Source organism: Staurois parvus, unplaced genomic scaffold (genome assembly GCF_062004578.1).
Source record: "Staurois parvus isolate SC_StPar_1 unplaced genomic scaffold, SC_StPar_1.0 ptg000426l, whole genome shotgun sequence".
Classification (NCBI taxonomy): domain Eukaryota; kingdom Metazoa; phylum Chordata; class Amphibia; order Anura; family Ranidae; genus Staurois; species Staurois parvus.
Genome location: NW_028318222.1, coordinates 10,550 through 154,728, shown reverse-complemented (window position 1 = coordinate 154,728; position 144,179 = coordinate 10,550). Strand labels below are relative to the sequence as shown.

The following is a 144,179-nucleotide window of genomic DNA, read 5'->3' as shown; positions in this document are numbered from 1 at the left end:
CTTTGGTGAGCTGAGTAATGGGTGCTACCAGGCCTGAAAAGTTCTTTATAAATTTTCTATAAAAATTGGCAAACCCAATAAACCTCTGGACGCCCTTCTTATCCGTGGGGGCAGGCCATTCCAGGATGGCCGAGATCTTTTGAGGGTCCATAGCGATCCCCGTGGTGGAGATAATTAGACCAAGAAATTAGATGCTTTTCTGTTCAAAACAGCATTTCTCAGCTTTAGCGTAGAGTCCATGCTGACGGAGACGTTCTAGCACACTCCTAACATGTCCCCGATGTGCTTCCAAAGACGAGGAGAATATCAAGATATCGTCCAAGTAGACGATTACAAAAATGTCAAGGAAGTCCCTGAAAATGTCGTTGACAAAGTGCTGGAAGGTGGCTGGTGCATTACATAACCCGAAAGGCATGACTAGACACTTAAAATGCCCGAACCGAGTGCGAAACGCCGTTTTCCACTCATCCCCCTCACGTATCCTTACCAAGTTATAGGCACCCCTGAGATCCAGTTTAGAAAAAATGGATGCTGATTTTAACCTCTGAAACAACTCTGGAACCAAAGGAAGGGGGTAGCGGTTTTTGACCGTAATCTTGTTGAGGTCCCTGTAGTCAACACAAGGTCTCAGGGATCCGTCCTTTTTCTCGACAAAGAAAATCCCTGCCCCGGCCGGTGATGTGGAAGGGCGGATAAATCCCTTACGGAGGCTCTCATCAATGTATTCTTTTAGTGCCCCTAGTTCTCGCTCAGATAGTGGAAAAATGCGGCCAAAAGGGATTTCTGAACCTGGGAGCAGATCAATGGGGCAATCATATGCTCGATGTGGGGGAAGAACTTCTGCCCCCCGTGGACTAAATACATCCAAGAATTGGTGGTAGGCCGCAGGCACAATTTGGGCTAACTCGGCATCAGGGCTTACAGCCAGTAGGGCCTGTGTATTTAATGATAACTTAGATAAACAATGTTCCTGACAGTATTGTGAGGGAAACTGGACTGACCCGGTCTTCCAGTCAATCTGGGGGTCGTGAGCTCGTAGCCAGGGGAGCCCCAGAATAACTGGAAATAGGGGGGACGCGATGGCGTCCAAACGGAGGAACTCCTGGTGATGTCCCGCCACTGTGGTGTGTATGGGAGGAGTCTCCCGATCTACCGTCCCCGATTTTATTTGAGACCCATCTGCCAAGAAAATATTCAACCCATGTTCTTTGGTGAGTAACGGTATCTGATGCTGGGTAGCAAAACTGAGATCAACAAAGCAGCTACATGCCCCGGAGTCAATAATAGCCATCACCTGTATGCTTCCTCCTGGGAGCTGAAAAGACACAGGTACAGCCAAGTGAGTGGGGTTGCCTGTGCACACAGTAGATATATTAGAGAAAATAGAGGACTTACAGTATTTCTCCGGACAGGAGCGCACCATATGACCCGCTGCTCCGCAGTACAGACACAGGTTGTTTGCCCGACGCCTCTGTCGTTCCTCAGTAGAAAGGGAAGGCCGCATCAAGCCGAGTTGCATAGGTTCGGCTCCCTCTGACGGCTCTGGGCCCCGATTGCCGACACTGACCCTTGGCATGACTGGTACTCTTGGCAGCATCCATGAGGTTCTTTGCCCCTGGCTGGACCTCTCCTGTCTCCTTTCCCGCAGTCTGCGATCGATTTGGATCGCACGATCTATTAGACCTTCCAAGGAGTCTGGAACCCCTATTCTTGCCAACTCGTCCTTCAGTGGTTCCGACAGTCCCAACCGGAACTGGTGGCGCAAGGCTGCGTCGTTCCATTGTGTATCTCCACTCCAGCGCCTAAACTCCGCAGCATAATCCTCTGCAGCCCGGCGTCCCTGTTGTAGAGAATAGAGGGCTGCCTCAGCCGAGGCAGCTCGATGCGGGTCATCGTACAGCTGTGCCATTGCCTTAAAGAAGGTGGCCACAGTGTTCAAATGTGGGTGGTGGGCCTCCATCAGGCGATGGGCCCATCCCTGAGGTTCGCCCTGCAACAGGGATATAACAAATCCCACCTTCACCGATTCTGAAGAGAAGGTCCGGGGTTGCAGGTCAAAGTATAGCTGGCAGGAGTTTTGGAAGGCCCTGAACTTCCCTCGATCCCCACTGAACCGTAGGAATTGTAAATGCTGCTCCAGTGGAAGGCCCTGCTGAACCCGTGGCGGGAGGTGTTCCCACTGAGCCCAATGTTGTGGGTGTTGGTGTGGCCAGGCTCTGAACCTGTCCCTCCAGGTGCTTGTATCCCTCTTCCAGGGTCTTCACCGCTCGTGTGAGTGCTGCCAGATGTTGGCACATCTCTTCCCAGGGTGAAGGTCCTCCTCCAGACTCTGTCATGGCCGTATGGTTCTGTCAGGGATCCTACAGCGGTAGCCTCTAGCACTCCACAGACCGGATTCCCCCAAGGCGCGGAATCTAAGTCCCTACTTGCTTGTTCACCAGGGCCCCTGATGGTGGGGATGGACTTGGAGCAGGCCGAGACCAGGTCGCGGCCCTTGAGTTCACCCAGCTGTGGTAGAAGCACCGTTGGAGGTGTATAGCAGGTGAGAGTCTGATGTGAGGAGGTCACAAGAGCAGCGTCAGGCAGGCTGGGTCGGTAACAGTGGTGGCAGCGTGGTACAAAGTCAGCAGGCAGAGGAATAAACTGGTCACAAGCCGGGTTCGTTAACAGGAGATCAGAACGTGCAGGGTTAAGCAGGAGAATGGTCAGACAAGCCAGGGATCAGAGCAGGAGAAGACAGCAGTATCAGGAACAGGCTGGGTCGGCAACAAGGTATTCAGGAACACTGGATCAAACAGGAACACAGGTAACAGGTAAGACCATACGGCACTTGAGCATTGCAAGAGCTGGGTTTAAATAGGCCGCCCAACTCCTGACAGGCGCTCCTGGGTCCTAGTGCCTGCCCGGCGCCGTCATCGGTGACAGGCGCACCTGGGTCCTAGTGCCTGCCTGCCTGTATGTCTTGTCAGGATTCTACGCATGTGCAGATTCGATCGCCGAGGCGATCTTCCCATTCCCTGACACCTGGTGTTGGAATATAATGTAGATGTATTTTTGTACAACTACATCAGTGTCTGTTCAGTAGAGATATATATTCTTCAACCAGTAGATGGCAGTGTTTATGGGGGTTTTTTTGTAGTTGCAGTTTCCTGTACAGAGAAGAAGCAGATAAACACATGTGAACTGTGCATTGTCTGTTCAGTAGTGCTAGATACAGAATCTCTAGCAGGTTATGGGCCCAGATGCCCAATCATAGCTAGCTACAACAAAGAAGTGCAAGATACAGAAAGAAAAGCGTAAAAGGAAAAAAAAAAAGAAAACGGTCAGTGACACAGCCACAACAAAGCTTTAATTTGCATATCTGACAAACCAGAACTACGGATCCTAGAAAGTTGAGATGAGAATGTTGCTAATAAGAGAAGGTACGTGAAAATTTATAAATGAAGTCAGGCCAGAACACCTTTCAGATGAATGGATAGAAAAAGACCAGAAAGCTCAGAGCACAATCTCTCTTACAGTAAAATAGAAGATGACCAAATCATACATATATGTAAGTGTGAAACTGCTAAAGAAATGTGGGAAGGATTATAAAAGGGGCATGAAAGACCACATCTCAGTAATAACTTGTATTTGATTAGAAAGCTATGCCAAACCAAGCTGATGAAAGGCCAGGATATGCAGGATTACATAAGGCACACCTTGGAAATGGCTGAACACCTGAGAGGTATAGGAGAAGAAATAAAAGATTTTCATGCCACAACGCTATTACTTAGTGGTTTACCAGAAAGTTACAAAATGCTTGTCACAACACTTGATGCACATCCAGATGATGAACCGATACTGGAATATGTTAAAGGACAAGTTCACCTTTTTACCAAAAATAATAAGTGCACATTTTTTTGCAGGTAAAAAAATGTGCATTTATTATTTTTGGTTCCAGGAGCCTGGAAACCATTGCCCCAGTGATCAGCAGATCGCTGGTGCCATGCAGGTCACCTGCAAATCCGTCAGTATATCTGCTTGCCCGTACGGGATGTAGGGGCAAGCAGATATACTGACCGGATGAATCAATAAACTACCACGGCACTATAGGCGGAGCCTCGCACAGCCACATTTGTTTTAAAAATATGACAGCTAGTGGGTGGAGAGAAGATCCCCTCCCACTAGCTGTCAAAGCAGGGGAGTGGGGGCCTGTGTATTCATAACATGTTACTTGTTAGACCATGAATATAGGTGCAACATGTTATGAAAGGCAAACTTATCCTTTAAGGGTAAGCCTATGGATGAAAATAAGCATTTAACAGAAAGCATTAAGCGATGGTGTTTCTATCATAGAGTCTGCTTTTAAAGTGTTACGAAACCCAGTACTCCGCATTCACTCTGGTCTCCCACAGCACACAGAACATGGAAATGTAGTTATTTTAGTAAATTATTTGGCATTTATTTTGCTAAATACCTTTTCTCATCAGCAGTTGGAGCAGTCTTGTTACTATCGGTGTCCAGCAAAGCACTGGTTAAAGCTTGTAGGAGGAGTTTTCTTTCTGCTCTAGGAGGATGCAGAACCCCTGACCTCTGTCTGAACGGTGCTGATTGGCCCTGTGCTGATCACATGCACTCTTCCAAGAGAAATAAAAACTCTTGAGCAACACACACCAAACTGAGCATGTCCAGAGTGTCCCCACACAATCTGTCTTATCAGAATATAAGAGGGGGACACCGGAAGAAGGGGATGCTCAGAGAAGTCAGGAGCAAACATCCTTTTTACACAATACAGAGGATTAACCCCTTAGGTTCCACAGGGAGTATAACAAACATACTTTACTGCATATACAGACTGATTGTATTGTTTTGGGTTTTGTAACACTTTAAAGATGAAAAATAGGAATAAAACCAGTAACCTGCAACAAGATACACATGAATGCTTCCTGTGCAAGAAACAAGGCCATTTAAAAACAGATTGCAGAATCTGGGAAACTAGAATGCAAAAAAAAAAAAACAAGGAAACTACAAAAGGCCAAAAGTGTAATGGAAGTAACTGATTTTTCTTTAGACAATGAATGTGTTTTTCAATCCATAAGTTGAACATCAGCTTTTCAGGCATGGTGTGTTGATTCAGAGCTATCATTCACTTGACAAATTACAGTAATTTCTTTATTCACCTTGACCAGAGTAAAACAATAAAAAATCACCACAGCTAATGGGCAAATAATGGAATCAGAAGGAATAAGAGACCGTTTTCTTTACTGTCCTATTTTCCAGAGTGTCCCCAGAAACATACCTGTGAAAAATGTCTTATATGTCCCTGCTCTTGAAACTAATCATTTTCTTTTTCAGTGACAAAGCTCATAAAACAAGACAATGTATTGACCTTCCAAGGTGACAGTTGTTTCATCACAAAAGGGAATATCTTACTTGCAAAGGCTAAAATTACAGATGAATTGTATCAGCTGAACTGCATTGAAGTGGTTAATACTGCCAAGGAGGAAAAACATTCAAACTGCATTCACACGATGCACAGACTTGGGCACAGAAGTCCTGACATAGTAAATAACTGAGAATGACTATGCAAGTGGAATAAAAATTAGTACATGTGATCAAACAATGAAATGCACCAGCTGTATAAAAGGAAACATGCCTTTTCAAAACAGAGTAACAGCAGAGCTAACAAGCCTCTGGAATTAATTCATTCAGATCTTTGCGGTCCAATGGAAAAATTGACTCCAGGAAAGAAGAGGTATTTTCTTACTTTTATAGATGATATTACTCCAGGTATACAACACCATATCTGTTACACAACAAAAGTGAAGTACCAGAGAAACTTGAACCGTATTTGGCTCAAGTAAGCAACAAGTTTGGCAAAATGCTGAGTGTATTGCGCACAGACAATGGAATTGAATATACAGGTGATAACACACAGGCGATTATATAATATTTCAGACTACTGTACCATACAACCCAGAACAAAACTGGGGTGCAGAAAGAATGAACCATATTCTATGTGAGAGTGGAAGAACCATGCTGTTTGATGCAGATATGCCAACCACATACTGGGGGGAGGCAATTATGACTGCATGCTATTTCCAAAATCGACCAACAGGAAAATCAACTGAAAAAACTCCATATAAACTGTGGAATGGAAAAGACCCAAATTTGAATCCTTCTAAAAAATTTTGGAAGCAAAGCCTATGTGCTCATCCCAAAAGAAAAATGTACAAAATAGAATGCTTATGCAAAGGAATGTATACTTTGTGTAATTGTGGGGTACAGTGAATCTCAAAAGTGATACAGAATGCTACTCCAAGACACCAACAAGGTAACCATCAGTAGAAGTGTAATTGTTCATGTAACCTCAGTGTGCTCACAATTTCATCAACTTACACAAATGCTTCAAACTGAGGGAAATTCCACATCAGTGTCACCTGCAGATAAGCAACAAAGTGACACAGGAATAAAAATTAAAGCAGACAATCTAAATATTATAAAATAAGAAACCAGCCCATAAGATGCTTCAATCAGGAAATCCTCCAGAAACAATAAAGGCTTTCTAGCCAAATGTCTGTTCTATGTTGCCCATGTAGCATTAAAACCAGAGCCAGATCAGATGCTTTGACAAAACCACTTACAAGAAACAGATTTATAGAACTGAGATCTGAGATGGGACTAATATAAGGAGTAGTTGGGCAGCACAGTGGCTAAGCGGTTAGCACTTCCACCTGGCAGTACTAGGGCCATCGATTCAAATCCCAACCAGAGCACCACTTACCTGGAGTTTGCATGTTCTCTCTGTGCCTGCGTGGGTTTTCTCCAGGTACTCTGGTTTCCTCCCACACTCCAAAGACATGCTGGTAGGTTAATTGGATCCTGCCCTAGTATGTGTATGTATGAATGGGATTAAGGGACCTTAGATTGTACGCCCCTTGAGGGTTAGGGACTGATGTGAATGTACAATATACATGTAAAAGCGCTGAGTAAATTGAAGGTGCTATATAAGTACCTGTAATAAATATATAGTTGTTGAGTGGGGGTGTTGGAATACAATGTTCATGTATTTTTGTACAACATCAGTGTTCAGTAGGGATATATTATTCAACCTTTTGCAGATGACTCCAAGCTGTGCAGTGGAATAACGTCCTTACAGAATGTCTCCAACTTACAAGCCGACCTCAATTCACTGTTTAATTGGGCAACTATGTGGCACATGAGGTTTAATGTTGATAAATGTAAGGTTCTGCACTTGGGGGCTAAGAATATGCATGCATCATACATACTGGGGGGGGGGGTACAACTAGGGGAATCAATGGTGGAGAAGGATCTGGGGGTTCTGATAGATCACAAGCTTAATAATAGCATGCAATGCCAAGCTGCGGCTTCTAAAGTGAGCAAAATCCTCTCTTGTATAAAAAGAGGTATAGACTCCAGAGAGAGAGATATCATATTACCTCGGTACAAATCATTAGTAAGACCTCATCTGGAATATGCAGTTCAGTTTTGGGCACCAATTCACAAAAAGAACATTGGGGAACTGGAGAAAGTACAGAGAAGGGCAACTAAACTGATAAGAGGCATGGAGGAGCTCAGCTATGAGGAAAGATTAGAGGAACTGAATGTATTCTCTCTTGAGAAGAGGAGATTAAGGGGGGATATGATCACCATGCATAATACATCAGTGGTTCATATAGTGAACTCGGTGTAGAGTTCTTCACCCTGAGGTCATCACAGAGGACAAGGGGGCACTCTTTACGTCTGGAGGAAAAGAAATTTAATCTCCAAACATGGAAAGGTTTCTTCACAGTGAGAGCTGTGAAAATGTGGAATAGGCTCCCTCAAGAGTTGGTTCTGGCCTGCTCAGTGGATTGCTTCAAAAAAGGCCTGGATTATTTCCTAGATACACAGAATATAACTGGATACTAACATTTATAGGTAAAGTTGATCCTGGGAATATCCGATTGCCTCTCGGGGGATCAGGAAGGAATTTTTTTCCCAGCAGGAGCAAATTGGATCATACTTTGCTGGGTTTTTTTGCTTTCCTTTGGATCAACTGTGGGTGTATGATTATAACTTTTTTTTTTTTCTATGGTTGAACTGGATAGACTTGTCTTTTTTCAGCCAGACTAACTATGTAACCAGTAGATGGCAGTGTTTAGAATTAAGTAGCTGAATCGATGGTACTGTTAAATTCCATCTTTTCTCTATTAAAAAAAGTTCCTGTTTGCAGAGAAACCGCCGATAAACACATGTGGACTGTGCACTGTCTGATCTGTAGGGCTATATGCAGAATCTCGAATACCTGGCCGATCCCTGTGGAAGCTGGAAATCATTGTAGTAGGCATGGCTATTGCAGTGATCACCACTAGCTTCTGGGTCTTGTCTTATAGTATTTTATTGTGTTTGTGTTCATTACAATTTATTAAAGTGCATTTTTTCTTGAAAATCTGTATTTTATAAACCTCTATGCAAATGTCTTGGGACATAAAAAAAAATGCAACAATCACCATTTTACATGTTCATGTATTCTCCAGGGCCTTTTCTTTCAGAAAAAAAATTTGGGGTTCTAAGTAATTTTCTAGCAAAACAAAATGCAGAATTTTAGCTGTATGTGAGAAATGTCAGCATTGGTCCAGACGACAAGTGGTTTTTAACTACTTGTTGTCCCACTACAGTAAGTGCACAGTGGTGGGGTGGCACGTGCAGGCATATCCATTATTGTGCCTGCTCTGGGTTAGGTGCGTGCAGCTCAACCCTCCTATGACTGCAGTGTACAGTTACCAGTAATATGCTGGTGTGCCATACAAACATTTTGTATAGAATTTTCAGAGGTTGGTATATATTCCCTTCTCCTGGTTATGAACATGTTATTGATGGCTTTGCTGGACTCTGTGAAGTTGTGACTCCTGTACATTTCTGTAACAAAACTTAGACATTTTTGGAGTGTACTTAACGAAGGTTTGTGTCATTTCAGACATAGGTTAAAGCAGAAAAGTAGAAACCTTTTAGACTAGGTTCACACCTATGCAGTTTTTGTTTTGATCTGTTTCTGCAGTGCTTTTTGCCTTTTTCCCGCATTTTTGATGTTTCACTTTTATTTTTTTTTTTGCTGTTGCTAGGCAGATTTAAAACGGAAAACTCAGCAAAAATGCACTACATGCTCTTCTGCAGCGTTGAAGTCTATAGAACCAAAAATGCAACTTTTTGCAATTGTTTGCTGTAATTGCTGTATAGTGAGCTAGAGTTTGGTTTCAATTTGTTAGCATATCTAAATCTGCTAGTACATTTAAAACTACCCTTCCCAGACAGGCCATGCTGCTGTCCAAAGGTGCTCTCTGTGTTCACTCTTTGTAGGTATTCTAATACAGGAGGTGTGTTACTGGGCAGATCACCCGGTGAAAACAGAGGGGAAAAGCCTAAAAAAAAAATTTTAAAAAATAAAAATGCAGCCACCACATCTAATGATTTGTAAGCTGCAATATGGTACATTTTTGGTTGTGGCTCACAAGGCTCTCTTCACACCTATGCAGTTTGCTCTTTGTTCGCTTTGCAGTGTTTTCGCAGTTCATTTAAAATTTTTTCTATACACATTTTTTACGTGTTTTTACCATGTTCTTGTTCAGCTTTTTTTTTTTTGTTTAAAGTGGAATTTTTTTTTTTTTTGGGCAGAATAAAAATGCAAAACGCAGCACAAATGCACTACCAGCAGATTCTCCATTGAACTCTATTGTAGCAAAAATGCTGCTTTTTGCTTTTAAAAAAGTCCTTGACCCTTTCCAAAAACGCAGCAGCTTAAAAAAGCATAGATGTGGACATGTTCCATAGGAAACCATGTTAAATTGACTGTAGTGCATTTCTGCAGAATGCCGCAGAAATCGCTTGGGTATGAACCTAGGGTTATTACTTAACAGAATAGTGTGGAGGAAGTATTTACCACAAGAGGGAGCTCTGATATCACAGAATCGCAGCAATCGGGGCACACATTAACATACTGTATGTATCTGGCCGTCTAAGAGCCCTTTCACGTGGGCCGAATCCAGTTTTGATCAGCAAGGGATCTGTCTGCTGATCCCCACTGAGCAAGCGGATGGCTGGTCTGTGTCCTCTCCACTTATGCAGAGCAGACATAGACACAGCCTGCTCTGCTCTATGGGTGGTCAGATGTACACAGACCGGCTGGCAGTTTACACAGAAGTGCCCTCCGATCCGATCCGACCGAGGGGTACAGATCCCCCATTCTTCTGTTCATTTTAACTGGATCAGATCGGAGATAGCCAGGAGTTTACATTTGACTGTCCATAAAAGAGAATGGAGGGTCCAATCAGGTCCACCTGAAAAATGGACAGACAGACCTAGACGTACCGCTCATGTGAAAGAGGAGTAACCTTTCTGATTCAATGTCTGCTAGTAAGAATGAATAAACATTAGACATGCCATAAAGTACATATGACGCAACAGAAGTGAGACTCCAAAGTGCAGAGCTGATACTGAAGGTAGAAGATCTCATACCCAACCTCCTTGAGATCATTAATCAGCCTTATGGTGGACATATGCACTTTGATAAATGATCGATTTCCTTTCTGATCTCCAATAGGAACGATAGATCTGTAGCCAACAACCCATTCAATTCCACACACGGGAAAGTGGATTAACCCATTCAATTCCACACATGGGAAAATGGATTAACCCATTCAATTCCACACACGGGAAAGTGGATTGACCCATTCAATTCCACACACAGGAAAAGTGGATTCACCCATTCAATTCCACACATGGGAAAGTGGATTAACCCATTCAATTCCACACATGGGAAAGTGGATTAACCCATTCAATTCCACACATGGGAAAGTGGATTCACCCATTCAATTCCACACATGGGAAAATGGATTAACCCATTCAATTCCACACATGGGAAAATGGATTAACCCATTCAATTCCACACACGGGAAAGTGGATTGACCCATTCAATTCCACACGCGGGAAAGTGGATTAACCCATTCAATTCCACACACGGGAAAGTGGATTGACCCATTCAATTCCACACGCGGGAAAGTGGATTAACCCATTCAATTCCACACACACGGGAAAGTGGATTGACCCATTCAATTCCACATGCGGGAAAGTGGATTAACCCATTCCATTCCACACACGGGAAAGTGGATTGACCCATTCAATTCCACACGCGGGAAAGTGGATTAACCCATTCAATTCCACACACACGGGAAAGTGGATTGACCCATTCAATTCCACACACGGGAAAGTGGATTGACCCATTCAATTCCACACGCGGGAAAGTGGATTAACCCATTCAATTCCACACACACGGGAAAGTGGATTGACCCATTCAATTCCACATGCGGGAAAGTGGATTAACCCATTCCATTCCACACACACGGGAAAGTGGATTGACCCATTCAATTCCACACACGGGAAAGAGGATTGACCGATAGATAAAATATGATTATAACCTACAATGGTAAATTATCAATAGCATCCGTTTTTCTACCAAGTAATCTCACAATCTGAACACTCGAAATATGATTGAATTTATGACTAAAGTATTTCAGTGCTACAGATCAATGCAAAATGATCGATAATTTTCTGCTCTGGCCGATCGACTTGGCTTGATAAAATTCTAAATGGAGTCTAAATCAATCAGAAGGGAATATATGGCTATTCAATCTTTTAAACATTCAATTTTTTGGATTTAAAAATTGAAACGTGTGGCCAATATTACATGGAGTTCCTTTTGTAAGCAAAATATTAGTTTTGGGTGGTGCACCGCTTTTAGAATATCAAAAGCTATCAGTCCTAAAATTCAGACAGAAAATGGGCACTTCAGCAGTGTCAGATCTTGAGACTTCTGGGTCACTTATACAGCGCACCCTCATTCGTCTTCTGTCTGCAGCAGACAGTGTTGCACATTATTGTATATTATATCAGATCACCATCCTGTGTTTAGTTATGATGGTAGAAGGTGGTGACAGGTTCTCTTACCTATTTTCCGCCTGCTGTATAGTTGATATACGGCCTCAGGGAGGCTCTCTAGTTCTGGGAGGGCATCCTCTCACGGGCACGCATTAGGAGCGATCTGTAGTCGCTGTGTGCCTTGGACACAGCTGATCACAGATCGGGTAAAGGGTCAATCACAGTGGCCCTTTACCATGTGATCAGCTGTGTCCAATCAAAGCTGTCCCAGCGTAGACATTTCCTATGCCAGTTATCTGCTCTCCTATCCTCACGCAGAGACAGCCTGATCAGCCACGCCAATGCAGCCTCATCCGTGTCCTGATCAAGCACACCAGTGCCTCCCTTATCAGTGCCCTGATTCAGGCACATCTGCCCCAGTCTCAGTCACAGCAGTATAGTGCCACCAGCACAACTGCCCCAGTCTCAGTCACAGCAGTATAGTGCCACCAGCACAACTGCCCCAGTCTCAGTCACAGCAGTATAGTGCCACCAGCACATCTACCCCAGTCTCAGTCACAGCAGTATAGTGCCACCAGCACATCTGCCCCAGTCTCAGTCACAGCAGTATAGTGCCACCAGCACATCTACCCCAGTCTCAGTCACAGCAGTATAGTGCCACCAGCACATCTACCCCAGTCTCACAGTCACAGCAGTATAGTGCCACCAGCACATCTGCCCCAGTCTCAGTCACAGCAGTATAGTGCCACCAGCACATCAGCCCCAGTCTCTCAGTCACAGCAGTATAGTGCCACCAGCACATCTGCCCCAGTCTCAGTCACAGCAGTATAGTGCCACCAGCACATCTACCCCAGTCTCAGTCACAGCAGTATAGTGCCACCAGCACATCTACCCCAGTCTCACAGTCACAGCAGTATAGTGCCACCAGCACATCTACCCCAGTCTCACAGTCACAGCAGTATAGTGCCACCAGAGCCAGCTGTGTTCAAACCATTTTTTTCACAAACGAGACGCCATTTCAAATCCTCAGCATGACTGAGCACCAGGAAGCTCTCACTGTCTGATTCAGATTCTGAGTATGAACCCATGGAATGCCATACTCAGAATTACACCCCAAAATACATTCTGCTACTCCTGCTAAGTACAGTGGGGAAAATAATTATTTGATCCCCTGCAGATTTTGTAAGTTTGCCCACTTACAAAGAAATTAGGGGTCTATAATTTTTATCATAGGTGTAATTTTAGGTGGGCAGCACAGTGGCTAAATGGTTAGCACTTCCGACTGGCAGTACTAGGGTCGTTGGTTCAAATCCCAGCCACGGCACCACCTGCCTGGAGTTTGCATGTTCTCCCTGTGCCTGCGTGGGTTTCCTCCGGGTAATCTGGTTTCCTCCGGGTACTCCGGTTTCCTCTCACACTCCAAAGACATGCTGGTAGGTTAATTGGCTCCTGTGTAAATTGGCCCTAGTATGTGTATGTATTAATGTAAGTTAGGGACCTTAGATTGTACACCCCTTGAGGGTTTGGGACTGATGGGAATGTACAATATATATGTGTAAAGCGCTGTGCAAATTGACAGTGCTATATAAGTACCTGAAATAAATAAAATTTTAAATTATGGAGACAGAATATCAACCAAAAATCCAGAAAAAACACAATACATATGTTATAACTTGAGTTGCAGTTCAGTGAGTAAAATAAGTATTTGATCCCCAAGCAAAACAGGACCCTTGTTGGCAAGCACAGAGGTAAGATGTTTCTTATAGCTAATTACCAGGTTTGTACACATCTCAGGAGGGATTTTGGTCCACTCTTCTTTACAGATCTTCTCTAAATCCATTAAGGTTTCATGGGTGTAGCTTGGCAACTCGAAGTTTCAGCTCCCTCCATAAATTTTCATTAATTTTCATAGCATTGAGGTCTGGAGACTGGCTAGGCCACTCCAGGACCTTAATGTGCTTCTTCTTGAGCCACTCTTTTGATGCCTTGGCGGTATGTTTTTGGTCATTATCATGCTTGAAGACCCATCCATGACCCATCTTCAGTGTTCCGGCTGAGGGAAGAAGGTTCTCACCCAAGATTTTACAATACATGGCCCCATTCATCCATTGCGGCAAAGTCGGCCTGTATGTTTTTAGCAGAGAAACAGCCCCAAAGCACAATGTTTCCTTCTCCGTGCTTGACTGTAAGGATGGTGTTCTTAGGGTCATAGTCAGCATTTTCTTCCTCCACACGGCAAGTCACGTTAATGCCAAAGTGCTCAATTTTGGTCTTATCTGACCACAGCACTTTCTCAGTCCTTTTCTGAACCATTTAGATGTTCAATGGCAAACTTCAGACAGGCCTGTACATGTGCCTTCTTGAGGGGGACCTTGCGGGTGCTGCAGGATTTCAATTAATGGTGGCTTATTGTGTTACCAGTGGTTTGTTTGATGTGGTTTGGTCCCAACTGCCTTGAGATCATTCACAAGCTCCTCCCATTTAGTTCTGGGTTGATTCCTTACTTTTCTCATGATCATCCTTACCCTATGTGGAGAAATTTTGCATGGAGCTCCAGACCGAGGGCGATTGGTGATTTTGTAATTCTTCCATTTGTGAATAATCGCTCCAACAGTTCCTTCTCACCAAGCTTCTTGCTGATGGTCTTGTAGCCCATCCCAGATGTGTGCCTTCACAGGACTAATCTGTATACCATATGAGCACATGGCCAGTCTGTGGGAGCCAGAATTATTTTTGATTGGTAAGGGATCAAATACTTATTTTACTCACTGAACTGCAACTCAATTTATAACATTTGTATCATGGTTTTTTTGGATTTTTGGTTGATATTCTCTCTATCATTTAAAATACACCCATGATAAAGATTGCAGACCCTTCATTTCTTTGTAAGTGGGCAAACGTACAAAATCTCCAGGGGATCAAATAATTATTTTCCCCACTGTGTGTTAGAAATATCTTTTAAATTGACAACTTTTGTGTTAAAAAAAAAAAAAATATTTTCACAAACGTGAAAAAAAATGACATTTTCAAAAGACTTATTATGACTCATAGAAAATAAGTTGGAGTGTTTTGCTTTCCAAAATGTGGACAATTTGTAGATGTTTCCACTCTCCTGTTGCTCCAGGGCCTTCAAAAATGTGATAGCTAGTCAGGGAATTACGTGCGTAATTTATGCTCCTTGAAAGCCCAAAGGTGCTTCTTGAATTTTGGACCCCTCTGTGTGGCTAGCCTGAGAAAAAGTCTTGCACATGTGGTATTGCTATTCTCAGGATGAGTAGCAGAATGTATTTTGGCATGTAATTCTTAGTATGTCCATGCTGTGTGATAGAAATATCCTATAATTAAAAACTGTGTTAAACAAAACAAAAAAATTGCACCATCCAAAATTGGCCAAAATGCTTATACCTAAAGAGTTCCCTTCAGTGGAACTAAGGGACCAAGCCCAGTCCCTGAAGAACAACCCCACATCTTAATTCCCCCTCCACCAAACTGTACACTTGGTGCAATGCAGTCAGACAAGTATTGTTCTCCTGGCAAATGCCAAACCCAGACACATCCATCAGATTGCCAGACAGAGAAGCATGATTCATCACTCCAGAGAAGATGTCTCCACTGCTCTACAGTCCAGTGAGGCCACATGGAAAAGGTGTTCTGGTCAGATGAGACTAAAATGTAATTATTTGGCCTCAACACTAAAGGTCTGGCGGAAATCAAATACTGTTCACCATCCAAATAACACCATCCCTGCAGTAAAGCGTGGAGGTGGTAATATCCTGGTGTGGGGATCTAATTCTGCAGCAGGGACTGGAGCACTTCTCAGGAGAGAAGGAAAAATGGATGGGGCAAAATAACGTCAAATTCTTGAGAAAAATCTGCTGCCCTCTGTCAGAAAGTTGTCAATGGGAAGAAGGTCTACCTTCCTGCATGACAATGACCCAAACCACACAGCAAAAATGACCAAACATTGGTTGAGGGAGAAAAAGGTGCATGACCTAGTCAGAGCCTTAGATTTAAACCCCATTGAAAATCTGTGGAATGACTTGAAGACTACAGTCCACAAACGGTCACCATCAAATTTAAATGAACTGGAGCAGTTCTGCAAAGAAGAGCGGGCAAATATTGCAAAGTCTAGATGTGCAAAGTTAGTAGAGACAGATCCCAACAGACTAAAGGCTGGAATTTAAAGGTGGTTCAACAAAATACTGACACAAGGGGGTGATCCTTTTTCCAACTCAGTGATTCTGTTTTTTATTTTTTTTTCTGACATGTTGGTGTCATATGTATCAATTTTGATATTATAAGTTGCACTGAGTACATACAGCTGGATAAAACAAAAATGGTATGTCTTCAATTCAATTCAGGCTGCAAAGCAACAAAAATGGGATTATTTTAAAGGGGGGTGATTCTTTGAGAGAGAGAGAGAGAGATTTTGGGATCCTTTTTGTTGAAATATTTATAGCACTTTATCTTGGAATTTTTATGCGCTTACTATATAGAGCACGGCACACGTTACAAAATTATACTTTTTTTGTGGTTTGGGCTTCACACTAGTACAATTTTGGTTTTGTGTTTTTTTTTTTTAATAATGGCTGCATGGGAACACTGGGCTTTGCATTTATTTGCCTGGGGCTCAAGTAATAACTTTGGGTTTTCACAGGTTTTGATAATGTGTGAAAATCCATGCACAGTACCACTCTGCCACGACTCTCTTAACTGCTCAGTCCCCACGGACACACTTGGTAGCAGACTAAAAGCTTTTTATTCCTGTGGATTTAAGAGTTAGTAAACTACCACTCTTTAAGAATACATAAGAATCATGCCACAAACAACTTGGTGGAAAATTAAATGGGTATATTATAGCAAATGCAATCAAAAAAGGCCTAAATCAGTAAACAGACAATTATACAGATTTAGGAGCACTATGAAATATAAACTGTCAATGACTATAATGAAGTTAAACTGAGCTATAACAGGTGCAAATAGATTTTTTTCTAATGGCATACAATGACTCAAAAGAGTAACATGGTCCATGTGCAAGCACTTTACATATAACCTCCACAGCAGGTGTGATTATGCATTCCTAACATATGGGGTACTCATTTAAGGTGACTAAAAGTACCTGGCTTAAAAATGAACGTTGACCAGCTTTTGGTGGGGCCCTTCCTTCGGTGGTACATGTGATCTGCCCCCTTAAGAGTGTTGGCGGTGAGTGTATATTAACAGCTGGGTAAAAGCTGTCTCTACTGAGATAATGTGTATGGTAAGAGCTGAAAATATGTAGTTCAGCTCATCACTCCTGCTAGGAACTAGTTTGGTCCCAATGGCTTGGCAATCAGCAGGTTCCAGAAGTCAGGTCCAAGATCTTCATGCAGGACACTATCTCTCAGTGACAATCTTGGAGGCACAGCATCTGTCTCCCTCAAGCTCTGTCTCTGAGTGCAGCTCTGGAAGACTCACATGCAGGTCCGTCCTTTCTTCCTGGTAGAGGTGAGCGGCAACTTAACAGGTCCTCTTAGCTATCCTGCTGATGGCTCTGGTCCTGGCAGGCACACCCGACTGGCCAGCACTCTCCTCTCTCCTGGCTAGACTGACTTGCTCTTAGCAGATTTGCCCAGGATAACGGTAAAACTCTCCCCCTCTAGCCACAGAGTTTTGTGGGAACTGAAGTCCAGTAGTCATTAGTCTCCATTTAACAAGCAAGGGGTTGGGTGTGTGGAGCCGATGAAACAGCCTTTCCAGCCAGTATGGATATTTCATACATAGTTACATTGGTCCACCTTGGACAATGTACGTACCATTCCTGTCTGATGCCATTGGACGGTGAAAATCACTGAAGAAGATACTGCTACTCCAGTGATCTCCACTTGCTTCTGCACTTAGGTGTGTGCTGTGTCCTACCCCTAAAGGGGCTTGGACCGCTTACCCTGATCCCCCGGGGCACGAAGCTCCTGACGGGGACAAGGTTCCCAATTGGTCCTCCTGGCCAAAAGGCCTGGTGGACCACCGTTCCCTATGCCCAGCCGAAGCCGGACATCCAGTACTAGGCAAGGGGACTCTCCCGAAGAAGAGTCCCCTAGGGATCAGGGGAGGAAGGAACCGTATGGCCACACATCCTCCCCCTAGACTTCAGGGTAGGCCCGAGGACCCACACCCTCCATCCGTGAAAAACACAACCATAAGAGCAAAAAAGTGACAAACGTGGGAGTGCATAATAAATAAAGATAAAGAAAAAATAAAAAAAAGGTTCCGTGCCGAATTGTGCACAGACCAGGTCCTGAGGCCTGTAGCAAAAATTGCCCTGGTCCTAGCCAAAAGGCCTGGTCCTTAGGGCGCTGTGCAAAAAGAAGTGAAAAACAGTGGCCATGTGTCATCTTCACACCGTGGGGTCCCACACCCAAGTGTTACTAGTGACACCCCTGAGAGCGTCTTCCCCAGGGGGCACTGAGTTTGCGGACTTTTTGCATCCCCAGCCCCAGGCCAGACCAAGGTAGATCCGTCCGAATCAGGAGGTACTGGGTCTTTCCAGCTTCACCAGAGGAATTACTCCCAAGGCCCCAGAACGAATCATGGCGCTCCCTGGTTTCTGTCCCTCCGGTTCAGCCTTCCGGACCCCCATCATACCAGTGAGGGTACTATACAACAACCATCCCCGCAAAGCTAGAATGGTCGGGAGCACCCCCACTGGACACTGATAAGAACAGATACTACACTTAATCTTAGCCAAAAGGCCGAGAAGCGAGTGTGCTTTCTCTTTTTGGATTGAAAAGATACTTTTATTACAGAAGCATCAAAAACAACATGATACGTGTAATCGGGGTACATCTCACCCTGTACTGTGACGCAGCGCACCACATAGCAATACAGTTCCAAGCATACAATAAATACATTCAGAAATAAATACATTCGCTCAGCGGTATGATGCCTGACGTGATGTGCAGAGGATGAATCCCCAGACCGCCACGTCATGCATGACGCCGCTTACCCCAAAAACCATAGCATCCTGATACACAGTACTAAGTCATGCAATAAACGAAAGCGAAAAACCGAAAAACCGAAAGTCACAGTTTACAATAGGCATCGGGTGTGTGGGGGGGGGGGAGGGAAGAAAGGGGGAAAACACAGGCCCGAAGCTTTATTGAAAAGACAAAGACACGCAAGGGGGAGTGGGGGGAAGGGGGAAATCTTCAGACGTCCTCTTCCTCCTTAAAGTCCATCAAGGAATAGTCTCTGAGCAGACTGAGGATCAGTCTGCGGCAGTCCTCAATGGACATCCTCTCCCGCTGGTGGATGAGGCGCTTTCTGGCGCACCATAAAGCGTCCTTAAAGCAACACAGCACCCGCCAGGCGCCGTCAATGTCCTCCAGAGAGAAGGTTCCACAGAACAGTCCATTCAACACCCCAAAGTGAGTGATGGCTGTCTGTGGTACAAAGTCCTTGAGTTCAGGTTCCAGGGCCCCCAACAGTGTGCTTTCTCTTTCTCGAGCTGAGCTTAGCTGCTGCAATTAGAGGAGAGAGCCCACGGCACATAGTTTAAATGGCCCAAAGCAACTGCTAACTGCAAGACAAAGGGAGACTGAGGGTCTAGCAATTTTTGCAGAAAGGCCCCTCACAGCTGTATGGGTAACGGGAGGAGGTGCGGCATTTTGAAACAGGAGGACCACTGGTATGTACTATTGCCTAGGAGGGATATTTGAAAAATGTTTCTGAAAGTAAACTAAAGCCAGCCATAAATGGTTCGAATCTCAACAGGTTCAGCAAGGACTGGCCGAGATTTGAACCATCTGTGGGGAAGGCTGATTGTACCCAAATCGATTGTTGTATGACTTTGGAACAACCAGCCTGTTGGATTCTTCATGCGATTATTGCCAGTGGCTATAGTCTCTAGTAGTAATCACTGTGTTCTTTTGACAGGGACTGCTCCCTCCCGCCAGGAGAACACAATAGCTCCGCGGGAGATATTCCCCCATCAACACTGACTGTGCTGATGGGGGAATCAACTGATTTTCTTTCCTGCATCCATTGGTTGCAGGAAAGAAAATCATATCATCTATTACTGGCTGAACACTAAATAAGAGAGATGATTTTATTATTTGACAATTTTTGTTATATGCAGAGATTATAGCATTTCAGCAGAATATCTCAGGAAGATGTTAACAGGAACTCAAAGTTTCACTTCTCTATTTTGTGCTTTGTCTAGAAATCCTTTAAAAAAAAAAAAAAAAAATTGTATTCTCTAAACAAGGGGCCTCCAAACTTTCTTAGCAAATGGCCAGCTTACTGTCTTTCAGGCTTTAGGGGGGCTGGACTGTGTCCAGTGGGAGCTAACAGTGCCCCATCAATTGTGTCACTGGGAGGAGAAGTGTCCTATCAATGTCATCAGTGGGAGGAATAGTGCCCTATCAATGGTGTCAGTGGGAGAAATAGTGTCCTATCAATGTTATCAGTGGGAGGAATAGTGCCCTATCAATGGTGTCAGTGGGAGGAATAGTGTCCTATCAATGTTATCAGTGGGAGGAATAGTGCCCTATCAATGTTATCAGCGGGAGGAATAGTGCCCTATCAATGGTGTCAGTGGGAGGAATAGTGCCCTATCAATGTTATCAGTGGGAGGAATAGTGCCCTATCAATGTTATCAGCGGGAGGAATAGTGCCCTATCAATGTTATCAGTGGGAGGAATAGTGCCCTATCAATGTTATCAGCGGGAGGAATAGTGCCCTATCAATGGTGTCAGTGGGAGGAATAGTGTCCTATCAATGTTATCAGTGGCAGGAATAGTGCCCTATCAATGGTATCAGTGGGAGGAATAGTGCCCTATCAATGGTGTCAGTGGGAGGAATAGTGCCCTATCAATGGTGTCAGTGGGAAGAATAGTGTCCTATCAATGGTGTCAGTGGGAAGAATAGTGTCCTATCAATGGTGTCAGTGGGAGGAATAGTGTCCTATCAATGCTATCAGTGGGAGGAATAGTGCCCTATCAATGGTGTCAGTGGGAGGAATAGCGCTCTATCAATGATGTGAGTGGGAGGAATAGTGCCCTATCAATGGTGTCAGTAAGAGGAATAGTGCTCTATCAATGTTATCAGTGGGAGGAATAGTGCCCTATCAATGTTATCAGTGGGAGGAATAGTGCCCCATCAATGGTGTCAGTGGGAGGAATACTGTCCTATCAATGTTATCAGTGGGAGGAATAGTGCCCTATCAATGGTGTCAGTGGGAGGAATAGTGCTCTATCAATGATGTGAGTGGGAGGAATAGTCCCCCATCTATTGGTGTCAGTGAGAGTAATAGTGTCCTAAGGGCCGGATAAAGGCAAGCAAAGGGCCACAAAGGGCCTAGTGGCGTCCACCCTCTGATGAAGTGCCCTAGCACGAAAGGCCTCAGGAGGAGCCAGTAGCGAGTGTGACTTCCTGACCACTGGGACCACGAGGAGGTCCGGTGGTCTTCCACCTTTACCTTTTGCCGGGTTAGTACATGTATTAGTCATTTCTCACTTACCAGTCTGTCTGATCACTGACGGTATTTGTTATATGCATGTGACCCTGGCTAGCATTTTAATGACCCAATAAAAGTTTTAAACATACTACACTATTGGCATTCCCTTTTTTGACCCTCTTGTTGGAGGGTTCCAGATTTGCAGCAACCAATTCTTGGGGTACCTATAACCAGGAGAGGGATCTCTATCTACCTTATCACTTGGGGCAAGAGGGCTCTCTGGACCTGGAGGTATATCGCTGCACCCAAGGCTGATGTCGTTACTTGAAGGGGATGACCAATGTGCCTTACTGATCTGCTTATCTGACCGATCATCTGGATAATATTGTACACATGCGCATTTGAAATGCGCGGTCGGTGAGTGCGCATTTCTTCTATTTGATTCCAGCCACCTAGATGATGAGGAAACCTTCACATGTGTTTTGTTCATGATCACTTTTATTGTGTAAAGGACTATATGAACTTTTATTCACATATATTTTATATTAGTATCATAGCGCTGCACTATATATATACATTATTCTTGTTACAAGGTCCAGTGATTCCTTAGAGTGTTTCAGCGGCTGATTTTAGAGCGCTCGCTTCATCTTTATCCCATAGGATGCAATTTTTAGTCGCCATGGCGACCTGATGCCTGGGATTTGTCGAGCCCTGCTCATTAGTGATAGATAAGGACAGTAGAAGGTGCAGCTGAGTGTAGCAGTATAAAAACTCATGTATCCACATGACAATTGGCAGCTTATAAGGCAATGTAATGATATCAGACATATATATGGAAATGTCAGTCAGGGTCAGGGTCAGCTTCCAGGGATGGACCTTCTCAGAACAGGATGAGCTTCCTTCCAACGGATTGTAGCACCCATAGCTGTAATGCAAAGGCTACATCACCGGGGGCAGGCTAAGTGTAGCAAGAGGTGAATGAAAAGCAAGCTATAGAAATAGAAACTCAGAGGTAAAGGGTGAAGAGCCTGATAACGTGGGTCTTCTGCCTTATGTGGCTCCAACTGTCCATTAATCATCCAGATGTAGGAGAGCCAAGCAGGGTTCATCTGTCACTGGAGTCTGTGGATGGGAGCACTGGGAGACCACAAGCTGGCTGATGGTGGAAGGCATGTTGCTCAGGAAGTGATATCACCTGCATTGTGACGTGTTTCGAGGTGGGGAGGCCTCTTTCTCAAACCAAAAGCTATTGGGTATTAGGAATCCATGGTGTCCTGGTGACATATATTCTTTTTCTAGAGATAAAGTTCCTACCCAGTTAGGTTAGTACTGCCTACTCTTCCTGTACTCACTGGCATAAAGATGTCAGCAAAACTGCCAATCAAACCACACAGGGCAGATGAGGGGGGCCGGTCACCGCTTACCCTTGCAGATAAAGCAGCCGGTACTGAAGGTCCGGTCCCAAGCAGAGGAAAATATCCGCTTCACCTCTCACACCTGTTCACCCCTATGGTTCAAAGCAGGTTTTACAGTTCTGCTATGGACCTGTTTATTCTGCAATAACTTAAGCCGGCCATACACGGGTCAAATTCTGAAATAATTTTCTTTCGAAAATCTTTTCTAAGAAATTTCGTTCGAATTTCGCACCATTACTGGGTCACAGAAACGGCCAATTTTTGTGTGACCATTGAATTTGAGTGATCGGGCTTTTTGGAAATGCTTTGAAAAATTAACGAATATCGAATCAATAATGGGAGAATCGTGCAGGAAATATAGATGAAAAAGAAATGAGCATGAGCTGTGACCTGAAAAGAAAAGAAAATTCTTGGCCATGAAAATTCTTTTCTGCAGCAACATGAGGTGAAATTGAAGGCTTGGTTGGTTGAATTCAAAATCAATGATGGCACCATCAGATTACAAAATGCATGAAATTTCTGATTTTCTAAAGAAAATTACTTCGGAAATTGACTCATGTATGGCCTGCATTAGTCATTACTTAAAAAAAAAAACAATATACTGTATGTATTACATTTTTATCTTAAGGACAAACAAGGCTTTCTTTTTATGAATACTATCTTGCAACAATGATTTTTTTTTTTATTTGCAATCCTTAAACAATTTTTTGATAGTTTTTGCTAATTTAAATTTTTTTGATAGTGTTTTTTTTTATAGTGTGCGCTTAAAAATAGTGTTACTGCACATAAAGAGTGCACATTTTATTCTGTAATTTGTCATGTTTTAAAATTACACTAAAATTATGATTCTGGTACAAAACATTGTAAAGTTATTTACAAATGCAATAAATTAGGTTTTGTTTCAATTTTGCATTTTTTTTTTTTTTCAATGTGAAAGTTGTAAATATATGGTAAAGGTGTAAAAATAATAATGAACAAAACAAACAAAAAAGTTTAAATAGAAACAAACTAAAAAAAAATCTGCAGAAAATAAATAATTGAATGGAGGAGAATAAGGAGTTAAAGTGGAGCTCCACCCAAGAGGGGAAGTTCCGCTTTAACCACTTGTCTACTGAGCACAGAAGGGTACAGGTGGGCGGTGCTGATGGGCACTGATCATCGGTGCCCTGATGATCAGTGCTGATCACTTCTCTGACAATTACCGGTTATTGGCAATACTTTCCTCACGCTGTGACAGCGTGAGCAAAGTGCAGCTGATAACCGGGAACTGTATTTACCCGGTGATCTGTATCATTGGACACAGCTGATCATGTGGTAAAAGGCTGCCTTGACTGGCCATTTACCATATCCCATGATCAACTGTGTCTGTAGGAGTGTGTTCCCAATGTCATCCCAGAACCACACAACCGCGCTGTAGCTGTCCTTCAGCTATAGCGCGGTAGGGAACTGGTTATAGACTGGTCCCCCCACTCCCCATTAAGGATTAGCACCTTTGGGGAGCAGGTACTCAAAACTGACAGGTTCCCACTTCTGCTGCGATTGTCTAGGCGATTGGAAGTGGAAGTTGTCCTTAACCCCCACTAGTCTTCTGGGACATGCGACAGGTCCCAGAAGACTACGGGACCATTCAAAAAGTGCAGCACTACTCTTGCATGCAAGCTGTCACAGCCCGGTGCCCACAATGAAGATGCAGGTGCTGGGAACAGTGGACGGCCAGGGAAAAGGGCTGTGGGGAGGGCATCGCGGGATTGGCTGTTTAAGTCAGCTTTTACAGTTTTTTCTTACACTGTGACTAGAGCTGATTAGAGTAAAGAAATGGGTTAAACAGAGAAACATTTAATTTAGAAAAAAAAAAAAATTTTTCCCTTACTTGTCAGGTTGCTTTAACTGACTTCATCTGCAGATCTAAGTTTATCCCATTGATCTGTAGCTGAATAAACAGATACAAAATGAAACAATGTTTCTTTTGAGGCATGTTGTTGATAAACATTGCCAGATTGCTTTAGTTTGCCAGTTCCAGCTGTCAGAACTTTCTCTATATACTAAGCAAGCAACACCTTTGATCAGGTCAGCAACCAATCCATTGCGGTCTACCTGTCGACCGCGGGCAGATGACAGGCAGACCGAGCACAGGACCCTCTCCCTCCCCTTCCCCCGGCCTCCTCCGCTGCTGCTGTCATCCTCAGTGCACAGTGGAGAGCGGAGGAGAGCATGGCTCAGGACGGAGGGCGGGAGGAGGAACTGGCCAAAGAAATGTTTCATATTAACCCGCAGGTGATTGGTTGCTAGGTTGTTCCTAACAACCAAATACCAGCTTGTTAATATGAAAAGCTCCTTTGGCCAGTTCCTCCTCCCGCCCTCCGTCCTGAGCCATGCTGTCCTCCGCTCTCCGCTGTGCACTGAGGATGACAGCAGCAGAAGACATTGCTAAGGGGGATTGGGGTAAAAGGGGGGCAGAGGTCACTGCTATGGGAGAAAGGGGGGCAGAGGTCACTGCTATGGGTAAAAGGGGGGCAGAGGTCACTGCTATGGGTAAAAGGGGGGCAGAGGTCACTGCTATGGGAGAAAGGGGGGCAGAGGTCACTGCTATGGGTAAAAGGGGGGCAGAGGTCACTGCTATGGGGTAAAAGGGGGGCAGAGGTCACTGTTATGGGGTAAAAGGGGGGCAGAGGTCACTGTTATGGGGTAAAAGGGGGGCAGAGGTCACTGCTATGGGAGAAAGGGGGGCAGAGGTCACTGCTATGGGGGGAAGGGGGGGCAGTGGACACTACTGGGGGGGAGGTGATGTGCAGGGCCAACCCCATAGCAGTGTCCACTACTGCCCTTCATATAACTCCCACACACAGTAGTGTCCTCTGCCCCCCCCTTTCCCCCCCATAGCAGTGACCTCTAACCCCCCCCCCCCCTTCTCTCACATGGACAGGTATTTAAAAATCTGAGCTCCCAGCATACGGTTGCTTACGCAGCTGCCTTAGGGCACCAGGGTAGCTGGGGGGAGGGGGGGGGGGTAGACAAGACAAATCCCAATCCCCGGCCACTTGCTGGGAGTTCAGATTTTTAAGATACCTGCCTTCTGACGATCCCCTTTTTTGTTCTCCTGGAGCAGCTGAAAGCTAGCAACTTCTCCTCACCCTCCCACCAGCGTACATCTGCTGCAGGAGGAAGATCCAGGGGATCCGTTCTAGTAAATTCCTCCCCCACTGCCCCTCCTGTCCTTGTTCCTCCTTTTTCTGCTGCCTGGTCCTTCCCCTAAATGCTCCCCTTTCAACAGGGCTCCTAAAGAAATTGTGAATAAAAAAATATTAAAAAATAAAAACTACTGACACCAACCCCTGCCCTGCTGACTGACACCGTCCACTGCTCTACTACTGACTGACAACAACCTCTGCCCTGCTGACTGACACAGTCCACCACCCTGCAGACTGACACCATCCACTGCTTTACTGACTGACAGCAACCTCTGCCCTGCTGAGTGACACCACCCACTTCCCTGCTGACACCATCCACTTCCCTGCTGACACTGTTTTCCTTGCTATTTAGTTATGTCTTGCTAGTTACATTTTATTTTTAAATGGCGCTGAACCCCAGTGATCTTTGAGAGGCAGAGATATACCTGAACAACATGAAAGCCATCAAAGGTTGCCTACCCCTGCCTTGGATTAATTGTAGCTGAATTCCCCAGTACTGTGACAAGGGAGGTCCTGGAAGGAGGACAGAAAGACTGGACGCATTACGCATGCCCTGTGGACAATGATGACACTTTTTTGGGCATGTCTAACACATCCAGAGTCTGCAGCTGGATATGAAAATAAAACCTGTGAATAAAAACCTTTTCAGATCTTTTTGTGGAATAGGAGCACTGAATCTTATGGTGATGTGTTGTGACATAACATGTGGTATGCGGTCCTGGAGGCTGCTCACCAACCACGGTGCTGCCCGACTGGCCCCTCGGAGGAGTTTTCTAAAGAATTGAAAAGATAGAAGTGCCACACTAGTTCTTACCATCCACAAAAGATTTGAATCTGCAACCAAATCCAACACATTGCAGGGGCTCTACACTATGAATATGAATACCTATTAAGTAGAACTATAGGCAAAACTTTTTTTTTTTTTTTTTGGATAGCGTAAGGGAGGGTTGTAACCTCTGTCAGGTTTTATTTTTGCCAGCTGTGTCCCATTTGGGAGATTTACCTTCACTTTCCGCCCATAGCCAAAACAGGAAGTGAGAGGAAATCCCTACAAATGAAGGGAATTCCTTGGGGAACCCCAGATCACCAAAACGAGTGTCCCCATTACAAGATTTCCCCTCTATTATTTTTCTGGGGACAACCAAAAATTTGGAGTTTCTTTTACTTTATTTTTCCTGTTTACCATTATCATTGAAAGCAAGAGAGGGTTATTCCTGCTGTTTCAATTTGAATGACAATTGCGCGGTCATGCAACAGTGTGCCCGTATGAAATTTGTATCATTATTTGTCACACAAATAGAGCTTTCTTTTGCGCTATAAACAAAAAAAAGACCGAAAATTTTGAAGAAAAAAGAAACGCATTTTTCTTCGTTTCTGTTATAAAATTTTGCAAATAAATAATCTCTCTCTACAGTTTTAGGCCAAAATGTATTCTGCAACATTTCTTTAAAAATAACCCAAATCAGTGTTTATTATTTAGTTGGTAGGAAAGTCATAGAGTCCACAAATTATGGTATGTATCTGAAAATCAAACAATCCGGATGTACTGACAGCCAAGGCTGGTGCTACCACTAGGCAAACTAGGCAGCTGCCTATGGCAAACTGCTGCCTAGGGTGCACCCACAGCAGCTGGTCCCCCCCCCCATGACCCAAAGAGGAATGTTTTCTTCTGAACAAAAGTGGAATTGCTCTTTAAGATACAAATAATATCCACATACCAGAAACTCAAAAGCAGGCTTTGAAAGTCCCACAGCTAGTGTCACCTGAGCAATGAATTTTCATGGTCACAACAAATCTTCTGTTTCTGCAGCTTACAATGTGATAGTTCTACCAGGTACCTGCAGGTCTTGACAAAGGATCTTCATGAGCAGGAAAGAATGTTGCCTGGGGTGATATCCTGCAATGTGATGCCTGTATGTTACCTTCAAATGCAGCTTTTCAAGCACTGCTATGGGACTGCTTTTGAGTTTTATTACTGTTTTTATGAACTATTGAAAATGACTGTGCAGATCACACCAGCAGCAGCAACCTTCAGCATGTACTGGATAAAAAGTGCTGGCAATGAGGGGATGTTATGCCTTCTGATTGCTCAATGTCAGGAGGTTATACCCAGGGGCTCTCAACCTGTAATACACGGGCCACATGTAGCACTTGGAAACCTCAGATGTGGGCTGAGACCTGAAACCAGGGAAATTGTGATCTGGGCTCATTGACCCACCATCCCAGAGCATCATAGGGCATCGATCCAGGTAGCCATGAAGGGAGCAGGACCAACATAAGTGGATGCTTCCTAGGTAGGGCCAACTCCTGTCCCAGACTAAAGCCGGCCATACACAGGTCGAATTCCAAAAGAGTTTTGAAAATCTTTTCTAAGAATTTTCGTTCGAATTTCGCACCATTAGTGGGCCACAGAAACAGCCGAGTGATCGGGCATGTTGGAAATTTTTTGAAAAACAAATTAAATTCTAATCGATGATGGGAGAATCGTGCGAGAAATGTAATTGAAAAAGAAACAGGCATGAGTTGTGACTTGGAAATTCTTGGCCACGAAAATTCTTTTCTGTAGCAACATGAAGTGAAATGAAAAAACTTGGTTGGTTGAGTTTCAAAATCAATGGTGGCACAATTGTATTACAAAACACAAAATTTCTGATTTTCTAAAGAAAATTTGTTCGGAGTTCAACCCCCTGTATGGCCTGCATAAGTGATACCAAGTGTACTTCGCCTGGAACCTTTCTAGCAGCCTGGGGAGCATTTCCAGCAGAAGCTGGAGGAGGAAAAGATGGTCTATGTAATAAACAACACATACACTAGGCATAATAGCGTTCACAATGGGCAAAAAGAAAAATGTTCATAATGCCATTCAAAATATATCTGAAATTCTGAACCATTTGATTTCATTGTGGCCTACAACCAGTCACCATATCACTTAAGTGGCCCCCGCTCTTCAAAAGGTTGAGTATCCTGGTATAACCCCTCAAAGTTTGTGTTGTGTCCATTTCTCACTTCTCTTTGCTGGAACCTTGACATTAACGTGGAATCCCAGGAAAAATCTTTATTGCCAACTTTCATTGGTCCAGCTTGGTACAAAGTAATTATTCATCTTTTACATGCAGAGGGCTGCTGGAGATCCTGAAAACCACTGTAGTAGTCCCTGCTACATATAGCCAGAGTGGTGATCTTCCAGGTCCTGCTCAAGCAGCTTACCCTGTCACTAGCTGTGTATTTTTATTTTTTTTAAACAAAGCATTCATACTAATTTTTACTAACCCCACAACAGTAAAATCAGTCTGTATCTGCAGTAAGGCATGTTTGTTATACTCACTGTGGAACCAAAGGGGTTAATTCTCTGCATTGTATAAAATCTCTGTTTGATCCTGACTTCTCTGATCACCCCCTTCTTCCACTGTCCCCCTCTTATCTCCTGATAAGACATATATCGTGTGGAGTCACTCTGCGAATGTTCAGTTCGGTGTGTATTGCTAGGTTTTTCTTTTTCCTTGGGAGAGTGCATGTTATCAGCACAGAGCCAATCAGCACTGTCCAGAGGTCAGGGGTTCTGCATCCTCCTAGAGGACATGTGTCAAACTGGCGGCCCTGCAGCTGTTGTCAAACCACAAGTCCCATGAGGAATTGCAAGATTGACAGTTACAAGCATGACTCCCAAGGGCAGAAGCACAATGGGACTTGTAGTTTTGCAACGACTGGAGGGCTGCCAGTTTGACACCCCTGTACCTATAACAAAATGAAAACTCCTCCTACACGCTTTAACCAGTGCTCTGCTGAACACTGATAGAAGTCACAAGACTGCTCAAACTGCTGATGAGAAAAGGTATTTAGCAGTTTATATTTACTAAAATAATTGCATTTTCATGTTCTGTGTATTGTGGGAGACCAGATCTAGTGAATGTAGGGTCCTGGGCAGGGGCAGACTGACCATTCGAGCACTCGGGCACTGCCCGAGGGCCCTGGGTCAGTAGGGGGCCCCATGAAATCCCCCTGGTACCTTTTTACAGGCTTTTTGGCTGTGCTTTGAGTGTGGGCAAGGACACAGGGGCCCCATGATCCCCTATTGCCCGGGGGCCCCATGACTTGTCAGTCCTCCACTGGTCCTGGGTTTAGTAACACTTTAATGCCTTGTTCTCATAGTCCAGGGATATCTGACTCTGCTTTGTATTCATTGAAAACAAGCATTCTCTAAGGGCTCGTTCCCCATTTGTGCATGAAAACTGACGCGCAGATTTAACTTCCAGAGACATCAGTTTTCAGGCACGCTTCAATGAGTTTTGAACATTTTGCAGATTCCTGCGCACAAAAAATCTGCACTTGATACTAGTGTTGTGGTGTGCACAGGGCACATAGAGAACAATTGACTGAATTGTGCCCTTGGAGAACGTGTGCAGAAAAACTGACGTCTCTGCACCATGGTGTGATGGAGTCCTAAATGATGGCGATGCTGAATGGGCGACCTTCTGTGTACGGTGCAGAGGAACTGCTTGAGGAGGACCTGGATGAACATGGCTAGCATTGGATGTAGTGTGGGTTACTGCCAGGGGCGGACTGACAACTCATGGGGCCCCTGGGCAATAGGGGATCATGGGGCTCCTGTGTCCTTGCCCAAACTCAAAAAAGCCGATGAAAAAGGTACCGAAGGCATCTCATGGTGCCCCCTACTGACCCCGGTTCCCTCGTGCAGTGCCCGAGTTTGCAAATGGTCAGTCCGCCCCTGGTTACTGCATTGGTTTTCCACATCCCTACCATGTTGTTTTGAATCTATAGGGATTGCTTACTGTCTGAGTTTTCATTCATTTCAGTTCCTCTCCCTTCCTGTTTTGATGTCTGAGGTTTTCACACTTTCCCAGAGTATCCAAAATAAAAAAAAATGGCTCCAGTTCACATGTATACTTTACAGATGAGAAAAAAAATATGTTTTCTTTATAAAATATACTAATAACCTGTCTGTCTCTGACCTCAGTAGATTCTGAGCAACTGGGAATATCCTAGAAAGCCTTGGCCAGCAGATAGGAAGCACTCCCAATGGAAAAGGAGATTTTTCAAGTAAGCTTTTTCAGGATTGTCAAAAGCAATTATTGTTTGTTTTGTCATTAAAATGCTAATGTTCTAAATTAAAGCATATGTTGTGACCATATAACTCCCAGAACCCCTTTCCTCTGCCATCTCCCGTAAGGCTCCATGCACACTAGCATTTTTTTTAACTCAAAAAGCGCAGGAGAAAAATGCTGGATAAAAAACACTGGTAATCGCATTTTTTTTTGTAGCGTTAGCATTTTTACAGTACATGTAGGGGAAAAAAAAGCACTAGAAGAAAAGCAGTTAGGAGCGTTTTAGTAGTGTTTAGGAGCATTCAGCATTTTTTCTTTCTGCTGGAAAAACATTCCCCAAAACAATTTTTTTTTCTGGTCCTAAATGCTAAAGCTTTAAAAACGCTACTAGGCTAAAATAGTGTGCATGGACACATAGGGTAACACTGTGTAGCTGATAACGCTAGTGTGCATGCAGCCTTAAGAGGTTCTGAATGCCAGAAGCTGGGAATTTGTCATGTGACTGCTGTGATTAGCAGTTACAGCGGTCACATGATCAGAAAGCCCCCGATCGCAAGTTTGCATTTGGCGCTTTCCAATACCTGTCGGTTACTATGCTGGGAGCGCGCTCTCAGCACAGTAAAGTGTTTATATAGAGATGCATCTATGCAGCCCCTAGGCATTATAGCCTGCTCACTGAGAGGCTGCATATACTGTATGGGTACGGCCAACCTGAAGTGGTGAAGGGTCAGTTCACACTTCAGTAGAGAACTGCATTTTTCTTCATATGAAAAACACAGCTCTCTGCAAGGGCATACAGAAAACAATGGTTTTCTATGTGCCCTCATTTACACTTCCTCACAGCTGTCAGCTGAGCGCTTCGCAAGACTCTGTGCGACTCTGTGTTTTTATGCACATTTGCGCATATAAATGGATGAACCCAGTAAAGGGTTAGTTGACCTTTACAGAAAGCTAACACTGGACCCCCACCTCCCCTTACCCTGCTGTACTTACTTGCCTGCGATCCTCAGGTATCAGCTCCACTGGTCCAGGAATTTGAAATCCCCACTGCTCTCTCTCCTCTTCATTTCTCTGCTAGGACTGACAGATGGAATTGGTTAGCACTGTCACATGAACGGCACTGACCAGTTAGATTCTATCTGGTCAGTCCTGGCAACACAGGTCAGAGATCCCTGGTTTGGTGGCGCGGGTGCTGAGGATCGCTTGTGGCTAGTACATCAGGGACCAGTGTTAGGTCACCTTTTACAGCTTTTCTATAATGATGAACTAGCACTTTAAAGTTTGGGGGAAAAAAAAAAGGGGAAACAGTGGCTTGTGTTTTAAAAAACTCAAGGTATCACCCCCCCCCCCCCAACACATCTTTGCCAGCATCTGCAATCACTACCCACAGAAAGAAACATTTTTCTCTATGGGTAATACATGAACCTTCCATAAATCTTACTTGACTTGAACGTGTTGGGACTGCAGGGACAGGTGACAGGTCCTTCCCACAATCAGACGCACGCTTTATTGCACGCAGACATTTTATAACTTGTTGGAATTAAAAGTAACCTTGCTTATGCTTCCCTTCCCTCAGGCACATTAGAAAGTGTAGATAGATCATAGAATCCCCATGGCTGGTAATGGAAGGACTCGTTGAACGTTGCTTTAGAATTACATAAACTAAAGCAGTGGACTCAGTGAAAGTGAATGGATACCTACAATGGGGTGCTTGGAAACAGACCACCACCACTGTATGCTCATTTTATTGCTCATACTTTCTCTACAAATGCCCGCCTGTCTGAATGAAGCTGAACTCCAGGAAGTATACTTTTTGCATACTTACACTGGTCCAGCTTGGCTTGATGTAAGTTATATTTGGAGGGCCACCGAGAACGATGTAGTAGTCAGCACTAGAGTGAGAGCCTTGATCTTTCACATTCAGCCTCCCATCTGCACACGGACCACAGGGAGTCACTCACTCAGCACCTCCACCATTCACAGAATGGCTTGTCATTTTTTTCAGTGAATACAAGGCATAAAGTTACTGGACGAGGTGGAGATTGTGATGTCACTGTTCATCTCCACCTTGTCCAATTAGAAAATGCCTTGTAATGAAAAAATGTCAAGGCGTCCTATGAATGGCAGAGGTGCTGAGTGAGTGATCCTCCCATGGTCATTGTGAAGAGTGGGAAGTCACCCACATAGAATGTGGAAGATCATGCCTGAAACACAATGGACAGATGTGAACTGGCTCTAAAAATGCTTCATGCAGCAGGAAACTAAATCCTTGTGGACATCAGGGGTGTGCAAATCATGTTGTCCGATGCTCGAGACATGCAGTTCTGGGCCCCGGGCAGGTGTTTTTTTTTTTACATTTAGCCCTGCTGTGGGTAAGCAGTTTACCTTAATGACGTGCGATTTTCATGTCAGTTTTCAGTGCGATTGTCAAAAGGTAGTTGGCCAGTGGTTCAGGTACTATTCAAATCTGCCTTCCAGCCACTTCTATGCAATTCCGTCTATGAATCGCATCCTAAGTGAACAGTTCTTTCGGAATGCCACTATATTCTATGCCGTGCAGGTTTGGAACGCATCACTCCAGACTCGCAAAAGGACCTTTTTTTTTTAACCGGATCACAATTGTACCGCATAGATGTGAACGTCCTTCATTAGAAAACAATGCATTTTTAGATGCCATGTGAATCTATGCCTTTTGGATTGCATCTGACCCACATCAGTGTAAACCAGGATGAAGGCTTCATTCACCCCTGGGCGTTTTGAGATCATAGCACAATCACTGCAATTCTGTCCATGATCCTAAAATGCACTACAATTGCAAATCGCAGGTTCAGGCGCCATTTATTTTCAAAAAAGAGCAAACAGGAGGCGCACACCCCTAGTACATTATCCAAGGTTTATTAAAGGTAAAAAGGGATGAAAACATACTCATAAACATAGCTAAAAATGTAAAGCTTTGTAGAACGGTAGAGATGGCCATAACAATGGCGGGGTGTCCGACTGTCAGTGTGGTTGGCTAAGTGACGCGTTTCAGGTCGAGTCCCTTTCCTCAGAGCTCTGTCATGGCCATCTCTACCGTTCTACTAAGCTTTCCATTTATGCCATGTTTGTATGTTTTCATCCCTTTGTACCTTTAACCTCTTATCGCCTGCCACACGCAAATGTGCGGCCTCTCGGTGTCTGGGCCTTGACGCTGAGTGGCTGCACATTTGCGTGCAATTAAGAAAAACATATCAGCTGAGAGCGCTTGCCCTGCACACTCCCAGCACACGTCTGGTACTCACAGAAAGGTCCCGATCTCCTCTTTCGATCGGGACCTTTCCTGATCATGTGAGGGTGTGTCACGGCGGTCACATGACCCTATACCCCACCCCGCCTCCTGAAATCCTTAAAGGGCTGGGAGGTGCCAATGCCAAACCTTAAAGCACTAGGGGTGTGCGCCTCCTGTTTGCTCTTTTTTTTCAGTTGTTGATTTCCCCATCTGAGGAGGGCAGCATCTCTGTGGGCAGCACAGTGGCTAAATGGTTAGCAATTCCGCCTGGCAGTACTACAGTCGTTGGTTCGAATCCCAGCCACGGCACCACCTGCCTGGAGTTTGCATGCTCTCCCTGTGCCTGCGTGGGTTTCCTCCGGGTACTCCTGTTTACTCCCACACTCCAAAGACATGTTGGTAGGTCAGCATGACCTTCTGGCAATTAGCATGAGAATGACATTGGTTGACAAACTCTAAGCCTACCAGGGGTATTTTAAATTCAACATTGAAAAGTTTTTTTTTTTTTTGACAGAAACACTTTTCACAACTTCTGCATTTCATTACCAAAAATATCTGAATTTTAAAAGTTAAAATTTTAAACTATTAAAATTCAAAAATATCTGAATTTTAATTGGCTCCAGCCTAAATTGGCCCTAGTATGTGTATGCATGAATGTGAGTTAGGGACCTTAGATTGTACGCCCCTTGAGGGTTAGGGACTGATGTGAATGCACAATATATATATGTGTGTGTAAAGTGCTGTGTAAATGGATGGCGCTTTATAAGCACCTGAAATAAATAAAAATAAATCTCTGAAAAGCTATCCATAAGCAATTTTGGTCCTGGTTCCCTTGGCTTTCCTTTGGCATTTGATCCCTGGAGCACTGGAGCATTTATTCTGTTTATTTTCAATAGCAGCTAAAATGCAGTACCAGTGTATCGTGCGGCAATCACATTGTGTGCAGCTTGTCCTCCAAAAAGAAGTATTTTTTTTTTTTCACACCCCTGGTAGATTAATTCCTGAGGTTTTTTTTTTTACATCCTAATGTTGACACCGAATGAGTTAAATGTACCTCTAAGTGCAACTTGTAACATAACAAGCACAGACCTGTCTGAAATAATCAGCCAAGACTAAAGTACAATGCATAAAACAGCTGTTTATCTGAAAAAATATCACGATAGAAATGACAGACCGTTTCCACAAAATAGATTGAATTGTTTCTACAAAATCTTTGGTTACATTTACAGTGCAAAGGGTTGCCAAATACAAAGAGAATATTCAGCCTATGCTGGTGACAGAACCGTGTGAATTTTACAGATATGTAAACAACGTCGAACGTTTCTGCTTCTGTTTGCATAGATTTGGGCGGATGGCTGGAGGTCGGGGGGAGAAGGGTATACTGTACTAGACATTTTATATACTTGCCATATTTGTATACTTGGTATACAGTAACTAATGCAACAAAATAGAATAACCTTTTTAAAAAAGTAGACAATGATGGCTATCCTGATGGATCCAGCACACAGATACAAACACATAAATCTGCAGCATTCCATTTAAAGAAATCAAAAAGTCAAAACTGTTTTTTTTTTTGGAATTAAGTATGATATTTCTTTGTCACCTGTGTCCCATCTTATTCGGATCCTGTAGATCAGAGGTTCTCAGTGCAGACCCTGCCATTTCTCTATGGCTATGTAGGCCCAGCAAATGGCAGAGTGCAGTAGGGTGCCACAACGCTCTTTGCATTCTTTTGTACAAGTATAGTCTCAGGAGTGAGAGATGAAAGCGTGAGATCGGTGTGGTGGGGGGTTACATTCTACAGCCACTGCCTGACTCACAATGCTGTGGTGGGGGGTTGATTAAAACATGGCCACTGACCACCAATGGGGTGGGAAAAATGAGTTACATCATACTGCCACTGACCACCAATGGGGGGGTTAAATACTGCCACCAACTTCAATGTGCAGTTACATAATACTTCCACTAACGCAAGCGGTTGTAAACATCAGACATGAAATATGAACAAAGTATATCCCTCAAAGTGTGTACTTTTCTCAATCCAGAACACTAAGTGTCATTTCTGGTTGCTGCTTCCTTATTCTGCTATCAGCATGAATCACTTCTGACACCAAGAGAAAAATGGGGACAGAAAGGACCTCCAGCAGATTGACAGCCTCAGCTCTGTTCCTGTGAGTAGGGTGGAGGGGGGTGTGTCTCTTCCCTCCAATCAGCTCTCAGAACTCACTAAGCTCTGCAGAGTGTAAGGTCAGCTCTCTGCCCCCTTTTTTTCCTGAACTCTCAGACAAGCTTATAAATTCAGCACTTTGAATAGTTGTAGAGAAGAGAAGACTGACGATAAACAGGTACAACTTGTGTAGGAGGATTTGTTTCATCTCTGTGTATCACCCGAGGCCAGTCACTTCACTGTGTGTATATGGAAAGGTTTACAACCACTTTAAATATCTCTGTCATTGTATCTATTTAAAATACACTAATTCACATTTTGACTGATTTCTCCCCTTTGAATACATTTTAAAAGATATTTTGCAGTTCCATACTTTGAGTATAAACTTTTCTTTTACTGTTGGGGCATGGAAAGATTTGGAAAAATTTCTCGGGACCTAGACTTGCTACTGCAAGATGTGATGAGGAGACCTCCTGCTGGTCTACACGATACAATCTGATTACACAATCTTTTAGATCTACCATCATCGTGGAAGAACCTCACATTTGTCCTCACATTACATAGTTTTGGTAACTCTACAGCAGCCCATAGAGGAGTCATTTTTTTATTGCTCAACCGGCAGGTTGAACAAAAAAAACAAAAAAAAAAAAACTTGATTCCCCCTATCCATATCAATTGTGTGGATGGGGGAGAATCGAGTCTTTTTTTGTTAAAAAAAAAATTCTGACTGTGGGAAATCGTCCCTATCATCAGAACACAATGATCAGCGCTGCCGGCTATAGTAAGGAATTTAAACTGAAAGTTCAACTTCCCGGTGGAGGTCAGAAAAAAAAAAAAAAAAGGAGAACACACATGTGCCCAGTAATGATACAGACGGTGGTAATAACCAGACAGGGGTTCTAACTAGGGTTGAACCAATCCCATATATTATCAGCGAGGACCGATACCTGTGTTTAAGTTCTTGCTGATACCAATACCTTTGCGGTGCGATCTGAGCCCATACAAAATGATGGCTCAAATCGCACTGTACCAGCAGAGAAACTGCATGCGATTCGGACGGGAATTGCACCACATTCCTGCTCAAATCACATGCGATTCTTTGCAGTGTGATTTGACTCCATTCATTTTGTATGGGCTCAAATCACACCACAAAGGTATCTGTTTCAGGTAACGGAGCATTTGCATAGGTACGATAGGCTGGCCCATACACTATACAATTTTCTTTAGATTTAACTATGTAGTGCAAGGGCCTGCCTAATAGGATACAATTGAAAGTGTTGTTAAGGTTTGACCTCATATTATATGGTTTTTGGTAAATCTAAAGCAAAATTCTCAAGAAAAAAATTGTGTAATGTATGGCCAGCCATACTCGTGCAAATGCTTAGTATCGGCACCACCCTAGTTCTAGCCCTTCACTATCCAATACAAGCATATATGTATGGCCAGCTTAAAGGAAATGATCAGATTATATAGTGCATGGTCATCTTTAAACTGAAAACTTTGGATTTTTTTTCTCCCTTTCAGGGCCCATTCTACTAGTGTGATGTAGTAATGCCTCCATAACATCTCAATGGACCTTCTCAACACACCTGCATTGCAGTGAGCTGACCAAGTTCACGGCAGGTCTACTTGATCTGTTTGGGTGATTTAGCTGCCCATTCTCATGAACCCCCTTCCACCTCCTGGCCCTTCAAGAGCTTCTAAATGATGGGAGGTGGGCATTCCAGTCATGTGATTGGCAGTCACATGATCAGAAAGCTACAGATCGCAAGTATGTATTGGGAGCTTTTCCGTCCCTACTGGGCCTCAAGGCATTAAAGCTCACCTGCCAAGAGACTGCATATATGCGTACCTCCAGGAAGTGGTTAAAGGATAAGTTCACCTTTCGTAACATGTTACACCATATTCTGGGTAACAGGCTGTGCACCCCCCTGATCCACTGTTGTGACAGCTAGTGGGGGATCTTCTCCCCCTGATAGCTGTCACAATTAAAAAAAAAAAAAGAGAAAATTATTAAAAATGTGGCCGTGTGGGGGCTCCACCCATCCACATCATTCATTCAGAGTTCTGTGAATGAGAAAACTACAAGTCCCAGCAGCCTTTGCAGCATTGTAGTTCTCAATGAATTACCATGGAGCGATGGATTGCTGTGATAGCTCATTGAGTCTTCCTGTCAGAATCCTCTGGATCAACTGTGGGTATAGGAATATAACTTTTTTCTATGGTTCAACTGGATGGACTTTTGTCTTATTTCAGCCAGACTAACTAATGTATCAACTTGCCTGTACAAGGTATGAGGACACACATACACTGACAGGTCTGCAGGAGACCTGCATGGCACCAGCGATCTGCTTCTCTCTGGTGCAATGCTTTAGAGCAGGGGTCTCCAAACTATGGCCCTCCAGCTGTTGAAGTACTACAAATCCCATCATGCCTCTGGGAGTCTTGCCTGTAGCTGTCAGGAGTCTTGAAAGGCCTCATGGGACTTACAGTTCCTCAACACCTGGAGGGCTGTAGTTTGGAGACCCCTGCTTTAGAGGGTCCAGAAACGAAAAATAATAAATTCCCTTTTTTTGTAATCTGCAAAAAATGTGCATTTATTATTTTTGTTAAAGGGTGAACTTATCCTTTAATGCGCTGTCTTCGCACAACACAAGTCAACACGTGACATAACACGTTAACACGTTACATAACACACACTAACATGTGACATAACACGTTACATAACACACGTGTTAAACACACCACACGGGACTGTCCTTGGGTGAATGAACCCTCTTTCCTGGTGACAGAGGTCATGATGAAAAAAAGAGAAAATGCATGTGCGTAGTAATGATACAGACAGATGTAAAAACCAGACAGGGGTTCTACCCCTCACCAATCCATCCAAAACAAACTAAGTTTGGGCTTTAAATACACTTTAAATGAAAGCTTAATAGAACTTTGAGCTAAAATCCGCTAACTACATTCCAAGGGCATCAAAACAAAAGAGGTTTAAATTCTTATTGTTTATTTTCTCTTTCTAAAGTGGATATTGCTGGAGTAGAAAAGCCTGTCTCCTACCAGCAGCTGCAGAACGCGACTGTTGTGGGAAAGCGGTGGTCTCTCTGGAGACATTCGATATGCCTCCTGCCGAGTCAGACCTATAGATCTGTAATCAGCAAAACATTTTACTCCCAGCTGATTACAAAGCCTTAGAGGCTAACTCAGCAGGGAGATGTCAGATGTCTGCAGAGAGACCACCCAGGGCTGCTGTTAGAAACCATGGGGCCCCATACAGCCAACCTGACAGGCCCCCCCCAAAAAAGAAAGAAAAAACGGTTTACCATTCTTCAGTTATGAACGAACAGTGAGTGTTAGGTACCAATCACTCACTGTGTTCTTTCAAGAAAGGAGGCTGCTGAATGTGACATATATACAAGACCCTTCCCCCACTCTCCATCCTGAGGGATCCTAGTGTGTGCTTGCAGCTGCCGGTGGAAAGGAGAGGAAGGTGGCCGGTAGCACTGCGGGGGGGGGGGGAGGCCGTGGCAGCAGGGGGAAATGTATGCTACATGGGGAGGATCATGGGTGTGGCGGGGAGGCAATTACTGGAGCTGATCCCTGTATGGCTCTCTGCAGCAGCTAAAGCCAGAGACGTCAGCTTTCAGCTGCTGCACAGAGAACCATACAGGGGATCGGCTCCAGTAATTGCCCCCTGCCACGCCGATCACCCTCCTTGCCCACATCTAATTCACCAGATGCCAGAGGACTGGTGGTAGCCCCTTATCCACAGCCCTGAGACCACCAGTGACCTGCAAGGGTCCCACTTGGCAGCATTCTGGCAAGGGACAGGCTTTTTCACTCAAGCTGTAGCAGCTTTGAAACAAAGTGTAAGACATGGAAGGCATTTTTGGTATGACTTCCCTGGAATATACTTGGCGGATTGTGTCCTAGACACAAGTAAACTCTCATGTGTACCGTTAGATATGTGCATTAGAAAGCTCCTTATCAATTAAATAAAAAATTGCCTGTATCAGAAAATATACCTTCTAAAACCATGTGACATCACTCCCATTCATAAAACACAGCCAGGTCCAGGCACCCAGATACATGATCATGGAGGCTGACATGTCACAACCACTAGGTCATAGATGGAACCATTTTCATTTCTGTAATCACAGGTTACAGGAAAGAAGATCACTCGATTCTCCTATCGATACAGTCAGTGTTGATGGGGGGAATCCCTCCAGCTGCAATATTGTGTTCTCCCAGCAGGGGGAGCCGCCCCCACAGAGAGAACACTGACTATTGTTAGCGGCTATATTAGCCGCTAGAAATAATTACATGTAAAATCCGACCTGCTATTTGTATACAAATTGGTCAGTCAGCTTGGGTACATTCAGTCTGCCCATACATTGTTCAATTCTTGGCCAGTTCCTGCTGAAGCGGCTGAGATTTGAACCGACTATGGCCAGCTAGGTTCACAGTGTTGCGGATGCGGGAATTACAGCTGTCCTGCACCCACAATGGAAACATGCTGCTATGTAAAGACATGCAGGGCACCCCCGTGCATCTAAAGCCGCAGCATGCTTGTGGGTGTAGGAACTGCAGGGAACGATCATGCATTTTCCCTGCGACTGTGGTTTGACAATTCTGCATGCACATTTTTCTGCATGAAACGCAGGCACAGCAGCCCATTCACATGAATGTACTGCTGCGCCCGTGCAAACCCGCAGCAGCGTGAACCCAGCCTGTGTGGCACCCCTTGTAGAAACTACAATACCCATCATGCAAAGACAATTGTAATTGTTCATGGGACTGAATGCGGTCCGGTGGCTGCCTAGTCTAGGGTGGCGATACTTCCAAGTCCAATGCTACAATGATGGTGAGGTCAGAATTCTGCTCGGATCCCCCCACCATCACTGCATTTGTTGGTGTACAGAAGGCAATGCTCATCATTGCTGCAATGACACGGGACAGGTCAGAGCGGGAGTCTGAATCCCAGTCTGTAGTCCGCTCACCCAACTCCAGTGAGCAGTGACGTCATCACGTAGACCTAGATTTCAAAACATGGAAGAATTTCTGAAAAGACAGTTATAGCAATGATAAAGAAAAGTCTGCCTGGAGTTCAGCCTTAAGGCTAGGCTCCCCGTATGCCACATTCCCGTGGGCACAGCTGCCCATCATTTGAGGGGACTACTGTACCTAGGGGAAAGGTCCTTGCACCTTTTCCAAAATGGCAACTGCAGGGAGGTGGCACGGTGTAGCGTAGATGGAGGAATCTGGTTGAATTCCATTTAGACCTCCAGTTATTTATCCATGGCCAGCTTTAGTTTCTACAGTATTCGCTGGTGATATTAGGAAGGGCATAGGCGAACAAGGAGAAGTCTAGGATGTACTTGGGGAGGAGCTCTCGGATCACACCCCTGGGGGTATTGCAGAGGAAGTAATGTAATGTCTCTTTGGTGACCGGCTTGTACCAGGCCTGTCTCTCAGGAAACTGGATGTACGGTGGGGCATTGATGGCCTCCAGAACGGTGTTGGCATCCTCCTTCAGCCTCTCGTAGGACCCAATGAAGTCGTAGGTGACCGCACAAGGCTGGCACAGGTTATAGATGGGCATCCAGTGCTCGTTCATCTTTTCCACGTCCTCGTCCAGCAGGTAGCGGAGGAACTCGGAGAAGGTGACGTCCTCCCCCTGGGATGCGCCAGGCTTCTCCCGGTACCTCCGGACGATCTCCAGGCCGTACCTTTGCTGGTATTCTTTAATCTCCCCGAACTTGTTGCGGTAGGCGGACAGAAGCCTCTCCATTGGCTCCCGGACAAACAGGAACTTGTAGTAATGGCGCAGGCGGTAGGTGACCTCGTCCGGGGAGAAGTCGGACAGGAAGGTCAGGTCACTCTTGTGGTCCATCTTCAACTTGACGTCTACGTTCTCCAGGTGGCCATCCAGCACCTTGAGGACCCTCTTCCAGTTGGAGCAGGCCACCTTGGGCACGTAGCAGTAGAGGAACCTGTACTTGTCATTGACGATGATGTGTCGGAGCAGGGTCCGCCGTTGGCCCACGGGGAGGTCCCAGGGACTGCGCGCCACGTTCTTCTGGCCGCACACAACACTCAGGGTCCGGTTGCGGATATCCCGCAGGATCTCGTAGTCCGGGTCCTCTGCCCGCTGTACCTCGCCACGGTTGTGAGAGCGCCATGCCAGGTCCCCCCGGGGGGGAGGGGTCTTCACATCTGCCAGGATCCCCCTCTCTATCATCAGAAGTAACCCGCAGGAGGCCAGGATCACCCCAAACATCAGCATGGAGGGCAGCAGGGTGCTGGGGGCCCGGGGCCGGGACAGGGGGTGGGAGGGGATCCGTCTCAGGGTGGGGGGGCCACCGACGCTATAGGGGCCCCCGGAGCCCATCTGGAAGTGCTTAGGGAGCTGGTAGAGGGGGTGGGGGAACATGGCCCGGCTAGTGCTGAGCTCTCCGCCTGGAGCCCGGAATGCCGCCCCGCTCTGCACCATCCCCCGACACCCGCATCCTTCCCCGCTCAACACGGATCCCGGCCTCAGCCAGCGGCGCCTCCGATCAGCATCTCCCGGAGCAGCCCAGAGGCCCGAAGACGCGTCACAGTCACGTGACCGCGCCCAGGCCGGGGGATGCGAGCGAGACAGCCGATCATTGCTTCCTGCAGCCAATTGGGGCCGGTGTGGCCCCGCTACCTCCTTCCTGTTCTGGTCCCTGGAGCCTGAGACCCCGGGCTTGTCTACATATGGTCCTTAGGGCGTCAGTCTTCCCACTGACACCAACGATGGACCGCTATTCCTCCCACTGACACCAACGACGGGGCACTGATCCTTCCACTGACACCCAACGACGGGGCACTGATCCTTCCACTGACACCCAACGACGGGGCACTGATCCTTCCACTGACACCCAACGACGGGGCACTATTCCTCCCACTGACACCAACGACGGGGCACTGATCCTTCCACTGACAACGACGGGGCACTGATCCTTCCACTGACACCAACGACGGGGCACTGATCCTTCCACTGACACCAACGACGGGGCACTGATCCTTCCACTGACACCAACGACGGGGCACTGATCCTTCCACTGACACCAACGACGGGGCACTGATCCTTCCACTGACACCAACGACGGGGCACTGATCCTTCCACTGACACCAACGACGGGGCACTGATCCTTCCACTGACACTATATCTCCCACTGACACAAACGATGGGGTACTAATCCTTCCACTGACAACGATGGGGCACTGATCCTTCCACTGACACCAACCATTGGACACTAGTGCCCCATCGTTGGTGTCAATGGGAGATATATTCTTCCCACTATAGTATTCTATCCTACTAACACCAACCATTGGAGACTATTCCTCCCACTGACACCAGCGGTGGGCAGCTATTCTTCCCACTGACACCAACCATCGGACACTATATCTCCCACTGACACCAATGATGGGCACTGATCCTTCCACTGACACCAACGATGAACCGCTATTCCTCCCACTGACACCAACCATTGGACACTATATCTCCCATGGACACAAACGATCAGGCACTATTCCTCCCACTATAGTATTCTTCTTAATAACACCAAACATTGGAGGCAATTCCTCCCACTGACACCAACGATAGGGCACTATTCCTCCCTCTATAGTATTCCTCTGACACCAACGATGGGGCACTATTTCTCCAACTGACACCAATGATCAGACACTATTCCTCCCTTTGACACCAATGATGGGGTACTATTCCTTCCACTATAGTATTCCTCCCTCTGACACCAATGATGGGGCACTATTTCTCCCACTATAGTATTCTTCCCTCTGACACCAACGATCAGACTCTATTCCTCCCACTGGCACCAGCAATGGGGCACTATTCCTCCCTATGACACCAACGATGGGGCACTATTCCTCCCTATGACACCAACGATGGGGCACTATTCCTCTCTCTGACACCAACGATGGGGCACTATTTCTCCCACTAGAGTATTCCTCCCTCTGACACAAACGATGGGGCACCATTTCTTCCACTGACACCAATGATCAAACACTATTCCTCCCTCTGACACTAATGATGGGGCACTATTCCTCCCACTGACACCAGAAATTGGGCATTATTCCTCTAACGAACACCAATGATGGGACATTGTTACTGACACCAGGACATTTCCTACTCCCACTGGCCCTTTGTTTATAAAGTGTGGAGAGTCCAGGCCTTGTGGGATCCTGTGTAGGAAGTGAGGGGAAATCTCTCCATGGGAATACTACAATGCCAGGAGTAGGAGGATTTTCTGACCACCACATCCCAACTAGAACAATAACTAGAACCTCCTTGAAGTGGAGGAGAACAGAAGACTATGGCTTATTCAGGTGGATAGTCTCTGAAAGACGTGTCAGTACATATCTGCTACAATCCCATTTTTTATTGACATTTAACCACCAGACCAGGGCTTTCCAGACAAAGGGCCAGTTTACTGGCATCCAGACTTTAGGGGGGCCGGATTGTGGTCATTGATAGTAGAAATGATCCTGGTGTCAGTGGGGGGAAAACAATGTATCTTTAGTATTAGGAGGAGGAATAGCGCCCCATTATTGGTATCAGGAGCAGGATTTATGCCCCATCATTGGTGTCAGTGGGAGGAATAGTGCCCCATCATTAGTGTCAGTGGGGGGAGGAATAGTGCCCCATTGTTGGTGTCAGTGTGTGTGGGGGGGGGGGGGGAATAGTGCTCCGTCATTTGTGTCAGTGGGGGAAGGGGATAGTGTCCCAACATTGGTGTCAGTGGGAGGAATAGTGCCCCATCATTGGTGTCAGTGGAAGGAATAGTGTCCCATCATTGGTGTCAGTGGGAAGTATAGTGCCCCATCTTTGGTGTCAGTGGGGGAATAGTACTCAGTCATTGGTGTCAGTGGAGGGGATAGTGTCCCAACATTGGTGTCAGTGGGAGGAATAGTACGCCATCATTGGTGTCAGTGGGGGAAGGAATAATGCCCCATCATTAGTATCAGTGACACCAATGATGGGGCACTATTCCTCCCACTGACACCAATGACACTTAACTTTCTGACCCCTGTTCCAGCATGGTGCTGCTGCAGCCAGCATACCTGGTTGCAGCAGCACCATCAGCACGGCACACTTACCTGTCAGCTGTCCTTCACTCCAGCCTCTCCCTCACTTGATGTTCACGGGGCTGCTCAGCTCCACCTCCTCGCAGGTGATTGGCCACCTGTGTGCCTTTCCTGAGCTACAGTTCTGGCACCAAATCACCGGTGAGGAGGTGGAGCCGAGCTGCAGGAGTGAGGGAGTGGCTGGAGTGAATGAAGGAGCAGCGCTTCCTGGACTGGATCGTCGTGGGACTGGGACCGGAGCCAGGTAAGGTACAGAATCCCCCTGCCCGCCCCTGTACTTAGTGTCCCTTCCTCGCTGAAAATACGCCTCTGCTGGTGGGCCGGATAAATGGCTTCGGCGGGCCGCATGTGGCCCGTGGGTCGTAGTTTGAGGACCCCTGTTCTAGAGGGAGGTGCTGCCCCCCTGAAAAATGTCGCCCTAGGCAAGTGCCTTGTGGTGAATAGCACCCCTTGTTGATGTCAGAAGCAGGATTTATAAGTAAATATAAATCCTCCTGCGCTTTTATGGTGGATACAATATTCAGCTAAAAGAAGCCGCCAGCATCTATCCTATACCAAAAAAAGGACAATGAGAACTAATATATAAAAATGATGCAGCGCTAACAGAAAACACATATAATAAACTAAATATGATAGCAAATAACCCACATCCACCGGGGGATATGGGAACAGGCAAAAAACCCTTAACAGGTAGATAATAGTGGCTTAGTGCAAAATGCAGTGTCCATAGTTCATATCTTTAAAACGTGCAGGTGAATCACAGCACACTCCAAACGTGATCCAAGGCAGTCTGGCTGCAATGGCCTCTCACCTCCACTCTATGACCCCACAGGGCCACAAAGCATATTGCAGATCACCTCTGGGTCCTTTCCAACCAGTAGCTCCTCAAAGAGAAATGGCATGGGCGGACATCACATGAATAAGAATAGCCTCCAGCCGGACCAGCGGACATACAGAGTGTGCCCTCCTCAGATGTCAGAAAGCTCGTATGCTCAGAAATGAGGAGAGAAACACAATCCTCATAGTGTATTACTGATTTTAATGGCCAGACAATCACAGTAAGCCAAGAAAAACAGGAGAAACATACACTTACATAACGGCAGTATCTTTCCCCATGGATTGGGTGTACAGCATGATCAGAAGGTGTTCCAAAATGGCGCCACGCCGGAAATACGTCACCACGCTATAAACGTCGACGCGTTGCGTCACGTAACTCGTGACTTCGTCAGGACAGCGTGATTGGCCGACAGTACTTCCTTATAAAGACCGAGGACCGCACCAATCAAGGACAAGGGGCGGTTCCATCGCGGCCATATTACTGTAGTCCAATGTACACAGATACTTTCCCATTGTGTCTAATAATCACAATAGGACCAAAGATATAGTAATTTGGGAAAAAAAGCCAATTACTCTGTAAGGTATGTTAATACTGGGACACAAACATTAAAACCAGATGTGGAAACCACATACTTTATTAAAAAAGGGATAAAAATAAGATACGATCTGAACGCATGTCCATCAATACATGACATGCCAAAATACACTACACATTAAACAATGTGTGTAAAAATATATATATAAAGAAAATATTTATATATATAAAAAACTAATAAAATACATAAAAAATATATTACTAAAAATACCTTAAAAAAGGTGAATCCAAAGAATAGAAAATAAGAACAAAAATATATATAACATATATAGCTCCCCTATGATCATGCATGGACTCTCACTCCTAATGCATAATAACAGACATAAACCAGCATAAAAAATATAAAATATATAAAAGTAAATTACCGATCACTAATAAAGCAATTCAAATCGAACTCAATATTAAGTCCCATAGGGGCAAACGTGTCCATCAAAAAAATATATCTAGATTCTACCTGACTCAAAGACCTCACTTTATGGGTCCCTCTCCAATGTTTTTTGAATTTTGCAACTCCCCAAAATCTAAGACTAGAGGGATCTTGGTTATGGCAAAGCCGGAAATGATTGGATAAACTATGTTTTGGAAAACCCTTTTTTATATTTTGAACATGTTCTCTCAGCCGAACCCACAGGGGCCTTTTTGTCCGTCCTACATATTGCAGACCACAACCGCATTGAAGGACGTACACAACCCCCTCTGTTTTACAAGATATAAAGTCTTCGATCTGAAAGGCCCTTCCATTGCTAGTAGCTGTGAATGAACTCAATCTACGATTAAGACCCCTAGTGGCCTTACAGGCATAGCAAGATTTACACGGGAAAAACCCTTTATGATCAAGAAACGTAACTTTAGGACTCTTAGTGGGGGGGTCTAGTACGTTACGGACTAGTTTAGACCTAAGAGAAGGAGCCTTCCTATATGTGAATTTCGGTATCGGAGGTAATAATTTTGAAAGAACAGGATCTGTCATTAAAATCGGCCAATGTCGCTTAAATACTTTTTCTATTTGTTTATAATTGCTGTTAAAGTCCAAAATAATTGCCATATAATCCTCAGAACCTTTTATTTTGGGTTTATCCAAAAGAAAATTGCTTCTCTCCATCTTTCCCACTTCAGCAATCTTATTTTTAACAATAACTCTAGGATAACCTTTACTGCAGAATCTTTCTTCCATAATAGTTGCTTGCTCATAGTAATCCTTAATATCTGTGCAGTTCCTTCTAAGTCTTACCAATTGTCCCTTCGGAATATTCATCAGCCACGGAGGGAAATGGCAACTATCTAGTGGAATATATCCATTCCGATCGACTTTTTTGAAAAAAGTTTTAGTATGCAGGATATTATCTTTAGTAGAAATGCACAAATCCAGAAAGTTGATAGATGTACCGCTTACTTCCCATGAAAGCTTAATGTTTTTGTCATTACTATTCAACTGATACAAGAACTTCAATAGATCAGATTCCACTCCATCCCAAATAATGACAATATCGTCAATATATCTTTTATACAGGAGTAGTTGTCTAGGGGGATCACGGTATACAGCCTCTTCCTCCCAGTGGGCCATAAACAGATTGGCCACACTGGGGGCAAACCTTGCCCCCATAGCCACTCCTTTCATTTGTTTATAGAATTGCTTACTATACCAAAAATAATTGTGGGAGAGGCAGTACTCTAAACTTTCCAAGACAAATTTCCTCTGCGACCACTGAAGGTCCCCATATGTACCGATACCCCATCCCACTGAGTCCATTGCATCCTCATGGTCAATGATGGTATATAGAGCAGACACATCTGCACTCGCAAGCAACATACCATCGTTGCTACTAATACCATCTAGAAGTTGTATGAGGTGCTTGGTGTCCCTCAGATAGGCCTTAGTTTTAATCACAAGGGGTTGAAGAAATGTGTCAACATATTGACCCATCCTAGACATAACAGATTGTATCCCATTAACAATGGGTCGCCCAGGTGGATGCAAAGGATCTTTATGCACTTTTGGTAAAGTATAGATAACTGGTAATCTGCATACATCTGGAACCAGATAAAGGGCTTCTTTTTTATTTAGTATCTTATTATCCTTTCCTTTCTTGACCAATGCGACAAGATCCTTTTTAAATTGATGAGTGGGGTCTTTTGATAAGGGGAGGTATGTAGTGGCATCCCTTAATTGGGATTCCAATTCGTTCTCATAGTATTCTTTAGAGAGTATCACTATGCTCCCCCCTTTATCGGCGGGTCTAATGACTATATTATCCCTCTTGGACAACCTCTGCTGTCCGATATACAGTGCTTTATTTTGCCCTACTTTCCCAAGATTCAGATTTTTCATATCATTATTAACCATTTTTTTAAAAACCTCTATTTGGTTATTGTTGGTTATTTTGGGATTAAATAGAGATTTGTTCCTTAATCCAGTATGGATAAAGGCATCACTACTTGCCCTGGATATAACATTACTGGCTCCCGGCAAGCCAACAAAGTGTTTCTTAATATTGAGTTTTCTAACATATTTAAGGGTATCTACATAAACATTAAAGATATTGGCGGCTCTCGGGGGAGCATACTTCAGACCTTTATCTAACAATAGCAATTCTTCCGTAGTGAGTGTAACTGGGCTAAGGTTGAAAACCCCTTCGCCTACAACTCTCTTTTTCTTTTTGGCCTTCCAGCCCCCTCTACATCCCCTCCTCTGTCGAAACTTCTCCGAACCGGGCTGAGTTATCCTAGGTTATCCTAGAGTTATTGTTAAAAATAAGATTGCTGAAGTGGGAAAGATGGAGAGAAGCAATTTTCTTTTGGATAAACCCAAAATAAAAGGTTCTGAGGATTATATGGCAATTATTTTGGACTTTAACAGCAATTATAAACAAATAGAAAAAGTATTTAAGCGACATTGGCCGATTTTAATGACAGATCCTGTTCTTTCAAAATTATTACCTCCGATACCGAAATTCACATATAGGAAGGCTCCTTCTCTTAGGTCTAAACTAGTCCGTAACGTACTAGACCCCCCCACTAAGAGTCCTAAAGTTACGTTTCTTGATCATAAAGGGTTTTTCCCGTGTAAATCTTGCTATGCCTGTAAGGCCACTAGGGGTCTTAATCGTAGATTGAGTTCATTCACAGCTATTAGCAATGGAAGGGCCTTTCAGATCGAAGACTTTATATCTTGTAAAACAGAGGGGGTTGTGTACGTCCTTCAATGCGGTTGTGGTCTGCAATATGTAGGACGGACAAAAAGGCCCCTGTGGGTTCGGCTGAGAGAACATGTTCAAAATATAAAAAAGGGTTTTCCAAAACATAGTTTATCCAATCATTTCCGGCTTTGCCATAACCAAGATCCCTCTAGTCTTAGATTTTGGGGAGTTGCAAAATTCAAAAAACATTGGAGAGGGACCCATAAAGTGAGGTCTTTGAGTCAGGTAGAATCTAGATATATTTTTTTGATGGACACGTTTGCCCCTATGGGACTTAATATTGAGTTCGATTTGAATTGCTTTATTAGTGATCGGTAATTTACTTTTATATATTTTATATTTTTTATGCTGGTTTATGTCTGTTATTATGCATTAGGAGTGAGAGTCCATGCATGATCATAGGGGAGCTATATATGTTATATATATTTTTGTTCTTATTTTCTATTCTTTGGATTCACCTTTTTTAAGGTATTTTTAGTAATATATTTTTTATGTATTTTATTAGTTTTTTATATATATAAATATTTTCTTTATATATATATTTTTACACACATTGTTTAATGTGTAGTGTATTTTGGCATGTCATGTATTGATGGACATGCGTTCAGATCGTATCTTATTTTTATCCCTTTTTTAATAAAGTATGTGGTTTCCACATCTGGTTTTAATGTTTGTGTCCCAGTATTAACATACCTTACAGAGTAATTGGCTTTTTTTCCCAAATTACTATATCTTTGGTCCTATTGTGATTATTAGACACAATGGGAAAGTATCTGTGTACATTGGACTACAGTAATATGGCCGCGATGGAACCGCCCCTTGTCCTTGATTGGTGCGGTCCTCGGTCTTTATAAGGAAGTACTGTCGGCCAATCACGCTGTCCTGACGAAGTCACGAGTTACGTGACGCAACGCGTCGACGTTTATAGCGTGGTGACGTATTTCCGGCGTGGCGCCATTTTGGAACACCTTCTGATCATGCTGTACACCCAATCCATGGGGAAAGATACTGCCGTTATGTAAGTGTATGTTTCTCCTGTTTTTCTTGGCTTACTGTGATTGTCTGGCCATTAAAATCAGTAATACACTATGAGGATTGTGTTTCTCTCCTCATTTCTGAGCATACGAGCTTTCTGACATCTGAGGAGGGCACACTCTGTATGTCCGCTGGTCCGGCTGGAGGCTATTCTTATTCATGTGATGTCCGCCCATGCCATTTCTCTTTGAGGAGCTACTGGTTGGAAAGGACCCAGAGGTGATCTGCAATATGCTTTGTGGCCCTGTGGGGTCATAGAGTGGAGGTGAGAGGCCATTGCAGCCAGACTGCCTTGGATCACGTTTGGAGTGTGCTGTGATTCACCTGCACGTTTTAAAGATATGAACTATGGACACTGCATTTTGCACTAAGCCACTATTATCTACCTGTTAAGGGTTTTTTGCCTGTTCCCATATCCCCCGGTGGATGTGGGTTATTTGCTATCATATTTAGTTTATTATATGTGTTTTCTGTTAGCGCTGCATCATTTTTATATATTAGTTCTCATTGTCCTTTTTTTGGTATAGGATAGATGCTGGCGGCTTCTTTTAGCTGAATATTGTATCCACCATAAAAGCGCAGGAGGATTTATATTTACTTGCTTGTGTCTCTTACCATCCTACTTTCTGCTGCAGATTATGGATATCTTTGGATTTATTGATAGTAGACCCATTAATATTGAAGAGGTTTTCTCCAAATCCCCTGATGATCTTAATAATAACCTAGACACTCAGTTTAGGAGATTAGGTCATCTTATGGAGAAAAAAGTCACCACCTGGTGGGATATGATTACACATGAGAGATACCTCAAGGACAAACTAGTCCCTAGACGTCTTAGGTGGGATGTCCCCATTAGTGATGGGTTGCTAGATGCTGAAGATAAGGATGAGTGGTTTAATTTCTTCCAAGAAAGAGGGTTAGAATTGGTCAAGTTCCTCATTAAGAGGAAACAGAAGAAAATGAAACATTTAGATACATTAATTTCTGATATTAAATGTGAATTAGACCCCCTCAAAGATAATCCGGAGGTTATTAACCTTACGAATAGATTATATAAGGACTTGGAAAGAGTAGACCAAGAGGTCAAATGCAGGAAAATTAAGAAATATCATAGAGACCTGAATGACTTTCAGAAAGATCAGGTCTTTAAGTGGCAAAATACCTTGGCTGAGACCGAAGTAGCGTCGATTAGTACTACACCTGTTAAAGAAATTAGATTCACTACGAATCAGGGATCTCAAGATAATGGTCCAAAGAATCCCCATTACTATCCGCCTAATCGACCTAAGAATTACACCCCTCAAAAAGGGTGGCAACCACAGAATGGTGGGACATATAAGAAAAAACCTTTCAAAAAGGGGAAACAATGGAAAAATAATAATTTTACACAGGGAAATGATTACCAGCCACCCTATCGGGAATTCCCCAGACATGATTATAATATACCCCCTAGACATAATTACCATCCCTATGAAGCTCCATCCCGATCATATCATGGACCCCCATATGGTAGAAGCCCTGGACCTACACATGGAAGAAATTCCGGCTCACATTATGGTCGAGGGAACTACCAGCATCCCTATACCAGTAGCCCAATACCTACGTACAATCAATACGAACCATTAAGAACTCAATATATGGAATCTTCAAAACCTCAACAGAATGAAGGTTTTTTAGAGAGGGGCAGAGCCAATCTCAGCCCGGTTCGGAGAAGTTTCGACAGAGGAGGGGATGTAGAGGGGGCTGGAAGGCCAAAAAGAAAAAGAGAGTTGTAGGCGAAGGGGTTTTCAACCTTAGCCCAGTTACACTCACTACGGAAGAATTGCTATTGTTAGATAAAGGTCTGAAGTATGCTCCCCCGAGAGCCGCCAATATCTTTAATGTTTATGTAGATACCCTTAAATATGTTAGAAAACTCAATATTAAGAAACACTTTGTTGGCTTCCCGGGAGCCAGTAATGTTATATCCAGGGCAAGTAGTGATGCCTTTATCCATACTGGATTAAGGAACAAATCTCTATTTAATCCCAAAATAACCAACAATAACCAAATAGAGGTTTTTAAAAAAATGGTTAAAAATGATATGAAAAATCTGAATCTTGGGAAAGTAGGGCAAAATAAAGCACTGTATATCGGACAGCAGAGGTTGTCCAAGAGGGATAATATAGTCATTAGACCCGCCGATAAAGGGGGGAGCATAGTGATACTCTCTAAAGAATACTATGAGAACGAATTGGAATCCCAATTAAGGGATGCCACTACATACCTCCCCTTATCAAAAGACCCCACTCATCAATTTAAAAAGGATCTTGTCGCATTGGTCAAGAAAGGAAAGGATAATAAGATACTAAATAAAAAAGAAGCCCTTTATCTGGTTCCAGATGTATGCAGATTACCAGTTATCTATACTTTACCAAAAGTGCATAAAGATCCTTTGCATCCACCTGGGCGACCCATTGTTAATGGGATACAATCTGTTATGTCTAGGATGGGTCAATATGTTGACACATTTCTTCAACCCCTTGTGATTAAAACTAAGGCCTATCTGAGGGACACCAAGCACCTCATACAACTTCTAGATGGTATTAGTAGCAACGATGGTATGTTGCTTGCGAGTGCAGATGTGTCTGCTCTATATACCATCATTGACCATGAGGATGCAATGGACTCAGTGGGATGGGGTATCGGTACATATGGGGACCTTCAGTGGTCGCAGAGGAAATTTGTCTTGGAAAGTTTAGAGTACTGCCTCTCCCACAATTATTTTTGGTATAGTAAGCAATTCTATAAACAAATGAAAGGAGTGGCTATGGGGGCAAGGTTTGCCCCCAGTGTGGCCAATCTGTTTATGGCCCACTGGGAGGAAGAGGCTGTATACCGTGATCCCCCTAGACAACTACTCCTGTATAAAAGATATATTGACGATATTGTCATTATTTGGGATGGAGTGGAATCTGATCTATTGAAGTTCTTGAATCAGTTGAATAGTAATGACAAAAACATTAAGCTTTCATGGGAAGTAAGCGGTACATCTATCAACTTTCTGGATTTGTGCATTTCTACTAAAGATAATATCCTGCATACTAAAACTTTTTTCAAAAAAGTCGATCGGAATGGATATATTCCACTAGATAGTTGCCATTTCCCTCCGTGGCTGATGAATATTCCGAAGGGACAATTGGTAAGACTTAGAAGGAACTGCACAGATATTAAGGATTACTATGAGCAAGCAACTATTATGGAAGAAAGATTCTGCAGTAAAGGTTATCCTAGAGTTATTGTTAAAAATAAGATTGCTGAAGTGGGAAAGATGGAGAGAAGCAATTTTCTTTTGGATAAACCCAAAATAAAAGGTTCTGAGGATTATATGGCAATTATTTTGGACTTTAACAGCAATTATAAACAAATAGAAAAAGTATTTAAGCGACATTGGCCGATTTTAATGACAGATCCTGTTCTTTCAAAATTATTACCTCCGATACCGAAATTCACATATAGGAAGGCTCCTTCTCTTAGGTCTAAACTAGTCCGTAACGTACTAGACCCCCCCACTAAGAGTCCTAAAGTTACGTTTCTTGATCATAAAGGGTTTTTCCCGTGTAAATCTTGCTATGCCTGTAAGGCCACTAGGGGTCTTAATCGTAGATTGAGTTCATTCACAGCTACTAGCAATGGAAGGGCCTTTCAGATCGAAGACTTTATATCTTGTAAAACAGAGGGGGTTGTGTACGTCCTTCAATGCGGTTGTGGTCTGCAATATGTAGGACGGACAAAAAGGCCCCTGTGGGTTCGGCTGAGAGAACATGTTCAAAATATAAAAAAGGGTTTTCCAAAACATAGTTTATCCAATCATTTCCGGCTTTGCCATAACCAAGATCCCTCTAGTCTTAGATTTTGGGGAGTTGCAAAATTCAAAAAACATTGGAGAGGGACCCATATAGTGAGGTCTTTGAGTCAGGTAGAATCTAGATATATTTTTTTGATGGACACGTTTGCCCCTATGGGACTTAATATTGAGTTCGATTTGAATTGCTTTATTAGTGATCGGTAATTTACTTTTATATATTTTATATTTTTTATGCTGGTTTATGTCTGTTATTATGCATTAGGAGTGAGAGTCCATGCATGATCATAGGGGAGCTATATATGTTATATATATTTTTGTTCTTATTTTCTATTCTTTGGATTCACCTTTCTTAAGGTATTTTTAGTAATATATTTTTTATGTATTTTATTAGTTTTTTATATATATAAATATTTTCTTTATATATATATTTTTACACACATTGTTTAATGTGTAGTGTATTTTGGCATGTCATGTATTGATGGACATGCGTTCAGATCGTATCTTATTTTTATCCCTTTTTTAATAAAGTATGTGGTTTCCACATCTGGTTTTAATGTTTGTGTCCCAGTATTAACATACCTTACAGAGTAATTGGCTTTTTTTCCCAAATTACTATATCTTTGGTCCTATTGTGATTATTAGACACAATGGGAAAGTATCTGTGTACATTGGACTACAGTAATATGGCCGCGATGGAACCGCCCCTTGTCCTTGATTGGTGCGGTCCTCGGTCTTTATAAGGAAGTACTGTCGGCCAATCACGCTGTCCTGACGAAGTCACGAGTTACGTGACGCAACGCGTCGACGTTTATAGCGTGGTGACGTATTTCCGGCGTGGCGCCATTTTGGAACACCTTCTGATCATGCTGTACACCCAATCCATGGGGAAAGATACTGCCGTTATGTAAGTGTATGTTTCTCCTGTTTTTCTTGGCTTACTGTGATTGTCTGGCCATTAAAATCAGTAATACACTATGAGGATTGTGTTTCTCTCCTCATTTCTGAGCATACGAGCTTTCTGACATCTGAGGAGGGCACACTCTGTATGTCCGCTGGTCCGGCTGGAGGCTATTCTTATTCATGTGATGTCCGCCCATGCCATTTCTCTTTGAGGAGCTACTGGTTGGAAAGGACCCAGAGGTGATCTGCAATATGCTTTGTGGCCCTGTGGGGTCATAGAGTGGAGGTGAGAGGCCATTGCAGCCAGACTGCCTTGGATCACGTTTGGAGTGTGCTGTGATTCACCTGCACGTCTTAAAGATATGAACTATGGACACTGCATTTTGCACTAAGCCACTATTATCTACCTGTTAAGGGTTTTTTGCCTGTTCCCATATCCCCCGGTGGATGTGGGTTATTTGCTATCATATTTAGTTTATTATATGTGTTTTCTGTTAGCGCTGCATCATTTTTATATATTAGAAGCAGGATTTATGCCCCATTGTTGGTGTCAGTGGGAGCAATAGTGTCTTGTACCGCTGTGAGGAAAAGTGCCCCAAGGGCCGGATAAAGACGAGTGAAAGGCCGCAGTTTGGAAAGCACTCCACTAGACAAAAGGTGACTACTATTAAAAAGGTGATAATAGCCTCACCATCATTAAAAACAACATACAAAACTTCTAGAACATGTGGCCCCTCTGTATACAACCCTTAGAAGCCCATCCACAGGATAGAACAAATTCAACTCGGAGGTGGACAAAGGTCCTAGCAGCACCCGAACCTCAAAATATAACAATGATGTACAGAGATCTGAAAATCCTAACAGAAGAGTTCTATATCTCAACACATTGTGCTTAATGCTTCTTCAGAAGAGGAGTGTTATTGACTGGAATATAAAAAACCAAGAGTAAAACATCACATAAAGCACATAAACCATTGATGGAACAGAGGCACCAGTCATACGGGACACTCAAATATAGGAATGAGATAATGCCAACGAATCAACACCTAAATACTCAAGTATACAGTTGTGTTCAAAATAATAGTTCAACATCACTAACCAGATCAATGGTGTTGGTATAAATGATATTTCTACACGGCAAATCATTTACTAGTAGAGTAATAGAAAACCAGCAGACCCAACAGTCATGGCTTGCAGGCTGCTGATTCTGTGCAATTGAAAGGGCCGCGTTCAAAATAATAGTGAGGAGTTCAATCAGTGAGGTCATTCAGTCTTTAACCACTTCAAGTCCGGACGCTTTTACCTCCTTCCTGTCCAGGCCAATGTTCAGCTTTCAGAGCTATCACACTTTGAATGACAATTGCGCAGTCATGCAACACTGTACCCATGTGAATTTTTTAGCATTTTTTGAGACAGATAAATCTTTATTTTGTGGTATTTATTCACTACTGGGATTTTTTTTTTTTTTTTGCTATATAAATGAAAAAGTCCACAAATTGTGAAAAAAAAAGTGTCTTATAAACTTTCAAATAAATAATATTTAATCATAAATCTTGGCCAAAATTTATTCAGTTATCTTTTTAGTAAAAAAAAAAAACAAAAAAAAAAAAACAAATTAGTTTATAACCAAAAATTATAATTTTTAAACTTTTTTTTTACATTTTTTTTTTTTTTTTTTTTTACATACTGACACCCTAGCAGTACAGTGTCACCATGGTGACACTACTACTTGTGGGGGCGATGAAGATTTTTTATTTAATTTTTTTACACTGATTGCTTTTATACCCATAAAGGCTGTAAAAGCAATCATTTCTCCTTTTCTCTGGCTGCATTCTTGCAGCCACTGAGAACTACTGTGTGAGCTGTGATTGGTCACAGCTTGTCACATGGTACAAGGCTGTTGTGAATAGCCCTGTACCATGTGACCTCTGTGATCATTCACAGATTTCACTAGTAGTAAGCAATGATGTCAGCAAGTGACATCTTGCTTACTACTCTGCATGTGATCACTGATTGGCCAATCAGTGATCACATGAATAGTAAGCAAGATGTCACTTGCTGACATCATTGCTTACTACTAGTGAAATCTGTGAATGATCACAGAGGTCACATGGTACAGGGCTATTCACAACAGCCTTGTACCATGTGACAAGCTGTGACCAATCACAGCTCACACAGTAGTTCTCAATGGCTGCAAGAATGCAGCCAGAGAAAAGGAGAAATGATTGCTTTTACAGCCTTTATGGGTGTAAAAGCAATCAGTGTAAAAAAAAAAAATCTTCATCACCCCCCACAAGTAGTACAGTGTCACTATGGTGACACTGTACTGCTAGGGTGACAGTATGTTAAAAAAACAAATATATAAAAAAAAATGTAAAAGAATTTTGAAAAATTATAATTTTTGGTTATAAACTAAATTGGGTTATTTTTTTTTTTTTACTAAAAAGATAACTGAATAAATTGTGGCCAAGATTTATGAAGAAAGGTTATTTATTTGCAAAATGTTATAAGAAAAACACTTTTTCGCAACATTTTTGTACTTTTTCATTTATATAGTAAAAAAAAAAAAAATCCCAGTGGTGAATAATTACCACCAAAATAAAGTTTTGTCTGTCTAAAAAAAAAAATGCTAAAACATTCATATAGGTACAGTGTTGCATGACCGCGCAATTGTCAAAGTGTGATAGCACTAAAAGCTGAAAATTGGCCTGGACAGGAAGGGGGTGAAAGTGTCTGGACTGGAAGTGGTTAAAGAGGTGGAGATCTACCTGAACAACATGGGAGAAGTCAAAGATCACCGGGCACAGTGTCGCCTCCTCACGCCTGGATTTAAATCTCCAATTGCCATAGTACCGTGGCACAATAACGTGCTTTGCACGACAATCATGGGTTTAAATCAGGAGTTGTGGAGGCAACATATCCACCATATGCCACTAAGTGCCAAAGGTCAAACGCCAATTTTGCAGCTAAAAATATAACCGCCCCCCCCCCCCCCCCGGGCAGAAGCACGATCACTATCAAATCAGCTCAATATCGGTCCTTACAATCAATCCAAGACATCTAATCTGCTTATTCTCTCAGATTCATTCGATAATCAAGCATTGTAACAAATAAATCCTCCTCTCCTCTTCTGTCTACTCTTCTGCTTGTGCTCCCAAATAGGAAAAAATAAACAAACAAAAAAACAACACATATAGTGCAGTCTGTCCTACACGTGAAATGTGCACAAACGCTCAAAATATGACGTATTCCGAATATTGTGCTCTTCCCAATCACCATCAATAATATATACTCTTACCCTCCTCCATAACTATCATGCAGAACATCTATACCAGGGTCTTCTCCATTATTCCACCATGTGTCCATGACCATGAATATCACACCACCAACAGTACTTCACCCCACCCCATCAGGTCATGCACCTTACCCTCTCTGTATTACAAATACACCTCCCTAACCAGTTCCTGACCGCACTATAGCCAAAAGACGGCTACAGCACGGTCGGCTAGTTCTGGGAGGGCTTCGATGGACGTCCTCCTAGAACCGTGGTCGGATGTGGTGGTCAGAAAATCCTCCTACTCCTGGCATTGTAGTATTCCCATGGAGAGATTTCCCCTCACTTCCTACACAGGATCCCACAAGGCCTGGACTCTCCACACTTTATAAACAAAGGGCCAGTGGGAGTAGGAAATGTCCTGGTGTCAGTAACAATGTCCCATCATTGGTGTTCATTAGAGGAATAATGCCCAATTTCTGGTGTCAGTGGGAGGAATAGTGTCTGAACATTGGTGTCAGAGGGCAGAATACTATAGTGGGAGGAATAGTGCCCCATCATTGGTGTCAGTGGGAGAAATAGTGCCCCATCATTGGTGTCAGTGGGAGAAATAGTGCCCCATTGTTGATGTCAGAGGGAGAAATACTATAGTGAGAGCAATAGTTCCCCATCATTGGTGTCAGTGGGAGAAATAGTGCCCCATTGTTGGTGTCAGAGGGAGGAATAGTGTCTGATCGTTGGTGTCAGTGGGAGAAATAGTGCCCCATTGTTGGTGGCAGTGGGAGGAATAGTACCCCATTGCTGGTACCAGTGGGAGGAATAGTGTCTGATCAATAATGTCAGTGGGAGAAATAGTGCCCCATCATTGTGTCAGAGAGAGGAATAGTGCACCATTGTTGGTGTCATAGGGAGGAATACTATAGTGGGAGGAATAGTGCCCCATTGCTGGTGCCAGTGGGAGGAATGGAGTCTGATCGTTGGCCGTTCTCCCATGTCTGCACCTCGACTTCAAGAACAACCTCAGCCCCTCTGACACACCTGGTTGAATAAAAAGTGTCCACAAGCATGTATGAAGACGCACAGATAAATCATTTTAACCTGGCTGTGGGTTGTCACCAGATAACAGACATACACCCATTTAGTGGGAACTGCACTTAACTACATCCCGGCCATCCTGCGCAAAATCTCACACACACACACACATATATACATACACTATTTGCATTTCCAGGTAGTGGGCACACATGCACCATCCTTCCCTGCGCCACTATTGGTGGCTAGAGCTGTCAGTCAATTACCAGGTCCCGCCCGGCGATTTCCAGCTGGCATTTGGCGATTGTCAGGGAAAGCCGACAGGGGAGAGACCTGTGTGTAAACACAGGTCTCTCTCCTGTCAGCATGGACATGCTGTTTTGCATCTCTCTGCACAGCAGATAAATACACAGCAGCATGTCTCCCATGTAAAACACACACAGCACAGGTAACCCTTTGATCGCCCCAGATGCCCAGTGTCAGTGATCAGTGCTAATAAAAAGCACTGTGTTAGTGTCACTGGGGATGTCAGTAGTAGTCAGTTCCCACCCTGTGTCAGAATGCCCATCGCAATCCCACTTTAAGTCGCTGATCGCCGCCATTAATAGTATAAAAATTCCAGTATATATACCGCCATTTGTAGACGCTATAAGCTTCACGTAAACCAATTCATTTACACATATTGGGATTTTTTTTAGCAAAAGACATGTACCAGAATACATTTTGGCCTAAATTTATGAAAAAAGTTTATTTTTTATTTTTTTCTATTGGACATGTTTTATAGCAAAAAGTAAAATATATATTTTTTTTCAAAATTGTTGGTCTTTTTTTGTTTATAGCACAAAAAATAAGAACCACAGAGGTGATCAAATACCAGCCAAAAAAAACCCCAAATCTCTATTTGTGGGGAAAAAAAAAAGGACATAACTTTCATTTGAGTGCAGCGTTGTATGACCGCACAATTGTCCGTTAAAGTAACGCAGCGCCGTATTGCAAAAAATGGCCTGGTTAGGAAGGGGGGTAAATCCTCTGGAGGGCAAGTGATTAATCTACTGATATGTGTTAGAACAGATGGCAGTTTGAACATGCACTCACTGGCCACTTTATTAGGTACACCTTGCTAGTACCGGGTTGGACCCTCTTTAGCCTTCAGAACTGCCTTAATTCTTTGTGACATCTATTCAAGGTGTTGGAAACATTCCTCAGAAATTTTGGTCCATATTGACATGAGTCTGCTGCCTATCATCTCAAACCAGTCTGCCCATTCTCCTCTGCTCTTTTTCGGGCCATTCTCTGTAAACCCTAGAGAGGGTTGTGCGTGAAAATCCCAGCGGATCAGTAGTTTTTGAAATACTCAGACCAGCCTATCTGGCACCAGCAACCATGCCACGTTCAAAGTCACTTAAATCTCCTTTCTTCCCCATTCTGATACTCGATTTGAACTTCAGCAGGTCGTCTTCACCACATCTAGATGCTTAAATGCTTTGAGTTGCTGCCATGTGATTGGCTGATCACCAATTTGTGTTACCAATCAATTGAACAGGGGTACCTAATAAAGTGTCCGGAGAGTGTATATGAGCACACAACCGGTGATATCAGACACAATGTGCCAGGCTGGGTAGCAACTATGTCAAAGTGACTAAGAATCAGGTTCTAGAACACTACACAGGGAGCTATAAGCCGGCTAAGTTGTGGTGCCCAATAAACGTTGGCGCGCTTAGAAATGGTTAACAAGGCCTGCAGGCAGTACTGGAGCTATAGAACTATTTGGGTAGTTCCTATGAGCTCAGTCTCTAGTGGTAGCACCAAGCTATGGCTGCAAGGCCCTTTCACCAGACCCAACGACTCTACAGCGGTGGTCCCTCCGATCAGGTGTCCACTCAGTCTGGGCCACCCATGGCGACTCCGCTGATCGGCTCTGCTTCTCACACAGCTTACCGGACAGGCTGGTTTGTTTACATTACATGATGGCTGTGATTAGACACAGCTATCATGTGATCAGAAGGGCCAATCACCAAGGGACACAGGTATCACCCCATCATGTGATCAGAAAGGCCAATCACCAAGGGACACAGGTATCACCGAAGAGCGCAGTCCCATGCTGTCCAGACCCAGATGTACAGGCACCTCCTGTCAGACCAGCGCTTGTCCCACCCAGTCGTTTATGTGTAGAGGCCGGATGGGAAGAGGTTAAGGAAACGCATGAAAAATGTCATCAGCACTACACTGATTGAAGCAGGTTTACACTTACCTGTCTGGTGATTGGTCTACTAAAACTTCACTCTCCTGCATGCTTCCTGGAGCCAATACTACCCAACATTTCCAGGTGCCTGCTGCTTTCTCACAATAATCGCTACTTTAGCCCTGGTTCACAGCGGATCTAACTTTGAAATCATGCAACTTCAGGTTCGTGCAATTTCAAAGTCATGTCAGTGCAACTCAAGGTGGAAGACATCTGTGCAACTTCATGAACAGATGTCTATGCAAGTCGCACCTGAAATCGCACAAAGAAGTGCAGGAATTAATTTCAAAATCGGTACAACTCTGATGGAGGCAAAGTCGCACCAATCTGAACAGATCCATTGTGGGCAATAGGATGTGTCTTGTCATTCGATTTAAAAAACTTGTCAAATTGCATGACAGTCGCACCAGGGATAGGTTATGTATCCTGCAGTGATTTGGGGTCATGAGGAAGAACCGGAGCAGCCAGTGGGGTGACCTCCTATTGGACACACCAGAGTTGAATAGCATTGGCAGCAGGAGCTCTGCAAGGACATGGACTAAGCTGTCAGACAAGAAAGTATAAATAGGTAACAGCACCGAAAATATGTAATTAAAGCACTTACTTGTACTGTTTCCACTTTCATTAAATGACGATTTATTCACTTGCAAAGATGTGCCTTTGAACCTTGAGTGGAAGACTCTGCTGGCATCACATCCAAGATGATGGCACTCCTCAGCAATCTCAGGCCTCTTGTAGTGTTGCTCAACCTTGTTCTGTCATGGCACCCCTTAAAACTGTAAATTAGTTTGAGGCACCCTAGTCCCAAAAAAACCCCCCAAAAAACAAAAAGCAGTCCTACTAGAGTGCAGGGGTCAGGAAAGTCTAATGTGCATAGTATAAGGGGCAGGAGTAAAGTGTAGGGGTCAGGAGTAAGGCTCCTATCACAGTTGTGGCAGCATCTTTTACCCCTCTGAAAAAAGAACCATGGTGGATTTCTCTTCAGAAGACGGTGAAAAGAGGTTTGCCATTTTTTTTTTATTGCTGAATGGCAATCTTGCAAGGGTGGTCTGTGCTACACATACAAGCCAAGCATTTGGCTTGTGGTTGTGCTGCCGTCCCATTCAGGAGATACAGGCAAGCGTTTGACAGGTGGCATCGCCTGGCTAAGTTTTAAATGAATGTATGATGATGCAAAACATCCTGGTCGCAGCAAAGCATACCCATCTAAGCGGAACCATGGCTGCTTGTAGGTGGGCAGAAAAAATGCAGATCAACCACTTGCTTTTATCACCCTCTGGCCAGTCATGTGGAAGGAGCCTAAAAGTAATGTACAGTGTGCAGGGGTCAGGGATGTGTACTATACAGAGCATGGGGTCAGGCGTAAAAGAAAGGTACAGACATAGATACACACATAGGCTTTTCATAAATTGCATATATACCGTACGCTTTTTTTCCACTTGGCTGACTTTCACTTTCAAGTTCACGGTCGGCTGTACTGACGTGTTCTCGACTTGTTGGACCTGGTTCATGTTTGGCACCCGCACTGTAGGGTGAAGGGTCTTCTAACTGCCTCTCCTAACCAGGATGCTGCGGCAGCCCTGAGAAGCCCAATCCACTTTCTAACTTGGCCTCTCCTTACCAGGATGCTGCGGCATCTAACCAAGCTGATATGTTCTTGGTTAGATTCTGTGAAGGGCACGGAAGACATTGGGGTCTATTAGACCCCTAATGTCTCCATAAAGAGTACCTGTCACCTGCCCAAAGCTATCACGTGGGGATTTATTAACCCCTTATGATAGCAATCAAGTAAAAATAAAGTTTAAAAAAAAAAAAATCTAATAAAATGAATAAAAAAAAAAAATTGCCATAACCCGTTGCACAAAAGCACAAACACAAATGCATGCCCAGGGTGCGTATGTGTTTGTAAACTGCGGTCGCACCACACGTGTGCCATATCATTGAGAATGTTAGAGTGAGAACAATATTTCTAGTACAAGATCTCCTAGTTAATACTAAATGGATGATCTGTGAAAAGTTTTTAAAGCATCACCTACAGTGATTTTTGTGCACCATAGTTTTTTGCGTTATTACAGGTGCAAGCAATTTTAAGATATGGCATGTTTGGTATCTCTTTATTTGCTGCAACCTCGTCTTTTATATTTTACAAAAAAACATGGGTATTAAATTGTGTGCATTTGCACTAAAATTCATTTTATTAAATTTTTTTCTGAAAATTTGCTTTTGTCAAACAGTTGCGCAGATATCATGTGACATAAAAATTTACAAAAACTATCGCCTTTTTGTTCTACAGGGCCTCTTCCCTCGGAAAATATAATAATGTTCCGGGTGTAGGCAACTATTGTCAAAAATGAAGATTTTTACATGAGTGTGAAAATTAAAAAAAAAAAAAAATAGCTCTGGAGCCAAACTGGTAAAGGAATCCTTGCTGTTTGCTATCATGGATAATGAGCTACAATCCGATCAGGTTGACAACTATATGTATCCTTAGAAAGCCAACATTCGCACCTGTACACGCCTCTACAGGATTCTAGCACAAAAACACATCAAGGACCATTTCCAAGAAAAATACAACTGATGAAATGTATTTTTTTTTTTATTTTAAAGAATTAATTCTAATATATTTTTTTCACAGAAGATTATAGGGAATGTTTTCCATTCCATCTGTAAACATTGAAATACAGATCTGGGAGACTGAAAAAAGTGCATTTTACAAAATCATCAACTAAAATAGATTTTACATGTATTCAGTATTTCCCCACCATTGTTAAATCTACCAACTGCATTTTCAGTTTCAAAAATGTCTAAGTTTACTGGATAAGCAAATTAAAAAATAAAATAAAATAAAACAAAAAAACAAAAACAAAAACACAAGAAAAACCAAATCATTGATCTAGGACAAATCTAAACGATTCACAACATGCTGCTTGAAGGAGTGACAGAACTCAAATTCAGCAGTCATTGGCTTGTAACAACTCTTATGTGTACGGTCTGCAGTGAAAACATGCATTGGGTTCAAATGAGTGACATTTGTACAAGGAAAAAAAAAAAAAAAAAAAGAAAAAAAAAAAAAGACACACCCTTAGCAAACATCATTGTATAGATGCAGTAATTCAGAACGGGGCAATGCAATTAACATCTCTCTAAACAGCCTATGCATAGAAAATATATTATTTTAAGCCTACTGTAACAAGTCCTAAAATACAACTGAGGTGGAGTTCAGCAAAAGCTGTAGAATGGCAGGCTGCTTACATCTGGTTGTCAGACAATGTTATGTAATGTTCAATCCAGCAACATTTTGGCTGTTCTAATAGCTGCAATCGATAGGATTTGTAATTAAAGCTGAACTCCAGACCGTTATAAAATTATTGCAGCTGTGTATTCTTTAATAGATCATTTTATGTGTTCTATTGTAAGTACCCTAAATTTATATTGGCATCATCCTTTTATAGTCCCTTGTACAGCAGAACTCAGACTGAGGAAGGGAAAAGCGGAACACAGAGCCAGTCAATTGTGTTGCAGTACAAGGAGCTTGCTGATAGGAGAAGACAGCAGAGTAACTAAGATGCTTCTTTCCCTTTCACTGTTCAGTCACAGGATGGTGAAGGGAAAAGACCTGCAAGCATTACCAAATTGCAAAATAAATTTTGGCAAGTAAAACGGTTCCCTTTTATGTATTTCATGTGTATTTAGCGGATTGCCTGGAGTTCAGCTTTAAGCATCCCACGCCAAGAGCAATGGTGTCTCAATTACAAATTAGCTTTCATTATACAACATACAATGTTGAAGGTTATCTGGATGCATTTGTTTACTGACCATCAACAGTCTTTTTACAAAAGGATATTGACTGTTTTCTACACAGTAACGCACTGATTGGACCAAGATCTTCATAATACATAAGTCCATTCTAAATAGACCAGCAAAATGAAACCCACTCAGTTATGACCTTGTATTAGACAATTGTAGGCAAGCTTGGTCACATTTAGCAACCAAAAACACACTGGCAGATTTTCTCAAACTGGAGCACTCAAAATCTGGTGCAGCTGTGTATGGTAGCCACTCAGCTTCTAACTTCAGCTTGTTCAATGAAACTTTTACAATAAAAGCTGGAAGCCGATTGGTTTCTATGCAGAGCTGCACCAGATTTTTGCAAGCACCAGCTTTAGTGAATAACCCCCATTGTGTGTCTCCATGTTTATTGACTGCGTACATTCTGCTCTCTACATAATGATCTTTAGGTTTCTACTATAGTGCACTTCTCTATACCTCAGTTAAACAAGATTTAACCTAGTATGTACAATTTATCTAATCACACGTGCTGGTAAATATTTCATTTTTTCCAATTCCATTCTCTCTGAATAACACAGTATATGATTAGTTTAGCTTAGATCCGTAAAAAGAAGTCCTAATACATCAGAAATTGGTGTCATTTGGCTTTACTATCGTAGTTAAGTGTGGCAGAGAAAAACACACAAGAGTAATTTTAGTTTTTTTGCTTGATAAACAATTTTTAAAACTCGGGATCATTATTATGGCTACAAAGTGATGAGGCAGTCTAAATATTAAAGCAAAAAATGTTACGTTAAAAATGTATTGTGCAATTTAATAGAAAGTTAATGGCTTCTCTACCGGAGTTCTGTAGTTGGCCAACTGCTAAGAGGGTCCAGAAACAGGGATTCTCCTAGAACAATGTGATTTTTTTTTTCTTTGTTGTTCAGCCTTCACTAACAATTATTTTATCTCATCCTGGATGGTTAGTGAGCCAATTCCATAACGCACAAAGAAAGAACATCGAAACTGCCACTGCTGATCTCCCATCTGAAAATGCTAGTTGCTCGATGATCACACTCTCGCCAATATTTTCAGTCACTGAGCAAGAACAATATGCAATGACCTGGAGCTTGTATGCTTAAAGCCAAATTTCAGGATCCAAACAATTCAACTAAAACTAATCCCTTTCTCCTTACAATGTTTTGGATTAAGAAAAAAAAAAAAACTCTACCAGAAAAGTATGTACTCTCCAAAAGCAATAGTCAAGTGACTGCTGCCGGCCTAGAAGTCTACCACCAAGTAGTGACCAGAGGGCTTCCACCAAGTAGTGACCAGAGGGCTTCCACCAAGTAGTGACCAGAGGGCTTCCACCAAGTAGTGACCAGAGGGCTTCCACCAAGTAGTGACCAGAGAGCTTCCACCAAGTAGTGACCAGAGGTCTTCCACCAAGTAGTGACCAGAGGTCTTCCACCAAGTAGTGACCAGAGGTCTTCCACCAAGTAGTGACCAGAGGTCTTCCACCAAGTAGTGGCCAGAGGTCTACCACCAAGTAGTGACCAGAAGTCTACCACCAAGTAGTGACCAGAGGTCTACCACCAAGTAGTGACCAGAAGTCTACCACCAAGTAGTGACCAGAAGTCTACCACCAAGTAGTGACCAGAGGTCTACCACCAAGTAGTGACCAGTGGGCTAGGTGAAACATCCCACACAAGTTACATAGAAGGAAGAGTGGTACAGCACTATGGGGCTTCAAACCCCAACATGCATTGTTGCTTCCTAGGTGCTGAAAACAAGGTCAGACTTCTGCAATGAGCAATTCTGGGTGGGCTGATTACAGCCAGTCACATAACCAGAAACACCCTTGTCAGATGGCATGATGACTGCACCTTCTGTAGTTCAAATACCTACATACAGTGTGGCCATGACCTGGGCATGAGGAAGGGTTTGGGAAGGAGGCTACTGAATAGGACAGACAGTGGAAGACAGTATAGGGGAGGTGGTTCGTATTGCAGCAAGATCCGCTATTCTATCAGCAGGGATCAAATAAATTAAATTTTGGAAAGTGTGGAAGCTGGAATTGGGGTTTACAGAGTTTTCATTGGTTAGTTGGAACAGCAGCCAAACAGTTTGCATTTTCCGAAGGAGGTCAACAATAGCAGCACCTATATTTCTCTGAAGAAATTATAATACTGACTTTGTAAACAGGTGGTGTTTTCCGAATCCACAAGGTTAGTTACTTCATATTCCATTGGTTAGGTATTAATGAAACCATATTCTTATGAGAAAATGTATTTGGTCTACAACAGCAATTCTGTTCTTGATTATTAAGAATTTTCTCAAATAATAGTTTAAAGGAAATCGACAATTTGTATTGACTGTATACAATAAAAAGTGTCATAATACCTAATCCCCATGTTATGATGATGCCAACAACAAGGTTATTGCAAAAAATAAAAGGTTGGTGTTGTAATGGCAGTGCCAGCAGTACATGGAACGTATTCTTTATGTAGAACTATATTTTTCCAAAAATAAAGACGTGTGGACTCACCTGTCTTTGCGTATATGTGAGCTTATTTTCACTTAAAGAACGCTATAACATTTTCTCAAAGGTGAACGGATGCTGGTGTGAAAATATTACATACATTATCCCTAAGGCCCATTTACCAAGACTGGCAAATGTTAAAGGCCATGTGCTGTGCATTTCTACCTCCAGCTAACCATCATTTGTAAAAGGTACCATTTATGACACAGAAGGGGAAAGCTGGCGCTCAGTTACACCAGATCGTGTTGCTAATTTTATACACATAGAAAAAAGGATGCTCTCTTCAGGGATTTTCCTTTACTAGTTTTCATTTATAGCCATAATGGATTTAGGCTGGCCCTATACGGATCATAAGTCAACCGGTTCAGCAGGGCCGTTCCCAAATCGACAGAAGTCAACTGTTTAAATGAGTTCTGTCAAAAGAGACACATTGGAAAGTTTTTCTTGATCAGTGGTAGCATCTGTTTGATGTACTATGACTGCTGTGGTTGCCACTGTCAAAATACAATGTCCCGGCAGGGGGTGGAGAATTCCACCATCCACCTCATTTGTGTGGATAAAGGAATCCGTTTTTTTTTTTTTTCTCAACCAGCGTGTTGAATGAAACAAAAAAACTACGAACAGTGTATGGCCAGATTACAGTGGTTATAAAGGTCAATGTTTTTTACCTACATGCATTCTATGCATGAAGGTAAAAAACCTTCGGTGTACAGCTCCCCGATCAGTCACTCCTAATACTTACCTTTGCCCAATCTCGATTAAGTGCTGTGCATGGGAGTAGCATCTCTCCCCCTCACTGGCTGAGACACAGCAGCAGGAGCCATTGGCTCCCACTGCTGTCAATCACAGCAAGTGAGGAGCGAGCATGGGGTAGGAACAAGCTGTGCTGTGTGTGTCTTGCGGACATACAGGACCAGTTTGGGAATGAGTGTCCCCAGAGCAAGTTGCTCTGGGAGCACTCGGCAGGGGGGAGGGGCACCCGAGAAAAGAAAAGGATCGGGGCTGCTCTGTGAAAAACCATTGAACAGAGCAGGTAAGTATAAAATGTTTATTTAAAGAAAATAAAAAAAAAAAAAATTTTGTACCTTTACAATTAAAGTCTGATCAAAATATGCAAAAAAACAAACAAAAAACAAACTTCAGAGACATCTGCTTTTAGGAGTTTCATTGTTGCAACAAAGAAGAAATAAAACACCTCTCCCACTGCTTTGACTGCTGAACACTGCTAAGGAATCAGCCCCCAAGGTCACCAAAAAGGAGTGCTGATCTCCTGTCCCCCCCTACACATTAAGTGGGTGCTCCAGATGACTTTCACATCAGTAAACAGCAGATGTAGGGGTCAACAGAAGGAACCACAGTGGGGACTCAAAAATTCAACACTCCCAGGACTGAAGCTGGATGTTTTCTATTTACTGATGCAGTGTTTTATTCTTTGCAGAAACATTTGCTTTTTGGAGTTTAATTTTTGTAAGAGTTGCTTTAAAGACCCTTCTACAACCCATAACAGCTGGCTTTGTACATCTCCAGGACCCCAGAAATCCTTGCTAGAATTTACACCGCTGTAGTGTCCATCACAAAGTCCAATTAAGGAGTCCAGCTCCCCAGGTGGATTCTTTGTAATGTAAATTACATAACTGGTTAATCCAAAAAGGTATAAAAATAATTCTACATTCCAGCTGTGAAAGGGCAGCATTTTCTTTTTAATATTAAATGCTATAAATCATTCTAATGGATCCTCGTAGAGTTCTAAAACCAGGCAGGGTTTACAACTCGCTTCAAACTGAATGCACTGGGCTTTAAAGAAGCCTTGGAGGCTGAGGAGCTCATAAAAACCTTGAAACAGTAGATCACAGCAGCAAGGAAATGAGGGTAATATTTACACACCTGACTCACCACACCCCCTCTATCCGAAACTACGGGGGCACTTCTACTTGGACAAGCAGAGTTCACTTCAATAACCTACATTTTGGTATTATCAATGATTTAAAAAAAAAAGTTAATAAACCATCATAACATGGACTAAATGAACAGTACTTTGAAATTGTTTATGCGCTGAACAAAATTGTTTTAAAAGTCACGAAAGTAGCCAGGTATTACACTTTTCACACATTACCATCAGGAATACACACTGTTTTACACATATTTTGTATTAATCAAGCTGATGAAAACAAGTAGGTATTATATTTTTCCTACATTAGCGAGACCAACCCACTAAGTGTTGACTTTGGAGATGCATTTATTATCTTTTTATGGAACTCTAAGATTGTAGTACAAAGAGCAATTTAGTGACAACGTGCCAACCAAAAACAAACTTTCAGCATTTTAGTGTTGTAAGCCCACAGACAGAGGTCTCTCATTGGCTGCTAAAAGTCATTGCACACCATTGCTCCTTGTTGATAGAAATTGATGGGTTAAGACAACAAATATTAACAGTTTCTACTGATACTTCCACTGCAAGTCCGAGGACTTTGCAGAATAACACACCAAAAAAGTTGTTCTGAAATGGTATATTTCAGTTAGCTTTCCCCCTATCTAGCAGGAACTCTATTTTCTGTAAAGAAGATTGAAATGAAAAAATGCACACCTGTGCAAATTCACAATTTCAAAACATTTTGACCATTTAATGGGATGACGTGCAAAATCTAGGAAAGGTCTAATTAAAAAAAAGCTGAAACACTCCAGAGATAAAATGAACAGAAATGAAGCAATATACAGACTTCACAAAGCTGCTTAGAGCTGTGTTTTTCAAACCAGTTATGGAAACTTAACATGGATTCAAAAACAGTTAACAAAATACACCACTTAAAGCTGCATTTTACGCTCTGGTACATTTCAGCATAAAACAGGCTGTGATGTTCTTCCTTGAATGCAAAAACAGAATGTGAACGTAATGTAATGTTAATGTAAAAACTAGTTTGAGGCATGCGGGACAGTGCTTTAAACTTACAAACTTAAAAAAATAATTTCACTTTTAAGAAATAATTTGAAGCAACAAAGACAGAAAAACTCCACTTTTTTTGGGGGGGGATGGAGAGCGATTGGGGAACATGATGTGGATATCCTCTACAGAATTTGTTCCTTCCCTTGCCTGTCAAACCTGTACATCAGCTCTACCGATTTCACAGGTACAGAGATAAGTAGTAGCTAGGCCAACGAGGAAAGAAGACCGATAGAGGAATTTCACAGAAACAAGTACCGATGATCAGATTCATAGGCAGATATAGATACATGCACCAGTCTCCCTAATCAAGCTCCACCAAAGCTGAGGGAAATGTGGTTCTGTTACGTAAAGTACTGACATGACATCACTGCTACCTGTATTCATAAGTACAGACCCCCAATACTGCAATCTGTAAACCCTACAGCTTGCAGATTCTCGTATGAACAACTGCTGGAGCGTCTTGCTACACCAACATGCAAGAAATGTACCAAACACCTCCGTAAAATTATGAGCAATTTACCTTTTGGCACCAGAACACAGAAACTCAGCCTAATCATATAAAGGCTTCAAGGGCACGACCAGATTTAAAAAAAAGATAAAAATAAAAATACAGGCCTGTGGACTGATGTACAATAGTACAGAAACAGAAAGTCATTAACCTGCTGTGATATTCAAGAGTTTAACTTGCATCCAACATAAACATGCATTTGTTTAGCTTTTGGTATGCATGGAATGTCTTTTTAGGTAAACTGGAGGTAACAGGAGATTGATGGAGGCTGCCATTGCTGAGTTCTTTTTCTTTTGCCTAGCGGTCATAAAAGGCAGACATTTTAATCTACATACTTGTTCTAAGCCGTAGGGTCAGCATACCAGCCACAGGACACTCAGGAGGTCAGCAATGGCTGCCGCCATACTTCAGTACAGGCTCTCACTTAAGGGTACACGAATACAGCTCAACACCGAATGGTGCAATATTTTCAGATAAAGTCTGGTGGGTGTTTTTTGAGCATTGTACAACGACTGAGATATACACATGGACCTTGCAGTAAAATACATGGCCTCCTTAAGCCAGTCAGACAGTTCGAACCTCATCTGGTTCAGCAGGGACTGACCAAGATTCAAGCCATGTATGGGCAGGCTGAATGTACCCAAGTTGATCGATCACAGGCTAGAAATAATCACATGTAAAACCCAACAGGCTGGTTGTACCCAAGTTGATCGATCAACTTGGGTACAACCAGCCTGTTGGGTTTTACATGTGATTATTTCTAGCGGCTATTATAGTCGCTAGCAGTAATCATTGGGTTCTCCCGGCGGGGATGGTTAGGAGAACACAATGGCTCTGCAAGAGGAATTTCTCCAACACTGTATTAGTGGGGGAATCTAACGATTTTCTTTCCTCCAACCAAATCGCACAGTCTATGGCTGGCTTTATTTAAAAAAAATCTACATGTAAGAAACAAAGTAAGATTATATACTTTACTTATATCCTTCCTCTGCCCTTGGCACCCAGACAAGGGTGATCCCAAATGCTCCTTTCTGTGAGATACTGGAAAAAGAAGATGCTCTTGCATTAGATTAGAATTTATTTTTTGGAGACTTTAGTTACTCATCATTCATCAGGCTAGGTTCACACTTGAGCGGGAGGATGCGGATATCGCAGCTATTCCTAAACCTGTACCCATCTGCAGCCAAATCACGATGCTCTGTAGAGACACATGAGGCTGCCATTCATTCTTAATGGCACACCCACACATTTCAACATGCAGAAAAATTGCAGGTGCAGGAACCGCAGGAAAATTGCATGGTGCAAGATATTAAAGTGGTGCAGGAACAACAGCCCATTCAAATGAATAGGCTGTCCTGCCCACGCAAACTCGCTCAAGTGTGAACCTAGCCTTAGGAACCTGGCCAGAAAAACAGCGACTTCAAGTCATGAAATGCAGAAAAGGGTTAAGCAAGTATAATCTACCCTTTTTGCTTCATGGGTACATGTTTAACTATCTATATGCAGCAATTTTTTGCAGGTGGAGGGATCTAGATCTAATAAGGGGACCGTGTATTTATTGCAAGGTCCACTTTAAATTTTTCAATATCAAGAACTGATAACAGCTGAAGCCACTTCCCTGGCCCTGTCTAAATTAGTTTTTTGGACCATCTGATATTGATGGGCCCAGGGAATTAAAAACTGGACAGCCGTGGCAAGCCTTCTATGCTCATCTGATAGAAGATATAGAAGGTGAAAAAAAAAAAAAAAAGAAAAAAAAAAGAGGAATAAAAAGGCATTGTGAAACCCTTTAGGTGAGCATTAAACAGATCTGTACTGTATACGGACTTGGAATGGCGAATCATTCTCTGTATATTATATTCTTCTTTATAGGACTATCTTCATTCACAGGGGTTGAATTACTAAAACTGGAGAGTGCAAAATCTAGTGCAGCTGTGTATGGTAGCCAATCAGCTTTTCACTTCAGCTTGTTCAATTAAGCTTTGACAAAAAAAAAAAATGGAAGCTGACTGGTTTCTATGCTGCACCAGATTTTGCACGCTCCAATTTTAGTAAATCAAACCATTCAGGGTCAATTTAAGTAAAAATCCATGCAAGAAAAAAAAAAAGACAAGCCTTTCGTTGAGTGGATATAAAACCCTTTATTCTACTAATAGAAGACTATTTGATAGTACACTAAATGGTCTTTTATGGGGTACTTGTTGTGGAAGCAACTGGGAGAGCTTTCCATACACTAAGCATATGTGCCATTTTCTAGTTTCGGCAAAGCATTCATTTGTGAGAGATCTATTACTACTTCAAAATCCTCAACAGAGAAACAAGACAAAATGTATAAACATGTCAGAATTTGGCTAAAAAGGAGCTAATATGAACAGAAATAAGTAAGTGGTAACGTCTGATGCAAGCTCTGAGACCATCATTCTGGTCCTGCAATAAGTACCAAGTAACCTGGAAAAATGACGTAGCACATGAGTATAGATTTCAGACTTCATCGACTGAATACTTGCTCCAGATCAAGCTCACTAGATAGTGGACCAAAGATGCCTTCGGAGTCTGCATGAATCAAAAACAAATTCATGGTGATAGCTTCCACAACTATACTTTCACAGGCTTGCATAACTTGTCATGTTGGACGGAGTTAAATGCCAATATCTCAGCTGACTGGTCTAAATTTTAATCACAGCCCTCCAGTCCTGAATTGTTAAACAATGTAAACGAATATCACAGTATTAAACAGGCAATATTAAAAGAAAAAACGTCTGCCAGGTGGCTCAGTAATGTCTTGTAAGTATAGAACTCTTTGGTAATGTCAAAATATCCACAATTTCTCTGGGTGCACAAAATTATTAAAGCATGTTTCTGAAAACTTTTTCTTTCCTACGGCCTCGGTTTTTGTGTTCCAAAATTTGGCTTGGCTAAAACTGAAAATGCAGATCTCCAATTTAAACTAGGGATTACAGCATCTAGAGTATGGATACAGTGTTATTATTCAATCATTAGTGCAAGCTACAGAGTTTATCTACCAGCAATGTCATTTCATGTTTTCTGGTATAAATGTCCTTTGGTTTTTTTAATTTTTTTTTTTTTTTTTTTTTGAGGGTTAATTTTTTTTCACTCATTAAAATTGAACATCCGTCTTTCTGATAAATAAAAGTATATCTAGATTGTATACACATAAGGCAAATGGCAAACATATTGAGCAATCAGGTAGCAGATTTTTTTCTCTCTTTTTTTTTTTTTTTACAATGCAAGTCATATCATTGGTCTCTTGTAATGGCCAAGGAAGGTGACATCTTTCTTTCAGAAGGCCAAGCCAGTAAACTTTGATAAAACACTACCTTAAAAATGAAGCATCCTTCAAGTCATTATTGGGTTAAAGTACTCCTTTTTTCCCTGAAAGGGGTAAACACTGCTACTGACCACCTCTGTGCAGTGGAGTGTTATGATGGTTTCTGGGTAATTACCTGGCAAGCTTGCCTGTGCACAGAGCGGTTTATTACCAGGATTCTTCCACTGTGAGAAAGGCCCATCCAATATATAAAAAATGAAATTTAGGATTAAACGGATTCTGCAGGAGTTACAAAAAATAATATATCCTTGGTATAGCAAAATAGAAAGTCTTATCACCCACCCTGGCCTTTTGCTGTGTCTGGTCATTCTGCGGCTATGAGGGGCCTGACAGATAAAATTCTGTCCATTACAATAGTGAAAGAACACAATTATATCAGCACACAGCTTCACTAAAAAGATACACACTGATGCTTTAGCTTTGGGTAAAGGGAGTGGTATGGTTAGAGGATAAACCCCTTTTGTTACATGGAAGGGATGGCGGTTAAAGAACATTTGCATTTCCCAAAACAATGCCTTTAAAATGAATTTGTAAAAGTGTACAGACTCTGGTAAACCTAATTTGGGCTGAGCCAATAATAAAGGGTATATGTAGCCTATCAATTCACTAAGAACCAGTATGATTAATAAGACCCGTTACGGCGGTGTACACAATAGCATACCCTATAACTGTTGTTACAACATGTTTTCAAAACTATTGTTCAGCCCATTAAATAACTGCCACCATTATGTGCTGCATTTCTATCCAGCGTATATCTTGCAGCTCAGTTGTATCTGATGTTCGCTGTATGTATCACCTCGCAGACTTAAGCTGGCCATATAGTTTGCAAATTTCATCTGGATCCTGTTGAACCAGCCGAAATTCACTAGGTAGGCAACCCTGTCACCAACATTCCTATTTTAATGAAAAAATGAATGGTGCCAGATGAAAATAAATCGGCCTAATCATGGCTGCATCCAATCAGATGCAGCTACGGTTTAGGTATTCTGGCAGCCGCTGGTGCCAACTGTTAGAATAAAACAGCCGCAGTAACAGATTCATCCATCCACATTGTACAGAGTGGATGGAAAAATGTGTTAAGAAAATCTAATACTGTATGGCCAGCTTAAGCCAGCTAACCACAGCCAAAGGAAAGGAGACCTTTAAACTGTTCCACAAGTCAGAAGGAAGCAAGTGATATTTTATATTGATGAACCCTTTAAAATATTTAAATGCAGACAATACTCAAAGTCATTTGGTTGAGAGTAATTAATAAACTGGTAATATATAACTAAAATTTACTTGGGATGTAGTAGTAACTAACACATATATATGGTGGTAAATTGATCACTTCATTGCTGGGGTGTGCTATAAATTAATAAAAGGGCAGCAGGTATGCTTTATAAGCAACAGATACTTCAACAGAAATGAGGGGAGTCCACCCAAATTAAAAACAAAACTTGTATAAATGTGCAGAACTAATGTCACTTCTATGTGGATTTGATGGGACCTGTGTGACATATTAAGGCATTTGAACCAATCTAAGTCCAGTCATGCACTAACGCATCTCTACACAACCTTGCACACATGGTTCCTGTCCTGATTTACTGGCTTATTTTTCCCCAATATATATATATAATATATATACTTTAATATATTTATATATATTTATATGTTACATATATATTTTTCTCATTTAACTTTTTATTTACTGCTCATCTCTAACGAAGTGCTGTGCTTTCAACTGCTGAGTACTGAAACCAGTGTCTTTTCCTGAATCCAGAGCCAAGTGGCTACTACATGAGGTTCCCATCTCCCCTCTGTGCTTGGGGTGCTGTTGGGATGTTGTCTGAAAGAGTCTTGGGCTGGAAAGGCCTCGCAATCTGAAGACAATTTTGCATGTAGATGTATCCACCTGAAGCTCAAGTTTCAACTATTGTGGGTTCTTCAGGATTCGACCATGTCTGAAATCGTACACATGTCGGCAAAGGAATACTAACTCGGGGTCGGTGCTGTCTGGAACCCTGCGATGTATAGGGGTGCAATACTCTTCTGAGGGTGGGACAATCAAGGCTTTCCTGTTCGGACAGCCCTCTCTTCGACGCTTTACCAAGGCACAAAATCTAAGGAAAAAGAAAAAAAGCAGAAGTCTTAAAAAAATTAGTATATACATAAGATTGTATAGAATATTTCTTGACTCTTTTGGTTAACCAAGCAACACAATTAACAGGAAAATCAGAGGTTAAAGGGATTGTAAAAAAACAAACAAAAAAAAACAAAAAAAAAACGGAAAAAACAAACTATTTTTACGGTTTTTTTTTTAAATAACCGCTAGGTTTCATGTAACAATTTAGAGAGCATACAGAACCATTAAAGTGGAAGTAAAGGAAAACCTAACTGTAAACCTACTCTCAGCCACATTCTAAGCCTAATCCATCTAGCCCTGTAAATAAAAACAAATTGCTATACTTACCTGTTCTGCAGCCGCTCCATTCTGGTCAACAGCGGCACCCTCTGCGTGCAGGAGACAGCCATCGATGTCTTTCTTATGAAGAACCGTGTTGGGCAGTTAAACAAAACATGCTGAGGTGTTAAAGGACCCAAGTCTAAGAATCATCCAATATAAATTATTACATTTTATAGGTATGTGAACAACACAGGGAGACACTGCTGCAGTAGGTGATGTCCTGTTAACCACACACACCTTTCAAGCAGAATACTTTCTACTGAATAAGTCAGACTTTTTTTTTTTTTAAATCTGGTGCTCTACTTTTCATTTGGTTATGTCATGGAAATTTTGTATTGTTGGTCGAACTTTAAATGTGTCATATATTCGTGTTATTCATATGTCTCTCGTGTGGCTTAATTAAAGCTCTGAAGGCTGCAATTGGGCCATGCGCATGTACAATGTATGTATTACAGTACTCAGCTTGGTAATGGATGAGATGGCAGATCTGCGCTTATAGACCGGCGTGTATACCACCACGGCATTCGATGCGAATGTCGCTGGCAGTAGACCGCGGGCCTGTATCCACATATCAGCAGCATAGTACCACGTGGGCTTCATAACGCAAGGCGCCAAGCGGTGTGAACTCCGCGTGTAGGCTTATGCATATCTTACAACCCATTACCAATCTGAACTGTATCCGGATGGGTGTGTTTTAATAAAGATCGTACCGGGCCCATCCAGGTACAGACTGATATTTTTAGGGAGTGCTTGTACAGGGAATGGACATACCAATAGAAGCTAGTAGGACAGGAAATATGACCTCAGATGGCTCATGGGGGGGAAGGGGAGGAAGTCTGCTGACCTCAGAAGACTCATGGGGGAGGACCAGTGATAGATAATAGGAAAGGCTATGCTCCAATTGGAATATACATCCTGTGTATAGGCACTCCCCATTGCATTGTTTGGTGGGAGGGGATTGACTTTATTCATGTGGGGGGCATGTGTGTATTTTTAATAAAACAGAGAGCTGAGTCTAAAACCAGCCCTTATGTGAGTTGCAACACCATCCTGAGAGTGTCGTTTGATCATTCTAGGGTAACAGAGCTCTAATTCCCCCACATCTCAACAGAGCCAAAGTATTTGGATGGGCAGGAATCGTGTAGTTTAGCTGCAGTCGTGGTAAGCGAGATTCGCACAGCTTTATGGGGGATTTCTGCGCATCCAACTGCGAGTACTCACGGTAAGGAGAAATTCGTTAAAGCGAATTTCCAAGACAGTTATATCGAAGGTCCCAAATTTTTTTACTGGTACCTGTGAACTAAAACAGTCAAGGTGATCATCACTAAAATCAAGTCTTAAAATTGACATTTGCTTGTCCCACACCTGGTTGGCTCTTGTAATGCCCACCTGGAAGGGGCATGTCTCCCGGTTGACTACCTTCATGCCCACATTGCTTCAATCCCAAAGGAAGGTAGGGACACAGGATGGATTGTGCAAATTATCCCCTATTGCTGCTAAATTTCGACCTTAAGATATTCAAGAAGGTCCTGGCAACTTGTCTTATCTTGGTCATACCTGCATTGGTCCACTGTGACCAAGTGGGTTTCATCCCGAATAGGCCAGAGACGACACATGTCACGCTCTGAATTTGATCCACATGGCCTGGTCAGGGCCACACCATTGCTGCTGATATCGGCAAACACGGAGAAGGCCTTCAACCGAGTCAGGTGGCCCTTTATGAGATGGACGCTTTGGTACCTAGGCTTCGGTCCCAACATGTGCATGTGGATTGATGCCATCTATTCTTGGCCGACAGCAGCAGTGAGAGCCAATCAGGCAGTTTCCTCTATATTTAGTATGACCAACGGCACTCATCAGGGATGCCCCTTTTGCCTCTGATCTTTGTACAAGTTCTGGAACCTCTATTTTGTCATATCAGGGTTAGCCCGGACATACAAAGTAGGAGCGCTCACCATAAAGTTGCAGCTTATGCCGACAACTTTTTGTTTTTTGTAACTAATCACGAACTTACTATCCCTAACCTGCTAGAAACTATTAAGACATGTATAGTCATTTCTAATTATAAAATAAATGTGCAAAAATCAGGAGGCAATGAATGTGAACCTACCCCACCAGGCTCCAGAACATAAGACACAACTTCTTAGTCAAGTTGGCCAACCATAAGCTCAAGTATCTGGGTATTTACCTTTCCCTGACAATATCCAATATATTAAGGAAAATTTTCTGCCGTGGTTGGCAAAGACTAAGGGAGACCTTACGCGCTGGCAGAAACTATCCTTTACTTGGTTTGGAAGGAACAGCATCCTAAATATGACTGTTCTCCCAAGACCGTTATACCTGCTGCAGACACTTCCAGTTCTGCTCCCACACACTTTTCTTCGAGCAGTACGGGGGGGAATTTTTACACTTTTTCTGGGGTAATAAAACAAAAAGGATCTCTTAATTGCCTCTTAGCCCTCCTGAAGATGTAGGGTGGCACTAAATTTCTGGATCCAACTAAATATTATTTATGCTGGCCAACTCACAAGAACTCTTGACTGGATCAAGCAATCACAAGACAAGGGCTGGAACAGAATTTATCCACGGTGCCACAGCGAACCCTCCTGTGGCAAAATGCATCACTTCCAACAAGCGTCACATCTCTTCCCATGAATGGAACCAAGCTCCTGATCCTAAATAAGGCTGGATATCTCTATAGATCCCCCTCCTCCACTTTTGCTACTTTATCCCCAGTTATCAGGGCACTAGATTTCACCCCAGGTTTGACTGATCCCAAGTTAAAAGCTTTCCTTCATACTAACCAATTTAGAGTCTGCCATATCGCCTGGGGAATGCATTGGAGCTCTGTAGAGGCCAATAGGAATATGGTGTCATCCCCTTTAAACTACTGGAGGCCTTTGCAGGTTCGTCATTATTTGACATCCTCTTAGGGTGAAGGAGTCCTGAGAGGCCCGATCACTGCTTTTGAGGACGACTGTCTGAACCCGTCCCCTCTATGCCATGCACTCTCCAAAACGCACTCTATCCTGTCTACCTTCAGAAGGCTATGTGCCACCCTTTACATGAAAATGGGACTTAGATTTGCCACTTACTGATGAACAGCAAGACCTGTACTTTGCCCATCGCTCCTCTTTAGCTAGTAGGCTTCAAGAATTGGGATATAAAGTTCTGATGCAATGGTACAGGGTGCCTACCCTTTTTCACAGGATCAAGCCCGCAGTCTCACCGATGTGTTGACGTTGCCAACAAGATAATGGCACCATGCTACATATTTTCTGGATGTGACCTTGTATCTACCCCATTTTGGGACTCTATTTTAAATCTGGTCTTCAAGTTGACTGATATACGCTTAGAAAACAGGCCAGAAATGTGTCTACTTCACTTAACTCTGCTCTCGTGGCATAGATACAAGAGATTTCCTTTGATACATTTACTGAATGCAGCAAAAATCTGTCTCCCTCAAAAAAATGGGGATGTTCAGCTCCCCTGACGGTGGTCCAGTGGATCGCTGTGGTGAATGAAATTGCCAAACTGGAAGGTTTAAATGGCAGCTATGAGATGGACAGAGGAGCAACACTGCAAAACATAGTATTATTAACATGATTTCCAACATTCCAGTGATTACAAAAACCATATGTGCTCTGCACTTCCTTAGATCATTCTACTGGAGAACGAAGTTAAATAGAGATGCTGGAGTAGATTGAATGGGTCATGACATGATGACCCGTCCCCCCGGTGTCCCAGCTGTGTTAATATTTCCAATTTTTCTTCTACCTAACTTTGAGACATCTTGCTACCATCGGTTTCAAAATTACCTTAATTTTTTTTAATTAAAATGATACATTTCCTCAGTTTAAAACATTTGATGGCTTTCTATTGTGAATAAAATATGTTTTTTTTACCAGATAAGCAAATCATTGTATTCGGTTTTATGTAGATTTCACACAGTGTGCCAACTTTTCTGGAATTGGGATTTTAGAAAACAGAAGTTCAGGGTTAACAAAAAAAAAAAAAAAAAAGTATACTCACTTAGGTTGATGCAGCATCCATCCGATGCCTGATCTATCCCCGCCACTTCTGTACTGAGAGCTGAGCAAACACCACTGATTGCGGAGTTCTCCCCTCCGTTCTATCAGTCATTTGCTCTCTGCTCTGACCCTCCAGCGCTCACTGGAACACTGGGCTAGGGAAAAGTGGGAGTGGCTGGCTCAGTCTCTGAGCAGTGCAATAGAGGCTGAGCCAGTTGCCATTTCAGGGATCTGGTCGGATCCTGACTGTAAAATTTCCCCAGCCTGGACCAGCTAAGTAATGTCACGAACCGCACTCCTGTAATACATAGGAGAAAGGAAAGCCAAAAACACTTTGGCCATACTTCCATAATGAGCCTAAAATTTGGGTGTCTGGTTGCAACACACAGACTCGGAGGTATTTTCCTGGACACTAGGCAGTGGGATTTAAAAGTTAACAATATACTTACTATTTATATAGTTTAACAAGTAATAAAGATCCTCTAATTCATTTCACTTATAAAACAGTTTGGATTTTAGTTCACTTTGCATCAGAATTGCTACATACATACAAGTGAAAGAGCTGCTGTTTGGCTGGAATCAATGTGTGGAGAATGAGCGCTCCCTACCTGCAGTACTCTGCAAATGTCAGGACGTAGCACTTCTCTTCAATACAGGCAATACTGTTCTCATCTTGATGACGGGAGGCAAAGATCTCATTCTAGAGGAGAGCAAAAGTATGTTATTGTTGGTTCTTTTCATCACCTTTATGCATTCTAGTATTTAGAAACTACTGTATGCATAAGCAAACCGTGTTAATTTAGTGCAAGCAGTTCACCCAGGGAAGCACCTTCACAGAGAGCAAATAACATAAATCCAGTTGGAAGCAGTAAGTAGAACTATGGCACATAAACAAATTAATTAAGGTGAAACTTATGTGCTGAAACAGCAGGGGTGCAAAGTAAATTAAAAGTGCCTACATAGGAAACAAATGAAAACAAAACCGTATACAAAATGCAAGGAACAAACATTGTAAGACATGAGATAATGTGCTGCAAGAACACAACTCCGTAATCCTTACCAAAATCATTTCTAATGTCTATGTGCTCAATTATCACATTAGCATCTCAATTTGACTTTTTCAGATTAGAATACAAATTATGTCCAGTTTGTTTGCATTAAAAGGCATTCAAAATTTGCTTCATGGACAGAATGCTATGATGAATTAAAATGTGGAGAAGAGATCGAGAATATCCATGTCAACAGCTTTGCAAGTTTAAAGTGAGGCAAAAAAACGTGGATTTAAAAAAAGGTAGTGTAAGGGACCGCCTGGCGGTACCAATAGCTCTCCACTGAATAGGCGTCCCCAGCGCACGGAGTCTAAGTCCCAGGGTGCTTGTTCACCAGGGCCCCTGATGGTGGGGATGGACTTGGAGCCCCCTGAGACCAGGTCGTGGCTACTAGGTGCGTCCGTCAGTGGTAGTGGTATGTGCCAAGGGCTCCCACGGGGAAGAGTCTGATATGAGGAGGTCAGCAGACCCCACTGCACGGGATGGATGGATGCGCAAGGTCAGACAGGCCAGGTCAGTAACAGAGAGGACGGCAAGGTACAAGGCAGTGGGCATAGAATGGTCGGGTCACACGCCAGGTCAGCAACAGCAGGTCAAATCCAATAGGGGGCATCCAGGAGAGAGGTCAGGCAAAGCAAGGGTCAGGGCAAGAGAAATACAGCAAGGTCAAGGCACAATCCGGGTCAGCAACTTACAATTCACAGGTTCGCAGATACAGGATACAGGTAAGACCAGAAGGCACTGAATGACAACTCAGGGGCGTTTAAATATCCCGCCCTGCGCTGCCATTGGTGCCCAGCGGGCGGCCGCGGCTTCTACTGCGCATGCGCGAACTCGAACGCCGCGGCCAACCTGGACCTAGTGCTCGAGTCCCTGCACAGGGCGGCACACTGCGCCTGCGCCGGGACCATCGCGGCGGGGATCGAGGGGATCCCTGACATTGCCCCCCCCTACGGGCAACCTCCGGATGCCCACCCGATCTCTCCACCACGGGTGATCGCGAAAGAACCTCCGGACAAGTCTAGGTGCATGGACATTCTGGGCTGGTTCCCAAGTATTGTCCTCAGGGCCATAGCCCTTCCATTTGATTAGGAATTGGGTCTGGCCCCCCCTCCTTCGGCACTCCAGGATTGATTCCACCTCAAATTCTTCTTCTCCCTCAACCGTTATGGCTTCCGGGGGTCTCGATTCTCGGTCAGGGAAGGCATCTGGGATCACTGGCTTCAGTAGGGACACATGGAAGACTGGGTGGATTTTGAGTGTGTCAGGAAGGACGAATTCGTAGGCCACTTCGTTGACCATCCGTTTAATGCAGAAGGGGCCTATAAACTTGGGTCCCAATTTCTTCGATGGGCAAAGCATCTTTAAATTGGACGTCGCTAGCCAAACCTTCTCCCCAGGCCGCAACACCAGATCTCCCCTCCGTTTCCTGTTGAATGCCTTCCTGTAGTCTTCCTGGGCCCGACTGATGGCCTCTTGAAGCTTCTTATTGTTCACGGAGAAAAACGTTACTACATCTTGCGTTGCTGGTACTGGGCATTCCGAGACCAAATCCGGGAGGAAGATGGGGTGAAAACCATAGTTGGCAAAGAACGGGGACTGTCCCGTCGCTGAGTGGCGGGCGTTGTTGTACGCGAATTCCGCTAGGGGGAGAAGTGGCATCCAGTCATCTTGAGTAAACGAAGTGTAGCATCTCAAGTATTGCTCCAGGGTCTGATTGGTCCTTTCGGTTTGACCGTTAGTTTGAGGGTGGAATGCAGAGGAGAGGGACAATTTGATGTCCAGGGCTTTGCACAGTGCTCTCCAAAATCTTGACGTGAACTGGACCCCCCACTCCGAGACAATGTCTTCGGGGACCCCATGCAGCCTTACTACCTCACGAATGAAAACTCGCGCAGTCTCGGCTGCCGAGGGGGTTTTCTTCAACGGGATGAAGTGGGCCATCTTGGACAAGCGGTCCACGACCACCAAGATTGCCGTGTGGTCTAGTGATGGCGGAAGCTCGACTATAAAGTCTAACGAGATCTTTTGCCAAGGCCGTTCAGGAATCGGTAAGGGTCGCAGCAGACCCCAAACTTTGTTTCTGGATGGCTTGTTCTTTTGGCAGGTGATACAGGACCTTACATAGCCCTTACAATCTTTAGCCATGTCCGGCCACCAGAAGGAGCATCGGAGAAGTTCCAGGGTCTTTTCTGGGCCAAAGTGCCCCGCCATCGGGTGGTCATGGCAATGGCCCAAGACCAGGGTTCGGGCTTCCTCCGGCACCACAATCTGATCTTCCCTCCATAGGAGTCCCCCCTTGTTCTGGAGGAGCCCTCCGGCTGGGGTAGAGACGGTTGTGGATGCCTCCATTATCTTGGAACGAAGGTCCGACTGAAGGGCCAAGAAGTTACCCGAGGACAGGATGGTGTCGGGTACTGGGATCTCCTTGGCGTCCTCGTACATACGTGATAACGCATCTGGCTTAGTGTTCATTGATCCAGGCCGGTACGTAATGTGGAAGTTGAATCTAGAAAAGAATAGTGCCCATCTTGCCTGTCGCGGGCGTAGACGCTTGGCGGTTCTCAGATATTCTAGGTTTTTGTGGTCAGTAAATATTAAGATGGGGTGCACAGCACCTTCCAGCAGGTACCGTCATTCCTCTAACGCCGTTTTGATCGCCAGTAGCTCTCGATCACCGATATCATAATTCTTCTCCGCTGGGGTAAGCTTTCGTGAGAAGAATGCTACAGGATGGAGCAATTCCTTGGTGCCTTTCCGCTGGGAGAGGATGGAACCTACCGCATTCTCCGATGCATCCACTTCCAGGATGTAGGGCAGGGCGGCGTCTGGGTAACCCGAAATGGGTGCCGAGGGGAACAGCTTCTTCAAGGCTTCAAAAGCTTCCTGAGCCTCTGGTGTCCATCTGAACCGGGTTCCCAGCTTGGTTAGCTGAGTAATGGGGGAGACCAGACCCGAGAAGTTCTTGATGAACTTCTGGTAGAAATTTGCAAAACCAATAAATCGTTGGACGCCTTTCCTGTCCGTGGGTTCAGGCCAATCCAGTATTGCAGCGATTTTCTGGGGATCCATCGCGACCCCCGCGGTGGAGATAATCAGGCCCAAGAAAGTAATGCTGGATTGTTCAAAACAACATTTCTCTGCCTTGGCGTACAACCCATGCTGCCGCAATCGCCCCAATACCCTCGCTACATGTATTCTGTGTTCCCCCAAAGAAGGGGAGAAAATCAAAATGTCGTCTAAATAGACGATAAAGACATCCAGGAAGTCCCTAAAAATATCATTCACAAAGTGTTGAAAAGTGGCCGGAGCATTGCACAACCCGAACGGCATGACCAAATATTCAAAGTGGCCGAAGCGGGTGCGGAAGGCCGTCTTCCACTCGTCCCCCTCCCTTATGCGAACCAAGTTGTATGCTCCCCTCAAATCCAGCTTTGTAAAAACCACTGCTGTTTTTAAACTTTGGAATAACTCCGGTACTAACGGCAGTGGGTAACGGTTCTTTATCGTGACCCTGTTCAACTCCCGGTAATCGATAAACGGCCTTAAGGTTTTGTCCTTCTTTTCAACAAAGAAAATTCCCGCCACCGCCGGTGAAGTGGAGGGGCGGATGAACCCCTTCTGGAGGCTGTCCTCGATATATTCCTTCAGGGCCCCCAATTCGAGCTCTGAAAGGGGGAAGATTCGCCCAAAAGGAATTTCTGAACCGGGTAACAGGTCAACGGGACAGTCATAAGGGCGGTGGGGGGGTAGAGTATCGGCTCCCCGCTTGCTGAACACATCTAGAAACTCATGGTAGGCTGCAGGGATTACCTGTTTTAATTCGGCTTCCCCCTCAGAGCACAGGAGGATTTGGGGGACCCCCGGGCCCGAAGTGCGGCAGTATACCCGACAGTATGGGGAAGGGAACGAGATTACTCCGGTCTCCCAGTCAATTTGGGGGTTATGGGCCCGTAACCATGGGAGCCCCAAAATGACTGGGAAGAGGGGTGAAGCTATAGCATCCAGGCGGAGCAGTTCCTGGTGCTGGCCGGCAATGACAGTGGCGATGGAGGGGGTTTCCTGGTTCACTACCCCTGATTTTATCCGGGAACCGTCGGCCAAATAAATATTGAACCCCTTCTGTTTCAATTGGAGAGGAATACCCTGCTGGTGAGCAAAATTAATGTCCAAGAAGCAGCTGCATTCCGCCGAATCAACTATGGCCGATACTTCCACGGTCCTTTCTGGAAGCTGAAAGGAAAGGGGCACCACTAAGTATTGGGATGGACTAACATTGCCAATGGACAAGGAAGAAGAGGTGCACTTACTCAGTTTCTGCGGGCAGGATCGTACCATATGACCAGCTTCACCACAGTAGAGGCACAGGTTCTGGGATCGTCTGCGCTGGTGTTCCTCTGGAGATAGTTTAGGCCGTGCCAGGCCGAGTTGCATAGGTTCAGGGATATCTCCAGGTGGCCGGTTCTGGATGTTTGGCCTGGGTGCTTGACTGGGACCCTGAAATGACCCCCAGGGATTTCCATGACAATGCCGGACCTCTCAAACCTGCGTTCCCGCAGTCTACGGTCAATCTTAATAGTCAGTGCAATTAAGTCCTCTAAAGTCTCAGGCACCTCCACCCGGGCGAGCTCATCTTTCAGGCCTTCTGATAGGCCTATACGGAACTGATGCAGGAGAGCAAACTCGTTCCAGCGTGTGTCCCCCATCCAGCGCCTAAATTCAGACGCGTACTCCTCCGCCGCTCGGCGGCCTTGCCGGAGCGTGTACAAAGTAGCTTCAGCAGAAGCTGCACGCTGTGGGTCATCGTATAGGATGGCCATTGCGTCAAAAAAATTGTCAACCGAACTAAGGTGAGGGTCATTTTTTCCCCCGCAGTCGGTGGGCCCAGTCTTGGGGTTCACCCTGCAGGAGGGAGATGACGAACCCCACCTTCACGGATTCAGTCACAAAGGTTCGTGGTTGCAACTCAAAATAGAGAAGACAGGACTCACGGAACGACCTGAAGCGTGTGCGGTCCCCGTGAAAACGTTCCGGTAAGGGTACTCGGGGTTCGGCCGCCGGGAGTGGGGCGGATGCCCCAGAAACCGGCACAGGGGCTGCTACGGCCGGGGGTGCGGGGACCGTGGCCTGTGGGGCAGGAACGGATATAGTGCAGGTCTGGAAGTGATTCTCAATCTGCTGACATCTGTCCTGCAGGGCCGATACGGCCTGTGTCAAGTTAGACAGGTGCCTGCAGATCTCCTCAAGCGGCTAGGGCCCTCCTCTAGACTCAGTCATGGCCTTCTGGTACTGTAAGGGACCGCCTGGCGGTACCACTAGCTCTCCACTGAATAGGCGTCCCCAGCGCACGGAGTCTAAGTCCCAGGGTGCTTGTTCACCAGGGCCCCTGATGGTGGGGATGGACTTGGAGCCCCCTGAGACCAGGTCGTGGCTACTGGGTGCGTCCGTCAGTGGTAGTGGTATGTGCCAAGGGCTCCCACGGGGAAGAGTCTGATATGAGGAGGTCAGCAGACCCCACTGCACGGGATGGATGGATGAGCAAGGTCAGACGGGCCGGGTCGGTAACAGAGAGGACGGCAAGGTACAAGGCAGCGGGCATAGAATGGTCGGGTCACACGCCAGGTCAGCAACAGCAGGTCAAATCCAATAGGGAGCATCCAGGAGAGAGGTCAGGCAAAGCAAGGGTCAGGGCAGGAGAAATACAGCAAGGTCAAGGCACAATCCGGGTCAGCAACTTACAATTCACAGGTTCGCAGATACAGGATACAGGTAAGACCAGAAGGCACTGAATGACAGCTCAGGGTCGTTTAAATATCCCGCCCTGCGCTGCCATTGGTGCCCAGCGGGCGGCCGCGGCTTCTACTGCGCATGCGCGAACTCGAACGCCGCGGCCGGCCCGGACCTAGTGCTCGAGTCCCTGCACAGGGCGGCACACTGCGCCTGCGCCGGGACCATCGCGGCGGGGATCGAGGGGATCCCTGACAGGTAGGTACAATGGAAACATCCAAAGAATGGAAAGTGTCTGTTGGCCCTGGGTCACACTCATGCGGGTGGTCCCTGTGGTAGGCCGGCCCCCGTTCCTGCAGCCGCAATCACCCACATAGAAAATGAAGGAGATGCGTGCGGGTGCCGTTAATCCTGATGACACCCGCACACACTGAAAACTGCAGAAGCCGCTTCCTGCACCGGGAAACACATCGCACTTGTGCTTTCTGTGCAGACTTCAATTTTTAAAATGCTTCAGGGACCTTTTCCCTGTGTTTTCAGGAGCACAGTCACCTTTTCAAATGAATGGGCTGCTGTGACAATGCAGAGCCACAGTACTGTGAACCAGGCTTCAATTCAACTGATGGGCAAAAAAAAGGCAGACATGTGAAAACAGCATGCTGTACAGATCCAGCATAAGAATGAGAAAACATGAGGGTCGAAAGGACTGACAGACTCGCATTTAAAAGAAGGTAGAGCAGGGGTAGGCAAACTTTGAGAGGTGGAGATCTATCATGACAACATGGCATAAAGCAAAGATCACTGGAGTGCCACAGGCTTTTTTTTTTGTTAACTAGCAAGCCCCCAGAAGTCAGTACTGGGTAGGGCAGTATACAGAGGGCAGTAGTAGGTAGGGCAATTGACAGAGGTCAATAGGATGTAGGGCAGTGTACAGAGGTCAGTAGTTGGTAAGGCAGTGCACAGAGGTCAGTAGTATAAAGAGCAGTGTACAGAGGTCAGTAGTATAAAGAGCAGTGTACAGAGATCAGTAGTATAAAGAGCAGTGTACAGAGATCAGTAGTATAAAGAGCAGTGTACAGAGATGCGTAGGGCAGATAAGAGGGGTGAGCAGGACAGGGGTTAGCAGGGCAGAGGACAAGGGGTTAGCAAGACAGTGGAAGGGGGGAAGGGGGCAGGAAGGCACAGTACAGAGGGGTCAGGAGGGCCTGGTACAGAGGTGGGGGTGGGGGAGGAAGGTGGAAGGGGGGGGTCAGAAGAGCCTGGTACAGGGAGGTCTGGAGGGCACAGTCCTGGGGGGGGTCAGGAAAGTATGCTAGTGGATCATTAGGAGGGCACGGTCCTGGGTCATTAAAGGCACACTTCAGGGTGGTCTGGCGTGCACAGTACTGGGGAGTCAGGACGGCACACTACGGGGGAGGGGGCTGCGGGGTGTTCTGGAGGGTATGGAACTGGGCATTCAGGCCACACAGAGGGATCAGGAGGACATGGTACTGGCATCAGGAGGGTGCACAAAGGGGTCAGGAGGAAACAGTACTGAGGGTCCGGAGGCCACAAAGGGTATAAGTGTTTTCCTGATGTAGAGCTGCACAAGAAAGGTTCCGTGGCACAGGTTCAGGTGGTGTGATCCCGCCGATCCTCCTCTCTTGGCACATGATGTCACCCACGAGCACATCCACTTGAATGAACTGGTCAGGAGGGCATCATCACACTGGAAGGAGGGAATCATCACACTGCAAACAGTGGGAAGTGATCCTGAGCTTGCTGCTAGCACATCCTAGGTGGCACAGGCATCTCTCTGCACTGTTTGCCAATCGGGGATGCGGGGGTAGGAGCACTTGTGGGTCGGCAGGATGGGGATGTGATCTACCCGTCACCTGCCTGTGGTTGACAGGTAGATTACGATCAGAGGGTTGCCGACCTCTGAGATAGAGGACTTTAGCCCAGATCACATCTGCAGTCACAATGCAAACTACTTGTGACATACAGAAATTATTTGGTTAAAAAGGACAACTACACAGTGGCTAAGTGGTTAGCACTTCCGCATAGCAGCATTAGGGTCATAGGTTCACATCCCAACCATGTCTCCACCTGCCTGGATTTTGCATGTTCTTCCTGTGCCTGTGTTTCCTTTAGGTACTCCGGTTTCCTCCCACACTCCACAGACATTCTGGTAGATTAACTGGGTCCTGTCTAAATTGTCTCTAGCATATATGAATTAGGGACCGTACATTGTAAGCTCCTTAAAGAAAGGGACTGATGTGAATGTACAATAAATATGTAAAGCCATGCATAAATTGATGGCGCTATACAAGTACCTGCAATAAATAAATAAATGCACCTTTTCGTTGTTGTCCTTTAATCAGTTTTCCCCATTCCCCCGTGTGCTACCCATCTGGACAAATACTTGTCTTTATCCTCAATCCAACAATGTGATGTGCAGCCCGGCGCTGCTCTGCATCTCCAACAAAAGCACCAGCTTTTTCTCTCATTGCACATGTACGCAGCAGCACCATTCATGCGCACAGGTAAACCATACTCACGGCAGTCTCCAGCAGAGTATAGCTTACCTATAGGAATAAATGAGCCATGGCACACAAAGTGAAGAATTATACTTTTTAAGGAGATTTGTGCTAAGTTTGGTATGTGTTTAGCGGACCCTACATCAGACTCAGAATATTAGACATCTGAAGGTCCAAGTGATCCAAGCTGTATCATGGGTAGCCCATGGTCACCAGCCAACCACTTTTAAAACAGTCTTTATTATTTTCAAAACCAAGCAAACAAAACAGCTTTCCTCAGTTAAAGTAAATGCAAACAGCCCATAAGTCTGGTGTACTGAAAACAACACAGAGACTCACCGTCAATATACCAGCCCTACACCAGGGTTTTTAGGGTACCCGCCTGCTTCAGGACTTAGGCAAATGTTTCAGTCTCCAGAAAGTTCACGCTTTCTCACAGCTGTGAACCACTCTACTCCACCTCACAGACAAGGTGCCAACTCCACTCTGTTCCTTTTCTAGCTTCCCATGCAGGTGGGTTAAACTCTTCAGGACCAAAGTTCCTGTATTCATCATTTGAAGGCTACTTCCCACCATCTCTGAATTATGGGTTCCACATGAAGACTTGCCAATCCTGAGACAACTGCCAATTAGTCCTCTCCTTTGCAACTGGACTACCCCAGAACCCCTAACCCCGCAAGGGTGAGAACTCAAAAAATGTCTTTGAGGGAAAACAATAATGGAGACACAAAGCTCCTATTCAGAACACAGCCCTGGTGTCCAATACAAAGTCTGAAATATTATTTCTCAGGAAGTCATCAATTATCTTTCCAAGCAATGCATGTACAAAGAATATTATGCCTTTAGTAAACTTTGTTCCATATTCACACTTGGGCGCCTAACCAAATACTACTCACATAAAAAGCAATGAATAGTTTATGATCTTTCTGTTCAGCGCCGTAAAACAACAGTGTTGCCTTCTTCAGGATAATCTTCATGTATATTTTGCTACAGACTGGGGCCTTCTGTCTTTACACAGTAGAGCTAGGTAGTCACATAACAAAAGACACCCTGTGTTTGCATGGTTCAGTTACTGGGGTGCTGGAACCAACACTGCAGAAGGGATAGCAGTAACCAGTTTCAAGAAGCAACACCATTCTCTTATCAAAACATGTCAAGTACAAAAACTCAGTTCATCTTACTAATGCATGTGTGCAGTGGCACAAGCTTCTATCAATATGTCAAACACAGTAAAATATGTTGTATTTGGTTTTTGCCAACATAAGCTTAATATCCTATCATGAATGCTGCTGCCAAACTCATCCACCTTACCAACCGCTCAGTGTCCACCACCCCTCTCGGCCAATCCCTCCACTGGCTTCCCATTGCCCAACAAATAAAATTCAAAACATTAAAATACAAAGCCATTTACAACTCTGCCCCAAGCTACATCACCAATCTTGTTTCCAAATATCACCCAAACCGTCCTTTCTGCTCCTACCAAGACCTCCTGCTCTCTAGGTCCCTTCTGTCCCCCTCTGATGCTAGTCTACAGGACTTCTTGAGAGCCTCTGGAACCCCCTACACCAATTTGTCCAACTATCTCCTACTCTGTCCACTCAGCTCATCAGGGAAGACTATTCTGCCTTCAGCTAACAGCTGAATCTCATTTCTCCCATCAGTTCACCCCTCGCAGCTTTTACCTTTTATTCCACTTGCCATTCCTATTAGATTGTAAGCTCCCAGGAGCAGGGCCCTCCTAACCCCCTTCTATTGAATTGTACTGTTGATGTATTGTCTCCCTTTATATTGTAAAGAGCTGTGCAAACTGTTGGCGCTATATAAATCCCACTGATTTCTCAGTGTCTTATCTGGTGAGGATCCAATTTGTATGTGGTGTATTGTACAGAGATGATATACAGTGGTGGGAAGGAATAGCTGCATGGAATCGCGAACATTTTATTTAGCACTAATTTATGAACGCAAGGACTATATAAAACAATTGTTTTTATTTTTAAGTAGGATCACTGTTCTGAGGTCACAACCGAGCACTGGAATCTTAAATCATGACGCCAAAATATCATACCCACAAATAGCACATACATGTGAAAACAAATCGATATAGCTATAGAAGCCAACATTTACAGAATTTATTCCATTTACCTGGTGCATACTGGGGTTACGTCCTCCCTGAGTGTGCTCTGGCCTGTAGTACCAGAAGAGACTCATCATCAGCTCACCTGGCACGAGAATATGGAAAACATTAAGGTCATTACACAGAAGCAGCTTAAATCAATCAAAATGCCATTGCCTTCATTTATGTAGTAAACAAAATAAAAGTACATACAATGAATCTCAAACAGCTACTCCAATGTAAACAGACCTTCAATGAAACAACGACATTTTACCGGAATAACTCACATTGCTTCCTTAGTCTGCACATATGATACAAATAATACTGTTACAAATATAACTAGCTATGGCACAATGCAACACTCCTAATGCATCTCGGCAAACAGAAGAGACTGCCAAGTGCTTGTGATTTCTGTGGTCTGAAATCCTACAGGATGTAGCAAAGAGCTGCTCTGTCTGCCTGAAGTCTCACAGGATTTCAAAAGCTATAAAAGAATTCCCTTTGTGCAGTCTGAGGTTATCTCAGCCAACATGACAGCTCCAGAATACACTCCTCCACAAATAGTGCACAATATAGCAGTACTAGAAACTCTGTTATGTAATTTAATTAAAGGGAAGGAGTAGTAGTTTTGCTCATACACCAGTCAGCCATACCATTAAGACTGCCCACAATAACACTTCAAGGGACGGACTCTGAAGGTATGCATCGAGGACTCTGAAGGTATGCACTGAGCTGTTGCTAGCAGACCCTTTTAAGTCCTGTAAATTGAGAGGTTGGACCGCCGAGGACTGGACTTGTTCTTCCAGCAAATCCCATAGATGCTCAATTGGATTTAGATCTGGAGAATTTGGAGGCCAAGTCAACACCTCAAGCTGGTTGTTGTGTTCCTCAAATCGTTCTTGAATTCATCATACTGGGCCACCATTGCTCTGTAGTCCAGTTCTGATACTTACATGCCCATTACAAGTGTTTTTGGCATGGGCACCCTGACCAGTTTGTGGCTATGCAGCCCCATATGCAAAAAAATGTAACGCACTGTGTGTTTTTACAAACATTAACTTTCCAGCAAATTTAGCTACAGCAGCTCTTCTATTGGATCAGACTGCACAGGCCAGCCTTCACTCCCCAAGGGAATCAGTAAGCTCCACCACCCATGACCCTGTCGCCAGTTCACCAGTTTTCCTTCCTTGGACTTTTCTGGCCACTGCAGACCAGGAACATCCCATAAAAGCTGCAGTTTTGGATTTTCTCTGACCCAATTGTCTAGTCATTACAATTTTTCTGCTTTCATCAACTTCAAGGACAACATATTCACTTGCTGCTTGACATATCCCACCCACTTTCAGATGCCATTGTTATTAGATAATCAATGTTATTCATTTTACCTGTCCGTGGTCATAATGTTATGGCTAATCAGTGTATTTTCTTTTTTATTGAAGAAAAAACAGTTTTTTTTAGAATATTTTAGGAAACTACATATGAAAAATATACACATTTGCATATGAATGTACTGTATTCTCATTTACAGCCAGTAGGGGAAGCTGTAGGCACCTTTTCACATATGGATCTCTATCTATATACACAGCCTGTTGAAAAAAACCTTTGTTTAGAGGCTCTGTATATAATGCTGCAGTTTTTTTTATTTTTTTTTTTTTAATCAGAAGATTTTATTGTTATTGTTATGCCCCCACAAGAAATAAAATTACAAATCAACAATCAAGCAGCAGGCGGTATAAGAAGAGGATAAAAGTATAACATTCTAAAGAGGCCTGTAGACCCATCAACGGTTTATCCCGCTGCTAAATAATAGAGCATTGTCATTTACATGTACAGAGCCGCAAGTTTGACTACAGTTATTCACAGTGTAATCGGTAGCAATTTACTACAATAAAACCCACACCTTAGAAACATCATCAAAACCTCTAAAATGGAAGAAGGTAAACAAACTGGAGAAGAAAAAGTGCAAAACCACAAGCAGGCAACAGGCCCTGTACAGCCCTCATCTATTGAACCAATGATCAAAGAAATAGTAGTTATCCTTATACAAGGTGTCATAAGAAGTATCATACTCCTGTACCATAAACTGGTTGACCCTTGAGCTAAACCAGGGGGCTTCCAAACTTTTCAAACAACGGACCAATATATGGTCCTTCAGACTTTAGGAGGGCCAGATTAGGGCCAGTGAGAATAGAAAATGTCCTTGCCCCAGCATCAGTGAGAATAAACATGGCCTCAGGGTTGATGGTCAGTAGGAGGAGTAGTGCCCCATCATTGGTATTAGTGGGAAGAATACACCATCATTGGTTTCAATGGAAGAAGTGACCCCATTGTTGGTCTCAGTGGGAAGAAATGTGCCCCAAGAGTTGGATAAAGGGTAGCAAAGGGTAATATCTAGCCCTCAGGCCGCAGTTTGGAGACCCCTAAGCTAAACCATTGTGTGATATAGAAAATATAATCGGATCTGACGTGACTTCCTACATCTGCAGAAGGCCGTATTTGATCAATTGATGTGGGGCTAGCCCTGGGGTATCGAATCATGCTGCAGTTTACACAGATTAGGCCTCATCCAAACAAGTGGACTTCAAGTGGAACTTTAGGCCAAAGTTAAAACTGGGCGAACAGGCAGGAATATTAATGCAGAGAAGACATGCTTGGTCTCTTCTGAATTAAAGATAAACATCTGTCTGTCCACCCTTGTGCAGTAAGCTATGCACATGCAGCTCACTGTACAAAATCGGCAATGCCGAATCCGACTGAACAACCGCACATTCGTGGGTGGGAGCGACGTCATGCTCACCCGCCCAATAACAGCAGATGACAATCAGGACTCAGAAACTGGCCTGGCGGGGAGCTCGGGAATGCAACATCACTGCAGCAGAGGGGAGTACAATCCAGCTTTAAGGACTGGGCACAATCAAATCATATATGTTCCTATAAGTTGACTTAATTATTGACACTAAACTGGTTTAAAAAAAAAACAAAAATGTCTCCAAGTATGTATTAACTCGAAAAAAAAAAGGTCTTCTACCACTTTGTCTCCTCTAAAACCCTTTGCTGTGATCCAATTTCCAGTTAGAGGGTAGCTACGTTCATTCTCCATATTCCCACTGTATTTGGCAATGAAGTCACCCTCTCTTGCTTGCTGCCCAGATGGGATTTGTAGTGCATATAGAGCAGTGCACATGAATGCAACTAATGTGCGCTGCTCATTCCATACGAACTGAAGTGAGAGGAAAGGGAGAGGTTTGGAAGCTCAGAGAGGGTGGTAAAAGTAGGCAGGAAAAAAAAAAAATAAAAAAAATAAAATCGATTTAAAAATAGGATTACAGGGTCATTAAGTAATGGATATGTATGCATTATTTTTGGAGAATAAGGATTTAATTTCATGCCACTTTATTCCAACCCAAATGAAGACAGCCCTAGAATTAAAATTGTATGGCCAGCAAAATTTTTTTTTTGATAGAGAGGGATAAGGTTAGAATCCTTGTCAGGGTTTAACTGGGACCTCGGGCTTACAATAAAAAAGGGAAACAAAACAAAGAAAAAAAAACAAAAACAAGGAGGAGATATAAAAATATACATTTTTTCTCCTAGGTACTCTGTCTAGGCATATCAATTGGTTTAAAAAAACAGGTAGGATAGGTAGCCAGACAGGGAGGCCCTTGCAACTAGCACTACAGCATGAAAGATTTGGGGAAAAAAAACAAACAAACATCTGTATAATAATATATAGAACTGAGGCTCAGGGGTATGTTGCCCTTTTTTTTTTATAATGGTGGATGATGTATTTCCTGTTTCTAGGTGGGAGAAGCCTTCTCTCAATACTGGAAGAGGACTTCAGATAAACGGAGTTTACAAAAGTATTAAATTCTGAAAGACACACCTCCTTGAAATTTCAGGAAAGCTCTGACGTTTTTTGCCAAAAATGGTAAAATTTATTGGAAAAATGCATTTCAATTAAATTATGTATTTTAAGGGTGCAATGGGTTTTGAATAGCTCCTATAGGTTAGGAAAGTTCCTCTTTAACTATCCTGGACATGTTCTTGTGTTAAAAATTGGCCTCTTAACTTTATGTTTTCCACAGAAAGAAAAACATTTTTTTTTAAATGTGACATGTAAATTGTGTACAAATATTGATAACATACACTAAGGGTCTATTTATAATTTTGTCACTCAAGATTCACATAACTTCCATCCAAGACTCCTCTTTCTAACTGGACAGACTAATTTTAAATAATTTGTGAGTGCTGGGTGGAAGTTGTAAATCTTGTCTAAAACATCTATAAATAGACCCAAAAACAAAACAAAAAAAAAAAACACAAATACAAAGAAAATGAAATAAGGCTAAATTACAATACGCCACAAAAACAAATCAACAAATTGGCCGGGCATGGCAGCCCATTCATTTGAATGGGCTGTTCTGCTCCCAGAAATGCGGGGGGAAAGGTCTCGGCACCATTTCTGTAATTGCAGCCCACAAGGGAACTGGAAGTGAGTTCCTGTGTGCAATGTTCCCTTAGGAATAATGGCACCCGCACATATCGTGTGCATTTTTCTGTGCAGGTAATTATGGCTGCAGGAACAGGTGTGAACCTAGGCTTTACAGAAATCAGTAGCTTGCTGGGAAATCAAATTGGCCAAAATCAATCCACTCATCCCTACTATTTTTGCAACAGTCAAAGAAACTGAAGCTGAAAAGGAGGGTTGGATATTCCAACATGATTGAAAGCATACTTTAAAATTAGCAAGAAATTTTTTTTTTGTTGCATAAAAGGTTTTGGCCTTCTGTCCCCAGTCTTAAAACGATACTAAAGATTAATTTTTTTTATTATTTTGTAAAATAACAAACATGTCTATACTTACCGTATTTGCCGGCGTATAAGACGACTTTTTGACCCTTGAAAATCTTCTCAAAAGTCGGGGGTCGTCTTATACGCCGGTACACAGTTAGGGGGGCTGCGGCATTAAGTACAGGGGTTTGCAGGGGCTGACGTCTCTTACCTGGATCCAGTCCCACGACGATCCGGTCCAGGAAGCGCGGCGTCTCCTTCAGTTCGGCCACTGGATGTTCGTGCGGCTGCGCGGCTCCGCCTCCTCACCGGTGATTGGCCGCCAGAACTGTAGCTCAGGAAAGGCACACAGGCGGCCAATCACTGGCGAGGGGGCGGAGCCGAGCGGCCCCGCGAAAATTAAGTGCCGGAGCAGCAGGTAAGTGCTCTGTGTAGAGGTGCTGCTGCAACCACATATGCTGGCTGCAGCAGCACCATACGAGAACAGGGTCAGCAAGTGTCAGTGGGAGGAATAGTGCCCCATCATTGGTGTCACTGATACCAATGATGGGGCACTATTCCTCCCACTGATACCAACGATGGGGCACTATTCCTCCCACTGACACCAACGATGGGGCACTATTCCTCCCCCCCACTGACACCAACGATGGGGCACTATTCCCCCCCCCCCACTGACACCAACGATGGGGCACTATTCCTCCCCCCACTGACACCAATGATGGGGCACTATTCCACCCCTCACTGACACCAATGATGGGACACCATTCCTCCCACTGACACCAATGATGGGGCACTATTCCTGCCACTGATACCAATGATGGGGCACTATTCCTGCCACTGACACCAATGATGGGGCACTATTCCTCCCACTGATACCAATGATGGGGCACCTATTCCCCCCACTGATACCAATGATGGGGCACCATTCCTCCCACTGATGCCAATGATGGGGCACCATTCCTGCCACTGATACCAATGATGGGGCACCTATTCCCCCCACTGATACCAATGATGGGGCACTATTCCTCCCACTGATACCAATGATGGGGCACTATTCCTCCCACTGACATCAATGATGGGGCACTATTCCTCCCACTGACACCAATGATGGGGCACTATTCCTCCCACTGACATCAATGATGGGGCACTATTCCTCCCACTGGTGTGCATTGGAAGAGGGGTAGTCTTATATGGCGAGTATAGCCCAAACACTACATTTTAGCAGGAAAAGTAGGGGGGTCGTCTTATACGCCCAGTCGTCTTATACGCCGGCAAATACGGTACCTGCTCTGTGTACTGTTTTGCACAGAGCAGCCTGGATCCTCTTCTTCTTGGGTCCCCGCAGGCTCTCCTGGCTCCTCCTTTATGTCGGGTACCCCCCATAGGAAGCAGCTTGCTGTGAGGGCACCGGCTACTCTGTGTGTCCGTTCACACACGGAGCCGTTGCTTGGTCCTGCCCCCTCTCTCTCCTCATTGACTGACTGGCTGTGATTGACATCAGCAAGGAGCCAATGGCAGAGGCAGAGACCTGGGACAGCCGAGGCTGTCGTGCACATCACTGGATCTCGATGGGGCTCAGGTAAGTATTGAGGGGGTTAGGGGGGCACTGCTGCACACATAGAATGCATGAAGGTAAAAAACCTTGAGCCTTTACAACCGTTTTAATTAAAAACCTACTGGTTGATGTTACACATGCAGTGAATATAAGACTAACTAGGGACCTAGTCATACTTGTGCGCTTCACTGAAATAAAATGCACAAAAAAAAAAGAAAAACCAAACACATGAAAACTGATGTCAACATGCAAAATAACTCACTGAAATGTGCATGAAAACTGATGTAAACTCATGTATCTGCAAGTGACATTTGCAAGGGGTTTCTATCTGTTTTTATGCATGTATTCTAATTGACCCCATATCGCTCCATAAAGAGGACCTGTCACTAATTATTTCTATCACAAGGGATGCATGTATAATATATATATTTTTTATTATTATTTATTTATTTCTTTTTTAAGGAACAGTGTAAAATAGTAAAAAAAGAAAAAAAAAAAAAAAAAAAAAAAAGGGTTAAAGTGCCCCCATCCCCCCATATCTAAAAGTAAGAGCAATAATATAATTCTAGCACTAGACCTCCTCTAACTTTACACTGTGGACATTTTTAAAGCGTCAGTCATGGAGGTTTTTAAGTACCATAGTTTGATGCCATTCTACGAGCGTGCGCAATTTTAAAGTGTGACATGTTGGGTATCTATTTATTTGGCATAACAACATCTTTCATATTTTACAAAACAATTGGAGTATATATGTTTTTTTTTTAATTATTAAAGTGTATTTTTTTCCAAAAAATTGCATTTGAAAATATATTAATTAGTGGTGCACCGAAATGAAAATTCTGGTGCCGAAAAATTCAGAATGCATGTGGCTGAAAACTGAGCCAAAACCGAAATATCTGCGTATGTGGGGAGGAACCAAATTTTTTTGTATTTTTTTCCCTAGGGGATAGCATATGAGTGACAGGTCCTCTTTGTAGGGGGCAGGGGGTGGGGCAGTGTGTGCAAGGAGGGATCAGGAGAGGCGCAGTGTATACAGTGAGGGATCAGTGTATACAGAGAGGCTCCCTCACTGGCTGTCACCATATGTCAGTGCCGGTTTTTAACCACTTCCAGACCGGACACTTTTACCCCCTTCCTGACCAGGGCAATTTTCAGCTTTTAGCGCTATCACACTTTGAATGACAATTGCGCGGTCATGTAACACTGTACCCAAAAGAATTTTTTCCATTTTTTTGACACAGATAAAGCTTTATTTTGGTGGTATTTATTCACCACTGGGATTTGTATTTTTTTTGCTATGTAAATGAAATGTCCAAAATTTTTTTTAAAAAGTGTTTTTTTAATAAAATTTTGCAAATAAATAATATTTCATCATAAATCTTAGCCAAAATTTATTCCGTTATCTTTTTAGTAAAAAAAAAAAATCCAAATTAGTTTATAAGCAAAAATTATAATTTTTAAACATTTATTTTTAATTTTTATTTAATTTTTTTATATTATATTTTTTTTTTTACATACTGTCACCCTAGCAGTACAGTGTCACCATGGTGACACTGTACTACTTGTGAGGGGTGATAAAGATTTTTTTATTTTTTTTTTACACTGATTGCTTTTACACCCATATAGGATGTAAAAGCAATCATTTACAGTTGTGTCCAAAATTATTCAACCCCCAATGCTGTAAAGGGGTTTAGGGACTATAGTGTACATTTGGAATTGTATTCAGAATCAAATCCTACAAGGACGTTGTAACTACCCAAATGCAACTAAAATGACATCAATTGTTTATGTAATACAGTAGTAAATGGTTCTTATGTGGTTTCTTCATTGCCACAATTATTCAACCCCTTAAAGACTACCACTCTGAAGAACAGAGGTTCATACAGGTGCTTTCCATCAGGTATTGAAAACACCTGTGGATGTCACCGAGCAGCAATCAAGCATAATAAGCACCAATTAGGCAGCTTTAAAATGACTGTGATACTCAGCTCCTTCTAGACATTTACTGGTGTGGTTACAAACATGGTGAAGGCAAGAGAATGGTCCAGGAAGACAAGAGAAGAGGTGATTTCTCTTCACAGGAAGGGCAATGGCTATAAGAAGATTGCAAAGATGTTAAACATACCAAGAGACACCTTAGGAAGCATCATTCGCAAATTCAAGGCAAAGGGCACTGTTGAAACGCTACCTGGTCGTGGCAGAAAGAAGATGCTGACTTCGACTGCTGTGCGCTACCTGAAGCGTAGAGTGGAGAGAAGTCCCCGTGTGACTGCTGAGGAACTGAGAAAAGATTTGTCAGATGTGGGTACAGAAGTTTCAGCCCAGACAATAAGACGCACACTGCGTAATGAAGGCCTCCGTGCCAGAACTCCCAGGCGTACCCCCTTGCTGTCTCCAAAGAATAAGAAGAGTCGACTGCAGTATGCCAAAAGCCATGTGGACAAACCACAAAAGTTGTGGGATAGTGTTCTGTGGACTGATGAAACAAAATTAGAACTGTTTGGGCCCATGGATCAACGCTATGTTTGGAGGAGGAAGAACAAGGCCTATGATGAAAAGAACACCTTGCCTACTGTGAAGCATGGTGGAGGGTCAATCATGCTTTGGGGCTGTTTTGCTTCTGCAGGTACAGGGAAGCTTCAGCGTGTGCAAGGTACCATGAATTCTCTTCAGTACCAGGAGATATTGGATGGAAACGTGATGCAGTCCGTCACACACCTGAGGCTTGGGAGACGTTGGACCTTTCAACAGGACAATGATCCCAAGCATACCTCCAAGTCCACTAGAGCATGGTTGCAGAGGAAAGGCTGGAACATTTTGGAGTGGCCATCGCAGTCACCAGACTTAAATCCGATTGAGAACCTCTGGTGGGACTTAAAGAAAGCAGTTGCAGTGCGCAAGCCTAAGAATGTGACTGAACTGGAGGCCTTTGCCCATGAAGAATGGGCGAAGATACCCGTAGATCGCTGCAAGACACTTGTGTCAAGCTATGCTTCACGTTTAAAAGCTGTTATAACTGTAAAAGGATGCTGTACTAAGTACTAAGATTGAATGTCACTTGGGGGTTGAATAAAACTGATAATGCTGTGAGCACAGAAAAGACATTTGTGGTTATTTCATTATAACTGTTATGTTATATTTGTCTGACCTACAAGTGCCTCTTTAATGTAAATGTAAGCAAGATGACTGAATGATCAAAAGCAATGTCAAACTGGCCAAAACACTCAATTTCAGTGGGGGTTGAATAATTTTGGACACAACTGTATCTTTCTCTCTGTCTGCATTTCTACACTCATTGAGAAATACAGAGTGAGCTGTGATTGGTCACAGCTTGTCACATGGTACAAGGCTTTTGTGAATAGCCTTGTACCATGTGACCTCTGTGATCATTCACAGATTTCACACATAGTAAGCAATGATGTCACAAGTGACATCTTGCTTACTACTTTGCATGTGATCACTGATTGGCCAATCAGGGATCACATGATCGGGACCTCGTACAGAGGTCCCGTCCGACGATCGGTGTTTCACTGTGTCCGGAGGACACAGCGGGCACCGGATCGCGGTGCTGCGCGCTCCCGTTTATATACAACGGCCGGTCGGGAAGTGGTTAAATGCAATTGCTGGCTTTTTTTTTTTTTTTCTTCTTGACATATAGTGACAGCCAGTCATTGTATACACTTCTCCTCTCCTGCCTTACTCCGCTGTCCCCCCCCCCCCCTCGTATCTGCAGTACACGCAGTCCCCTGTATCGGCTAAATTTTTCCTAGCGACAAAATGCTGATAGGGCTATTTTCGGGCGATATGTTATGATGGCCGAAATTTCGGTGCATCCCTAATATTAATTTTTAAAAACTGTCCATTTCGGTTTTCGGACAAGTGCATCCTGAATTTTAGGTTCCGGCACCAGAATTTTCATTTCAGTGCACCACTACCAAAAACTCAATGCAACGCACTGATGTAAACTCCTGTCTGTGCACATGAAATCTGCACCTTTTTTCAATCGGTTTTTCTGCACATATGGTGCAAATGAGGCCTTACACTTGCAGTGGGCTTGTTATCTTGGATCAGTAGGTAACTGCAGATAACACTGGCCTGCATTTAGTGGCATTAATATATGACCATGAATACCTATAAAAGCTATAAAGTGCATGGTACAATAAACCCTAAAAGCAGCATCAGAAAAGTTTCATCCACAAAGTAAATCTGCCTTAACGCAACACATATGCAAACAAGTTCACATGTACCCCAATACCAGCTACAGACAGAATAGAAGTTTACTCATACCGGTTTTTGGTTCTTCCCAGAGAGCAGATATCTTTGCCACATATGGCATGGATTTTTTCCTGGGACCAGATTTCAGAAGGACAGTGTCTCGGACTCTGATAATCTCTCCATTTCTCTCCACAGCTTGGTAACTTCTTCGGAGAGCAGGCTCAGGCTCATTCTGTTAAAATACAAAAAAAACCTCACTTATGAATAGTCCTCTCTGTTCAGTATGGCCTCAGTTAGGAATCTACCATCCATCTTTAAAATGTCCTCTAAACGTTAAGATATGCCTGGGTATTGGACTGTGTGTAGGATGAGCTCCCTCCCAGCTTTACAGAAAGTCGAAGGGACAGCACACACTGAATAAAATGCCTAGCAATCTAATTGGCAACGATTACCGTATTTTTCGCTCCATAAGATGCACTTTTTTCCCCCCAAAAAAGGGGGGAAAATGTCAGCGCGTCTTATGGCGCGAATATAAAGCGGCCGGTCTGGTATTTCTGCTGCCACTGTGTCAGAATATTGGGCCGGCCGCTCAGCTCTTCTCTCCTGCAGGACCTTACCTGATCCTTGGTCCAGCGCTGTACAGTCTTCCCATGCTGGCTTCTGTGACAGCCAGGTGCTCACTGCACATGCGCAAGAAGCGCTGCGCTTTGTGAATGGTTTGGTGTCTTCTGGGACACATGACAGGTCCCAGAAGGCGCCGGGCCATTCACAAAGCGCAGCGCGTCTCGCACATGCGCAGTGGGTACCCGGCTGTCACAGAAGCCAGAGCGGGAAGAAGAGGGAAGGACAAATCCACGGAAGTGGGAGCGGGTACCTGTCAAATTCAGGTATCCGTTCCCCCTCTCTCCCCAAAGGTCCGCAGTCTCTGGTCACCTGTACTATGTCCCTGTTATTTTCCCTGTACTGTGTCCAGTCTCTGGTCATCCCCTGTGCTGCGTCCGCGGTCTCTGGTCATCCCCTGTGCTGCGTCCGCGGTCTCTGGTCATCCCCTGTGCTGCGTCCGCGGTCTCTGGTCATCCCCTGTGCTGCGTCCGCGGTCTCTGGTCATCCCCTGTGCTGCGTCCGCGGTCTCTGGTCATCCCCTGTGCTGCGTCCGCGGTCTCTGGTCATCCCCTGTGCTGCGTCCGCGGTCTCTGGTCATCCCCTGTGCTGCGTCCGCGGTCTCTGGTCATCCCCTGTGCTGCGTCCGCGGTCTCTGGTCATCCCCTGTGCTGCGCCCGCGGTCTCTGGTCATCCCCTGTGCTGCGCCCGCGGTCTCTGGTCATCCCCTCCGCTGCGTCCGCGGTCTCTGGTCATCCCCTCCGCTGCGTCCGCGGTCTCTGGTCATCCCCTCCGCTGCGTCCGCGGTCTCTGGTCATCCCCTCCGCTGCGTCCGCGGTCTCTGGTCATCCCCTCCGCTGCGTCCGCGGTCTCTGGTCATCCCCTCCGCTGCGTCCGCGGTCTCTGGTCATCCCCTGTACTGCGTCCGCGGTCTCTGGTCATCCCCTGTACTGCGTCCGCGGTCTCTGGTCATCCCCTGTACTGCGTCCGCGGTCTCTGGTCATCCCCTGTACTGCGTCCGCGGTCTCTGGTCATCCCCTGTACTGCGTCCGCGGTCTCTGGTCATCCCCTGTACTGCGTCCGCGGTCTCTGGTCATCCCCTGTACTGCGTCCGCGGTCTCTGGTCATCCCCTGTACTGCGTCCGCGGTCTCTGGTCATCCCCTGTACTGCGTCCGCGGTCTCTGGTCATCCCCTGTACTGTGTCCGCGGTCTCTGGTCATCCCCTGTACTGTTTCAGCAGTCTCTGGTCATCCCCTGTACTGTGTCCGCAGTCTCTGGTCATCCCCTGTACTGTGTCCGCGGTCTCTGGTCATCTCCTTTTCTTGTTTTCCGCCTCTAAAACCTAGGTGCGTCTTATGGAGCGCAAAATACGATACTTTTATCTCTCCGAATAATGTACTCAACTCCAAGTAGTAAAGGAAAATTTTCAAATTGCCAATGCTGACTTGTTACTAAAAAGGAAAAGCTCCAAGGCTGTCGGACTAGATTTTGTATCACTACTACTACTTGTGAGTCACCTGTAACAAGGATGATTTCAGCTATTCTAACCTGTGTTTTGGTTATGCTTGTTCTGGGTTACTTGCATAGCAAGCAGTGAAGCAATAAAAAAAGATGAAAAGCCTAAAAATATAAACCTTTAAAATGAAGTCATCAACAAAACAGTCACCAGAAAAAATAAATAAATACGGTAAATAAAACAAAATAACAAAAATAACTCTTAAAGATACCATGTCACCAGACCCTTCATTTCAAGGAAAATCTTATCAAAGGATGCATATAAAGTGATACAGAAGGATACTTTTGGGTTAAAATAAAAAAGATGCGATTCTTACCTGCTCTATGCAACGATATTGCAGAGAAAGATCCTTAACCTCCTCTTCTGGAAGTCCCTCACTGGCGCTGTTCACTCCTCCCTACTCAGGGTACCTCCTTAGCAAGCTGTGCGCTAAGGAGGTACCTATGCACATGAGCTCCTGAATAGGGCTGTGTGCATCCATAAACACACACCACTTCAGTAAGCCACGCCCCCATTCCCTCCTCACAGCAGTTTGACTGACAGCAGCTGGAGATTTTGGCTCTGCTGCCCTCAGTGTCCCCTGTGAGATCAGGAAGTGGTGCTGAAGCAGAGAAGTTTCTGGAGCAATACAGGAGTCAGGTAATTGTTTAGAAAGGAGGGTGGGTAGGACAGGTAGTGGGGCGTTCTTTGCAGTATCTGTAAAAAACATTTTGACTTTAGAACCACTAACATCTTTTATTCTTGTTATTTACCTTGAAAAGCCTCCCCTGTGTAGACTTTAAAAGCCCAGAGACATCTGCTGAGGAGTGCCACTGTCCTGGATGTGATGCCAGCAGACTCCAGAGTGTCACTCAATACTGTAGTATTCCTCTTTAGCTACATAAAAGTTTTTGTAGGGAGGAAAAGGGAGGGGTGGAGGAGCTGGGCCAGCACAAAAGACTATTTAGACACTCCTAGAAGAGAAGAGCAAGAGGGAGACAGATGTGGAGCCGGCGTGCACGTACTCCTCAATGGCAGCTGGAATGCATGATGGAGAGCACCGCTGGCGTGATGACGTCAGTGACCAGGATGCAATGCGATTTGTTTCGGAGCATGCGCTGGCCTCTAGTGGTGGAAGCGTGCTCCTTTGTCAAGCAGCTGCCATTGAGGAGTACGTGCACACCGGCCAGCTGCCATCTGTATCCTTCCTGCTACCACGCTGCTCCAGTGAGACGCGGACACAGAGGGCACCAGTGACAGCCGTTCTACTTGGGTGTTCAACACCTCACATTTAACACGCCTGTATTACTCTACCTACATGTGAGTGTTCCTACTTTTATGCTATATTAAAGTGGTCTGCTGCATTTAGAGGCGCTTCTCTTTCTCTCCTTACACTTGTTCCGGTAACCTGGGGGTCCCCAAGGGATTCCCTTAATTTGCAGGATTTCCGCTCTCTTCCTGTTTTGGCTATGGGACAGGAAGTGAAGGGAAATCTCCCCAATGGGACACAGATGGCAAAAAATAAACTGACGGGTTATGACCCTCCTTTACTCCAAAATAGAATAAAAAGTTTTGCCTGTAGTTCTACTTTAAAGCATAACCAAAGACAATGAAATAAAAAGACACAAACATGGACAGGAAGGATAGGAACTGGAAAAAAACCAGGTCACAGCTAGCAGTCAGGAATTAAAGCTGAACTTCAGGTATGATCTTAATTGCATAGTTACAATGGTCCAGCATAGACCAATGTAAGTACCCATATCTCATACATGAGTGAAGCTGGAAATCACTTTAGTAAATTGGTGCTACATTGCAATAGGAGGCAGCACATTGGCTAAATGGTTAGCACTTCTGCCTGGCAGTACTAGGGTTGTTGGTTCGAATCCCAGCCACAGCACCACCTGCCTGGAGTTTGCATGTCCTCCCTGTGCCTGCGTGGGTTTCCTCTGGGTACTCTGGTTTCCTCCCATACTCCAAAGACATGCTGGTAGGTTAATTGGCTCATGTCTAAATTGGCCCTAGTATGTGTATGAATGTAAGTTAGGTACCTTAGATTGTACGCCCCTTGAGGGTTAGGGACTGATGTGAATGTACTATATATATATATATATATATATATATATATGTATGTATGTAGGTGTGTGTAAAGCACTGCGTAAACTGACAGCACTATACAAGTACCTATAATAAATAATAATAAATACATATAGTGATCACTGCAATTTTCTGGGTTCTGTGCCGATTGGCTGTCCCACTGCATATTCACCAGTGAATACAAAGCATCTCTGATTGGACAAGAAAGATGCCCCAAATGGGAGACAGATAGCAAAAAGCCAACATGGAATTTAATAATTGTATTCTTCATTCAAAACTAAGTGAAATTTGGCTTTTGATATGCTGTTGCACATATGTGCAGTGGCAAAAATGGTGAGCTGTAATGCCCACACACGCGTTATTAAGCAGCTGACATTTTTGTGCTGAGAGCGTGCTCACAGTGCGCTCCCAGCACAGAGACCGAGCTGTCTGACGGTTGATGTGAATACTGTGACAGCAAACCACTGTGGTTTCATAATCATTGATCCTTGCCCCCCAGGCGTACAGATCCTATTAAAAGGGACACCAAGGCTGGGTGAAAAAGTGTTAACCATGATACGTGAATAAGGCACAGTAACATGTTTATATGGAATAAAAAAATATTTCCATGGATTTATACTGTATTGGCGTGCAGCAACTAAATACTTACAACCACATAGACTGCTTTCTCACAAGCTGTACCCAAAGGCATCCAGCCATTTGTGGCTCTTCTCCTGCTGATCCTCTGCTGTTTGGGGTGGTTGTGGCTTTTGCTCGTCTTACTGTCAGCTGCATGCACACACCCCGGTGTATTTCGGACTCCTGACTTGGATCCACTCGGGGGTTTGGAGCTCTGCGGACACTCTCGAGCAGTTTTCAGCATGGCCATTGTCTGAGGTTCTGAGTTGGGGGTCTGCAGGTAGGGGACAGGCTCAGCAGCAGGTGGAACACTGGGAACAGGGCATCCTGAGAGTGGGTGAGCAGGAGACACTGGGTGCCCTGCTGTGGGGATTGTTATGCTGAGCTGGTCCAGTGATTTGTATCCCTCTAAGAAGCAGGAAATAAAATGACACCGATTAATGGCAGTGATAGTTCAAAAGATTTCCTTTTACCTAAACAGAAGTGCAAAAAAGATCTTGGTTCCAAATGAAAAAATATTATAAAATCTAGTTATCATTTCTACCTAATTTACCTGCAATTAGAATGCAGCAAATAAGCAGCCTGGTAGCTTACACCCTTAAAAATGTTGTGTCATGCCCAACTGTCCACTACATGAGGGGAGCCGATACAGAAAGCAGAATCGGAGAAGCTCCTATTATACCATGGTGGCCATTTTTTTTTTTTTCTGGATTAGCTCATCTATAATGTGCTGAATAGGAAATGTGTAGCAAAAACTTAAAGCAGTATTATACCCCAACACATGAAATTGATTAAAGTGGTTGTAAACCACAGACATGAAATGAAACAAGGCATATTATTATTATACAGTATTTATATAGCGCCAAAGTTTGCTCAGCGCTGTACATTATAATGGGAGACAGTACATGAGACAGTACCGTAACAATACAATGCGATGCGATACACGAGGGGTTCAAGGGCCCTGCTCCTTGGAGCTTACAATCTAGGAGCATATCCCTCTATATTGTGTACTTTTCTAAATCCAGAGCACCAAGTGTCATTTCTGTCTGCTGCCTCATTCCTCTGTTATCTGTAGGAGTCACTTCTGACAGGTTTTCATGACACCAACAGAAAACGGGGAGGAAACTCCAGCACACAGCTAGTGATTGACAGCTTTAGCTCTAGCTCTGTTCCTTCGGTCCAAACAGCTCTCACTGAGCTCTGCAGAGTGTAACTTCTGCTCCCTGCCTCTGCTTTCTGAAATCTCAGACAAGATGTAGAAATTCTGAACTCTGAAGGGCTGTAAAGAAGAAAGGGTTGCAGACAGGTTCACCTTATGTAGGAGGATTTGTTTCACCTCTGTAACACTTGAAGCTAGTCACTTCACTAGGTATATGTAAGGGTTTACTACCACTTTAAATTGCAGCTTACCAATTCTTAGATGTGGTGGCTGCTTTTTTTCCCCCCTTTATTTTCTCCTGGTGAACCTGCCAGTAAATCTTAATTTTCAACAGCCCAGGCTGGCCAGACAAAGTGTCAGAGGGCTGGGACAAACCATTTAACACTGACTACTGACAGGGGTGCTTACAATGGCCTGCGTTTATCCATTTCCAGTACTGTACAGAGGTTTTAGGCAGGTGTGAAAAATGCAGTAAAGTAAGAATGCTTTCAGAAATTTAAGTGTTTTTTTTTATCAATTAACAAACTGGAAAGTGAACAGAAGAGAAATTCAAATCAAATCAATATTTGGCGTGACTTCCCTCTGCCTTCAAAACTGTATCAAATATTCAATTCTTCTAGGTCTACTTACACACAGTTTTTGAAGGAACTCAGCAGGTAGGTTGTTCCAAATACCTTGGAGAACTAACCCCAGATCCTCGGTGGATGTAGGCTGCCTCAAGTCCTTCTGTTAAACGTTGATGTTAGGTCCACTTTAGGTTTACAATCAGGTCTTCATTTGTGCACCATGACACATAACAGAACCAGGAATGTAAACCATCTTGTACCTCTAGCTGAATATCAGATACTGCAGTCAGAAACCTCAATTACATGATGAAAGCATAGATTTCACATATGTCTGCCCTATGTATATCAACAAAAAATAGAAACACAAGAAAACAATACCAAATAAGTCTACAGTTCCCTTTTAAAGGTTCAATCCACCACAAAGTGATCTCAGTTATAAGTGGAGCTCACTAGGACGAGTCACCAGTCTCTTGAGCGTTCCATAGGGTGAGATTCTCTTGCCATGACTCCCACTTGTTCCTGATCACCATGGAGTCTTTGGTATTTAAACTTACCGTATCTTAAGGACTTCTCTCTACTCATAATGTGGAATTCGCCATAAAAAACATGGAGAACAGGAATCCCTCCTAATAACTATGGCCCTCAGGCCACTGAGAACACAGACAGATCTTCCCATCAGAGCCCCGAGGATTACTTTGCCAATGTTTTAGGTGTACGTGTAAGGCAGGCCATGGATCACGATGTTTTCCCCATCAACACCGTCCATGTTGATGGGGAAATTCCTCCCGCAGAGCTATTGTGTTCTCCCGCCGTGGGGTGCGCGCAAGAAACCAGGAGAAAACAGTAATTATTGCTAGCGGGTATAGCCGTTGGCAATAACGACATGTAAAAATTTGTACAGCAATCGACTTTGGTACAATCAGCCTTGCCCAAAGATGATTTGAACCATCTATGGAAGGCTTAAGCAGGGGATTGCTCAGTGGGCTCCTCTGACATTAAACAGACCACAGACCAGAGGTAGGCAACCTTAAAGAGGTGGAGATCTACCTGAATAACATGGGAGAAGTGAAAGATCACCAGGCACAGTGTCACCACCTCACACCTGATTTAAACCTCTAATTGCAGTACTACAGTGTCACAATCGCGTACATTGCACAGCAATCATGGGTTTAAATCAGGTGGTGAGGAGGCAACATATCCCTTGCTCACCACCTGTCAAACACACTTGGATTGCTTTGCAGAAGAGCGGTAGTGTCTGCTGCATTTGTGAATGAGCCCTTAGTTGCATCCATCAGCGTCTCGTTCGCAAGTAAAGTTGCAGAATGGTAAAACCCTGCGTTTGAATCATGGTTTTACTGCCCCCAATCCCTTCCCCCTTTAGCTGCTGAGGCAGCAGTCAAAAGTATACACATGCCACAGCAAGAACTACACCTCCTGTTGCTTTTGGTGGATGCTACCGCCCGTCAGTCCAGACCCATTCAAGTAAATGGAGCCACTCTGCAAGTGCCCCGCAACTGCATGCTTCAGCAGGGTCCAAGGGGTTAAAGCAGCTGGTGGGAAAGCAACACAACGCTGCCTGTTTAACCCCTTGTTTGCTGTACTGCAGAAGATTTCAGGGCACTTGCAGAGTGGCCTCATTCACAAGAAAGAACTAAAGAGGAGACATCAACTTATGCAGCTTTTGCTCCCTACTACAACTCCAATTTTACAAGTAGTCCCTCTGCATTGCACTCTGTCTGATGCTCTGGGATGAGGGGTCAGCAAGCCCTGACCGCGATCTACCAGTCATCTGGCCAATGTACTGATAGATCACCATCTACTGGTTGCTGACCTCCGCCATAGACTATATGATTTTCTTTCCTGCAAGCAAGGGCTACAGGAAAAAATAAATTGCTCACCTCCCCAATCGCTCAATTCCCCCATCAGTCTGTGTTGATGGGGGAAACCGTCCCTGCCGGGAGAACACAGTGAATTTTGATAGTGGCTATAACTGCTGGCAATAATCGCATGAAAAATCCAACAGGCTGGTTGTACTCAAGACTTTCAACAACCGAAGTGGGTACAATCAGCCTGCACATAGATGGTTCAAATCTTGGCCAGTCCCTGCTGAACTGGCTGAGATTCAAACCATCTATGGCTGGCTTAAGCCCCCCAGCTACCAGATTTCCTGATCTGCTCTTAGTGAACAACCGATAACCAGTGACAGGAACATCTCACTTTACACATCCTATTGGGAGGACAGGATTATTTTACATCACACACATTCTCCCAGAGAGCTTAATGGCTTGTTTTCTGTCAGCAAAGTGAATGGTCTGAGCATTACCATTGATTATCAAGCTGTGCGGGCGTTCACCATCATACTGTGAAGGCACATCGCAATCACAGCCAGGCAGGGCAGATCACTCATTTCTCATCCAAGCTGACAATAAAACTGCCTGTAAAAGACCAGGTCATGTGGAAAGCACATTTGTTAACTTGGCATATATCACCAAAGTGAAGTTGTCCCAATCAGCTGCAGATCCCTTTTGCTTTTAGGCAAGAGACTTCCTAAAACCACATTAAGTCCGCGTTTCACATAAATTTCTGCGTCCTGTCCGCACTCTGCTCATCGCTAGTGTCTTGTGACTGGCTTCCAGCTGCCTACTGGCTGTTTTATTTGCCTGTCAACAACAGTCACTCGGTAGGAAAATAGCACATTCAAGAGAATTCTACAGAACAAAAGTGAAAAAAAAATCCAAAAAAAAAAAATATATGTATTAGCAATAATAGTAAAGTCAATACTACTTTTACTATTAATAAAACACTATTATTAATAAATCTGGCCTTCAGGCAGAAAGAGAAACCACAAATTAATGCAGCACTGTAATATTTATAGAATTAAATGACTGAATAAAAAAATATAAAATTTAATTTTAAATTAAATGTAAAAATGTATTACATAAATTTTAAAATGCAAGAAACAATTGAGTACTGTCCGTGATACTTTTTTATTTGCACTAACAAACAATTTTTAAGGACAAGCTTTCGGGGAGTGTCCCCTTCTTCAGGTCAAAGCCTCAAGCAAAATGCAAGAAAGTAGAGGTACTTGAATTTGACGTGGTTTTAGAATTTTGCAGTCCCTGTACAGAACAGCTGACAGGTGAGTCCATCAATGTGCTGCTTCTTTCACAGTCCAGACACCGGGTGGGAGAATGATGAGACCTAAATAAGATAACTGAAATGCAGCCGAGTAAAATCATTCTTTTCCTGCCAGGCAAGACTGTGCTGTGTAAATCTCAGGACTGGATGGACAGAAAAACAACTTGTTTGCTGTGTAAATCAGCTCCTTCCAGATTACCAGTTTGCCTCAATTCAACTTTAACTCTTTGCAAGTGAAATATCTCCAGGTGGGGCAAAGTTTAAATAGCCAATCAATTCAAGTTGTCCGAGAGGAATTGAAGCAGTTTAGCAGTCTTGGACCCTGCGTCATAACACCTTGCAAATACAACTGAACTGGACAACCACACCTCAGCACCACAACCATGCTTTGATTAGCTCAGCAACATATACAGTTGCAAGAAAAAGTATGTGAACCCCTTGGGATTACGTGGAGTTTTGCATGAATTGGGCATAACATGTGCTCTGAACGCCATCTAAGTCACAACAATAGAAGAACACAGTCTGCTGAACATAATACTACACAAACATTAGATGTTGCCATGGTTTAATTGCACATAACATGTAAACATTCACAGTGCAGGGAGGAAAAAGTATGTGAACCTTTGGACTTAATAACTGGTTGACCCTCCTTTGGCAGCAATAACCTCAACCAAACATTTCCTGTAGTTGCAGATCAGACCTGCACAACGATCTGGAGTCATTTTGGACCACTCCTCTTCACAAAACTGTTTCAGTGTAGCAATATTCTTGGGATGTCTGATGTGAATCACTCTCCTAAGGTCATGCCACAGCATTTCAATCGGATTGAGGTCAGGACTCTGACTGGGCCACTCCAGAAGGCATATTCTGTGCTGTTGCAGCCATTGTTTTGTTGAATTACTTGTATGCTTTGGGTCATTGTCCTGTTGCATCACCCATCCTCTGCGGAGCTTCAGTTGGTGGACAGATGGTCGTACGTTTTCCTGCAAAATGTCTTGATAAACTCTGGAATTCATTTTCCCATCAATGACAATAATCCGTCCAGGCCCTGAGGCAGCAAAGCAGCCCCAAACCATGATGCTCCCTCTGCCATGTTTTACAGTGGGGATGAGGTTTTGATGTTGGTGTGCTGTGCCTTTTTTTCTCCACACATAGTGTTGTGTGTTCTTCCCAAACAACTCAATCTTGGTTTCATCTGTCCACAGTATATTTTGCCAGTAGTGCTGTGGAACATCCAGGTGCTCTTTTGCAAACTTCAAACGTGCTGCAATATTCTTTTTGGACAGCAATGGCTTCCTCCGTGGTGTCCTCCCATGTACTCCATTCTTGTTTAATGTTTTCCTTATTGTAGATGTGTCAACAAAAATGTTAGCATGTGCCAGAGATTTCTGTAGGTCTTTAGCTGACACTCTGGGATTCTTCTTTACCTCATGCAGCATTCTGCGCTGTGCTCTTGCAGTCATTTTTACAGGACGACCACTCCTAGGGAGAGTAGCAACAGTGCTAAACTTTCTCCATTTGTAGACAGTCTGTCTTACCGTGGACACATGAACATCAAGGCTTTTGGAGATACTTTTGTAACCCTTTCCAGCTTCATGCAAGTCAACAATTCTTGATCGTAGGTCTTCTGAGAGCTCTTTTCTGCGAGGCATGGTTCACATCAGACAGTGCTTCTTGAAACCAGTAAACCCAAAACAGGTGTGTGTTTTTTAAGGGCAGGACAGCTGTCAGCAACACATCCAATATCATCACACTGATTGGAGTCAAGGTTGGCTCACTCCTGGCTCCAATTAGCTCTGAGAGAAGTCATTAAGCTAGGGCCTCACATACTTTTTCCTCCCTGCACTGTGAATGTTTACATGTTATGTGCAATTAAACCATGGCAACATCTAATGTTTGTGTAGTATTATGTTCAGCAGACTGTGTTCTTCTATTGTTGTGACTTAGATGACGTTCAGAGCACATTTTATGCCCAATTCATGCAAAACTCCACATAATCCCAAGGGGTTCACATACTTTTTCTTGCAACTGTACGTAAAGCAGTGGTCTCCAAATTGTGGCCCTTGCTTTTATCTGGCCCTTGGGGCACTATACCTCCCACTGACAACAACGGGGCACAGTTCCTCCCAACTATACCAAAGAAAGGGCACTATTCTTCCCATGGAAACCAACAGTGAGGCATAATTCTTGCCATTGACATTATTAGGGCACTATTCCTCCCACTGACACCAATGATGGGGCACTATTCCTCACACTGACACCAATGATAGGGCACGATTTCTCCCACGAACACCAATGATGGGGTATTATTCTCTCCACAAACACCAATGATGGGGTATTATTCTCTCCACTGACACCAATGATAGGGCACAATTTCTCCCACTAACACCAATGATGGGGTACTATTCTCTCCACTGACACCAATGATGGGGCACAATTTCTCCCACTAACACCCACGATGGGGTACTATTCTCTCCACGAACACCAATGATGGGGCACTATTCTCTCCACTGACACCAATGATGGGATTCCATTACATTCCATGATACCAACAATGGGGCACTATTCCTCCCACTAATAAAGATGATGGGGCATTATGTACTCCTATTGACGCCTGAGCATTTTCTACTCTCATAGGCTACATTTGGGCCCCCTCAAAGTCTGAAGGACCGAAAACTGACCCTTTGTTTAGAACGTCTGGAGACCCCTGATCTAGAGAGATCACTTTTCTCAACTCTTAGCTAAGAATTTCACTTGAAGTGGTTGTAAAGCCTTAAGGTCTTTTACCTTCATGCATCCTATGCAATTCCTGTCCAAATCGCATGTGGTTTCCCCACTGGTCCTGTGCGTACCCTGGATTTTTATAACCCGAGTTCACACAGGAATGGTGCGTGAAACCTCCCTGCACCAATTCCATGCTATAACAGATGGAAAAGCTGCTTGACAGGTCTGGGGATTTGAAATCCCCATGGCTCTCTCTACTCTCCATGCAGGGAAGACTGTACAGGCTATGTGGATTGTGATTGGTCAGCACCATCACGGTGCTGACCAATCAGAAGCCGTCTAGCCCGTACTGTCATCCCTTAAAGGAGAGAAGAGAAAGCCGCTAGGATTTCAAATCCCAAAACCTGTCAAGCAGCTTTCTCTCTCCTCTCCATGCAGGGATGAATATACGGGCTAGACAGCTTCTGACTGGTCAGCACCGTGATGGCGCTGACCAGTCAAAAGCATTTTAGCCCATACTGTCATCCCTGCACAGAGAGGACAGAAAGTCACAGGAATTTAAAATCCCCAGACCTGTGAAGCGGCTTTTCCTTCTGTGACAGCATGGGATTAGTGCAGGGAGGCTCTCCCGCACCGCTCCTGAGTGAACTCTGGCTATGACAATCCCAGGTTCAGACAGGAGCAAAGAATCGGTACTCAGTATAGGTGAGTACTTGACTGAAAGTATCTTTACTTGTACTCATCAATCAAAAAAGGGTATCGGAGCATCCCTAATAGGTTCTATGCCATGATGCATGGAACTACTGTATAGTCTAATACTACAGTCCAGGGCTTTCCAACGGACAGCCTCTGGGTTGCAGGTGGCCCATGGGACCTTCTTTTGCTCCCGAAATGAACATGGAAAACAGTAGGGTGCGCAGTGTTAAAAGATTCTTTGCATTCCCACACTGCCTGTGGGGGTGATCTTCTACCCCCCACAGGGATAATATAGTTCTGCCCCCATAGAAGGCGGGAGAAAGCAGCAATGCAGGAAAGTGTGTTCAGGTAACCACTGAGTTTTACTGTAATGACCAATACCAATGGGGAAGGGGAGAATTATTATGCCCACTGACAACAATAAAAGGGTTGGGGGGGTACTGTACCCACTGACATTAGTGAAAGGATGGGAGAATTTGAACAACTGACACAAATGGAGGGCTTTTTTAACCCACTGACAGCAATAAGAGGGAAACAAGTTTTTAGTTATACCCACTGACACCAATGAGAGAGGGAAAAGAGTTACCCACGGACACCAATGAAAAGGAGGAGGGGGTTGTTATTCTACCCACAGACACCAATGAAGAGGAGAGGCTTATTATTGCCGACATTGACACCAATGAAGGTAGATTTTATTCTTGCTGACACTTACAACAATGCTGAGAGCCATTAACCTGCCAATGATCCCAATAAACGGGATTATTACTGCCTCTGCTCTCATACTTTTGAATGACATTCAATATGCAATTAAATGTACTGATAAGAATTTTTGTACAAATGTCCATACAATTGTTTGTTCAAAAACCCACTTGTATGATCAGCTTTACACTATCCCCCTCAGGCGTAATCTGCAGACAGGGTATCAGCCTGTCTTCCAGTTGTACAGAGGAGTGAAGGTCCCACCAATGACAGATACATCCAAGAAGGAAAAAAAGGGACCAAAACGCTCTGCTCATATAAATGGACATTCTCCCCATGCACTTTAGATGCTTGTAAATGGCCATCACAGCTAAAGAACAGGGCTCTGGACATTTGTTTCACACACACTGACAACAGCGTGTCCTTGTGATGGAGGAATGCTCTTTAGGGAATTGAACCCAATGAGAAACTATTTTACAATCAAGGTCACCAAAACCCCAGGATGGAGGTCACTTCTGTTAACTCAAACCAAGTAGGGAATATAACTGCCTGGAAGTAAAATCCCTAAAGGTGAGAACACCAACAAGTATGATTGTGAAGGTAGATCACTGGACCATGTACAGTAGACAGAGAATATTTAGCAATAAAATCTCTTTCAAATGAAAAAAAAAAAAAGAAAAAAAAAAGGGGGGGGGCCAGGATCCTACAGGCTATTTCCAGTCCCAGTAGAGGAATGGTTTAAATATTGGGTGCAGTGGAAAGGCCTTGGAAGCTGTAGGAGCTCTTAAAGACGCTATGTATAAAATAGAAAGCTGACCCTCTAATTTGTGGTCTCCAAACTGGGGCACTATTGCTCCCGCTGACAACGACGAAGGGGCACTATTGCTGCCTCCGACGATGATGGGCCACTATTCCTTCCACTGACACCAATGATGGGGCACTATTGTTCCCGCTGACACCAACAATGGAGCACTATTGCTCCTGCTGACACCGATGACGGGGCACTATTCCTTCCACTGACAATGACAACGGGGCACTATTCCTTCCACTGACACCAATGATGGGGCACTATTGTTCCCGCTGACACCAACAATGGAGCACTATTGCTCCCGCTGACAACGACGATGGGCCACTATTCCTTCCACTGACACCAATGATGGGGTACTATTGCTCCCACTGACACCAACAATGGAACACTATTCTTCCCACTAACGTGACATTGTTAGCGACACCAGGATATTTTCTACTCCTGCTGGCCACAGTTCAGTATCTCAAAAATCTGAAGGAAAGTAAAGTACCCCTTTGTTTAGAAAGTATGGGTACTACATCAATCAGCTTAGAAATAAACTATATAAAATAGAGTCAGATGCAGTCTTGGAGCCCTTCACAGAATACAAAACATTCTGAAAAAAGGGGCAAAGGGAAAGCGGGTGAACAAAAACTGCAGTATTGATGTATGACAGCCATATAGAGCGAGCTATACTTCCTAGCATGAATGAAAATGTACATATTAAAGATAATACAGGGTTCCTTAAACAGATTATTTTTTTTTTTTATACACTGCAGATTAAAAAAAAAAAAAGCCAAAGTTCCTATTTAGGATATCCAAGTCTGATCAAATTGCAAATGTCCATAAATTCATACAAGTTTCATTTTTAAAAAAATGCTAAATTTTTCTCAAAAAGTCTACTCAAACCCATGTGTTTAACATATAAATCATGTAGATGGGTATGAATCCAGCCTTAAAGAATATTCACTAAATATTCTCTTAATACATTGATCATATTAGTTGAATTTTCCCAAGATGTATTCCATGTATCGCCACCCCCGGGCTCTTGCAGCTCTCAGTCTGTATCTAGTGACTCAGGAGGCATCACAGGTACCTCAAAGTTTCAGAATTTAAAACATCGACAGCTGCAGAGTTTTATAGTGAATCTATAGCAGGGGTGTCAAACTCCATTTCATTATGGGCCGCATCAGCATTATGATTGCCCTCAAGGGGCCAGAAGTATCTGTAAGACTTTGTCTAGAGCACCCTAACCCCGTTACATCAGCTGTCAAGAGCCCCCACCATCAGAAGTCAAGAGTCCCCCATACCCCCTTAGATCACAGTGCACCCTCCCCCCGCCCCTACACACACAAACCTACACACACACACCTATACCTTGTGCTGCTGCTGGGAAAAGGAAAGGTTGGGGGCAGAGCTGGGAAGCAAAAAGTGCAGGTTCTGGAGGACCAGAGGAGAGCTGGAGCAAGATGCCGGAGTCTGCTGAACGTCAGGGCCAGGGGAGGTGGAGATGAGGGGGTTCTGCGACTGCACAGAAAGGGACAGGATCTGTAGGTGGGGTTCTGTCCTCTCTGCTGCCCACTGCTGACACAGGGCAGAAATGAGCCTCTCTGCGGCTGCACAGAGAAACGCAGGATCTGCTGGAGGAGTTCTGTCCTCCCCTCTGCAGAGACAAGGTAGGGCAGAGACTAGGAGTGTGCCGCAGCTGCAGGAGTGGTGCAAGGGCCACAGCTAGCAGACCTCGAGTTTGACATGTGATCTGTAGGTAAACCTTTCTAATATTATGTCTATTTAACTTCTTAAAACCCATTTCACCTAGGAGCTAAAATACAATTCCAAAAAACACAATTTTACGATTTACACATAAAACCATCTTAAAATGTATCACATACAGCACCCAGGTATAATGCCCATCGGCGTTTCATACAGTTACATTTTGTCAGCAGGACTCATATTAAACGCGAATACATAACTGGGATAGGGAAATCACTTTGAAACAAGCTGTAATTTCATTCATTAGAAATTTTAATTCATTTGTAGCTCAACCGACCTTAATTCCTCATTCTAGTGCTATTGTTTGAACTGTAAATATAGAAGTGCTAAATTGCCTTCCTCTTTCCTGTTTATGGCCATTTTATCTTTTACTATTATGAATTATCATGTATTAATATCCCATGTTTGCTAAACAGTCACCAGCAGATGGTGAGCCTAATCAAAAAGCAGCTGTCTGAGCAGGGTCAAAACAACTGCGACAGGCTCATAATTGGCAAAAACCAGTTTGGCCGATCCAGCCTGTTTGTATGGCAGAACGAGCAATGGCTGCCAGTGAAGACAAGGGCTCTGCAGCGCTGTATAAAGCAGAGAATGCATACTGTTCATAACATGGTGTCATGGGGACATCCGGATTATATATGCCTCTAACATAGGTTAATAGAGGGCACTGCTATTGGCAAGACCCGGCTGTCTGCAAATCAGGGACCTATCAGCATGGTTCCAATCATGTGATCACCAAATCTGTTATAGTAGATTATCACATGGCTTTGTTTATAGATATTACAAATTTTAGTTCTGAGTGCTCTTTATAACTTAGAGAAAGCAGTACACAGTTATAAAATTAATAAAGCAAAACGTTTTAAACATTTTTAAAAAACTGTTTTCCGGTTTTTCCCATTTGTCAGCCCATAATAAGAAATCAGAGTAGGGAATTCATTAAAATGTTGAACAAAATAAAAACCTTATCTGTCCTTTAAAAAAATGTAAAAGTTACTTAGGCAAGAAAATTGGTCATAAAAAGTATTTGTCCGGGTAACGGTTTCATACTTACACTGGTAGATTTGGTTTGGGCATTCAGACATGCATGTTCTTTGGTTATGAAAGTGTTAAAGTGGTTCTAAAGCCTTAAAGTGTTACTAAACCCACAACAGTAAAATCAGTCTGTATCTGAAGTAAAGCATGCTTGTTATACTCACTAGGGGAACCTAAGGGGTTAATCCTCTGCATTGTGTAAAAAGGCTGTTTGATCCTGGCTTCTCTGCTCCTCCTCCTTTTCAAAAGTCCACGTCTTATCTCCTGATAAGACAGACTGAACCGTAGCCATTCTGCACATGCTCAGTTTAGTGTGTACTGCTAGAGAAGTTGTTTTTTTCTTGGGAAAGTGCATGTGATCGGCACAAGGCCAATCAGCACTGTCCAGACAGAGGTCAGGGGTTTTGCATCCTCCTAGAGCAGAAAGAAAAGCCTCCTACAAGCTTTACTAGTGCTCAGCTGAAGTCACAAGACTGCTCTAACTACTGATGAGAAAAAGTATTTAGCAGTTTATATTTACTAAAATAATTGCACTTCCATGTTCTGTGTACTGTGGGAGACCAGATATAGTGAATGCAGGGTCTTAGGTTTAGTAACACGAAGGTGTTTTTTTTATGCAGAATTGTCTGCATAAAGGTTAAAAAAAAAAAAAAAAAAAAAAAAACTCTGTCCAGATGATTTCCCCAGCCACCCCCTTATACTTACCTAAACCCAACCTCAGTCCAGCACTATGTACAAGAGCAGCAGCTCTGTCCCTCCTCACAGGGCACATTGATAGCAGCGGGAGCCATGGTATCACCATGAACATTATAGGGAGAACAATAATTCTAGCACCAAACCTTCTAAACTGGTAACCTGTAAAGGCTTTTAAAGCGTCACCTATGGAGATTTCTTCACTACCATAGTTTGCTGTCATTCCACAAGTGAGTGCAATTTTAAAGCATGCCATGTTAGGTATCTTTTTACTCGGTGTAACATCATCTTTTATATTTTTGCAAAAACTTAGGTATTATATTGTGTTATTTTGTTTAAAAAAAACTGCTTTTGAAAAACCGCTGCACGTGACAAAAAATTCCAACAACCACCATTTTATTCTCTAGGGCCTCTGCTAAAAAATATATATAATGTTTGTAAGTAAATGCGCGTGCAAGAAAAAAAAAATACTGATTTTTGCATGTAAACAAAGTGTGTCAGAATAGGTCTGGTCTTAAAGTGGTTAAATGGAATGACACCCAAATTCTCAATGGTACTCTAATAAACCTAGAAATCTGGATCAACCTTGGATATATTATCCACGGACACAGGTATAAAGTAATTCAAAAGCTGAAATATTCAGCAGCAAACCAGAGAATGGATCTTCATCTGTTGCATGCAGTACAAATACATTTCACGAGTTGGGCATAGATGACATTAGAATTTTTATAGAGGTCAAGCCTCAGTTTATTTACCTAAAGGAAAATAATATCGGACTGTAATGTCCCAGATGTATCTGTTGCTCCTCAAGGTAACATCAGAGCTCATTGACAGAATATCTGGCATGCGGTTTGCCCACATATATATTCGGATAATTTATGAGTACATTTTGTAGGCTACAAACAGCAATGTCTTATGAATTGCTGTAAATTTATATAGTCAGACCACACAAAGTTATTATTTATTAATGTTGTATTATGTAAATATTGAACCTTCAGCCATATGGATCAAAATAGCTTACTATATTGCAGATCACGGTCCTCACTGTCATGTAAAAAGGTACAAATAACAGGCAATCTTCATGTATACAAGCTCACCAAGGAACAGAAGTCCATTACAAAACCTATAATTTGAACTGCCAGATATGTACTATTGAAAATTGGATGTAATTCCCTTTAATGAAATCTTACATGGACTACTCCTGAACTAGACAAGAGTCTGTAGAAACATGGTATTTCAGTGTTTTACCTATGGTGGTTTATTCTGGCCATTAGAGTAATTTGGTGCTAAAGAAATACAGGGATTTTATATTTTTCCTTAAATTTATTTTTGTGGCTGCTGAATCTCTTGGGGGAAAAAAAAAAAAAAAAAAAAAAGAAGATATTTTGCAATGCTTTATGGGAGCATATACAAAAAATATATATATATTGACGTATCTTACACAATGTATTTATAGATGGCAAATTTTTAAAGTGGCCTTATAAATACTTTTGCCAAATATACTTCATATTTATTGAATACAGTAGCAAAAAAAGTATCTTTTTAAACAGTTAAATATTTTATGCTTACCACTTTTTTTTTTTTTATTTAAATATTTATTGTTTTTCCAGTTTAAATATATATTTCCATCATCATCACATTATATAAAAAAAGATAACATCATTCCTTACTTACCCTTTCAGAAGCTATTTCTCTATCCCTCCCGCCTCCCCCCACCCTCAGCCCCCCTCCCTGCATTTTCTCCCAATCTCCTTACTAAAGCAAGTGGATTTTATCCTACCTTTCACCTTATACTTTCCTATATTTCGTGTATAATCTGGCTTTTTCCCATTTCGCATAATAAGCCTCCATCTTGTCTTCCTGAATATGATAAAGTTTTTCCCTCTTTCTAATCTGCTCCATTCTTTCTATCCAATCCTCCTCTCTGGGCACTTCTGTTTTCCGCCAAAACTTGGGTATCAGACCTTTTGCAGCATTAAGATAGTACCATATGCCTGATTCTTTATATTTATTCACTGTTATATCTGTACTATGCAAGATACATAATTCTGGGTCTAACCCTACATCGATTTCAGTTATCATTGCTATCAGATAGATTATTGTCCTCCAAAATACTTGAATTATTGGGCACCCCCACCATACATGGTATACCGTACCTATCTCTCCATATGCCCTCCAACACCACGGTGAATTTTCTCCACACATCTTATGTTCTACATTTAGTGTAATGTGCCATCTTATTAAACACCTATAATTTATTTCTACCTCCTTCATACTTACATTTTCGGGAGTTAATCTATATATTTTCTTCTGTTTTTTCTCATCTATCACAACTCCCATATCACTTTCCCATTTTACTATATACGTTGGCTTTGTGTTTGTGTCTAATTCAGTGAGAATTTAGTAAACTTTAGCAATCCCATGTTTCCCATCACCTCGTGTCCCCAACAGCTTTTCAAACAAATTCCACTTATCTCTTGTAACTTAGGGGTTTTAAAAGATTCCAAACAAAACATCTCAATTGAAAATAACGCCATTCATCTAACTTAGTGAATATCTCTCCTTTCTGCTTACCTCTTGCACCAGAAGGTGGCACTCTAAGGTCTTGTTGGAGCAATTGTGGTACAGATAGACCTGAATAAGTCATAACCCCCCCCCCCCCCCTCAGCTAGTCAACTTGGCAATAGTACAAAAGGCCACCTTCACATTATTATTATTATACAGGATTTATATAGCGCCAACAGTTTGCTCAGCGCTTTACAATATAAAGGGAGACAATACAGCAAGAATACAATTCAATACAAGAGGGTTAGGAGGGCCTGATCCTTGGAGCTTACAATCGCACTGCAGTAACACATACACTGTGTCCATTAGTGCTTTATGGTGCCATTCACTCTGAATAGCAACGCAATACACCGGACCGACAGACACACTGCAACATGGAAGTGCAATGCACTCCCAGAAATGCTACATATACCTTTAGTGGTGCAAAATGGTACAATAGGCAGCCCATTCAACTAGGCTGCCATAATGCAACCACTATTAATGTGCAGCATAACGTGTGTTAACGCGTTTATTGTAATGTGCCCCAACAGTGTGCATAGATCCTAAGTGGAGTCTGCCAGAAAACATAGGGGTAGTGCAGAGTGTCTTTATTAGAAAGCCTACCGTGCTTAGCAGAGTGTCATCTAAGGCCCCATTCACATCTGGTGTTTTGTGACCTTGGAAGAATGGCTGTGATTCTGCCCGCAATCCTAAATCGCACAGCACTATTGACAAAATATATTCGGGTGCCATTCAATTTCAATGGCACCTAAACGCTGTGCGATTTTGGCACAAATATAGAATTGCATCACACTGCAACGTGCAAAGCTTATAAAAAGAACAGTAGTGTCTTTCGTGTGACAAGCCCCGTGGGTTGTGGTGTGCCATTATTATCACACAACAATCATGCCAAAACCATACTGCGTTTAGGCGCCATTGAAAATGAATGACACTCGAACACGCACGGTGCATTTCGTCATCAGTGCAGTGCGATTTTGGGATCGTGGGAAGAAACACAGCAATTCTGTCCGAGAACACAAAACTCCAGATGTGAAAGGGGCCTAAATGTACTGAAATTTTTTTTGTAAAATAAAACATAAAATGAAGAATTAAAAAAATATATTAATAACCAAAATGTTTTCTTCTTACTATGGATAGGGTGTGGAAGGGTTAGAACCCCTGTCAAAAATTGTATTGCACGCTGTGTTCCCACTGCGAAGATCTACCCTCTGTGTGTCCTGGTGATCATTGTCGGAAAGGGATTTAAATTTGATTTTTGTTAATTTTACTCCTACAGTTATAAGTTCATTATATGTCATATTTATTAATTTATCAAAAGGCTCTGAAAACATATAAAATGGTATAGCATTACACTTTGCTTCTGGGCTTTGGAATGTTTAGTGTATACAGCACAATAGCAATAGTACAAATCGGAAACAAAACTATATTCCATGTTTCCATGAATTCCAAAAAGAAAAATCATTCATGTTTGGGTGGAGGTGTCAGGTAGGAGAAATATTTTTTAGCTGACTAAACTGACAATTCCCTCTGACGCTTATGCTGTGAATGAGCTTTCACTTTCTTTTCATTCTTAGGGACCTGAATCACTACTGTGTTTGCAGTGAGGTTATAAAGTGCGACTTTGCATTTTGGACGTGGTTTGTGCACCAAAATACAGGACCCTTCCCCAAAGTCACATCGCAGCTGCACTGCATTGATGTGAACAGACACCACTGGAAGCAATATTATTTCTATGGTCATGCAATAGTGCAACTCAAGTGGCATCAGTGTGAACCAAGCGTAAGCGTTAATGGACACTTCTGCTCACAGTATACAGCGGCATTTTGCAGCCAGGGTTCCATGGATCCCAGCTGAGGTTGTTAGGGGTTCCATGAGCAGTAAGTAATGGTGGGTTAATCTCCTACCTACACTGACCTATACAAGGGGGCTGTTTTCCACCATCTGCCAAACTAAGGATCACTTTTCCACTAACCATTAGGCCTCATTCACACCACACGTCAGTGTTTCTGCACATGTTCTGCAAAGTCACAACAAAAGCAGTTGTTCTCTATGTGCCCTGTTCACATAACACTGGTATCACTTGCAGATTTTTTTTCTGCGCATGAATCCACAACATGTATATAAAACTCGTTGGAAAATGGATTTAAACTGATGTCTCTGCAAGTGAAATCTGCCCATCAGTTTCCCTGCATGTATGGAGTGAACAAGGCCTTAATGTCAGAGGACACCACAATTTGTACAGACTACATTTCTTTTCTGCGGTTATTTTTATTTTAAAATGTTTTTACCTTACTGCATTCCATGTAATAAGGTAAAAAACCTTCTGCATGCAGCTTCCCCTGCAGCCTCCCCTAAATGCATACCTGAGCCCCATCTCCATCCAGTGATGTGCACGACAGTTCTCCCTCTCTGCGCACTCAGATACAGCAGCAAGAGCCATTGGTGCTGCTGTCTATCAGAGCCAGTGATGAGGAGCAGGGATGGGATTGTTTGAGCCCAGAGTGCCGCCAAGGGACCCCCAAAGAGCAAGGTTGGGGCTGCCTTGTGCAAATACATCACACAGAGCAAGTGTAACAAGTTTGTTACTAAAAAAAAAAAAAACAAAAAAAAAAACAAACACTGGACCTTTAATATCACTTTAGGAATATTGCTAAAAAAAAAAAACAAAAAAAAAAAAAAAAAAACTTTGTAGAAGTTAGTAATAAAATTGTCAACCCTGGGGGACAAATATGTCAGGTATGCCACAATAATCATTTTTAAATGTTTCTTCAAACTGATCATACTAATGTACTGTTAGGCTGGCCATACATTATACAATTATCTGCAGATTTTCTGCCCAATTTCCTTTAGATTTACCTTCAACTATGTAGTGCAAGGGCCTGCCTAATTGGATACAACTGAAAGTGTTGTTTAGGTTTGTCCTCCTATTATATGGTTTTTGGTAAATCTAAACCAAAAATCTGCAGATAATTGTATAATGTATGGCCAGCCTAAGCTGTAACATGCAATTTAAAAAAACAAAAAAAGAAAAAACGGGTTCTCTGAGAAGCTGAAAATTATTTCAAGGGTTAGTCAGGGGTAAAAAGGTTGAGAAAGGCTGCAATATATTGTGTTTATCACTGATGGAAGTAATGTGAATTGCGCAGAACAGCCTAAAGAAGGTTACGGTTGCACCAATATTACAAGTTTGCTAAATTGTTTTGGCTCTGGAGCCTGCAAAGCATTGCAGCCAAAATCAATGGCTCACAGATGCAATGCCCCAGCTCCAGCAGAATCTTCCTCCAGCTCAGATCCACTTCAAGGTATAGACCAGTGGTCTCCAAACTGCAACACTTTCCTGGCCTTTATTTGGCCACTGGGGTACTATTCCCATACATATGAAGCATTATTGCTCTCACTAACACCAATACTGGGACAAAATCCTGCCAATGATACCAACAATAGGACACTACTCCTCCCACCGACATCAACAATGGGGCACTATTCCTTCCACTGAGACCAACAGGGCATAATACCTCACGCTGAAACCAATGATGGAGCACCATTTCTCCCACTGACCCCACAAATGGGGTACTCTTCCTCCTGCGGATACTAATAAGGCACTATTCAACCCACTGAAATCAACAGTGGGAAACTACCCCTCCCATATTGGCATGGGGGCAATATTTCTTCCAAAGATGGGGCACTATTCCTCTCACTGATACCAATGATGGGGAACTATTCCTCCTCCTACTGACCACAGGCACTATAATATTTTTACTCCCACTGTCCACCAAACCTAAGGCATTGTTTACTCCCATTGATGATAGGACATTTTCTACAACCACTGGCCACAATCCAACCCCCTAAGGTTTGAAGGACAGTAAACTGGCCCTTTGTTTAGAAAGTCTGGAGCCCCTGGAATAGACCTTTAGTTATGGAGCTGAAGGAAGCATCAGTGGACTACAGGTGTGGTCACCACACTTGTGTTCCATTGAGAATGCTGAGTCCCTTTCCCGCAGTGGCAGATTGGACCGTAGTTTTGAAGTTTGAAGAGCTTTGTGAATGAATGGTGAGGCTGTCTAGGCAAAGCCAAGTACAGCTGCTTCAAACTCAAATGTGGCAGGAGCTGGTGGGGAGAAGACCCCCCAGATTCTGTATGTGGGTGGGGGCACAGCAGTTTGAGGTTGTCGGCTGTGAACATTGACCATGTGTCAGGTTACACCTTATATATAAAATTTAACTTTTAAAGAAAATCTATATCGTTTTAAAAACTTTTTTTTAAATTTATCAATGATCACATTTTGGTAAATAAAATATTATTTAGGAATGATGACTGAGGGTCAAGTCACACCAGTGCAGTTTAGCACAGCTGTAAAATGCAGATCGAAAGGAAATCTGAAAAACAATAATTTCACACCATAACGTTGCATTCCATTGCGCTAAAATGCAAAATGAATGTTAGCGTGCATTAAAATGGATGGAAATGTACAAGCCTTTTAGAGCAAGTCCATGTGAATTGGCACTTAAAGTGTTACTAAACCAACAACCATAAAATCAGTCTGTATATGAGGTAAAGCATGCTTGTTATACTCACTGTTGAACCTAAGGGGTTAATCACCTGCATTGTCTAAAAAGGATGTTTGAATTGGTCTTCCCTGATCCTCCCCTTCTCCTACTGTCCACAATCCATCTGCTGATACAACAGAGCCTGGGGGCAAGTTGCACGTGCTCAGTTTGGTGTGCATTGCTAGAGAGGTTTTTTTTTTCTCTTGGGACAGTGCATGTGATCAGCACAGGGCCAAGCAGTGCTGTCCACACAGAGGGTCAGTGTTTGTGCAGCCTCATAGGACCATCAGGGGGAATGAAAACTCCTCCCACAAGCTTTAACTAGTGCTCTGCTGAACACTGACTACTCTAACTGCCGATGAGAAAAGGTATTTAAAAGTTTATATTTACAATAATTGCATTTCCATGTTCTGTGTAACAATTTAAAATATATATATATATATATATATATATAATATATTGTGGTACAATCAGTCTGTATAAAAACTGAAAAAAGTCAACATATTGGACTTAGTCATCAGGGACCCCGTTAAAACCTAAACTGGAAGAAATGTATTACAGGCGAAACTCAAAAAACTAGAATATCTTGCAAAAGTTCATTTATTTCAGTAATGCAACTTAAAAGGTGAAACTAATATATGAGATAGATTCATTACATGCAAAGCAAGATAGTTCAAGCTGTGATTTGTCATAATTGTGATGATTATGGCTTACAGCTCATAAAAACTCCAAATCCACAATCTCAGAAAATGAGAATATTGTGAAAAGGTGCAATATTCTCGGCTCAAAGTGTCCCACTCTAATCAGCTAATTAAGCCATAACACCTGCAAAGGGTTCCTGAGCCTTTAAATGGTCTCTCAGTCTGGTTCAGTAGGAATCACAATCATGGGAAAGACTGCTGACCTGACAGTTGTGCAGAAAACCATCATTGACACCCTCCATAAGGAGGGAAAGCCTCAAAAGGTAATTGCAAAAGAAGTTGGATGTTCCCAAAGTGGATTTGGCTGATGTTGTCAAATAAAAGCCCACTATACACAGTTTCTCATTGTAAGTTATTTAAATTATTTTAAGGCTGATTTTTATTTTTTTTTTAAATAAAATGATGTTTTGCCATTTATACACGATGAGAAGTGCCTTTACGTTTTGTTTGGCATAACATCACCGTTCTCAGGGTCAGCTGATGCAATGCTGGGACTGGAAGAGGCACCCAAGACATGGACCCTGGGTCTACCAATGAGTGTATTTGCAGTAATTGCTTCTTTCAGTCCAAGTATCACAAACATATCTTGATAACTTTGCTTTGAATATTTTTTAAATATCTAGTTATCCAGTCTCGCTTTCCCAGCTTTATTGGGTTTTTATACTCGCTGTAAAATCATTTTCTCTTTGTTCATTAAAGGACACAGCTGGATCTTTAGAGCTTAAAGCAGAATTAGACTCGCTTTCCCCCCATCAGCAAGCTTTTATTATCTACAGTGCTTTGCAAAAGTATTCAACTCTTATGGGTTTTTTTTTTCTTGTTTTGTTGCATTGCAAACCAGAATTAAAATGGATTTCGGGGACTTTGTAATTTGTGATATACACAACATGCCTACAACTTTGAAAGTGCAAAATATTTTTTTAGAAGACACAGATAACAGGAGTCTTGAATGTGCATAAATACCCCCCCCCCCCCAGGCTATGCAACCCCTAAATAGGATTTTGTGAAACCAATAAACTTTAGAAATCCCATAATTAGATTATTACATACAGTCAGCCTATATGCAATCAAGACATAATCTGTCACATGTCGTCAATATAAATACAACACAAATGTTCTGAAAGGCCCCCAGTCTGCACCCCTCCACTAAGCAAGCAACATGACAAGTCAAAGTTGTGGATAAATATAGATCAGGATTGGGTTATAAAAAAAATCCCAAGCTTTGAACATTCCAAGCACCATTAAACTGATTATAACAACATGGAAAGAAAATGGCACTACTACAAAGCAGGGCCATCCTAAGAAGGGGCAAAAGGGGCAGCTGCCCTGGGCCCACTCATTGTTGTAGGGCCAAAAGTACCTGTCCCATACTTGTCAACTGTACTGGTTTACATTGCCTTGTCCTTGGAAATCTTTGTCCCAGGCTGTGTCCAATATGTCAATGTGAAGTGATGTCACCTCTACTGCCCAGCAATGCCCTATTGCCATGTACAAATGACTCCTGTGCAAACCATGTCAGCATTCACATGTAAATAACAGTGGCATTCATATGTAAATAGCAGCGGCATTCATATGTAAATAGCAGCGGCTTTCATATGTACATTATGCCCTCTAAGATTCCAGCAACCAACACCTCTGCTGGTGGTCAGTGTAAATTCCTCCTTACATTGGTGGCCAGTATAGAAATTGTATTGGTTGTTGGTGTAAAATTGCCCATTACATTAGATATCAGTGTAAATTCTTCATTACATTGGTGGTCAGTGCAAATTCCCCATTACATTGGTCATCAGTTTTAATCCCCCCTAACATTGATGGTTGTGATTGATTCTCTTCCCCCCCCCCCCCCCAACCACTGCCACTGATCCCATCCCCTCATCAACACTATCACTCATCCCATTCCCCCAGCACTGCCACTTATCCATCCTCCCCACCACTGCCATTGAACCCATCAACTTTCCCCTCCAGCACTGCTTATGATCCTGGGAGTCGTAGGAGTTTTTTGTCATTTGGTGAGTCCCCTAACCTTCTCAATCAATGGTATGCAGACAGTGAGGAGATGATGTGCTGTAACCTTCAGCAACCAATCAGTGAGACGTAATTAAGTGCTGTAACCGCTAGTAACCAATCAGTGAGTGGTAAGAATGTCCACTAACCTCTAGAAACCAATGGGTGAGCGGTATTGAAGTGCAGTAACGTCTAGCAACCAGTGAGCAGTATTAATGTGCAGTAACCTCTAGCAACCAACCAGTGAGCAGTAAGGATGTGCAGTAACCTCTAGTAACCTCTAGAAACCAACCAGTGAGCAGTAAGTATGTGCAGTAACCTCTATCAACCAATCAGAAAGCAGAAAACGTGCAGAAAACGTGCTGTAACCTCTAGCAACTAATCAGTGAGCCCTAATGTGTGCTGTAACCTCTATCAACCAGTCAGTGAGCAGTAATGATATGCTGTAACCTCTGGCAATCAATTGCAATTGCTGCCTGATCTGCTAATGTAAACCGATTTTGAGCTTAGCTGCTATTTATTGTATGTCTCAGAGCAGGCAGGGAGTGAGATTTCATCGGGGGGTGTCAAGAAAACTCACAGACATGGCAAAAGGGGCCATGAATCAGAGATGCAACAAAAAACACCCAAGAACACCGAAGGAGCTGCAAAGATCAACAGCAAAAATATCTGTCCATAGGACCACTTTAACCCAAACAGAGCTGGCCTTTATGGAAGAATAGCCAGTAAAAAAGTAATTGCTTAAAAAAAAACAAACAAAAAAGCAAGAACAAACATTTGGCATTTCTCAAACAGCATGTGACAGACTCCCTAAACACATGGAAGGTTTTCTGTTTAGATGAGGCTAAATTTGAACTTTTTGGCCATCATAGGAAACACTATTCATGGTACAAATCCAACATTTCCCATCACCAAGAGAACCTCATCGACACACTGAAGCACTGCAGTTGCAATATCATGTGGTGGGGGTCAGGATTGGTGTAAAGATGGATGGCACTAAATACTTGGCAGAAAACTTGTTTCAGTCTGTCAGATTCAGGACAGAGGTTCACCTTCCAGCAGGACATTGGTTCTAAATATACAACTAAAGCTACACTTAAAGGGAATCTCTTAAAGGTCTTAGAATGGCCTAGTCCAGAGGTCTCCAAACTGTGGCCAGCAGGCCAGATGTAGCTCTTGGCTTGCTTTTATCCGGCTCTTGGGGCTCTGTTCCCACTGACACCAATGAGACAACACCATTTCTCCAGCTGACGCCAACAATGGGGCACAATTTCTCCCACTGACACCACTCTTCTTCTTACTGACCACAGATGCTAAATAATTTCTGCTCTGCCCCCAAGTGCTGGGCTGTGGAGGGGGTGAAAGTGGCTGGCTCAGCGTCTCGGCAGTGTGATGGGAGGTTGAGCCAGCTGCCATTCAGGCATCTGGTTGGATCCCAGCATTAGAGTCATGATTTCTCCAGAGTCTGGACTGGCTGAGTAATGTCAGCCGACAGCGGGCTTTAGTGTGTTGTCAACTGAATACGGCTCACAGGAGTGCAGAACAAAGTGCACTCCAGTGACCTAAAGGAAAAGTAAGACCAAAGAGCTTTGGCCCTACTCCTCCTTTAAGGCCCCCAAGCAGGGATAAACCCACAGGAAAGTCTGAGCACCTGCTTTAAGAAATGTCATGTGCAGGGCTGTAACTTACTGTTCTTTTATGCTGCAGGCCCAAATGGATAAACTAGGGCAAGAAGCCCAAGACCAATATGGCAACCTCTGGTAGCACTGCAATCAAGACCAGAGAAACCTACGTTCTTAATCCTTAGTGCTAAGCAAAAAAACGGAGATGTTTATTGCAGGTGGGGGGAGGGGGACTGAATTGTTTGTACCTAGCTTCCTACTCCTGCAGGTGGCACTATAACCCATCAGTCAAGATCAAGAGCACATGTGTCAAATACAAAGCCCTTGGGCAGAGTTCAGCCCCCCAAGCCACTTCGTGTGGTCCTCGCACCTCTTCTGCAGCTGCGGCATCTACCTCATCTCTGTCCCCATCTTGTCTCAGCAGTCGGCAGCAAAGGAGGACGACAAAACGCCTTGTACCTCTCTGTGCAGTACCCAGTCTTTGACTCTCCTGGTCTCAGCATTCAGCAGACTCCGGCTCTCCACCAGACCCTGCACTTTCAGATTCAGCCCCCAGCTTCTTCCCAGCAGCACAAGGTAAGGGGGGGGGTGCACTGTGGTGTAAGGGAGGGTGGAGGACTCTTGACATCTGATGTAAGGCAGGGTGAGGTGCTGTGGATATTTAGTCCTATAGATACTATTGGCCTTTGAGGGCAACCATAATGCTGAGGTTACATGCAGCCATTGGATTCCTGCGACAAGATTCAGTGGACTGCATCCAGACATCTGTCCCTAACCGCAGCTAACCGCTCTGTGTGTGGCTGCATGCAAATAGCAGCGACTGCCATCAGCCTGCCATTAATTTAAATGGGCTGAGCAGCTTTTGCTGCTTGGGCAGGTTATTCCATCAGCAAGAATCCACTAATTGTTTTGAGAATTAAAGCTTTACTAAACCCACAACAGTAAAATCAGTCTGTATATAGATAGTTACATCTGGCTGAAAAAAGGACAAAAGTCTATCCAGTTCAACCATAAAAGAAAAAAAAAATCTATAATCCTATACCCACAGTTGATCCAGAGGAAGGCAAAAAAACCAGCAAAGCATGATCCAATTTGCTCCTGCAGGGAAAAAAATTCCTTCCTGATTCCCCGAGAGGCAATCAGATATTCCCTGGATCAACTTTACCTATAAATGTTATAGCCAGTTATATTCTGTGTATCTAAGAAACAATCCAGACCTTTTTTAAAGCAATCCACTGAGCTGGCCAGAACCAACTCTTGAGGGAGTCTATTCCACATTTTCACAGCTCTTACTGTGAAGAAACCTTTCCGTGTTTGGAGATTAAATTTCTTTTCCTCCAGATGTACAGAGTGCCCCCTTGTCCTCTGTGATGACTTCAGGGTGAATAACTCCACAATGAATTCACTAAATGAACCACTGATGTATTTATACATGTTGATCATATCCCCCCTTAATCTCCTCTTCTCAAGAGAATTCAGTTCCTCTAATCTTTCCTCATAGCTGAGCTCCTCCATGCCTCTTATCAGTTTGGTTGCTGTTCTCTGTACTTTCTCCAGTTCCCCAATGTTCTTTTTGTGAATTGGTGCCCAAAACTGAACTGCATATTCCAGATGAGGTGTTAGTAATGATTTGTACCGGGGTAATATGATATCTCTCTCTCTCTCTGGAGTCTATGCTTCTTTTAATACAAGAGAGGATTTTGCTCGCTTTAGAAATTTTAGCTTGGCATTGCATGCCATTAAGGTTGTGATCTACCAGAACTCCCAGATCCTTCTCCACCATTGATTCCCCCAGTTGTACACCCCCTAGTATGTATGATGCATGCATATTCTTAGCCCCCCAAGTGCAGAACCTTACATTTATCAACATTGAACCTAATTTTCCACACAGTTTCCCAATTAAACAGTGCATTGAGGTCAGCTTGTGAGTTGGAGACATCCTGTAAGGACGTTATTCCACTGCACAGCTTGGTGTCATCTGCAAAGACTGAAATGGGATTTTTAATCCCAGACCCTATATTGTTTATAAATATATTAAAAAGTAAGGGTCCCAACACTGAACCTTGGGGTACACCACTGACAACCCTAGACCATTCAGAGTATGAATCATTAACCACTACTCTCTGAATACCATCTTTTAGCCAGTTTTCTATCCATTTACATATGGATTTCTCCAAGCCTGTAGACTTTACCTTACACCAGTGTTTCTCAACCTCTTTGCAGTCGGGGCGACCTTGAAAAGTATTTTCAGTCATGAGGCACCCCTGTCCAAAGCTTGGTTCATGTTACTGTGTGTCGCGGAAAGCACGAGAAATTGCACTCGTTCCAGACACGCAGACAAATGCTCTGCTCCTTAGGGGTACCCCATACACTGGCAAACTCTAGGTGTTTTTGGTGTGGTACAATTTTAAAATTAAGGTTGTGGTGTGGTGATTGATGCTGGTATTAAACCAGGAGGTAACATATTACCTCTTTACCACCTGTCATATGCCTCTGAAAAGCAATCTGAGCATGGATTGCTTTTCAGAGGAGCAGAAGTCCTTGTTGCTATTACAAACAAGTCTTAAAAAAGCAGTTCTGGTAGGATAGGAATAGGGGGGGGTCGAGATTAAAAGACATATAAAAACAAACACACATATACAGCATTATGAAAAGTTGCAGTACATTAGCTTCCATCACACAGCCGGGTACTGCACTCTAGGGGGAAGCAGAGAGCACAGGAGACACTCTCCTTCCCTCTGCTGTCACTTTGCTCAGCTATGTGGTCTTTTATTAAACTCTCCGGTATCTTCCCAACTATAGAAGTTAAACTAATAAAATAAAGTGCAGCGCTAGATATTCTCAATAAATCATAAATTGGCCACAAAAGTTAGAAGCATAAATAAATAGTTCCTAAAATATATGTAAAAGATGATCCACTTGTTATAGCAGAATACCAAGACTTGTGGCAAGAACAAATGATAGAAATGCGCACTCACCAAACGCGCATAAATATTGTGCATGTAATCCGTATCCATGGAGGTCACTTAGGCAGGCGGAATAGGTGAGCTTCCATCTAGGGGTAGGTAATCTTGTATTGGTGATTTGTGGTTAAACTGCTAGCTCCAGAGGTCCCCTTAAGGTTGGACGGGTGCACAGCCTGGATACAGGGCTCCCTCCCTCTGGTGGTAGTGGATCATAATGAGATATCCTGGAAGTTAATTGGCTCCAAAGGGAACCAAAGGACAGATACCCATAGTGTAGTAGTTTTAAGATTTTATTGCTCAAAATGTAGGTTAAAACAGGGTAGTATATCACTCAGATATCACAATAATAATGCAGAGTAGTACTGACCCCTTAGTTAAGATGGCCGCCAGGCCTCCTCGTGGCTCCAGGCGGCTGTGACGTCATGCTCTGTTGGCTCCTCCTTAGGCCTTTCGTGCAGAGCACACCATCAGAGGGGAGATATTGTGATATCTGAGTGATATACTACCCTGTTTTAACCTATTTATTTATATTGATAGAAGTTAAACTTACAGGTCTATAATTACTTGGTAAAGATTTTAATCCCTTTTTAAATATTGGCACCACATTGGCCTTACACCAATCCGATGGTACTATGCCAGTCATTAAAGAGTCCCTAAAAATTAGAAACAATGGCTTTGAAATGACAGAGCTCAATTCTTTAAGGCCCCGTGGGTGTATGCCATCCGGTCCAGGTGCTTTATTCATCTTTATTCTGTGTAAATATTTTTGGATCATATCAGTTGTGAGCCAATGTGGATCATCTGGAGCTGTGTCAATACCATGCCCATTATGGACAAGAGCTCCCCCATGCTCCTTTGTATACACAGAGCTGAAGAAGGGATTTAATAAATTTGCCTTCTCTTTGTCCCCAGTCACCCACTCTAGATTATTTTGTATAGGGCCTACATGCCCGGACCGGACCTTTTTACTATTAATATATTTGAAGAATTTTTGGGGGTTGGTCCTGCTATCTTTTGCAATCTGTTGTTCGTTTTCAAATTTTTTTTGGCTTTTATTTCCTTTTTGCATATTCTGTTATATTCATTGTAATGTTTAAACGGTGATAGCGTTCCTTCATTTTTATATTTAATAAAATCTCTTTTCTTATTTATAGCTTTTTTAACTTTGACTGTAAGCCACATGTGTTCACATACAGTCTCTTTGAAGAGCACCTATTCCTGTGTTGTGTTTATCGATGCCAATATTCCCTCCCAGTCAAAGTCTTAGAGAGCAGCTCTCAGCCTTGGAAAATTAGCTCTCTTAAAGTTGAGTGTTTTTATTTTTCCCATATGTGCTTTGCAGCTAACAAACGAAATCATGTTATGCGCAGTAAACCATGCTATGTTCACAGTGGAATCTAAGGGGTTAATCCTCCCCATTGTGTAAAAAGGCCATTTGATCCTGTCTTCACCAATCCTCTCCTTCTACTGTCCACAATCCATTTGCTGATAGTATAGAGCTCTAGGGATTACTCTGCACATGCTCAGTTTAGTGTGTATTGCTAGAGTGTTTTTTTTTCTTTGGGAGGGTTCATGTAATCAACACAGGGCCAAACAGCGCTGTTTGGACAGAGGGTCAAGGGTTATGCAGCCTCGTAGGACAGTCAGAGGAGAATGAAAACTCCTACAAGCTTTAAACAGTGTTCTGGTGAACACTGATAGAAGTCACAAGACTGCTACATACTGCTGATGAGAAAAGGTATTTAGCAGTTTATATTTACTAAAATAACTGCATGTCCATGATCTGTGTTTTGTGGGAGACCAGATATAGTGAATGCAGGGTCCTGGGTTTAGTAATATTTCTAGCTTTACCCTACTCTACAATAAAAAGAAAAAAAAAGAAGAAGGTTTAATTCCTGCCTGTGTTGCTGTTATTGAGTTCTCCTCGCTTCCTGTCTGGTAAAATCGCTTTCAACAGGATAGAAAACGTGTAAATCTCACCAGTGGTAAAAAGAAGCAGGAAAGGTAATCCTTGCCTGTGTTATCCACAGCTTTGTGTACAGTTTAATAAAGTAATGAACATTTATTAACACTGAGATTATACATTCAGTGCACAAAATACTTTTGGAACCTGGAATGTTATCTAAAAAAAAAGTTTTAATTATTTTGAATTTTAGATTTTACTGGTACAGACTATCATTACCATGTTTCTCAATATGTTGGTTTGTCACTGCATACACAGACTGCCAATGGGAAGTATGGTACAGAGTTTTGAGTATTGGTTCTTGCTATGGCAATTTAGGTGCTGTGAATTTTGATGTCTCTCACAAATGGTAAGTGCAACAATACAATGTATGCAATGATACTAAAGAAGGGAGTAACAACAAAAAAAAAATGCTTGGTATTATTTTTAAACTGAAAAAAAAAAATTGAAATAAAAATAATACACTTAAAATGATTTTCTGTGCTTTTGCCTGCAGTTTTTTTTTTAAGTGCTTACTTGCAGTGTTTTTGCTTTTTAATAATGATTTTTTTTTAAATTTGCTAGCAATGTGCCTTTGACGTTTCTAGAAAATGTGACTAACCCAAGAGGAGTCAATTGCCTAGTACAACCCCCTCCCTCCTTACACATAATAGGCCTCTCTTCTTTTGGGAGTGTCCAATTACTCTAATACAGTCTATAGATGGTTAGAATCTCGGCCAGTCCCATGTGTGGGTAGGCTGATTGTACCCAAGTCGATTTGGGTACAGCCAGCATGTTGGATTTATAGGATGCAATTATTGCCAGGGGCTCCCCCGGGAGAACACAATAGCTCCACGGGAAGGATTCCCCCAATAACAGTGACTATGTCGATGGGGGAATCAAGAAATTTTCTTTCCTGCAACACATGGTTGCAGGAAAGAAAAATCGCATCATCTATGGCCTGCCTAAGAGATGGCTCAGCAACTTCGTCTTTCTCTTCCTACATAACATTTCATTTAGCTTCTGGGGAAGGAGCAAATATAAATACTATAGGAGCACAGGTGTCAAACTGGCGACCCTCCATCTGTTGCCGACACCAGTTTGACACCCTACTATAAAGGGTCACTTGAGTGACAGCTCTGAGTCTGCTGGGGCTGCTGACATCACAAGCGTCTCAGGACTTTTGGATGTCAACACAAAGCAGGTTTTACCTGTAAATATCATTAAATGCACATAAAACCTTAAAGGGATGATTTTTTTTTTTTTTTTTTTTTTATGAATGGTATGGTGACAGAGTCTCCAAGTCAAAAACTTTAATAGAGTCCCATGATTGGTTGCAAACTCCACCTCCCACTATTGTGCATTGTTGCAGGTTTGACGGCAAACACAATGAGGTAACTATGGCTGGCCTTACATTATACAATTTTCCTTTTAGATTTACCAAAACCATATGTTATGAGGTCAAACCTAAACACTTTCAATTTGTATGCAATCAGGCAGGCCCTTGCACTACATATTAGAAGATAAATCTAAAGGAAATTGAACAAGTAAATTATATCATATATGGCCAGCCTAAAGCTGGGTACATACGGATTGAAATGCAGACGGTTCAGTAGGAACTGGCCAAATTTCAACCTGTGTGTAACCCTCCCTATTAGACAGAAGCTGATCAATCAATCTGCAACTTGCAGCCAGTCTGCTGCAGCACTGATCATTGTATTTTGACATCCCACTGTCAAAATACAATGTACTAGAGGGTAATTCCTGCATCCTTGCTTGTGTGGATACAGGAGGCTGTTAGTTCTTTTCATGCAGAAACTATACGCGTGTATCCAGCCTAAAACGATTCTTTGTACTCCACAGACTTGTCAGTGCTACTCTATCCTTTACTAAAGTAGACTGGAAATCCTAAGTCTTTTAAGAAATGGTACAGAAAGCAAAATGTAATCACAGAGACACTCCCTAAATACATTGTGCAGTACCCAAATGGTTGTATAACAAGAGCTGGGGATATTCCCCTAGAGCAGGGGTCTCCAAACTTTCTAAACAAAGGGCCACGTTACGGTCTTTCAGACTTTGAGGGGGGCCGGACTGTGGCCAGTGTAAGTAGAAAATGCCCCATCATTGGCATTTGTAGGAAAACTAATACCCCATCATTGGTGTCAGTGAGAGGAGTAGTGCCCCATCATTGGTGTCAGTGAGAGGAGTAGTGCCCCATCTTTGGTGTCAGTACAAGGAATCGTGCAAAACTATTGGTGTCATTTCAAGGAATAGTGCCCCATCATTGGTGTCAGTGGGAGGAACAGTGCCCTATCATTGGTGTCAGTGGGTGGAACAGTGCCCTATCATTGGTGTCAGTGGGTGGAACAGTGCCCTATCATTGGTGTCAGTGGGTGGAACAGTGCCCTATCATTGGTGTCAGTGGGTGGAACAGTGCCCTATCATTGGTGTCAGTGGGTGGAACAGTGCCCTATCATTGGTGTCAGTGGAAGGAACAGCGCCGCAGTTTGGAGATCACTGCCCTAGAGGTTAGCACATTTTAAAACACTTCGACCAAGTCACCCTTTTGAACCAGGCTGCCATTTTTTAGAGACACAGATAAAGGTCAAACATTTAATCAATACAGGAAAAAAGTATATACAATATATCACAGGAAGAGTTTTAAAATGATAAGCACATACCTGCTGTTAAAGGCTTTTTGTATGGATAGCTATTATGTCCTGTGTGAGTGTTGAAAACCCTGCCAAAAGGCAGCCGTACTACTCCACAAAGGCTATCCGTATTAGTCCCAGTGTCTTCTCCATAGGAAAAGCGAGAGTTGCACCATGGAAGATGCTCAAACATTGCACTGGGGTGTAAAGAGCTCTGTGACACCAAGAGTTCTTCGCAGTGCTCTGGCTGTGACAACACTTCGTCTTTAGGGTACGTGGAAAAATCTGAATACCCATTATAAGGTAATCCACTTTGGCCATAAGAAATGTAGGTTCCATCCAACGAAGAAGCTAGATCTGGTGAGCCATAAAAACAGATACAATCTGTGTGGCTACCTGGAACTGGCAAGTGATGAAGTTGTTGTACTGGAAAAGAAGGCTGCTGGAAGTCTTGTTTGGGAGTGGGAGACTTTTCACCTGGCCTTCCATACTCAGGCTTCATGGAAGCTTGTCCTCCCATTAATAAAGGCAGTCTGTGGTACAAAGGTACTGAGCCATCATGGCAGCTGGAAGACTGTTCCACATGAACACTCTCCATTTTACCTAATGACCTTGTAGATTCTCGATGCTCTGGTTTGAGAAATCCAATTTGATTAGATCCCCCTTGCCAGCTATGGTAGTCCTCTGTCTTCCTATGTAGTAAGTCTTTCTTAGACTTGACACAATTCTTTTTGTGAGACCTTTTTGATTTCAACTTGGATTTTGAGCAATTGCTGGAAGAATGTCCATCGTCTCCACACGATTTGCTCCTTTGTTTCAAAGGATGTCCTTTTTCATTTGTGAGCTTCAAAAAAGCCACCGCATTCAAACTTGCTAGTCTCTTTGGAGCAGGAGAATAAGAGATTTCATTATCCTCTCGCTTTAAAGTATCATCAAACACATCGTCCGATGATGCTGACCTGTTACGAGCTAAGCATCTCTGCTTGCGCTTTTTACCAAGAGGTGCATTGTCTGCCCTTTTTAGGGAAGTCCAGTCTACAGTAGATTTGCAGTTCTCACCAGGCTTGTTTAGATCTTTGTTAACCTTCCTGGAAGAATTATCCCTCATATCCCTCTCAAAAAGTAAATTATTTACTGCTTCAGCATTGAGAGAAGCTAGCCGTCGTTTACGGGGTTCTGCAAAGTCCATTTTGGAAACTGATCCAGCGGATAGCCCCGTGAAACGTTTCTCTTTTGGACTTATCCTTCGAGATTCGGAGGGTAATCCCGTATGAACTTTAAGAGTTCCAAATTCATCCACCCAGCAAGAAATATTTGGTGCTGTTCCACCCTGACTGTCCGTCATACGAGAGCCAGTCACATCCTCCAGTCTGGTGAGAACAACACTGCAGGTTTTCTTTTTCATGTTTGCAGAGAGCTGTCCATGCAGGTGGTATGATTTTCTAGAGTCCTGGTTAAGTATTCCTCTATTCTGAATACGTCCATGACATTTTAAATCCTTCAAAAATTTTTGCCCTTTGTAACCAGTCTGTGTTCTATCCATTGTGAAGCTGTACAAGTCTCACACTTTGGTCTTGAGAAGCAGCACAGCGGTTTTGTTAAACTTCATAGAAACGAAAATGCTCCTGTTTAAGCATGGTGGTCACTGCGTGTACCTGCAGACAAAACAAGGAAAAAAGGTTATATTCCATCCAAACAACAAATGCTAATAACATGCTTACAGATAGTTAGTTATTCATGAACATTTCTTCTACAACAACTATAGTATTTCATTTTATTTTTTTTAAAGATCGATAAGCTGGATCGGCTTAATGCAGACATTAAATAATAAAATAAATTTTGCAAACCTTGTTTCAGTGTATAAATTTTAATTATATATCGTGGGGGAAATAATTATTTGATCCCTTGCAGATTTTCTACGTTTGCCCACTTATAAAGAAATGAAGGGTCTAGAATTCTAGGTGTATTTTAAATGAAAGACAGAAGATCAACCCAAAAACACACGTTACAAATGTTATAAATTGAGTTGCAGTTCAGTGAGTAAAATATGTATTTGATTCCCTACCAACCAACAATATTTCTGGCTCCCACAGACTGGCTCATGCTCATGTATTCAGATCAGTCCTGTCAATTTAAGATGGTGCTCCTAACGACATCTCATTATGTGTATAAAAGACAACTGTCCACAGAATCTCATTCTTCCTCACCATCATGGGCAAGACCAAAGAGCCGTCAAAGGATATCATGCACAAGATTTTAGACCTGCACAAGGGTGGAATGGGCTACAAGACCATCAGCAAGAAGCTTGGTGAGAAGGAGACAACTGTTTGAGCAATTATTCACAAATGGAAGAAATACCAAAAAAACATCAATCACCCTTGATCTGGAGCTCCATGCAAGATTTTGCCTCAAGGGGTAAGGATGATGAGAAAAGTGAGGGATCAGCCCAGAACTACACAGGAGGAGCTTGTAAATGATCTCAAGACAAAAAGGGACCGCAAACCATTGGTAACACAATACGCCGCCATGAATTGAAATCCTGCAGCACCCACAAGGTCCCCTCCTCAAGAAGGCACATGTACAGGCCTGTCTGAAGTTTGCCAATGAACATCTAATGATTCAGAGAAGGATTGGGAGAAAGTGCTGTGGTCAGATGAGACCAAAATTGAGCACTTTGTCATTAACTCGACTCACCATGTTTGGAGGAAGAAAAGTGCTGACTATGACCCCAAGAACACATCCCTACAGTCAAGCATGGAGGTAGAAACATTATGCTTTGGACTCTCTCTGCTAAAGGTACAGGCCAAATGTGTCACACTGAGGCGCCAATGGATGGGGCCATGTATTGTAAAATCTTGGATGAGAACCTTCTTACCTCAGCCAGAACACTGAAGATGAGTCATGGATGGGTCTTCCAGCATGATAATGACCCAAAACATACTGCCAAAGCAACAATGGAGTGGCTCAAGAAGCACATTAAGCTCATAGAATGGCCTAGCCAGACTCC

At 43.3% G+C, this 144,179-nt stretch overlaps 2 protein-coding genes and 1 pseudogene across 2 annotated transcripts; all 3 read right to left on the bottom strand.

Moving 5' to 3' along the window:
• Positions 1 to 18,537: 18,537 nt before the first annotated feature.
• On the bottom strand, positions 18,538 to 18,653 carry LOC149454462 (U2 spliceosomal RNA; annotated as a pseudogene).
• A 16,745-nt stretch (positions 18,654 to 35,398) lies between these two features.
• On the bottom strand, positions 35,399 to 43,229 carry CHST14 (carbohydrate sulfotransferase 14). The gene has a single exon (XM_089687471.1). The coding sequence runs from the start codon at positions 42,941 to 42,943 to the stop codon at positions 41,759 to 41,761; it is 1,185 nt and encodes a 394-aa protein (XP_089543597.1). The 5' UTR covers positions 42,944 to 43,229; the 3' UTR covers positions 35,399 to 41,758.
• A 31,119-nt stretch (positions 43,230 to 74,348) lies between these two features.
• Positions 74,349 to 142,824, bottom strand: BAHD1 (bromo adjacent homology domain containing 1). The gene is made up of 6 exons (XM_089687470.1): positions 141,203 to 142,824; positions 108,938 to 109,314; positions 104,171 to 104,330; positions 93,567 to 93,643; positions 82,738 to 82,829; positions 74,349 to 77,754 (listed from the first exon to the last, which is right to left on the bottom strand). The coding sequence occupies exons 1-6, from the start codon at positions 142,713 to 142,715 to the stop codon at positions 77,565 to 77,567; spliced, it is 2,409 nt and encodes an 802-aa protein (XP_089543596.1). The 5' UTR covers positions 142,716 to 142,824; the 3' UTR covers positions 74,349 to 77,564.
• Positions 142,825 to 144,179: the final 1,355 nt, after the last annotated feature.

Bases quoted from the DNA above. Each gene is read 5' to 3' on its own strand.
- CHST14 (XM_089687471.1), bottom strand. From the start codon at position 42,943: ATGGTGCAGAGCGGGGCGGCATTCCGGGCTCCAGGCGGAGAGCTCAGC.
- BAHD1 (XM_089687470.1), bottom strand. From the start codon at position 142,715: ATGGATAGAACACAGACTGGTTACAAAGGGCAAAAATTTTTGAAGGAT. The intron at 109,315-141,202 runs GTATGTGCTTAT...CCTGCTTCTTAG, and splicing joins CAAAAAGCCTTTAACAGCAG to AGGGATACAAATCACTGGAC. The intron at 77,755-82,737 runs GTAGGGAGCGCT...CTTTTTCCTTAG, and splicing joins ACATTTGCAGAGTACTGCAG to ATTTTGTGCCTTGGTAAAGC.